Genomic DNA, 116,372 nt, shown 5'->3' with positions numbered 1-116,372 from the left:
CTGAATCCCTTGCTGATTGTGTGCTGACTGTATCTTGGCTGCTGCTCTTTTTTTGGACACTAGGTGGCAGCAGAAGTCCTTAGGGAGCAGAGAGAGGGTGTCAGTGGTGAAAGCTCCAAGTATTTGTTATGTATCAGGAACTAATATAAGCAGAAAAAAGTAGTCATGTACTGATGATGTATTAAAGTAAAGTTTGAAAAGTTTAAAAACCTTGTTTTTGCCAAAGGCATGTAATGGGTTTGATGCTCTTTGAAAAGTCTCAAACTTTTTATCCTTTATTCAGAGTGTCATAGAGGATCAAAGATCAATGAACATGACATTTATTTCCAGTGGTGGAAGACTTATTCAGAAAATTTTCTCAAATAAAAGTACTAATACCACACTGTGAAAATGCTCCACTACAAGACAAAGCCCTGCATTAAAAATAGGTGACAAATATTTTTCATACAAGGTTTACAACAGGTACGAGGGAACTCCAAGCTTAACAATCAGACAGTTAGCAGGGTTTAATCTATGTAAACTTTTAAAATGCTCCTTGTAAAGAAAATTCCTTGCCCCTGGAAGAATTTTATTGTTTCTTTGAAAAGTTCAATGAATATTCTTATTGTTACACTTTAAGTTCAGTTCCATCCAAGATCAATAAAGTCTGTGCTGTATGAATCTCACCGTAACTTAAGTGGCTTTTCACAAGTTGAATTAAGTGAAAAGATTGAAAATTCTTTGAAAGAAAAACTATGGAACTATGGAAAACTATGACCAGACATAAATTGTTGAGTAATGAAAAATAAATCTATACTTTAAATATATTCTGATAGTTAATAGCAGAGGAATAACAGCATGTACAGGCAGAGCATGTAACTTTGGAGTTGGATTTTTAGATACGGGATTTACGGAGCGGGGCTAAAACACACATCCTGTCTTTTATGAAATCACAGTGAAAATGCTGTGTGGCCCCCTTGCCTCCATTACTATCTGAAAGCAGATGTATTGAACCAAGAACAGTTTTTTCTCTTGTCAGATGTTTTGCTAGACGAGATTAGTCTCTGCAGAAGAAAATGTGTTTTAAAATGTCATTTAATTTGCTACTGACTCATCGAATCTCATTTATACTAAAAAATGCCTATGGGGTCATTTTGAGTCATTTAGGTTTTCTGAAGGACAAAATTACTGTTCTCTCTGCTGGTACATGATTGGTACCTGATCCTGGACCAGCAGCTCAGGGTCGGGTCAGTTCACTTGTTGTTCCTTGTGGTGCAGACCAAACCCAACCTTTACACTTAGTCACTCCAGGCATAAAGCTCACACTAAACGCTGATTGAGTCAAGAAAAACAATCAGTTTAAAGAACCACAGCCTATAATCAGAATCTAAATCAATGAAAATGCTCTCAAATGTAACGTATCAGTGAATCTACAAAGGACCGTGAAGTGAATACTCTGCGCTGGAGAGCTGAAGTCATCGAAGAGGACATCACTGTTTCAGGTTTGAAAATCTGTTCAGAAGGGAAGCCACTGCAGAGTCTCCCTAGACCTAGGAGGCCTCTTTGAAAGTATTTTGTGATCGATGGCAGTTGGAATTGTCTTCCAGTAAAGGAAAGTCATGTCTGACATGATGTTGTCAAGGTCTCTTTTACCACAAATAAACATGAAGAATATGAGGACATTTGGTTGATCAAATTAAAATGTGTCCCGCAACTACCAGCGCCATCTGGCCCACTGAGCTGTAAACTTGTTAATTTATGATGCCCCCCCCCCCCCTACACTCAAGTGAATAAATGCTAAATCCCTGCACATTAATTAAACACACATTGTCACTTTCCTGTGGCAGTTGGCTGAAGTGATTCTGAATGAAACTCAGGATCAGATCAGATGTTTGTGAAGCGATGAGTGATTACTTTTCTCTTTGTACATCAAACAAAGAGAAGTGTCACATATCTGTCATGATTCCCACTATTTGAGGTTTAATTGGAGCACTTTTAACTGTGCTGCGTTGTCTTCTCCTGCAATGGTACAGAGACTCCTGACTGAAGAATCATCTCCATCCACTTCTTAACTCAGTGAAGCAACTCTTGATATTCACACAGTGGATGGAAATGCACAGAAATGGGTTTGAGTCCCAGCAGAGCTGCAGATTAATCCATGCTTTTGATACTGCACTGATTATGTTCTGTCTCATTGTTCTGTTCTTAAGTTGTGCTTTTTAAAAACGGTGCATGCTGGATATTTATTTCAGTGTGAGTAAACTGGTGTTCCTTGTAGCTGAAAAACGGCGCAGCGTCTTTCAGCCTTGTTACACGTTCACCCAGAAGCATTAATGAACAGTAGAGATCTCATTCTGAATAATGACACAGAAATGTCAACTTAAAGCCACTGGCCTCCTTTTTGTTATTTTACGTGCTGAAATATTGATGAACCTGCATTTACACTGTCTCAGTCTCAGATATTTGCTTCTGACTGCTGAGTGTCATGGTATTTTTTCCAGCCAAACAACCAGGACTGTTTACTGTTAACAAAAGCTGCAGTGCGGGCCATGTTTTTGAAGACCACGTGGGGAGAGGATGGGTAACCATCCTGCGCTGTGGACAGTTTGTCACTATTTTCATCTCAGCTGTGATCTGTGCCCATTTTTTTGCTTTCCTCGAGAGCTGAATTATATGCCTTTTTTGTTTTTACCTTCTGGAGCCTGGAAGAGACACATTCTGTTGCTAATTTCATCCCCTCTACTTCCGTGCTTCCTTTGCTGAACACATCTCCATGGCTGTGATTTATCACCACTCTGCGGCTTTCAGGTAATTCCCTGGTGATGCTACCTGTCTTCGCGACCGCCCAAAATAGAAGACTTATCACCCAGAAGTAGGCTATAGAGGATGTGTGAGTCTTCCCTCCCCTGTTCTGTGTTTGTCTGCACTTAATTCTACTGCTGAGCTAATTCACACCTCATCAGAAGGTTTCTCTACTTGTCTAAAAACAAGTGAGGGTACACGAGTCGGTGCTGGATTTTTTCATGCAATTTCATTTCATTTACAATTTAATTCAGCCTAATGTGAAAGCAACTCTATATATACCACTCTGAATCAAAAACAGGTTTTGTCATAAGTTTGTTTTTTTTATTTTTTTTCCAGAAAGAGATGATTACCATCCTGCTACAGGCTTTGTAATCCTGTAAATACAATATCTTCATATTTCTTTATGGAGAGAAATTTTGTCCTCATCAACCCATAGCTGTTCACATAATCAGTTCATACAAAAATCTTAGAGTCCATGTATACTGAAAACACACTTAACTTTCTTTGTTCCAGAAAGCCATGGGTTTACGATACACTCAGACTTGACTGAAAAACAACAAGTGAACAACCACTTGTTCACTTTGTAGCTATTCAGATGAAAAGATCGATACTGATCTAATGTCTGAGAATTGAACTGGAGTCAGGATGATCGGCCCAGCTTAGCATAAAGACAAGAAGCAGGGAGAAATAGCTAGCAGTTCAAAATAATTCAAAATACACTTCAAACAAACTCCTCCAAAGTTCACTGTTCAACTTGTAGCATATCATGTGTTCACAGCCATGATAGCAGATCTGTCATTATAGCCTGCTTAGGCACAGCTTTGAGTTAAATGCTAACATCAGCAGAGTAACGATGCTGACCTCGGCAATTCTAAGACACTGATGTTAGCCATGTAAAATGTTTCAGATTCAGATTAAGATGTACATGAAAGGGAACCCCAAAGAAGCAAGAGTGTTTACCATATTTGATGTGTTAGCATGCTAAAATTAGCTAATTAATAGTAAGCAAAGTAGACCTACAGATGAGGCCAGTGGGAACATCAGTAATTTTGCAGGTATTCGGTCATAAACCAAAGGCTTAATTAACATTTTGACCTGATGATGCAAACAGACAAAAAGTCAGATAATCGTAAAAGGCATTAGAATTCATTTTGAGGGGAATATGAATATCTGAACCAAATTCTCACGCCAACCCATCCACTATTTGTTGGGATATTTCAGTCTGGGTCAAAGATGTAGACCAGTTAAAGGTTTAAAGGTTGATCTCGGCTCTCAGTACTTTCAACAGAGAGAGCTTCATTCTCCCTACGATCCCTCAGCCATCTCACATCTCAGCAAACGTGCAGCAGATGGATGAGTGGCAGCGACATGTATAAATCAGCACAGATGGACTGACGCCAGCAGCACAGGGACGGAGGCGAGGATGTTTAGTGTGCTGCTATTTTCTCTGATCCTACAGAGCTCTCTGGGCAGCTTTTAATTATAAATAAGTAAGGTATTGACTATGCTTTAAAGATGTATGAGAGCACAAAGTATCAATAAATAGATCAGGTAATTTTTCATATAGTTGATGAAACAAGAAGAAGCAACATCTGTGTGTGTGTGTGTGTGTGTGTTTTCCCACTGTCTTGTAATTCAGGGGTTGTTTCAGAAGATATGTTTGGAAAGTCAGGACATCTTTTGCAAAGTCAGGACACGTTAAGATATGGTGACAAAGCAAGGACATTTTTTGAAGGACATTTTAGAAAAATGCTGAGACATTTTTGAAAAGTGGATAACGAGGACATTTTTTTGAAAAAGGAAGAATGGGCGATTTTTGAATCAATGATTTGTTTGTTGTTGTTTGTGCATATTTGTGTCCCCGTGTCTCTGTGCACATGTACTGTAAGCATGTGTACCGGCCTGTGTACCGGGCATGTTTTTACCTGTGTTTGTGTTTGCGTAGATGTGTGTATGTGTGTGTGCAAGAGAGAGAGAGAGACTGGAGATTCTCCTGACCTTGGACGCCCGTTAAGCCGCTGGAAACACACAGCAGCTCATCAAATATTTACGGCTCCATCTAATTCAGGACTTGATGTGGTCTTTCTTCCTCCGGCCTCGGGCTGTTGGCCGCAGGCTGCCAGAGAAGAGAGGAAAACACATCAGCTCCCCAGTTCAAACTCACTATAAACACATGAAAAGCAATGGTCATACTTGATCTCATAAAGAGCTGTTTCACATGCTTTTCAGGGATGATACCTTGAACCAACACCAGTTTGTTTTACTGAATTAAGGTGAGAAAAAGGAAGTAAATATTCACGAAAACTATTTTAGACATGAAAATAACTATAATAATAAGGTCAGAATTTCATGTTGTCCAATACTTTGGTTTGTTATGAATTATCAAAAAACTAAATGTTTTCCCCATCAGCTGATTAACAAGTTTTACAAAGATACATGACCTTACTTTCTTTACATCAGTATTAGCATATTAATGGTAAGTGACTTGACTAGTCAGTGAATTGTTTCAGCACAAATCTGTTTTCTATTTGCAGTGATTGCTTTGCGGTTAATTTTATTTTATTTCTCCAAACTGATGACTTGGGTTCAGACTCAGATGTCAGTTTCTTCAAATTTTCAGTATTTCTCATTTCATGCATTAGTTTACCTTTAAAATATATTTTCTAATTAATTCATTAATTAAATGTTTAATTTATCACCACAAATGATCCAAATGGTGTTCCACAACCCTCTTTAGCATGCCAGCAATATAGTCTCAATGATAATGAGACTATATTCACTGTACTTCACTGTAATGTATTTTTTTTGTTCTAATAACAGTCAAATTCGAAAATGATGACACCTAAAGATCAGCTTCAAAAAGTCAGAAAGTATAATTTGTGCATAATTGTAGAATTCAAACATCTACTTGGATACTGTAATCCTGCAAACCGTTAAAAATAATGCTGAGAATATGACTCAATGGTGGCGACGTTGCTGCCAAAATTTTAACTTAAAGGTGTCCTATGGAGGTTTCTTGCAAACAAACATTCAGGGTTACTCATCAAAATGCCTCAGTTTAATGTACAGTTAAATGTATTTCTTTCCTTATAAAGCATCTGCAATGCTGATTTTTTTTCAAAATATTTAAAAAGCAGCATTGTTTACATCTGTGTGGTAGTATTCTTCTTATGTTATGTTCCTCGGAGCGTTATCAGTGGAACAGCGTGAACCTGCTGAATTAAAGTTAATTTAATCACTGAACTTTTAAATGTATTGAACTTACAAAATATTGATCGCCTCTTGTAGAAGAATTGTTTCTCTGTATGCTTTTGTGTACTGAAGTAGTGTTGGACCACACATTAGTCCTGCTTGCACAAGACTAAAATGTAGTTTAAGCCTTGTGTAATTAATGATTCATGCCCCACACAGTTTGTTTTTGTCAAAAGCAGAGTTTAGGGCATAATTTACTATTCAAGGTTATTTATCACCTGCTGATTAAGTGAGGACCAATTGCTACTTTGCATTGCCTTTGAACTGTTCTTCTGTATATTACATATGGAGATTTTTTCCCTCATTTGGGACACCCAAATGGAAGAAATCATGTACCTACAACAAACTGTAGTAAAAACTATGATATAATTATTAGTATTAGGTATTACTTATGTTTTATAGTGTGTATGTAATTTGTGCTGCAGTTCTTACTTCACAAATTACAAATGTGACAGAGCTGAAGAGGATTTCCCAAAGAAACCACTGAGGCAGAGAAAAGAAAACTTTCACTTCCCTTAATAAATCCTGAGGGTTGGGGTTGAAGCCTGCTGGGTATGTCCCTGTGTAACTGTGTGTATGGAGTAGTGCATTGCTGTAAAGCAGTGTTCATGCTCCACCTTTACCGGATAATTAAAGTGTGAAAATAACATGTGGGTCCGTGAAGTGTGTTGTTCTTTGATAGGCAGGACTCCCACACATCCAGTCTGCTCCAAGTCAGAGTGTAAACGTGTTCAGACGCTGTTTCCATCAAAATAGAAAGGTGTTATCATCATCTCCAGTTTTGGTGCGTTAACCTGAGTTTGAGATGGAGATAAAAGTGGCTTCACATGTTCGCAGCTCCATCAAACAGAAATACGGTGAGATGACATCAGTGATGTTTCAGACCAAAAATAAGGATCTTACACCGATGAGCTCATATTTGTCTACTCACAGTTCTTGGCATGTCTGTCTGTATATATATATATATAAAATCCAAATTTGAAAACTCATTTCCTACCATTCTAAAATGTAAAAAAAAAAAAAAAAAAAAAAAAAAAAAGTCATAATAGTGTTGAATGGTGTTGTTATTTGAAGACACGTCTAGATATTGTGGATATGAGTAACAGGATTCATACCTTTTCTCTCTTTACTCCACTGTGAACACAGTGAACAAAGAAATATCAGTAAACTAGCGACTGGAGAGAATACTGACAGACGTATGGAGGCCAACAGGCGTCTGTACATCAGGATTAGACAGCCGAGTTGTCATTATTCAGTCTCAACCACCTATATTTGTTCCTTTTCTCACTTATCCCAATGTCACCTGCTCTCCGCGCCGTCGCCATACTCGTGCTGTCTTTCTCTGCTTCTCACTCTCATTAGTGTGAACACAACACAGTGAATGTGAAGACAGAACTATTATCAGTTGTGGTGTTTTTTGACCTGACATTTCTAACCATTTCTGATCTGAATGCCAATGATTTTTATATCAAGAAACATTGAATTGTTGTATACTTCTTTCATTTGACTCCTTTTCTTACTGCTCTCTGCTTACTTTTTTCTTTTCTGAGGCTGCCTATTGGTCATGATGACAGGTACTGTGGATGAAAGCTGGCTACAGAAAAACTGCTTGCACTTTCATCAAAAAACACACTATTTATCAGTTATCAGTTAAGTTAAGTACAGTTATTCAGTTTGAGCTACCCATGGTGGCACTATTTCTCCCAGTTTGTATTCATACCCGTGAGTTGGTATTGATTAATGTACATGTAGGAGCCATTTCTAGAGTCTATGTGGGACACCACATTGGTCCAGTGGGTGTCACATTGGTGCTTGCTACAATATAGGTATGAATCTTCACTCAGGGGACAGGTGTTGCTGGACGGAGGAGCACAAATAGTTTTCTGAGTCAGATCAGCAGGAAAGCACAACATTAAAATGTAAACCTAAATGAAATATGACTTTGCTTCAAAGATCATAGAAACGAGTTTGCTCAAACCTTGGCGGGGACAAGGTCCCTGGTAGGTCAAGATATACTGGTTGGGTCATGCCCTTACCTTCCATATGCTATTCTATGCCCTTGGTGATGTCACCTCAACTTCATTCTATAAAATTAACAGTTTATACAGAGCATCATAGAATTGCTTATAATCATAGTCATGAAGCATTAGGAGCACAGTCAGAGGCCTGAAGACCAGCATGTGTCCACCTACTCTGATGCTGCAACATCTCCTCAGCACCTAAATCCACGTACAACCAGTGGCTTGTTGAATTATTTCAGCGCTGTGCATGGCAGGTTTTTTTCCCCCCACCCTGATCCCTTGATTGTAATTCAGTGGTGGAGGTGAAGGGCAGATGGAGGCGATGAGCAGATCTGTGGTGAGGAGAAACAGAGGAGTATCCCTCAGGTGAAAGGAGTGATTATCAACTGAGGCTGAAGGTGACTCCGACAAAGAAGGAACTGAGCGATTATGTGAACATTTGCACAGCACTGGAAATGAAAGTGTGAAAAACAAAGGCAGAGGAGGCTGCTGGTAACGTCATGATTTACTTATATATTTATTTTCTTATGTGAAACAAGGATACAAAAGGTACAACAGAGTTCACATGTCAGTGCTGGTCTATGCTGATGCAAAACAAGATTTTATTTTGTTCTATTGTGAGAATCTGTGATGAAAGGTTAGATGCTTATGTCAACCAAGTCAGGCAAAATAAATGATACAGATCAACAAATTGGTGATGCTACATCCCGATGGCATGTAAAAACTGAAACATTTTATCTCCATTAGATTCCCTGGTGTGATTTAGATAAACTTGGTGATAAGTTGTGAACTGTTATTTGCGTAAACATCTCTGAAATGATTTATCAATCATCGTTAGATCAAGCACTGATCAGCTTTTTGGCATGGAACTAAATTTTGTCTAATGAGCCATGACTGACAAATGCAACACTTAATGAAACTGATTAGTGACTGGGAACTGGCTGGCAGCAATTTAAAGTGATTGTCTTAAATGGGGGCTCTCCTGTAGATAAATCTAAAGCAACCAATGACAGTAAGGTTTTGTACTTTTTGCACCAGGCTTTGTAAGATTGCCCCCAGGTTTTTTTTAATGAATGACTTGCTTTGTCATATTTTGTGAAGGTAGTCTAGAGATGATGCATGTCATATTTTGAATAATGGATCAGCAAAATGCCATATAAAGGAAGACTACAGTGTGCTAATAGAATTTGACAATATATCCAACATGATGCTGAAATTGGATTAAGAAGGATTTTTCTTCTTCTGTACCTGTTAGTTCAGGATACAAAATGTGAAAAGACACAGATATAGCATCCCTCCAGTTCAATCATTATACTGTAAGTCTCAAGGGGACAGTCTGACATTTAAGAAAATATATGGATTTGCCGAGAGGAAGATGAAAAGATCAGTTTCAATCTCATGTGTGCACCATTTGTAGAGTTGGAGCCAGGAGGTGATTAGCTTAGCAATAAAGCCATGAAACGGGGATAACAGGTAGCCTGGAATACAACCACCAACATCTCATTCATCAACTCACTAATTAATACAGCACATCTTGTGTGTTTAATCTGTACACTATCAGAAATATACAAGCACACATGTATTTGGTTTTTGAGTTTTTGGTCTTGTTAAACAATCATTCCAACAGAGAAATGCATGCAAGCTCAGTGTGTGTGATTTAATAGGAAAAAGACTGAAGGAGGTGTGAATACGGCAGAGGAGTTCTTACTGCAGCTGAACATGAGATTCATGATGTTAATAGTGACTAATAAAAAGAGTCAGAGTAATACCTGTACTCCCATGTTAGTCATTAGGCATCTGCACTAATCATCTCTGGTAACTCTGAAGGTGGGAAGTAATGATTAACAAGCAATGAGAATGAGTAAACAATGAAGGAGCAAATAAAACTAAATCGATATTCTTGTGGGGTTTTAAAGGGGAGAAATAAGATTTTTAGACTTTGCAAATGAATGTAAAATCTGCGCTGATTCTTTGTGCTCATCAAATGAAGATAAAATGCTAATTGATTATTTGCATTTGAATGATCAGGATTAGAAATCCATCAACTTGGCCTTTTGTTTGTTTTCCATTTATTACCCCAGTTGCTCTTTTCCAGAGTGTGTGTGGCCAACTTTGTGAGACATGCTTTGATGCCGTATAATGACCCACTCATGTATTCAATAAAGACACTGGCTATTCAAGCTCTTCAATACAGCTGGCTTTACTTGATTGTCACAAATTGCTCAACATTTTATAAAACCATTTATTCCTGAGGGAGCATTAAGCCTGAATGTCTTCAGAAGATGAAAGGTTGGGCACCAAGTTCTTAAAGCTTCCGTATCACAGCTTATATGGCATGGTGATGATGACTGTCAGTGGCTGTGCTCCGTTTGAGTAGGGAAACCAGAGCAGAAGGATCTGAGTCTGTAGGTGTCACCACATGTTAAAATGAGCTGTACAATTATTAAACAGATGCAATAATATAATCAAAAACAAACCTCTGTTCATGCAACATCCAGGCCACTGAACCTTAATTTGTATTTGATCAACACTGTCTAATTTTACAGTTTGATCTGAGATACATGAGCAGTATGCGTTCAGATTTTATTTTGCAGCGTTATCTGAGATGCTGGCATACTGGTGCGATAACTCGTGCCAGTGAATATCATATATTTCACTTTAAAGTAAGGCTGGCACATAAAGCGATGGGACTATCTCACTTTCAATCAGCTTGTTAATAGTCCAGGCCCTTAAAAGCAAAACAACTCCCACAACACAATCTAAAGCAACATGTATGCATCAAAGTATGGTTGCTTCTCATTCTCCAAGATGGGATAATAGAGTTTATGTTTCAGTAAGTTAATTAGAGTTGATTGTGCACCTCTATAAATGAGTAAATGTTTTTAATTTCTTGCCTACACTTATTACTTATTGATTCTAGGTAATAAAATTCATTTTCATTTCATATTTCCATATTTTCAAATTCATAAACTGTAGGTATTTTTCAACTACTGGAAACCAGCAGGAGTCCAATGCTTCTATTTAGCTAAATGCTAAATACATGTGTTCATTATCACTGTGGTTTACCATCTCTTCATTCATCTCCTCATACACTCCTGTTCAAGTGAACATGCACATGAGATACCATTCAAAGATCTTTCGTGGCCTCTCATTATATCTGACATGCAGTATATAAATACTGTGTAATTATGAGCGACAGGCAGCAAATCCACTCTCCCTCCTGTGACTTACTGTATGTCCAGTTCGATCCTGTTGCCTCTCACCTTCCTACAGAGTGGAGCCCATGTTCTGTAACAGACGCAGACACTGACTGACGTGGTGTGTCTTATCATGAGTGTGTGAAACTACACGGACCCCCACTGTCTCATTTGAAGGTTTGATCTTGTTCTTTAAGTAGCACAAAGACACTGATATACAGGCTGATCTTAGTTAATTCATCAATCCATTCTCGTTGTATCACCATAAATGAGAGAAGACAGTATATGTGCAGGTTTTATATGTAACAACAGATACGGTTTCTGTGAGGGTATGAAGCACACAAATTGCATATCACCACCACAGATGATAATGTACATGCCTAATGCACATGCAACTTTTTAACATCAGTAGATCATAGCTGAATTAATTAGCTACAAAGAAGAGAAACCTTTGCTGACAGCACTGGCAGTCTGTTGGCACAGATTTGGATATAAATGTGATTTACAATACGGAAACACAAACAAAAAAAAACAACAGCATCATAAATTCACAGAAGTCGTGATACTAAATACTGCAGTAATATTCAGTAGACATGCATCATATTGACTGACTGAGGACGGAGAGAGAACAATCATCAGAGCCATCATAGCCGATTCTATCCACACCCGTTTCATACAGCCATGAAGTTCTCATCTACATGTTTATCTCCAGAGACTGAAACCTGCCACCAGGGGGTGATCAGGATGTTTGGGCTTCACTTTTGGAGAGCTCTTGTGTCATCCATCTTTATTTATAGTCACTTGTTTATTATTATACTGTAGATTACAGCACATTCTGACTCCCAGTTTGTCAAACACGGCAGATTGGCCAGTGGCCCTAAAAGCTTCAACCACAACGCTCTTCTTCTTCTTCTGCATCAGTTTTCAGTTGCAGGGGCATGGCTGTCAAGTTAACAATAGTAAACTTTCGATGTCTAGTTTAGGCGTTAGCTACAGAAGTTCACTCATGTTACTTACACAGCTTACCTTAGATAATGTGCATTATGTAAATTGTGTTAAGTACGCCACATTATGTACAGGAGTTGCGTTTCTTACACTCTAAGGGAAAGTCCTGTGTTTGACAAATCTGTCCATACTCAGAGGAATAGGGCCACTGATGGGAACCATCAACCACCAAGTCTGATATGGAAAACAACTAATTTGTAATGTAGCTAGTAACTAAATCTCTTGGATACATGTAGTGAAGTAAAAAGTTCAATATTTCCCTCTGAAATGTACCACAAGTAGAAAGTGACATGGAAAGAAAAAACATAATTACTGTAAGTACCTCACATTTCAACAAATAAAAGCACAGTACTTGAGTAAATGTAGTTACATGCATGCCTAATAAGAAAGATAAAGTCTGACTGAATAATGGAGTCAGTAGTTGTGTTGTTAAATAACTCCCATATGACCACAGGATTGCACTGAGTGTGAAAACCACCAAAACTTGAGTGTGTTTGTATGGAAACAGGCTGGAGGACTGCTGTAGAGAGGAGGCTCTCTCACTCTCCAGTCCACCTGCTGCTCAGTGACGTACATAGAATTGACACACACACACACACACTTACCCCTGTAACCCAGCACTTTGCTGATACAGCAGAACAACAGCCCAGCCAGTGTGTCTCTCCATCTAAACAGGGTTACTTGAGCATGCAGAGCCACAGAGTGGTGCAACATGACAGAGAGCGTCGTCCTCCTCGCTGCTTGTGGGCACGGTGATGCTCGCCGTTATAGATAGACGTGGGGAACCTGACGTCTGTGGCATTAGGCACATACCAGATGGAGAGCGTCAGTGGTGTGTGTGTGTGTGCATGTGTGAAAGAGTGAGATTGTGTGTGCAAAAGAAGACGAAGACTGCACTCAGTTTGAATGTGAGAAAAATAGAGAAACAGTAAACAAGGAGAACAGGAAGAAGAAAAAGTATGGGTGTGTGCGATCACGCTGTGAAAAAAACCCCTATGGTTGATAAAACATGGTGGTGTAAGGTGAAAGAAAATGTATGAAAGTGCCCCTTGTGGTGCCCTTCCAGTGAAGACAATCCGATGCAGTGTGTTGTAAGCTGCATCAAGACTTTTCTTGCCGTTCTGGTTTTCCATCCTTGGTCCTCAGACAGTTGTGGTCCACCACTGAGGGTGATGATAATGAAGACATACACACATCAGCTCAAGCACCACAGGAGCCTTAATGATTGGCTGTCACATGTCATCTTCTTCAGGCCTGACTCAAGTGGCAACTTTCAGCTAAAACTGTGTGCGATTATTCACCAGGGTGTTTAATTAACAAGAAAAGCCAACTAAGCATGTAAATTGCAGCAATTACTGTAATTTTTGACATGACATGACTTGAACTAACCGAACAAACCGCTGTTCTGCTCACTGGGCTAATATGTGATCTTGAATGTGATGCATTTCTTAGTGCATTAATCTGCACGTTGGTGACTCACCAGCAGGCTTAGTGTTACCTGAATTGCCTTTCTGCCTGCTGGGAGACAGCTTTCCTGTTTTTGCACCTGAGAGGAGTAAAAAAACTAAGAGGTGTCACTCTGCTAGTCTGTTTAAGACAGTTTAATGTGCAAACACATACCAAACACTATACATTTAAGTATATTTTGATTGCAAATCCTTGTGTATTTTTACCAGTCAGCTGAATGCAGGACTTTTACTTGTAACAGAACATTTTTAACAGTGAAGTGTTAATATTTTACCTAAGTTGGTCTTTCTTCTTCCACCACTTCATAAATCTTGTGTTTAAAGATACTGTGATTTTCTGAGCACTTTCAGAACTTTTCGTCCAAGTTTGCATTTAAAATCTTGAAAAATCATTGCATTTAAAATGATCTTGAAAAGCAACTATCAAGTTTGAAAAACAATTTTTATTTTTTAAAATAAAAAGAGATTTTTTTTTTCAACCACCCTCTCATGGTTTTCTTCTGCAAGTGAGGTTTGCCCGTTTTCACCATAGTTACAGACGGTTTAGTCATAATTGCTTGAGCCAAGGAAAGTCAGATAACTCCATTGTCTGAGAAAGACCATAGGATTTAGTTGAAAGCTCTAATTAAAGCTTTTAAGAGGAGCTCAAGTCAAAAGGGTCTCAGCGGACAGTGAAAATGTTCACTGAATTACTTTATAGTTTCATGAGTGTTTGGAACGTCTTTTCTCTTTTACAAGATGTTTTTCATTTGGCAGAATCTAATCAACAAAGGCATGGAATAGTTGCATTACTGTGAAAATGAAACTTCAACAATCTTCACACCTTGGCTGTGAATTTTCACACAAATCCTGCTGTTCTTTTCTTGTATTCAAATGAGCTTCACATTACAGCACACAACAGGAGCACCAAAGAACTGAAACTGAATCAGTTTTCACAGATTACTACAGTACTGTGAAAATCAGAGTAGAATATGTCTGATGAGCTCCACAGTGAGCCAGAGAGTGTGAGGTACACTAGATTGCATAAAGGCTCTGAACTACTTTCAATAATACACTTCAGTGCAGGGTAGGATAATTGATGATTCTTTCAAATAATGTTTTGTACTCAACAGTGTAGAAACACTCTGTTGTTGTTCTGTTCAAATATTACTCATGTGAAAGTATAAAAGTATTACAACCAAACTACCCAAAGTACCAGAAGTAGAAGTACTCATTAAGCAGAACTACTCATCTCATCTGGTTGTATGTTCACTTAAATGTTTTAGCTGGTACAGGTGGAGCTCAGTGAAATTACTTTATGGACTGCTGGGTAGTTTCATCCGCAAAACAAGATTAACTAGTAAATAAAGCTGTTAACTGAATGTTGTACAGTGAATAAAAAATTGAAATATAGCTGAGTAGAAGAATCAGAATCGGAATCAGAATTGTCTTTATTGCCATGTAAGTGAAGAGGTTTCACATTACTAGGAATTTGTCCTTGTGTTGGTGCATACATACATACAACATATAATAATAGAATTAAATAAAACAAGATAAAATAGAATAAAGTAAAACTAAATAAGATGAAATAAAATAAATCTGATTCTGGAGGAAGTACAAGAGTGAGGTAGTAAAGAGTGGAAGTAGTGCAAGTAAGTGAAGTAAACAGTGCAATGGTCAGCAGGTGGATCGTGACATGAGCATAGGGTATAAAGTACATTCAATTTATATGTATATATTTATATGTTCCTTTAAGTACCAGGATACTCACAGGACTGTACACTGACTGCTCAAAGCTCTAGGGGAAAGATTGGTTTGATTGCTTTCTGTTGACAGGACATACTTGATTTTTTAATTGTTTAACTTCAAAACTGAAACTTTCCCTGACCTTTACCAATGTGTTTTTGCAGCCTAAAGCTAATCACAACATGAGAGAAATCCAGTTTTTATCTGCCTAGTTTTATCACTGGTCTCATGCATATGTAGTTAAGGTAGTGAATGATGAGAACAACTTAACCAAGAATGAAAATAACGCTGCTGACTTGAACACTGTTAATGTGTGAACACACAATAATGCATACACAACATGATTCCAAACAGATGATGTGGTTTTCGTGGTAGGTTCTTGGTTTGTGGAGATACACACTGATGTTTTCATATTGTTTGTTTGTTGTGCAGTGACTTCCTTTTAGGCTACAATAAAATGTCTCTGTCTTTGTGTCTTTGTGTGTTAGAGATGCTAAACCAACCAGTTTAAAAAACCACAGAAGTTTGAATGGTTGTTTCACAGCAGTCTGGATTTGGCTGCACATAATTTAAAAGTAAACAGCACGCAGGGCAATGGCACAGCAATATTCAAATTAGAGGCCACAGACAGAGCATACATATCTGTCCTGCTGCCCTCAGTTGGCTGCAGGCATTTAATCAACTGAAAGAGAATGTTTGTATACTGAGTAAAAATAGAAATATATGAATAGCTTGAACTCAGAAGAGACTGCTTTACTGGAATATCTTGATGCAGCTGCATTAAAGTTAGAATTTTTGTTTATTGTCTGTTTTTAGCACAATGTAAAAGAGATACCCCCACTTGCACTGCTTCATCTACAGGAAATCCAAATCTCATCTTAAATGCCAAAATTCACTGACTTTAGCCTCTCAAATGTGAATATTTGTTTACCTTCTACTATAGTAAACTTTATCTAGCTTATCATTTCATTTAGGTTTTGGACTGTCAAATGAAACAGGTAAAATTTTTATTTATTAGTGTAGTCTGTAGAGCTTTGTTTTTTCTTTTTGTTTTATTTTTTAACATTTTATTGACTAAATCATTAAGTTATCAATCAAACTTGATTTTATGTCACACATACCAAATTTGAGTTCTAGGAGGGCATTTCCCTAAAACCTTTAGGCCTGATTGTCTTTGCTGTTGATCATCCTGTTATTCGACGATCTTCGTTTCGTATTTGCAATTGGTGTGCGCATGCGCGGCCTCAACCTCAGCTCCCCCTTGAGCTGAGCGCTAACTGCAGGCTGGCCGGAGACCGTTGCTGCTCCTGCCGTGGTAGTTGCTGCTTCCGTACCCGCCGGCTTTCTCTCCACGTTGTGAACTGCTGTCCGGATACAAACTGACATCAGAGCTGGACTTAATTTCTGTCACGGGAAACAAAAACAGCACCTACAAAGTGGTTTGGGAGGATTTGGGCACGTTGCCCGCCGAGCTTTCTCCTCTGTAGTCCTCCTCCCGATGGTGAACGTATTGCCGCGGAAGGTAAGTGTCCGCTTTTTGTGACAGTTTTCCGTGCAGAGGAAGAGAGGGATGAGGGCAGCTGCGGTCGTGCTGCTGTCCCGCACGGCTCGGTTAACTTTAGCCTACCTTCAGCTCAGCTTCAGGGCTGTTTTTGTGTTAAACGAGTGAATGTACTGAAGTCTTCACTTATTAACGAGATGACCAGAATAACAGCAAGTTTTCCCCCGGCCGCCCGTTGACCGTCCTGACGGTCCTAAACGTGGCTTTTTAACATTAAAAGGGACGTGCTTTGTTTTTTTCCCTCTAACAGGCAGCACGTCGTTTTCCTTGGCATCAGAGCCGCTGTTACAGGTAAATTGACCCAGGTGAATAAGCTACCTGTTTCCAAAATTAAGGTCCTGTTGTCTTGAATTTAAACTCTCACCAATTGCAAAACAGAAGCTGTTTGTTTTTAGTAATTCAGAGACACAGGCAGGCCCACATAGTGCTGATGCACCTGTACACTGAATGATTTATGGCTTGCAGGTTTTCACTAAACATAATCAGCACTTTTCCGTCTTATCCTCCCAAGCCTGTTCACGGTTGTATTTAAGTTTAGTTAGCTATGAGTGCACTGAGAGTACCCCAAAAATAACTTCATATAGTTTGATGGTATTCGATTGTGTTTTCATACGGCATTTACACGCCAGAAATGCGTGCGAGAAGGCATCATAAAGTACTACTGTCGATGTCTTTAACCGTTTGTTAGATACGTTTCACTTTCAGTGTGGCTTAAGTGAATCGCAGCAGTCAAGACGAGGGAGGATTCAAGTTGTTGCAAATCTGTCGTAATTCAGTAATCCATACGTACACAGAGATCACCGCTGTTACTGTAAACATTCATCTGAGGCTAAAATTTGGCTTCAGCAGCCCGAGTTGTTTGGATCAAATGGTACTTTCTAAAATTGGTCATTTTTTGAATGGAGTTTTGCACATAAGTGACCTCTCTTCCATTGCATTCATTCTAAGGAAGGATTTCTTCACAGCTACTATGGACAGTTACAGTCTGAACTAAATTAGGATGACGTGATAAACTAGAGTAGTGAGGTTCAGTTGCATCAGTAGTAGCTTGACCTAAGGGTTATAGAGTACTTGTAATATTTTTATTGGTGCTAGCCAGCGGCGGGCCAAAGGAAATAAATATGTAAATAAACATATAGGGTAGCAGCTGGATGTGGCAGGGCACCAACGTGCAGAAAGTTGCGATGTATTTACGTTCTCATAGATCCTGATATGGCACTACATCACATTTTCTCCGCTGGATGGGCAACCGAGAGGTCAAGCATCCAAAAGGGAACATTTGCAGTTTTTTTTTCATACATTAGGGCACCAAGGGGGCAAGTTCCCCCTGCTGTGCTGACTGAATGTGACTGTGACAAATATTGAAACTGTCAGGCACCAAGAGCTGGCTTCTAATGCCAGTTTTAATCTATATTTTACTGAGGCAAAGTTCTTGTGTGATTGCTTGTATTTCGATATTTGGAGTTTGATAGCTTAGTCCTTTTGTGTTTGATTTAAAAAAGGATATTGTAGAAAACATGCTGATATTACTCAAAGTTAAGAAACAGAAAAACAAAGTAATTGTAGTGAAACTCGGATATCATGCTGGTAATCTGATAATCAGTCTGAATTAAATTTCTGTTTCACTTCAGTCATCCAACCTGACATGTTCACTTTAGCTTGTTTTCTGTGGGAGGGTGAGGTGGGGTTGGTTTGGGATTGTTTTGCTCTAACCAGTCAGCAGTCCACTTCATTTTCGACACATACCCTGATAACTGTAACAGATAAGAGCTGCTGTTTCTGTGAGGCCAACAGCTTGTACAGCTGTGTCAGTCTCATCCACACTCATCCTTATTTTAGGGTCCATTTTTCTGTTCCAACACTTCATTTCAAAGACGTAGGAAGTAATTTAGAGATCTAGAGCCAGGGTATTTTATCAGCCCTAGAGCTGAAAATTATCATTTGAATCCATGACCTAATCACCATGTCGAAATTCTGTATCGCTGAGCTAAGTTAAATTGATGGTGTTTACGTTCCATTTTGAGTTAAATGAAAATTAAATGAAAGCAAATCCTGGATGAAGCAGTCACCGTGGTTCTGTTCTCCAGTTTTACAGCTTGACAGGGGTGGTTGCTTGGCAAACAGGTGAGATGGTTCTAGAGACTGTCTCGTAACATAACTATGTGCCCTTGCTGAGGGGTCATCATGTAAATTGGTCCGTAGAAGTCCACTAGCACTGGCCAGAGCAGGTGGCTCCTCTGAGCCGGAGGAATGTAAAGAGAAACGGTAACTTGAACCTAATGTTCATTCACAGATGCCTCTACAGCTGACAGTGTTGACAAGGACGCAGTGCGGCTCTTGTAAATGAAGCTGAAGTGTGTGTGTGACATTTTGTTTTCAAATAGTCGTCCTGTGCTGTGTTCAAGGAATACACAAATGTTTTCTTAACAGTAAATCCTCAGTGTGGACCTGAAGGTCTGACCAGTGTGTTCAGGCCACAAGTGGGCAGAGAGAGAAAGCTGTGCTGAAGGCAGAGAGTTTGCAGCAGCCTTTAGTGTGTACAGGAAGTCACAGAAACACTCACATCCTATTAAATCTGATTCTGATTTATTAATCTGTTGTATCAGACCCACATATCAGTTTGTATGCAGTCTCCAATTGCTTTAATTATGGCAGGATAGCCCCTTAAAATCAACAGAAGAAAATTTAAAGTGAGAGTCTTGTGAAGCCTTTGGAGTTTTGATTGGTTGATTGCACAAATAAGACATTTGAAGGTATCACATGGGCTTTCAGAAGCTCTGATGAGCATTTTTAAACCCTTTTGAGACAATTTGTAGACCATATTATTCAATGATTATTCTTGAAAATACCCGGGAGATTAATCAATTGCGAAAATAACTTTTGTATTGTATCTTTTCTTCTGACATTTTTTGTCTTCAGAGGGTGAATTGTAATCATCCTTCACACTTCCTCTTGCAAAATATCTTCAAAACTTAATACATTCTCATTAGCCTTTGCTGGCCAGTGGAGTGTTCTTGTTATAGCAAAACAAAATAGTGCTCTGCAAGGCTGAGAATGTTCTGTACAGTTAGTCGTGTTTCTCTGTGGGTTGTGTTTTGTACTGTTGAGAGCTTTGTTACTGCTGTCTGTCATGTATTAACGATGGTCATCTAGACAGGAGTCTTAAAAGAATAATTCTGTTTGTTTATGTGCTTCTGCTTTGTTTGTCGTTGGAGCAACTTGGTGAAGCTGTACAATTTCAGATGCTCAAGTCGATCTGCAGATGCTGTGGATCACTTCTGGCTCTGCAGTCCATGCAGTGATGGCTGTGATGCTGTCCCTTTGATTCGCCCTCTCAGCAGTAACACACAGTGCATTCGGAGCAGAGCTATCTCCACTAAGTGAATTCTCAGGGTGTTTAGTATTCCCTGTTGATACACTTCAATTTTCATGATGAAAAACATGTATTCTGAATTTCTATATTTAAGACTCTGAAAACATATTTACAGTTGGAAAGTCTTAGGAAAGTAAAACTCTCAATGGTAACCAGACTGATTTAATTCTTTGATGTTAGAGGCTCTTTAATGAGTGACCCACCACATATTTTCAGTGATATATTTTTGACACAAATGAATAATTTGCCTTTCGCCCGTAGTCAGCTGGGATAGGCTCCAGCTCCCCTGCGACGCTGAGGGATAAGCGGTATAGAAAATGGATGGATGGATGAATAATTTGCCAAGATGCAGCCAACACAGTTAAAGGAAACACATTATCATTGCAGCTTTACAGTTATCAGTATTACATTGTGTATCTGCGGTCATGGAGGAACCTCAAATTGTCACTGGACCACACGAAGGGATGATACACGATGTGGCCAAATATATATGGACACCCAAACATTGCAGTCATATGTAGTCAATCCAAGGGCATTAACCCACTATCGTAATAGCCTGCGTTCTTCTGCTTTTAGGTTTCCACCAAAAACAGATCTCCAATCAGATTTTTATCCCAATGCTGCGCAGATATTAACATTATATAAAAATTATTTTGTTCTATACCAGCACTGTGTGCAAGTTGTTGCTATTTTGTGCGCTTTACATTTTATAGACTTGGTACTGAAAGATGTATCAACTACTATTTATAGTACTGTATTGAACTTTAAAATGATATCGCGACAACCTTAAAGCTGAACATTAAGCGTGTACAACAGCACAAAACATAACTTAGCAAGCCAGCTCTCCAGTCCAACGACAAGAACTCCAGCATGGCATCTGTCTCGTCTTTTATTTAACAAAGCTGTGGCCAATGACTAAAATCCAGTCTCAGATTTAATCTTGTCTGGCCTCTTGCCTGGTTGCTCTCTTTTTCTCTTGTTAGCTTCCTCCGTTAAGGTGCTCTTCAGTCTCTTTGCCTCTGTCATGATGTTCGTAGGGTCTCCTGAGCCCAGTTCTGCTGCTCACTCACCTGGCTCTACTTCGGGTACACTTTCTTCACTGTGTCCACCTCCTCCCCAGGGGTCGAAAGCTCCTGTGATAGCAGTGTAGACACCCTTCCCGGTCCACTAAGTGTAGTCCTCTAGCTGCACAGCTAACAGAACTAATGAAAACATTTTCTCCATAAAATACAATCCAGTACAAAAAACAGTGATGGGTGGTGGTAGACATTGTAATGTTGAAACAGGACGGTGACAAACACAAACTTTTACTGCCAGACCTGAAATAATTTGTGGCTTAATCAAGTAATCAAACTACTGTTTTATCTCATTGTAATTAAATTATATTTGGGCTTTAGACTGTCATCCTTTTTTTAACAACTAAAAATGCACAAACAGTGAAATGGAAGGAGGTTTTACATAACTGAGCAGCAGGGCTCACAGATGGGAAATCTTGTGTTTAAACAGTAGAGGTTAATAGGTCATTCAGATTCTTTGACCGACTGCTACTTCATTATTCATTTCTTAGGACAGCTATGATTCACATTGATATTTTTATCTTTAAATTTTGTAAAATAATGTCTCTGATACAGGATGTTGGACACTGTACCCAACCCATCCAACATGCGGTACATATATTTTCAAGTGCACGGCCTCTCTTCCTGTTTCTGTGATTAATGTCATCAGCAGTTAACTGGCCACACAATGATCCCTAGTAACATTACACCCACATTAATTATGAATTAATATTAATATTTAATGATACCTACATCAGCATATTGTTTGCTCATCCTGCTTCCAAGACTGAGCATCAAAATCTGCTTCCTTCTCATGTGTTGGCTCGACTGCAGTAGCCCAAGGGATCTGTTGAGGCAAAGCAGTGAAACCTGAGAGAGGTTCCTGCAGCCATCAGCTCCATCTTCTCTTATTTCAACTCATCCGTCGCCCTAATTTCACCCAACCAAAGAGCCTGGAGAGCTCAACTCATCCTGCGCAATAAAACTCAGAAAGTAGCTTCGTTTTAGAGCCATGATGATGACAGTGGAGAAGGAATCCAATCTGAAGCAGGCATCTCTCTGACTTTGCCTGGCTGAAATAAATACCTCATCATCCGGGACACAGTCTTTTTTATGGGAGTCCCTGAGGATGTCTCTTCTCCTGAGCCGTTTGATGTGCTCTGAAAACAGAAACCCTGCAGCACTCTGGGTGTTTGAATTGCGGTAGCTGCCAGTTACCTGCATCTGCCAGAGCTGGGGCTTGTTTGCCAACCCCCTCATGGACTTCCATCATAGGCATCAGCTCACATGTTTACATTTACCTTTAAAGACATATTAAGGGATCCGTTATGTCCAAGCCCTCCTGTATGCTTACTGTTTTTTAGTTTGACTGAAAACAATCTTTTGTGATGTTTAGCAACTCAATGGGGTTGGACAAAAAGGTGTTTAGCGAATTAGTTAGTATACAGAATCACTTTTTTTGTGTTGGACCACCCCCTGTTTATTTATTTATTTATTATTTTTATGTATGTTTGCATGCCTGCTGCTACTGGTACAGTGGCCTAATTGAAACAAATAAGGCTGCAATTCTTCACACAGTCCACTCCTAATATGGCCTCACAAATATATGGTGACTCTTTCTTAAACATGCATTAAATTATTTTGTTGTCCTCAGGGTCAGTGCAAGAAAATGTACATCACAACAGACATCTCTTTCTAAAGTTCATATGGTGAATGTGTTAGAAAACGCAGTTAGTTATTTGCACAACCAGCACATACAGAGCAGCATTATGATTTGGTCTGCCTGATGAAAGTTAAATATTTGCTGTCTTTTTGGTCTACTCTGTTCTCCACCAAATATTTGGCTTTTAGCTGCTAAATGCTCCACTATGTCCACTATGTGTCGAGTTAGTCTCTAATTGTGTCTGTTTGCTCTTTGGCGCTGCAAAGCTAGAATACGGAGGGTTTATCAGAGCTGAAAACAACTTCCTGCAGCTGATGGAGGCGGCGAGACTGAACCAAAACGGTAAAAGCACACTGTAAAGGCCAAAACAGAGAGGAGCTGAAAGATGCTCAAACCCTGGTAGATCTGAGAAGAACTGCGGTTTTGGTGATAATTATTTTGACTTACATTTCACATTTATTGATTTGTAAGACAGTTTCTCCACTCCTAATATTCACTTTTAATAATAAATGAAGATATATGCATCCATTCAGTTGCAGCTCAGGTTTGTGCTGACCTTGCACACTAAGGTACACTATATAGACAAATTTTGGAGTTTAGAGTTTTGTGCGCTGCTTTCTGATCAGTAGGCACTGAACAGGCAAGTAGCAAGAAGCTATTTGCAAGTTACCTTAAAGTTCTTTACCGCTGAACTTGAATAGGAAGTAACAGTTAAAAACACCTGCTTCATAGCTGCAGGCCTGATGATGACATGCTGTAATTTTAAACATCCTTGCTTGTGATATGAGTAGAGGAATATTTTAATTTTAATTTTAACCTCAATGTGGTTTTGAATTTGAGCTTTAAAACTTATTTCTTTAACCGCTCAGCGTGTTTCTCCTGCAAGTTGTTTTCCTGAGCGTCTTTTTTCGCTTTGTACGGACGAACAAGCCCACCTGATCGTTGTCAGCCCAGTAGTGAATTCCCGCACCAGGCGGCGTCACTCGCCTTAAGATCTCATTCGGATATCTTAAATTGCTGTTCGGCTCATGGAGGACGAATGCTGCTTGGTTGAGGCACTCTGAAAAAGACCCACAGAGAAGCAGAGCTCTTTGGCAACAGTTTCACAGGGTCTGAAATATTCACAGAGACATTTCTGCTCTGACTGCGTGAAAGGATGGTCTTCACATCCTTTTCTGTGCTGGCACGTTAAGCCAACTCCCCCAGGTGAAGGACAGAAGTTGTACACAAGTCTCACAAGTCTGGATAAGCATATAAAGGGATTTCAGCATTAGACTCAACTCAAATTTGGACTTTTATTCAGTTTCATGTCTGCTGCCAACACTCCCTGATCGTAAGAATCCTGCAATGAATTTTCTTTTATACACATATTTAAATTATTGTCAATTATTTGCTTATTTAAAGAAGTAGATATATCAGATTTCTTGTTCCTGTTGAGCACATTGTGGGATCATATTGGGTTATAGCAGCAAACTTACAGAAAATGTCTCTCCTCTTAGTGTGATGTCAGTGGAGAGTTTTAGTTCTACTTCAGTTTTGCCCTTACAACGTGATATACTGTAGGCCATGAAAAAGGTCTGAAGTTCCTATGGGAGATAGGGATAAAATATTATATTGCAACACATTATATGCCATTTCATTTGATTCATACATTTGCAATTTGAACCTAATCAAAATATCAGTGGTGCACTGTATTTGCTTACAGCAGCATTATGCAGATGTTGTCTCTGGAATCCAAGAAATTACCATTCGGCCACTATAATGTGAAAGGCCTGCTCTAAAGCCAGTGTTTTGGGCCTTTCTTAGCTACTGTAGAAACACTGGAGTGCAACATGGTGGATGCCATGGAAAAGGACCCGCTTCCTCTGTAGATATAAAATTCTTGCTCATAAAGTGCAACGAAAACAGAAGGATTTTATGATTTTACATGCATGAAAAGATAATATAAAGATAAATATCATTCCATTTCTGCCAAATGATCCCCTTCAGTTCTACACACTGGACCTTATCTAAAGGGTTTCTTACATGTCAAATGAAATGTGCCAATATACTTAAAACGCAAATATGAGTTTTGGTATCTGTCTTGGAAATTTTTAGTTTAGTTTAGTGGTCAGTTCATAGTTATAACACTGATATATGAAGGTGTAGTGCAGCTTTTGTGTTCAATGTGTTCCATGTGAAATAACCATAGAGAAAAGCCTGTTTAAATGTATTCCAGGGAAGTGAATACCTGACAGACGAATCTCACTGACACAGCGATCCTTTATGTCCAATATTCTCATAAAGCAGATCTGTTCATTGGTTAGCACTTTTGTGCACTGTATTCTAATACAGCCAGACATATTAAAGGGAAGAGTGCCTCTAAATATACAGAATATGACAAGTCATCTCCTCATGGTATATGCTGACACAGAGAAGATTCGTCTCAGGCCTGTGTTATTCAGCCTTGTTGAGAATTAGAATTACTTGTTGCTCAACACCATGCTCAGTTCATGTTTAGCCTTGAGAGAGTGGAAACACTTGAAAATTAAAAAAAAAAAAAAGAAAAGTTGTATTGAAAGTCCACAACTTTGCAGTCAGCCGGGCAGGTTAAAGATGTGTAGTAATACGTCTGGTTTAAGTATCTCTGGTTTTACGCTTGGTAGTAGGAGTGCTGTGGAGCGATACGTGAGCTGTGAGTGTGATGAGGTGGAGCTCAGGAACAATACTGTGCATCCAGAGCTGCACTAATGAAAGACATTAGTGCACTGTGCTGTTTCAGACGAGACTCGCCTGAAGCTTCACCTGAGCTCAGTGGAGTCCGAGAATTACATCATGACCCCGGGCTCAGCTGAGGAGTTGAAAGCTCAAGCTTCTTCGTGTTTCTCGTGGTGTATTGACTTTCTGAAACTGAAGGGGCTTTAGCTGGGCTGTGGTTACGTCCATACAAAGCTGGCTAAATCTGAAATGCTCTTTACATGTGAAAACATTTTATTTTAACAAGCTAATTTTAAAATGATGAGGATTAGAAGCGAGGGAAAGTTGATTTCTGATGTCTGAGGTCCTGTCTTCCTTCTTTACACTTAAAATTGAGACTTGTGTTTTCAAATTTATCCACTCTAGAGACTGTTATTTAAAAGATCCAATTCTGGGCACGAATCTTCTGTCACCTTTTGTCAGCAGAAGGTCTGATTCTTACAGCTTAGTGTAGATGTGGCCTTAAGGTAACTTCACACTAGACTTTATAAAGGGGAAATGCTGCTGGTCAGGTGTGAATTTGTTCCTTATACAGCTCTGTCTTTCCTGCTTTCAAGAACCAGTGAAGACTTACTCTTTAAAGAGACAATGAAATGCCATCTTTACTTCCTTAATATGATCTGATTGCTGCTGAAACAGAGTGAGAGAATATTCTAAACTGCAAAGCATCTGCTGGCTATTTGTGAAGATGGTGGCATTCTGCAAGCAGTATGGATATGCACTGGTGGAACTGGAAAATGTATAATGCAGTTAATATCAGTTAAGAGGATAAAAAGCGTTTCAGTTTACAGGATAGTTCACAGTGGAGTCGATGAAGTCGATGTTGGTTAGATTGCGTGTTAATGCCTACTAGTGCAGGATGAGGTCAGCATCATAGATCCACTGTTTTCCAACAAATTAAACCCTCCATTTGTCTGTCCTTAACATTTCTACTAGTTCCAAAATGTGTTCATTTCACATCATCCTCCTCTGGTTTTCTGGCTTGTCTTTTTTTCTCTCTTTGCTGTGAGTAAAGTGAAACTGAGATAATTTTTAAAAGAAAATTAATAGGTTTTATTCATAGTGGCGGTTGAATTAAAGTGAGGGAGTTCACCTAGGAACTTTGAAGCTGGATTGTGTTTTATAATATCTCCATTGTATGGCAGCTGAGAGGATTTTGGGAGCCAACCCTTATGTGAAAAAGCTGCTGAGATCGTTGGATTGCAGCTTTGCTGGAAAAAATCATCAATCATGTTTGTTTGTTTTTGAATACTGCATTAGGCAGCTCATGCTAATAGGGAACACTGCTGGTTTGTCAAATAGAAGGACTTTGTCAAGTTATGTAGGTTGATGCCAGATCCTTTCAAATGTCAATAGTATAGTCAATCTCAAAATTCTTGTTTCATAAAGTTTAGCAACATGTGTTGTCAGAGTTAATTTTTAAAAAGACTGCAGTCATCCATATTTTAGAACATAAAGAGCGAGGCAGTGTGTAAAACCACAGTGTAGGTTGCTGGTTCATCACTCTGCCTTCCAGTAGGTTTAGAAGTACAGTGCAGTTCTCAGCTTGATTTGATACCTCAGGTGTTGTGGCAGCAGGTTGGCTGGGGTACGGTGAGGTGAAAAGTCTCACCGCTGTGATAACTCTCTTCCAGAGTGTGGATCATATGAGGTGAATGGGTATAGTGAATTGGCCTCAGCCCCCGAAGGCTGCCTGGACCGATGCCCAATACTACACTGCCGGATATTATAATTAGCTCCTCACACTGGGACTTTATTCAGAGTTCACTCAGGACTCCCAGGCAAGTCTGGGAAAAAAATTTCTTTCTGTCCATGTATGTCCAAATATGTATAACCACACTAAGAAAAGATGGGAATCCTATGTGAAAAAGGTTCAGCCAATGAGATGAAACTCTAGATTTATTTACCCTAAATAATTCATATCAGCAGTAGTCAACAATTGGCAGATGGTATTAAGTTTCTATCAAGCACCATCCTCTTCAGTCCTTCCAACACTGAATTTGTGCTACAGTGTTGAGCTCTGAAATGCAGCTCCCCTTTGGAACTTTGTCAAAATGCATTGGTATGACTTTAAATGGCTTGGATGTTAATCCTTCATCCAACTGTCTCACTAAAAAATTGTTTCGTCCCGTTTTCAGCCATGTGAAACCCCCTTATCACCTAAAAAGATAATAAAAACAATTTGTCAAGAATAGCAAATAATCAGTGAGAGCATCTGAAAGAAATGCAGAATGTGAGCAGTCATCATTTTCCCCAGTATAAAATACTCAGTGAGTTTCTGTTCAGGTTGAGCCCCTCAGTGCTAAGCTCTGAGTGGTCAGCTGTGCATGGCCACATGATGTCTCTGTTACCTGGCTGTGACACATATACACACCACACATTTCGTGTGTCACTCTGTTCTGGTTGGTTGTGGACAGTGCAAGGAGCTGAAATTGCAGCTTTGCCCATGTTTGAATTAAACTGCCTTGTTTGTTGCTGTTGGGTGGACCACAGTAGGGTCCCAGCCTTACACATGTAGCTGTCTGTGACCGTCTGACAGGTCAGACAGTTCAGCTATGTAATCAAGTTACCCCAGACCAGTGGAGTGTTGGGGTTTTCCCACTGGCTTTGCTGTTTTCTGTTGCTTCACTGGGAGCACTACAACAGTTTTCTGTAGACCAAATCACAGTGATGTCAGGCTATCAACAGCTCCTCTTCCAGGTAGCCGACTGGTGGATGGTTTCCACTGCAGAGACGCGAAATTGATAAACGTATTCATTTCTGTTGACATTTTCAGCTGTAAGAGTCACATAACGTTAAAATAAGATAAATTATTAAACATGCTATTCATGTCATTCAATACTGGAAATGTATCCAAAATGAAAAACTGTATGGCATATATCTGAAAATGGAAAACTAGTTGCATGCTGGTATGGTTCTTTACAAGAAGAATGATCTTTCAGTGGATTGACAGAGATCCACAGCAAAAACGATCATTACCCCCAGCGAGTCATACTGATGCACACTTGAAAAACAGAAACACACCCACATGCAATGTAAACTTAATGTGCTGTATATAAAACTTTCCAGGGTAGAGCCAAAAGTGCTTTACAAACAGTATAAGGATAATAAAGAGGATAGTACAGCAAGCAATAAAAATGCAAGGCAAGCTTCTTTCTGTGGACTAGAATAATAAAGCAAGTCTCAAGGAGGCAGCAGCAGCTCTCTCAGCTCTCTGTTCTCTCTCATAATTTCCTGCCAGAAATCCTCCTTTGAGTCTTTGTCGATACAAAGATGGTTTTATCTGGGAGATGCAGCAACCGGCGGTTACTTTTCGACATTACGACAATATCCTGACATTCATAGTTTGACTCACTTTTCTTCTATTTTCTCACAGAGAAACTTTTCAAATTGTTTGAAAAAGTTCTGGCATTTGTCCTTTATTTACTGGTCGGTTGACTAATTTCCCATTAAATGTCCTGCATGGTTATTTTCCAAAATAACTTATGTTTACATCTTCAAGTTCAAGTGGTGACAAAATATCAGTTAATGCAAATTTGAAGGACTCCACTAATGTTAATACAAACCATGTTAGTTTAGAGTTGGTTTTTTTTTTATTTTTGTTGACCCTGAGCTTTACAGTTGCTCAGGGTCTGACATTACACCCATGCATCTAGTGTCAAATGTTACACTAACAGAAACTCAGATGTTGTCATTTGATCTATTGTTAATATGTTGATTACTTAAGCTTTGAAACTGCTAAGAAGATATGCTAACATCCGGTGAACTTTTAATTTCTACCATAACCCTTTTTTAAACAGAGTAGTCCTTGATGTTTTCAGGTTGTGGGAGATGACCATACAGGGCTGGCTCAGTACTAGCAGGGGTTGTTATTTTGCCCAAAGCAATTGGCAGCGAGTAGCCGTCAACACAGAAGCTGCAGCAGTGGCCTGTAGGTGCAGATTACATTTTTCGTATCAACAGTCTAAATATGCAGATTAAAAAAATATTCTCCCCTTGCCTTTCAACTATGTGTACAGCTGTGTCACTCTCATCCATACCTTCTGACATTTTGTGGCCTTTCAGAGTTGCGGGAAGAATCAATTACATTTTTTCAGCAAAAGCATCGGTCTGATATTACTGTTTAATGATATAACTGCTCAGTGGCAGCTCAACACTTTACATTGACCTGGTTGTTGCCTTTACATTAAGCGCAGGGGTTGAGGGTTAACTGTCTGGTGACCACGATGCCTGGCGTCATTTTAATAATTAACAATAATGAATAATTATTGATTATTTCTCAAAATCTCCTAAGGCATTCAGTTATCACGTAGATATAAAAGGTAGAATTATTTTTAAAGGTTTTAATACATCTAATTGTTTGCTTCTGGCAGAGGGAGGTGTGCATGTCTGCTACTTCCCAGGGTACTGTGGCCACTTTTCTGGCTGTGGCACAGGAAGATGATGCCTCATTCCTAATCCTGCCTTCAAAGCTCTGATTGGCCTGACTGTTTTCCATATGTGTGAAAAAGCTCTTATTTGACAACAGCCAACCTACAGATTCGGGATTCTGAACTGAAGCCACCAGGTTGTACTTTTTTGTCTGCGACAGCCTCGGGTCATGTTCATAAGCTACTTATGACAACATTTCAAATATCTAAAAGGATAAAATGTTGTGACAAATATGACATTTTATATCCAAACGCTCAAAGGTCAACCTTTCTGTGACATCATAATGTTTTCTGGTCATTATTCAATAGCATAACTCAGGAACAGAAGAGCAGATTGTGACCATATTTCACATTAGCTCTGGTACTGAACTGGTGACACTAATCTTTTGTGTCCACCTTGAAACTGTGCAGATTGTATAGATCTTCTGTGCCGCCGAGTTGATTGTGTGTGTGAAGCTTCCATGTTTTAGAATTTGTAGCTTCTTTGCGGCAACATTCACATTGGTCGCTTTGGATGATTTTGCGGGGTGATGAAGCTCTATGTCAGGGACCTGCACTCCTGTAAAAATAGTGTTGAAATGGAAACAGCATGTTTCTCGCTGGAAATAATTCACTGAAATAATACATGTCAATACAGTGATAACTTCCATTTTGCCAAAATTGCACGTATTACTTTTTCTTAAATTTCTTCAAAGTCTTTGCTACATATAGTATATCAGTCTGGACAGATATGGATGTAAACCCCAACTAGTGGCTTAGACATACAACCACAAGGTGGTAGTTTATTTCCTAACTAAAGATGTATTTTTGGATCAACAGAAAACTGTGTCCCGTCCACAAGGCACATGCTTGTTACACAAAAACAGCTAAATAAAACAGACAATGTTGGTCCTCAGTTTGAGACAGATACACACATACACAATGCTGCTGCTTTTAATAGCAGACAGGGATGAGAGTGTTGTGCTTACTTGGATGTTTTCAGGCCCACAGTGCAGCACCGATCCATTAATGCATTAATGAAGGTCTAATCCTCTGCTGAAAAAACAAAAACACAAAGCTGCTGTTTCATAACAAAGCAGCTGTGTGTCCTGATTCCTCTGTGTGGGCGTTGCCCACAGGACTTTATAAACCTGCTTCAGGCCCTGCCCAACCTTCACCTCTGCAGCAGCTCCCTCCAGAGACCACTGACTGCTGGTGACAATGCACATAGCTATGTCAGTCTGCTGGTAGAGCTGCTCTAGTTGTCACAAGCTAACCAGCGTGCGGAGAGGTCTGGCACAGGCTGCATGCTGGGTGACAGCGAGCCATGAGTTACCAGCCTAATGCGTTATGTTCAGATTCGGCAGTGTGTCTGTTCCTGTTATTGCATGGAAGTTTCTGTATGTTCTGAAACAAGAAAGATGAAAATAGTTCAATTTCATCACCTGGTTTAAACCCTCTGTGACTGCTTGGTGCACTTTTTCTCAAAAATATCACCCGTATTTCCCTTTGTACCTCTGTTGAATCAGAACACAGAGACATTACACATGTAGTGCTGGAATCTATGCAACTCACTGTGTTCAGTGATATCAGAGTAATATCCTTAAATTCACTGAAAAATCATGTCTGAACAATCAACTTCAGATCTTGCCTGTGTAATCATAATAGACAAACTGTTTAAACATCTTTTTAAGTAGTAATCCAAAGTAGCCCAGGTGAGTGTGCATCCATGGTTACCGTGCAAACAGAAACTGCTCGTCCCTAATGCAGCATGACTTCATCAGTGAAACCGAGGGCTGCACGTCGACGAACATGTTTGTTCTGGGAATACATTCACACGAGTGCAGTACTTACACATGAGCAATTTTGAGGTGCTTTACTTGAATATTTTGATTTGATAGTATTTTACATTCCACAGTACTACACTTCAGGGAGAAATATAGTACTTTTTAATGCACTGCATTTATCTGAAAGCTACCATTTTAAGTCTGTTCAGGGGACCATGAAGTGTTAAACAGTGGCCTGCAGTTTAATGTGGGAAAAAAAAAGAAAACAACAAGTTTAAAGGTATTATTGAGTTAGAGACACATTACATCAGTGTACATTTAACCAAACTTCTGTCAAAGATGAATTAACCAGACACAAGAATCAAAGAAGAATCAGCTTTTTTTGACAATATATATATTTTTACATACACACACTGAATTTGTCTTCTGCATTTGACCCATCCTTAGTTGAACACACACGTGCAACATCCAGCAAATTACAAGCAGTGAAACACACACAGGAGCAGTGGGCAGCATCAAGTTAATAAACATGCCTCTCCTAAGTTATTCTAAAAATATCACTTTGTGTGACACTCAGCTGGAGAGACGATGTTATAAGCTTGTAATTAAAGGGAGTGAACAAACGCTGCCTATGTTTCAAAGGGATAAAGTTTTAACATCTGTTTGTTGTAACTTCATTTTTTTTTAGAGCAGGTGTCAGGACTTTCACTTTTGTGGCTCTGCTTTGCCTGCTTGAGCTTCGATGGCGCCTGAGCCGTCACTCCAATTATCACTTTCCAGCGACCCTGGTCTGATCTCACATCTCATCGGAAAACAAACACGTAGAAAATCTACATACCCCGAGTCTGAGATACGGCCTCTGAGAAACTTTGGATGCAAGCGGATGTTAATTAACACTCTTAACTTATTTTGATGATTTTTCACACATTATTTTCACCTCAGCCTTACAGCATTTTTGTAGGCTTTGTTTCCTCTACTAAATCACATCTGCGTAATCTGAATGTTAGCAGTTGCCTTTTTTTTTCTGGCTGGTATTTAATTCATCACTTCTTTTCTGACTTGGCTCTGACCCTTGACCTTTCTTTTGAATGTTCCTTGTCATGCTAATAATGTAAAAGTTTGATCCTCTTTACTTATTTTTATGTAGTCGCTGGAATTGTAGTCTCTTACAGGTAAATTTCAGCTCGGCTCCGATTTTAACGTGGTGTTTTCTGGGCTGCTGCTTAGGATCAGGCTGTAATGCTAGGAGATACTATGGTATTTTTAAAGGTAAAAATAACCATGTCTACAAGTCTATGAGTACCAGCCTTGGAGTCTATGTGTGTGTGTGTGTTTGTGTCCGTGTTGCTGAGTGTTGTTTCCTCTGCAGCCCACCCCCTGCCAGCTGTGGCTCACTTATATAACGGTTGTAGTCACTTTTATTGGCTCTGCAGCAGAGTCAGAGATCTCCGGCTCTGCAAGGAGATCACAGAGAATTTGTGCAGCCGATGAAATATGTTGCTGTGCTACGAGGAGTCGTAACGTTCAGGGTTACGGTACCTGCACTGAAATACATTACGATCTGCTTGCTGTTCTGCGGTGCTGGTGTGAGCACACTCGCAGAGTAGAAGAAAGCGGGAGAGAATGGGGCAGGTTAGCAGGTCAGGGCGCACATTGCTCTTGAAATTAAGAGCACAAGAAGTGGTTCTTCTGTTCTTGACCTACCTTCACATCGTCCACCTCTAAAAGATCATCATATTGTGGTAATGTGCTTTAAACATAACTAAAATAATATGTTGTGGGCGTTTAATTAGAGTTTCCTTTCTCAGAGACAGATGGGTGTTTTTGTGGTTTTTCTTTCTTGTGCAAACTTGTAGATATATAGGTAGATGTAATTAGGCTTGAGTGTCGTGAAGATAATATTGATAATGATTACTCGTTCAAGAAGTTTATCAGTAAAGTCAAAATACTCTTTTTTTTCTGTTTTTGTTTCCTAAATGTTTTTATCTTTCATGTTAAACAAATTGAATCATCTCATTGAAAGATGCCATGCAAAAAGTACTTGCCTCATATATTGTAAAATTAAACATTTTTGAACTGTTTTGCAGCATTTATAGATGTGCCCTGGGGGATTATGCTGGGCATTTTAGTAAGCTTTTGTATTATGACTAAACGTAGTTGATTAATCTTTAAATAATCAAGAGATTCTAGATTCACGATCAACACTCATTTCAATCAATGTTATTTTCTCTTTTAATTGCTTAAAAAGCAGGTTTTTGGGTAGTAGTAGTCAAATCTGACTTCGAATTGGATAATGCCGCATACTAATGGAACTTGAATTGGCTACAAAAATGTGTCAAGTGCTGATCTTTCAGCAAAGAATTAGAAAGGACTTTTGCTCTGTCTTTCTTGTATTTCGTGAGCAGCTATAGCTCAGGTGGTAGAGAAGGTCAACCAGCATCGGGTTGATTTTTAAATCCTTGCCTCCCCCTGCACACAAGTCCAGGTGTCCTTGAGAAAGGTCTGAACCCCAAATTACTCACCAAATGTAAGTTGGTATGGGTGAAATTGTCTGCTAAATCAAAGCAACAAAATTAATCAGAGGATTACAGAAATATTGCAGACAAAACTGAGGTATCGTTAAGACCAAAACAAAAACTTTCAATTATGATCATACCCTCATATGTACTGAGGAGCACACATAATATTCTGGTTCTGCAGAAACGTAACACATCCTGAATATAATTTACTGCAGTCTGTAACATGTGATGAGATAAGTTTGCTGCTGTTAACTTTCATTATGGCCACTGTTCATATTTTTCCACATCATCATCATCATCATCATCATCATCATCATGTAGATGATGTAGAAGGCGAGGCAGCATCATGCTACAAATAAATTAGGTGATTTGCAAAAATGTGTGTCCATTTTAGGAAAGGAAGATCTTATTACCTGAAGGTCATTCTGCCTTATCTGTCGGAGAGGATCTCCACTTACTTAATGTCTGATTTGAAGTTTAGATTTTTTATGATCAAACCAATTCATTATTCCACTGTTTTTAATTTTTTGTGGTTTTGTTGAAATGCTTTTTTGTGTTGGCAGTTGGAATACATTCACTTTGGACACATTATTTTGATGCAAAACTCCCAAGTGTTGAAAAATGTGTGATACGCAGCACTTGGACTATTATGAGAGACTCTGTATTGCCTTTTGTTGTCAGATCAAATGTTAGTCACAAAAGCTTTGGATGAGAGAACAAGGCTTTTTTTTTTTTAACTTTCCATCCCGCCTGGTGCTCACAGGATTGCACAGGGCATTATTTGAAGTCTTGTGTGAACATAAAAGCCTGCTCATAAAAGTTCCCCGCAGTGAAAACGACCTAAATAAACACAGCCCTAGAATAATACCCTCCCAGGGTTCATCTAACCTTCCTCAAAATGGAAGCCGGGGACAGGAGAGGCTGGAGGAGGCATTAGGGAGAGAATACCTGAGGATGGGATGGTTTGGAGTGGCAGAGCGCGGCCATTTGGTAGATGTTTTTGTCCAGAGTGCATTAAAGCAGAATGAGTGGTTTCATTTTTAGAAAGACTGCAGTCTGACCTCTGACTCTGGTGGTGTACACTGAGTCCTGCTGGGAATGGAGCTAATAACCCCTGGTGCCTTGTCTGCACCACAGGAAGGCTGTATGAGTGAATTTTTACGTTTGAATTTCAAACTCACATTAAAAAAAAAAAAAAAAAAAAAAAATATATATATATATATATATATATATATATATATATCTATGTATATATATAGTTTATGTTAAGCTGTTTGTTGGACAAGTCAAAAACTGTTTTTCTTTTTGTTTGTTGATCTGAAAACATCATTCATACTTACTCATACATAACAGACTCGCTGTTGTGCTTGCAAAGCTGTCAGTCTCTTATGTTGCCTTACAGCCAGTCGTGCTGCCAACCTCCAGCCTTCTGTCTGACAGTAGGTTTACTGATCCCCCTCACTTCTTCTATAGGTATTTGTTTCAGTTCAGTATACGGCAGTATTCAACAGAATACATGCTCAAACATCTGAGGAAGCTAAAGTTGAATATTAAAAAGACTGTTCAGGATATGTTTTATTATGCATTACATCATACTTTTGCACCAGTTAATTTGTTTTCTAGGAATTAATTGTATGCATGTGGACTTACTGGGTAAATGTAATATAAATAAATTTACATTATACCTGTTGGCAAATGATTACTATTAAAATACTTGGTTTACTGACATTAGCAGTAGTAATTAAAACATTTCAAATGATACAGTAGTTTGAGTCATTATGTAATTGGCGCATTTGAAAATCCTTCCTGCTTTGCATCTCCGGGAAGTGAACATTTATCATGCCCAGCTCCGGTCCTCCACGGTTATAAATAAACCAGTATCCATAACCAACCAAGCTCATTTGTATTCCATACACAACAAAGCACAACATTTGTAACACGTCACTAAACTGTAGAGAAGCTAATTTTGCCTGCTTGGCTTAATTGTTGCAAGCATTTGTCTTTGACTGGAGTTTAATGGTTTTAATTGGTGTTTGTTCAGATTAAATGAAAAGGTCTCACAGGATTTTTGTTTTCACTGAATATCTGAGGTGGAGTGTGTCATTTTCACTTATTGTCTCACAATGGGGGCGTTGTGAAGCCCTTTGAGACTACAACTGTGATTAAGGGCTATTCAAATAAACTTGACTTATAGGGAGTAGATGCTTTTAAAGCAGCCACTGTTTACATCATTCAAATCAGGACATCTTTAGAAGTCTATTTTTATTCAAAGGAAAAAAAAACATCCTCGCTTATGTGTTCTCACTCTCTGGCTTTTTTTTTTTTTTAATCAGCATTGTCTTTTTGTCACATGCTGAGCTCACCATCTGCTGCTCCTGCAGCCACGTCGATGTCCTTAAAAAGTCATTGCCATATTCTTAATTATCTTCGTTTAATCACCTCCTCTCTTCAGGGAGATGAAAGGTTATTAGAAAATGAGCTCACACGGGGAATTTATTGAAGGTGCAGTCGAGTACTGTATGCGAGTATCTGGCGTCATGGATGGTGCTGTAGGTCCTGCCGTTCTTGTGCCATGTGTTTGAGTATTTCCTTTTTTTAACAGCATTTTGCTCAAATTTTTGTGGTTCACTTACTTCATTTGCTCCTCTGGCTGTAACTATGCCAGTCTTCCTGTGTAACTTTCTTCTGCTCTGTCAGTCCATCATGTCTTGTGTGTTTGCTCATAGCAGATGACTTTTTGTACTGTTAGATTTTAGATCCCAGTGCAAATTTGACCACTTGCGTTTCTCAACATAACTAATGATTTGATAAAAAGAAGAGAAAACAAAACAAAAGAGAGAGATAGGTTTTTGAGGTCCAATAAATTCAAAGAATCTGCACAACCAACTGGATCAGAACGTTCTTTTAATTGAATTGTTTGTATTTTAAAGAGAAGGAAGCACAGACCAATGAAAAACACATTGATGAGCCCAAATGGTCAGCATTTGCTGTGCTTAAAATATAAATGGATTTGGTTGTAGCCTTGTGTATGCTGTCTGATTTACATGTCATGCCCTAGCAAAATACCTGCAAAATACCTTGTTTGTCCATGTTTCTAGAGGGAAACATAGAAACATTGTCTGATACGAGACTTCTGTCGGCTGGGCGGAATCATTTATCTGGTATGGGGTAAGGGAATGATGGTGTTCATGTTGAAAATAACACAATGTTGACTGTTGGTACGCTGTTGGTAGAAGAGTAGAAGCAAACCCGTCCATCCACCTGGACCTCCTCATTATGTGGAATTTGTTGATCTGTAACAGCATCACCTGACTTCCTCCTACTCCTGCTTTTCACGAATGCTGCCATTACTTCTGTGGAAGAAGGGAGACTGAACACGTTTGAGTTGATCATGTTTTTTTTGTTGTCATTTCATGACCAGAAGGATTGTTCAACACAAAGTGCTTTGTTACACCACTTCTACCTGCCACTGTGGCAGATAGGTTGAGCAAATTCACCCTCCACTGCACAAAATCATCTGCATTTGGCGGATGGTGGGCACTAATTTTCAGCCCTGTGTGCAAGGAAGTACCAGAAGTAGTTGTAACCATCACCTTCTTCTCTCCCTTGTCTTCTTCCTCCTTTGCAGCCTGTCATTCACAGTCAGTAAAGTCACAGAAATGTGGCATGAAATGGGGATGTATCATCAAACTGAAAGCTGTGGCAATAACACGGCTTTGCCTTTTCTCTCCTCTCATTTTCGGTGTGAGAATAAGGCTTGTTAGCATTCATGTGTTGCGTTCCTCGTCTCTCACACGTACCAACGTCCTCCATTATTGAGCAGTTGTAAATGCTTTGAAGTTCCGCTGTTTGGGGAGTTTTTGTTCCAAAACAGGGCAGGAGTGGTAATGTGGCGTTTTGAAAGGCAGAAATCTCTGCAGCTGGCCCAGTAATTGTTGTGCTGTATTGATCAACATCCTTTCTATTGATATTTCTCTTCCAATGTGCACTTTTTTTATTTTACTGGATGGTTAAAAGTATTCTGCCAACAGAACATGTAAGACTGGCAGCGAATAAAGGCAGAGCTGTAGCAGTGACCACTGTCAGCCTGCTCTGCTCTGTCATATTGAAAACAAGGTCAAGGTGATGGAGAATCTAATTGATGCTCAGCTCGACCCCACAGATTCCCCTGGGATGTTTCACACAGCAGCACTGCTCGCTTTCTCTCTTCCACCACCACATGGTTACAACACAGACTCAGGCTCACATCTCATTAACATTTGATCGCGTGGGCATAGCAGCTTCATCTAATGCATTTAATAGTGAGAATATATTCTGTGTAATTTAATTAATGTGTTTGTGGGTGTATTTCTGGGGCCAGATAATATTAAAACAAGTTCACAACAGCACCAGAGTCAAAGTGGTATCTTGTGTAGAGGCTGGTTTATTTTTATATTGATAATAAGCAAGTTTTTGAAAACTCCCATCATAAACATGAAGAATCTGTTCAGTAAAACTCATCACAGAAGAATATGATCAGTCATTTTTAGATAAACGTGGCTGAACTCCGTGATGTGACCCACAGATTCACTTAATTTCAGGAAAATTTAATACCCAGTTCCAAAAAAGTTGGAATGCTGTAAAACGTAAATAAAAACGTAATGCAACCATTTGCAAAAGTTCCTGTGCCTGTGTAGTAATATCCTTTATGCAATGATGTGTTTCACAAAGCGGTGAACCTCACCCCACTATGCTTGTGAACGACTGAGCCTTTCTATGCCCTTTTCATACCTGATCATGATACATTATCTTTTGCCAATGAACCTATTTACCTGCAAAATGTTTCAAACAGGTGTGTTTTGGGCAGAGCCCAAGTTAATGTTTTGAAATAGCTTTTTTCATCAAAATAACAGTACAAAATCAAATAAATCCTGCACAGGCTACACATAAAGATTAGGCACAAAGTACTATCACCTCAGAGCAAGAAAGTTCTTGGTTTGAACCTCGGTCAGGGTCCGTGTGGGTTCCCTCCATGTGCTCTGGCTTCCTCCCACACTCCAGAGACATGCAGGTTAGGTTAATTGGTGACTCTGAATTGCCCATAAGTATGAATGTGAGTGTGATTAGTCTCTATATGTCACCCCTGTGACTGTGTGGGTGTGCCCCACCTCTTGCCTGGTGTGAGCTGGGATAGGCTCTAACCCCCCCGCAACACTGCACAGGACAATAGGTGATGGATGGATTTCTCGGTCTCGTTTGGGCTGTGCTCCTTAACTTGTCTAAGGGTAAATCTTAAAGCTACATGCAATGATATTTTAGACAATATTGTACTTCCAAATTTATGTCAGCAGTTTGTCCTTTTTGTGTTTCACAACACAGGCTTCTTAAAGATAGGGCTTTCCAAGTTTGGTGTGGGAGAATTTAACTGGCCTGCACTGAACACTGACCTCAATCCTATCCAACACCTGGGATGAACTAGAATGCCGACTTTGAACCAGAAAGTCTTTAGCAGCTTCTCTCTGATGAAGCCTGTCTGAGCCAAATACAATATTCAAAGCTTTTTCAGTTTATAATTTCTTTTGTGTTTTGCACATTGTATTTTTTAGGATGTTGTCAGAGATGTTTGTGGTTAAATATGAAGTACAGCAGTTGTAAATGTGACGTTTGGGATTATCATTTTAGTCTTGATAATACATCCCTATGTTTTAAGCATTCAGCTGATGTTTATTCAGAGCAGCTTAGAATGAACCTTAAATCCGAGATCACACACATTGTAAGCAAGTTTAAAACTATATTGTCGAGGCAAAAAAAAGTGTATAAACATGTGTATGCTTATGCTTAATAGAGAAATACAAGGTTAAGACAAATTTACCGAAGGTGGGAGTTTATCTTTTGTCCTCAGTCGTTTCTTTTTTCTGCTACAGTGAGGCTTTGACTGAGAGGCCAATAGCTGAGAGACATTTGACTGCATGAAGAGGCCAAGTGGCGGGACCCTGGTCTTCACCTAGACCTCTCCTACGACCCCTCCACTGCCTGGACATGGTGAGCCTTCTGTGCATCTCTGCTGTTGTTTACTGTATGTTGTGTAGAGGTAATGCACACTAAAAATGTATTTTTTTGAGCCGTAAACTGAATTCTCTGACTGTACTTTGCACTGGTATAAAGAGAGGTCCCCTAAAGTGAAGCCAAAATATCTTGATCACCCCCTGCTCATAAATCCCTCCTCCATGTTAGCAGATGGGGCATGGGCTGAACTAAAAACTCAAAGCAGATGCACAATATAAATATACAAGTAGAATTTGAAATACAATATTTCCAATAAGAAAAACAAAGTTAAAGTATTACAAAAATATTTAAAAAGTATGTAGAGTGACATGACTGGGATTTTAAATAAGAGAGCTGCCCAGTTAATGCAAAAATATGATCCTGCAGTGACATGACTGGGATTTTAAATAAGAGAGCTGCCCAGTTAATTAAAAAGAGATGTAGAGTGGACATGACTGGGATTTAAATAAGAGAGCTGCCCAGTTAATGCAAAAATATGATCCTGCAGTGTTTGCAGCATGGAAAAGAAAAAACAGGGAAGTCCAGTAATGAGCACTAAAGTCATTTAGCAATAAGAAAAAAAACATTAGGCATCTTAATGTAGGCAGGTAGATAGGTGGTTTAGGATCTGATGAGTCTCTGTATTTGTACCATTTAATGCCAAAGATATTGGTGTTCCTGGACTTACAAATGTTTTTTTGGTATGTTTGCGTTTGCTCTCACTAAGTTGAAAATCGAGAAGCAGAGCAGAATTTGTGGCACAACTTCACACACTTCCAAGGTGTGTTAAAAAGGGAAAAGTCCTGAAGAGGTCCAAAACTCCATACCTTATGAGTGGCATGAAGAACAACTTTGTGAGACTAGTGCATCTCATCTTGTGGCCTTCATCAGGGACGAATACACTGATGTGGTACTGATGCTGATATGGTGCATGATGACCCTAATGAAGATTGAATGGTTTAGTTGTTCTTGGCCAAGCTGTTTTGATGAAGATTATGCTGTCAGTATCAAAATTTTGCTTGTGTAAGGTTCTTGCAAACCTTTCTATTCAACAAATAAGTGAAAAGGGTGCAGCAATAAAGTAGGTGTATCCCTTTATAAACTACTAATTCAACAGTGTGGTTATCTCATTGTTGAAAATCAGACCTGCCCCCGCAGGTCCAGATGACCACATACTGAGTTAATCACTGATACATTCCGATCTCACACCCCTAATAACCTACTTAGGAGGTGGCACCTGTGCAGTCTTTTGTCTGCTAACAGTCTGACAGCAAACTGGACAGAGGCAAAAAGGCACAGCCTACAGTAGGCTCGATGAAAACAATGAAACAGAGCTCTTATAGCCTACTGAGCCTACATCCAATTAATAGTTACGAAAGAAACAGGAAAACCAGCAATATTTTAAAGGTAGTGGATTGTGTCTTTTAAAACATAACTAAATTACTGATAATGTGACTGGCAGTAACAGTGCATTACATTACACATTATAACAATAAAGTAATCTGAGTGCTCTCACTAGTGTGTTATGCCCAACGCTTGTTCTCAGAGTGTCATCACTGCAGTTATGACAACACCAGTGTCACAATTGAATGTTTTGCCTTTTCTTGTAGACTATATGTGAATATTTGGGAATCTGATGAAATGGCATTCTTATTTTCTATCTGTATCATAATGTGAAATAATCTTTGTATTATCTCTGTATGTGCTGGTTATCTGTTGCCCTCACAGATGCTTGATATTCATCATTTATAATGTAAATCAAGCTAGTTTCACACCATGAAAACATTTTTGTGTCATACGTCATTCTTTTGTGTCAGACGTCATTCTCCCCAGTGATCTGACAGAGAGGAAAAAGTTCAAGGAATCCTACGTTTCAGATTATAGTAAATGGTTTCCACCGACAAACGCTGCGATCCAATTAATTAAAAGAGTGTATGTCATTATCTTCTAATTGCAGTACGAGCCTGAACTCCCACCTGTCTTGTAGGTAACAAATAAAAGGATGCCAGGGCAGAATCAGTGCTGAGGCCATGAAAGTCTTAATATTTCATTTAGATCTTGTTAATGTTTGTGTGTACGTGTCTGTGTTATGGTTGTTGACGCTGCCCACACTTGCTGCTACACAGCCACAAATGCCCCTGGCACTTCAGCGGAAGATTAGCTAGGTCATGATGAATGACCCTCGCAACTCCAGCACAAGCCCCAGAGACGTGTGGCCATGAATTATTAAAGCACCATCATAAATAACTCACCGTAATGAGGGTGTGCTTACGCGCTGCAGGCGGAGAGAGAGAGAAGAGAGGAAAAAAAGGGGGAATGGGAGGATTGGAGTTGAAGAGGAAGGGATGATTGAGAGAGATAACAGTTTGACCTTGGACTGAAAACCTGTCGTGATGCTCGGCCAACGGATGCACTCAGGCTTGTAAAAACGAGTGCGGAGCTAATTTTGCACATCGGCCATTTTTTTCTCCCCTCAGAGAGATGGGCTCTGCCCCTGAGTACATGTCATAAATGTTAATGTTAAGTAACGACACTCTGTATCTAGGCCACGTAGAGATTGGCAGCCGCACAGGTCGCTTCAGGTGTTGCTGTCGTCGCGCAGACTGTGACAAGCATTTCTGACATTGATAACAAGCCCCTTTGCTTGTACAAGAATGTCTGTGGAATAGGTTGAGGAAGACAGCATCAGACATTGAACTTAAAAACAACTTGTTCATGTTAAAAAAAAATCAGTTTTACTCTGGATTTTTCTTTCTCCAGGAAGTTCACAGTCAACAAACTCAGATTAGTTTCTCTGCGATTACCCACAGCGAGATCGTGTTAGATGATGAATGACAAAGATGATGATAATCCTTCTTTAAACCATAAGGCCAGTTTTATTATCACTATTGAAGGCCATTAAAAATATGCCCTTCAGGAACAGGAAAAGGACATACAAATTTGCAGACACAAAGACTGATGAACAATGTTGTGTAAAATATCACCGAGGCCCCAGTCAGCCACAGGCTGAAAGTGCACTTAGAGTACATGAAGCTGGTGGAATTCAAAATGCACCCTTTCCACAGTTTGTCTCACCTGATAACAATAATAGGTTTTTCCAAAACAGTCTCCAGAGCAGGTAAATCTGTCTGTTGGGTATTTTGTTGTGTTCATGTAAAATGAAACATTTGCAAAAATGTTAATATAAGCCTACCTAATGAAGGTTGAGGGCTGTTTGGTTGTAGTTTGGTAGGTGTGCAGTTTTATCATGAACCCACATATATGTTGATTTTGAGAACAGTTATATGATCAGCAGAGCTGTGTCTGTCCTGCTTCCTATCAGATGTTGGCTGTGGTGCCCAGTTTTAAATAATAAAAAAAATACAAGAGATTTAGCCCCGTCTGTTGTTCAGGTGCTTCACTGTGGACAGAAGTCTACAAAAATGACTTGGAAATGTTTGCGCAAAATGAACATTTTAAAAATGACATGGTATAATGTGGATATAGATGGACACAAGCATCCCATCCCATCTATAGCAACTACCACATCAGGTATTCAGATGATAAAATCAGTTTTCTCTCTTTATTTGCAGTTGAAAGTTATGTAGCCTTATGGGAACGTAATGAACTGTTGAATAATAAGTGCTGCACAACTACTTATCAATGGTGAAGTAGTGAGTTGTGAAAATCTTGGTTTACATTTCAATTTGTTAATGAGCTGTGTGTAACTCATCTACCACCAAAATCCCCTCACAATTGAACCAAGACATTTTAACGCTTCATTAAAAGGACTTAGGAGTATTCTGGACTACATTTGCCTTTTCACAAACTTAGGAGCTAACTTATAACAAGTGTGTTTTTTCTAACTTTGTTTGCTTCTTATTTAGCCCAAAAATGTTTGACTTTGTGGAGAAATGCTTGATTTGAAATGAGTAAATGAAAAATGAGAAGGAAATGAGAAATGAGTTTTAATATAAGAAAACATGAGACTCTTTTCACTTATTAAGGCTATACAAACTCACTGACTGTTTAACAGTCAGCAACATTCTCCTGGGTGGCATTTATGCTGATTAATGACAGACAAATAAAGCATCTCAAAGGTCACAAGTTGTAAAGGCCACGGGTTTCATTCCTACAGAAGCCCATTTAGGTCGATCAGTGGACATATTTTCCCTCTCTTGACCTCTCTGAGGTTTTCTCTGAACCTCCACCTGCTCACTCTGTGTGATTCGTTCTGGTTATGAGCATCAGCTGAAATGAAAAAGTGCCTCTCGTGATAATGTCTCTCTTTCCCTTTGTCTGAGCCTAGAGGTTGTTTAGGTCGTTTGCAAATGATGACCGCCATGTCATGGCCAAGCACGCCAGCATCTATCCGGCACCGGAGGAGCTGGAGGCCGTCCAGACGCTGGTGTCTACTGTGGAGGGAGCCCTCAAGAAAGTCTCTGATTGGATGGATGGTCTCAACAAATCCTCAGGGAAGACATCCACCAATAGCGAGGCTGGGGACAGTACACTGGAGAAAGATGCTGCTGAAACAAAGTATGTCCCGCTATGTGTGCTCTTATTTTAGTGTTGTTTAAATGTTTTTACTGTGATGATTATTAGCACTCGTCCAACTATTTGTCCTGCTGTTCTGTCCTGAGAATGCCGTGCCGTGGAATGTCCGTGGTTTCGTACAGTTCTGTGTTGTATTGAACTTCTAAGTATGTATTGATAAAGACAATTTACCGTGCATTCCACTTTATTTTTGTACCTTCAACCTTTTCCCCAGCACAGCAGCAGAATCGTTTGCCTTGTAAAAAATGTGTTCTGCTCTAAATCTTCATCGGGAGGATTGGTGTGATGATTGGATGATTAAACAATTTCAACAAGTAGTCATAAATTCTCAGCATTTGGCTCATGGCCTAAACATCCACACAGGTTCTGTATTAACAAAGCATCTATTTGAAGCTATAATGGGGCACTGATTTTGTACAAATCAAACACAACCAGGACAGAAAGAAGAAGAAGAAAAAAAGAGTAGAACGATTAAGCACAGTTGTTGTGATTAAATTTAAGTGATTAAATGAATTTATATCCAGAATGTCTTAAGAGTTAAGTCAAAAAACAGGTCAGTTAGCTTAGATTACAAAAAAATACACTTTTATTTATATGTGTGCGAGTGTCCACAAGATGCCAGGTCATGTACATGCTGTCATCTGCACATGAGGAGTCAGCAAAAACACCGATAAGCAGGCCAGAATTCTAGACACATTGTACCCATGGACCTCATGCACTGACTAAACACCAATAGACATGAAAAGAATTTTGTTTGTGATGCACAAAGAAGGGAAGATGACCTTTAAAAATTCATTTCAATTTAGCTTGGCTTGGTAATCCACAGAACACACTGTCAGCAGGTGTCATGGGGACTGTGTCTTTGGTGGAAAATAGTGACAGCTGTTGACAGCGAGGTCTGTGTTTTATCCAAAGCAGCAAGGCACTGGTAGTATTTGAATGTTTTAGTGTGTGAAAATACCTGTATTCAAAACAATCCATTGATGTCTTAACATGCAAGTAGTATTATACAGTTGGTTGGTCACAGTGGAGCCAATTTTAGCTAATTTATATGAAGATGAGCATGTTAAACAAAGGTATGACGGTGACCTTTACTTATTTAGATCCCAAAAAAGTGCAGATTGTACTGGCTGTGAATTGATCTCTACAGTGTTATAAGTAAGGGACAATATTATTCTGAGTCTTAATTATTATTATTTATTATAATTCAGAGTACATTTTACATACCTTTGTGCAGGCAGAGCTTCACATTTTGGTAGTCACATGTGGGTTTCTTGCTGTGACAAAACATGAGCAATCTTCCTTCACATAACTTGTTTTGTCCTCTGTTTTTTGCAGTGTATATGTGTTGAAAGGCTATCACTTCATGTTTGGAGAGAAGACATTTTTACAGTAGACAATAGCTTTCCTTTTATTGTATCAACTTATATAATTGAGAAATAATGAGATGGAATAGTTACATTTATAAATATGAGCAGCTGCTCACTGCAGTGAGAGCTGAGGACCTATTCTCAGGCTATATTTCTGTGTCTGTCTGGCACTGAGAGACCCTGACGCTGGCCGTTATCCTTTTGTCCTCAGGCTGGACGGCATGTCAGTGCTGTGCGGGGTGACACGTGTCGGCCTGGTGGCCAAAGGCCTGCTGATCAAAGGGGACATGGACCTGGAACTGGTGCTAATGTGCAGGGAGAAACCCACCAAACTGCTGCTGTACACCATCAGCGCCAACCTCCCCCTACAGATCCAGGTATACTCAGCCACACCTCCAGCACTGCAGTGTTCAGTACAGTGCATCCAAAATGAGCCATGAAAGCACAGCTGAGGAAACAACCTTGGGGGGCGACATCTTTGTGATCCAAGCGTCAGTGGAAACGCTCGTCCAGAGAGAACAGAGAAGTTGTTTATGTACGATAAGGGTTTGTCTGGTGACATTGGAGAAGAGACATGCTGACAGCCTGAAGTGAAATATGATGATAATAATGATGATAAAACAAATGGTCCAAATATTTGCAAAGATGTGTGATAGACAGTATATTATGCACAGAATACACATAATACATACAGACATTTATAATGTAGTATTTAACATACATTATGGTATTAATTTTGATCATCACTGTTCAGTGTTGTTTCTGTGTATGTTTGCATGCAGTTAGAAATACCAGAGGGTAAAGGGAACCTTTTAAAATATTAAAACAAAAACATTCTCTGTCAGCTGTGATATGTGGGTGTATTTTCATCAGTAATGGGTGATACGGGAAACAAATGATGAAGCTCCGAGTTTAGCTTACATTGTTAAACAACACGGCAACACTACATCTTTACACATTGTAGTGATATATGTCCTTATGCTTTTGCATTCTCTGTAAAATGAATCTAAAAGGATATTTTGGATATAAATTCAGTCAGATAATCACAGGACAAGCGGGCATTATAAAAACATGCTTAAGATCATTTAAAATTTCAAAATGTTTGGACAGAATTTGTAAAGAATGTTACATAACAAAAGAAATACTTGAAATGCAAACTAAAATAAACAGAAATCAGAACCAAGTAAGTGTTTTGCCACTGAGGTCTCTCTTAAAGTGGATGGCTACAAAGGCTGTGCAGCCAAATGTTTGCTAACACAAAGAAATGGTTGTATATAGGCAAGCGAGTTTGGCAAAAATTTTAAAAATACATAATATTCAGTTTAAATATATATTTTTTGAATATTTGAATGCAAAAGGACTCGCCCATTTGAACGAAAAGAACAGGGTGCAGAATGAAAGGGCAGATGTGACCACAATGGCAGAAATTATCTACGTAAAGTCATTTGCTCATGCTAGTTGATTACCAATGAAACAGAACAGGATGAAGTATTGAGTATTATCAGCTCCAGTGAAGTATCAATATCAATCACCCTCCTCTATGCCACAAAGTGTTTCAACCGCTGCCATTATTCCAGAACTCGAGCAGTCTTAGGGTAAAAAGATCACTCTTGATATGATGCAATTATCACAAGCAATTTAGTCCTCTTAAAGATCAGCAGTGGAGTAATTAGCCTTAGTAAAATGAAAACGTTTGCAAAAATACCAGTGATGCATACTATTGTATACCACAAAAAAAACCCCAAAAACAAATCTCAAATATATTGTTTTACTGATAATTAGAAGTGATAGTGTATATGATAATGTCAAGTAATAATTCATTAAAACTAAAGTCCTCTGCTGTCTAATCCAGAATCACTTGTGTGATTATAAATCTAAATCATTAACACAACAAACAGAAAATAATTTCTCAGGGAGAAAATTATTTTTATTCTTAAACCAGATGAAAGTATTGTTTTTAGTCAGTGGGAGAAGGGGATACAGAGATGGTTTGAAGTGGATATGATATATAAAGGAAATAGCTTGTGCTACTGAGACTATACTTTATTTATCTCTGCCATTCTGTCTTCCTGAGATGTTTAAAGCCCACACTGCAGAGTAATCTTCACACCCAAATCCTGGCCACTGGGACTTTCTTTCTGTCTTTACAGCTCCGACCTGCTGGAGCTTTGCATTGGATGCATCACATCCAATTGAAATAGCCTTTGTGTGTTTTTAACATCCCAAATTCTGAGCCTCAGAGTAGTACAAATAATTTTATCAAAAGATCTACTCTTCAAATGGGTTTCCACATAGCCCGCGCCCCCACCCCCAAAGCATCTGCTAGCTAGCAAAACAGTGCCGAAGTACACAGCGCCTAGATGTGCTTCCTGCGCTGCGTTCTCAGTTAATTACCTGCCATAGCTGCCGTGCATGCTTCATCATCAATGGAGGAAACCATTTGAAGCTCTCATTTCCTGGACCAAACTGAGAGAGACTGACAGGCACAGGGGGTGATGGATGGGGTCATTTCTCACAAAGACGAGATAGTGAGAATGCACTTGCCACTGAAAGTAACACGAATCTTGAGGAAAAACAAGATAGTTTGGCATGCTGGGAATTGGCTGGTGACAACAACAGGGGTAGAAACGCTGAATGCAGAGCAAAGCTGCATATAAACACAATTATTTGTGCATTTTGCTCCGTTTATAAGCTTTTTTGGTAGTGACAGACATGTAGTTTGAAGTCAAATTATGTTTTTGTGTTTACTTTAATTCTCTCAGCACCTAAGTGTCATTTACTTTATATGAGTACTCTCAATTCTCCATTAAGAGTCATTACCCAAATAATGGAATGGTTTAACAAATGGGGTTTCATCTCATGAAAATGACTATAACTTGAAGGTAAAATAAATGAACCCAACCCAATTTTCTGTGTCTTTTTCAAATTAACAATGAAAAGGAGGGATTATTCCCTTTGAACCCATGGAGGTCTTTTATTCTGAAATGTACAGGTTTTATTAATGGTCGTTTAACAGCTAACAAAAAACATCAGCAAGCTAGAAGCAACATTAAGCAACAACATAATAGAGAGTCACTGTGAGGCTATCGATGGAATTAGAGCTGTGGGAGTGCACATTATCCTGAATTTATCAAGAAAACAAGTGAACATGGACGAAGGGTTTGTAAAGAACATCAACTGCAAGTTAAACGGTAGAAGATCTGAAAACAGGCAACATTAAGAATAATGGGCTCTCTCTAACACCTTTTACAGACCTGTAGTATGAAACATTGCTAGACATTTAGAGAGATCTGTTAAACCTTAATTAATGACCATGACAGTGTGTCTCTGAAATCAAATCATGACACACTGTGACACGTGCTTTATGTAAAGCATTTTGCTAGGTATTTGCACAGGATGACATTTTAAGATATCAAAGTGACAACTGGTCTGTTTAAACATGTTATTGTATAAGAGGTGTTTTAATCTGTTTTTACCTGGACCGTCAGTGGATGAACAACTTTTATGGAACAACCTGACCTGTAAAATCAGGCTTTGTTCAGAGAACTTGTCCTAAACTTGTCATAAACAGTTCCTTGTTCTTTAGAAACAACAGGAGTCAATGTTGTGACTATTATTTTTGATTCTTGATTAATTACGCAGCTTTGTCTTGCAGAAAATGTCAGAGGACAAATACGAGGTGCAGTCATGTGTGCCTGAGGCCGCCATCCAGGTGTGCAGGACCAAAGACCCCCAGCTCAAGCTGAAGATCACCCTCTCATCCTTGGCCATGAGGGAGGAACACAGCAATCCAGAAGAAGGTATTAATGAACCCCCCCCCCCCCCACACACACACACACAGCCACACCCCATCCTCTGTGTCTTCTTTGGAAGGCTGCATTCCCCAATTTTATTTGACCTTGGTATGACAACACAGCATTGAGAAACAGGACAAGGTTGAGGAAGAGCTGTGGCTTTGTACTGGAATATACTATGACACTTGAGCCTGATATGGAAGATAATCTGGGGAAAATTGGGAACGATGATGCACTGAGAAGGCTGAAAGCTGAGAGGCAAGCAGGGGAAAAAGGAGACGGGATGATATGGATCTGGGTCAAGTGTGGTGGAAATAGCAGATGGCCAGGGCAGAGTGATTTCCGCAGGGGATGTGTTGAGTTGTATTGGGATTGGCAAAAGAGGAGATGTCTGTTTCAGCTGCCCTCTTGTATCATCCGGCATATGACCAGAAAGAAAACATTCAGCAAAAATCAGAGTAGGAAAGTAGTTCCTTTTTGGCAGCCATGTTGAAGACAGACATCATTTTAGGCCAGAAGTAGATACATTTTATGGAATTAATCCCTGAAGAAAAGGAGGTGGTTGTTTAAGTGAAGTAATCCATCACACCAACAAGACAGTTCATCTCAGTAGCTGTGAAAAAAAAAAAAATCACCTACATTTACCAAACATGGGTGGGAAACTTGACTCTTCATTCTGTTAGGTGTCTGTTCTAAGAGTTGACATTAAGCATCAGTGCTTCCACTGTGTTTGTTTTCTGCAGCTGATGGGATTGAAATTAAAAATAAATTAAAGGTGAGTGAAGTCAAGAGCTTCCATTATGGAACAGCCAATCTCAATGTGGTCCCACTCCCAGTGGGAAAGATTGAGTTGAGCCATCACAAAAGGTAGAAAAATGGATTCTGCCAAACAAGAGAAGCGGCTCCAGAGCACGGCTGTTGAATGCAGGTTCAACACCCTGTTTGCACAAACAAACACAGTATTTTTTTTTTTGTGTGTGTGTTTGTGAAATCCCACAGAGACGGTCCCTCTACCTCTCCGGCTGACACTGAAACAAGAGCAGAAGTGGTTGTCCTAACCTTGTTTCCTGCTCTTGAGAAAATTAAAGAATTTAAATAGGTTATTAAGATTGCAACCTGAGGGTTTCTCCTACATAGTTCCCTGAAGAATCCCCTTATTTGGGGTTTATGAACTCTCGTACAGTATCTGCCTTTGCGTTGCAGCAGCAATGAGACAACCTATCAAAACTGACTGAAACCAAGATGATATTGAATGGCATGGCACCAAACAGGTGCACTTACAAGTTTTTGCACAGCATCTGAGTAAGTAAGCCTACATTAAACATGAGAGGTCGCCCCACAGTCAGTGCATTTACAGGGGGGATGTAAGACCAGAGAACATTTCTCTCTCTCTCTGTTACTCTGCAGACTGTATGTGATTGTCAGTAGACAGGAGGCATAGAACTGGGGGAAGTTGTTCACAAGTTAGTTGATCATGCCTAGAGAAAAAAAGAAAAATACCTAAAACTGGTCACCAAATTAAATATGGCTGTCCTCCAAAGTAATGTCTATGTGTGGGAAACACTGTGTATGAAATCTGGAAGTTAGTAAAGTAAGAGGACTTTAGTACCACGATTGCCTTAATTCCCCTTGAGTGGACTGTGGATGATTTCAAGGTTGACCATGATGTAAAATCCTCAGATCGCCCACCCTTAAAATGTTACTTCCCCTGGATGAAATGTTAAGTCCAAAATGTAACTTGGCTCCATTTTCTCATTAATTTTTTCTGGCTGCAGTCTGTACTCAGCCAAAGATAATTTGTTTCAGAAGGAATAACCACTCTTTAACACCAAGACTGTGGCCACACTAAACGTTTTCATCGTTCATTAACAGAGTGCTAAGTCTTTTTTTTTAATGGTTAAACAGTTGATCCCATGACATCAGTTTGAGAAGAGGAATGTCTATCATTGCATGTTTATCATATCACTGTTTTTGCAAAGCTCTTGCTCATCAGAAACCCTTATTGACCGATCTGTCCGATCAAAAACTGTGTGAGTGGAAAAACGAAACAAATCTCACACATTTTAATCACTTGATGATTAACATTCAATCCTCATACCTTCACCAATCCATTGTGATATACACGTGTATATATCAAAGCCTGTCCTATCTGTGCTACTTAAACCTGGAACCTGTTCAGAAATATTTTTTTCTGGTGAGTAACCTGTAACTGGTTTCCTTTGACTCTTACATGACCCCTGGCTTTTGCAGTATACTTCCTGTAGCTGGCCTCTGCTCACTGACTGTTGGTTTTGTTGCCGTAGCTCCGCAGGTCAACGCGCTGTGTGGATTGACACGTCTCTGCGGCCCCGCTGCTGATGAGGCGCAACCCCACCCAGCAGCAGGAAAGCCCGGGTACAAGGGGCTTCCCCGACAACCAAATCAAACCAACCCGCACACTCTCTGCCTCAGACATGCTCCTCTACCCCTCCCCTTCCCCACTTCCTCTGTTGACTGGACTTCTCTCTGGGTCACCATGAAATTCTGGTCCATGTCTACTACTGAATATATAAACTAAAAGGATGAAATAGCTACATTACCAGCAGCCCACGTCCAGATCTGTGCTTCTTTTCTTTAATTATAGGGGCTGATGAATTTTTATTGGCTCATAATGGCATCCCATAATTTCATGTTGTAAAAATGGTGTTAATTGAATTAATGTGATGTCCTGCTCACTAATCAAAATTCCCCTAAGCTGATGTCAGGGAGAATTTAGTGGGGGTTGTCCTTATCTGTATGTGGTCTTGACCTGTGAGTGATGGTTCCTTCATGGGCTGCCTCTGGGAAACGGCTTCCACATTTTATCTGCATACCAGGGACAAAAGGAAGTGAGTCAGAGGACTCATACAAAGATACAAGTGTGTAAAGTAAAGGAACACGTGAATACTTCCAGATCTCTTTTTTTGGTGCATTAAAGTCTACATGTCTTTATTTCTGTATTTTTAGCCCCACAGACCATTATTTCTGTAGAGTCTTGAGTATGCCAATGGAATAATTCTTTAATGATTGACTCGCCTTACACTTTGGGCTTCTGACTCTTCAGAGGTTTTTCATGCACATAAAGATAAAATAAAGAGTAAAATAGATTTAAGGAAAATTAGAACCAAACAGTGATCATTATTATTTCTTATTGGCATTTATATACAATATACATGTTGCAAATGTGCCAGCGTTGGGTGAGCTTTCCTATCGAAGTCCAATATATGGTTGTCAGGCTGTGGTGTCATGAATCTACTGAGTCCTCTGACAGACGACACCATTCTGAGCCCTGACCTAGCTACCTTTAAGCTGCCTTTGAAATCTGAGACTCAGCTGCTGAAGTATGCTTGTGTCGCTGCTGAAGCAATTAGTTATTTGATTATTCAATAGAAAGAATAATTGTCAACAGTCGCATGTCAATCATTTCTGATGTAAATGACAAAAACTGATTTATTCCAGCTTATCTAATTGGATTTTTTACTCAGTTGGAAATTTCATAATGTTTGGAATTTGTCACTATTTTCTGGCATGTTAAAGATGAAGAAATTGATTAATGAAAAAATAACTGACGAAATAGACATTAATGACAAATGTGCTGCCCGAAGTATTAAGTGGTGGTGTTGTGTGAGGCATGATTGAATGAATAAGTCTAGAGTCTACAACAGCCTGTTGGCCTCCACCTACAGGCTACAGAAGACCCTGCCTTCTGCTAGTACTGTTGCTGGGTTTGGGACGCTTCTGGGCGTCAATCTTTTGGCAGTGGTTTGTAGCCTCCAGCCAATAATGGCACTCAGGGTGAAAGGTCGAGCCTCTATAAAAACATAGCGACCAAGTTACATGGCTGTCTTTGTCTCTTTCCTTCGCTCACGGTCTGCCATGAATGTATAAGAAGCTGCAGATTGGTGTGTCTGACCGAGGGCAAGGTGAGCTGCACACACAGCCAGGACCGAGAGGCAAACAATGGAGAGTTCATACAAAATCTGGAGGGCTGTGTGGAGGTGTTAGCTTACTTGTCTTCACTCCCTGGCTCACTCGACCAACGCTGTTCTCTCTCTGTCTCTGTCTCTGTCTCTGTCTCTGTCTCTGTCTCTGTCTCTGTCTGTCTGTCTGTCTCTCTGACTCTCTGAGCCAGGGGGAGGAGCCAACATTGAATGGTGTATTTACAAACAGCCACAACAAATCCTCCATAGTGTTCCTTTAAGAAAAGATAATTAATTGATTTATTAATTGATATATTATTTTTTTTATTTTTAATAAATTCATTAACTTAATAATTTATTTTAATTCAACACTGAAAAGTATATATTCATATGTTTTACAATACTCTTGAAACTCCATAGTGACCCTCAAAATCACTTATTTACTTTAGTTTTTAGTTCATTTACACCTTTCCGTTTCTTGCCACAAAGTGTTTTTTGAGAGACAAAAGTAAATGTAATGACTTTTGGTTAGGTTTCACTTCACTTCTCGATTTCATTTGTTTTGGGGTCTCCAGTTGCATCAAGCAAAAAACAGTGAGAGAGTTACCTATATGTGCTGGATTTAAAAAAAACCAAACAACCTAACAAACAAAAAGCTTAACTATCCTCTCACTTTAACAAGTCATGCTTTTAGCTGCAGATTTCCTGAGTGGTACATCATAATACCCAGAAGTGGCAGGGGCAGAACATGAAGGTCCTCAGTCCTTGGTCTCGGAGGAGGAGTGACATAGGACAAACCCTGTGTCTCTCATCAGCTCCTTCGTTTGTCTTCCACCTCTTCCATCCTCTTCAGCTTTCACTACGGTCTCTACAGCAACAGACTGCTAAACCACACACATCGCTCCTCGGCTCACATTACTGCTGATGAATCACATGTAGACGGATAAATTGGAATTTGAATACTGCGTTTATTTGGAATTATGGGCTACAGTGTAACCTCCTCCCTATGAGCAGGAGCTTCTTATAATGCTCTGTGTCAGCATTACTGTCAACTTGGTAGAAAATAGACGTGATTTAATCTGCTTGCTACTGCTCATTGGAGGAAATCTTTGAACTATAATGGGACTGATTCCAGTGTGATGGGACATTTATCAAGATTTAATATTTGCAACTTGGCAAGCTGTAGTGTAAAGATAATGTTTCCAGCAGAAGAGAAGTCACTGTATTAGATTTCCTGGATAAGATCATTGATAACCTGTGAGCATTCATTCTTGAGCTCTGCACTGTGGTCTGCAGTCTGTTCCCCTTTTGTTCGTCTGCTTGACTGTCCCACAGTGGGCACCCCTTAGCTACTCCCGAGAACAAACAGCCTTCACTTTCTTTCCAGGGTGGCGTTCTCACTCTCAGATGTTTATGTTGTCGTTGTCATCTGCTGTCACTCTTTTTCTGCTGTCGTTCTCCCATGGCTCGGCCTCCAGTCATGGCAGGAGTGCTCCCCACAGGAACCCGGTGTAGAGAGACTGTTTCAGTCAAACATAAACATCTGACCGTCCCCGCAAGAGTGAAAATACTAGCATGGCACCCCAGAAAACTGCAGAACAAGCTGCCTTTTTAAAGCAGGGTTACTTTTTAGAATAGAGTAGAATATCTAATGTGTCAGTACTGTTCCCTGCCTTTCCCCAATCTCAGGCATCCCTGAGCCTGTATTTCACAATCCACCAAATCTCTCCTTGTTCCAAAGTGTTATTTTTATCTTTAATCTGGCTTTTGGTCCCGAGTTGTTGCCATGCTCTCATTTTCGTCCTGCGCCATAATTGATAACACACTAATCTGGCGTGTTCCATCGCCTTCAGCCACTGATCTGCATCTAGAGTGAGACTCCGGCCGGGCAGCAAGACGCATGCGCTCACGTCTACTCTGGTTCCTCCTGTCAATGCTATGAAAGATCCTGCCTTGTGCATGATAAACCCCCCTCTCCCGGAAAATCATGGAATATCTCAAATTTCCCCCCTCCTAGTTCATTCGGTCAGATCAGTGGGTTTGCCTAATAATTAGCCGTCCAACCCTGCTGCCTGTGTGTCTGTGAGTGAGTGTGGGAGGTCAGCGTGGTCACACTTGGTCTGTCCTGTCTCATCCTGTCCCTCTCTCCAGAGGAGGGCAATCAGCACAACAAAAAAGAGAGGCAGAAGGATGAGGAGACGGAGGAGGAGCAGGATGTCCTGGACAGGCAGAAGTGCCAGGCTGCACTGGCTTCGCTCCGACATGCCAAATGGTTCCAGGTGAGAACAGCTGGGCTGATGACACAATCACTCTCAGTGTCTTTACACTCTGACAGTCTGTCTTTCCCTGTATATTCAGTCCTGTCTCTGAAAAGTGCATTTGTATTCTTCAATGTGCCTCAACAAATGTGTTTTGGAGAAAACAAAATGGTGATAGGTAACAACTGTTTCATCAGTGACAAGGTTCAGACACAGCTGTGTGGAGAATAACACCCAGTCATATTCATACAGGTGTATATTAGAACTGACACTTTTCACTACTTTACTGATACACTCATGCCAACACTGTTGGCTATTGTAGGTTCTTCCATCACCATAAACATCGTCATGTTCACCTTGCGGGCCACACTGAGGTTGCTTCTGTGCCGGATGTGGCCCTTACATACTTCTGTGTAGTGTAATGTAGTATATATGTTCATCTATGTCTTACCATATGTGCTTATAGATGTGGCATCATTAAACATATACCTTATTAGACAACATCCAGAAGATGTTAAAACTCCATAATGCTCTACGTTAAAAATGTTTATTTTCTGAGCTGAATATGGAAGCAGTTAACGAGTGAGCCGTCTCGCTCCCTTCTTGTCTTATCATCGAGCAGGTGGTGCAGATCAGCTGTCTTTCATGTGATGCGACTCTGACCACGCTTGGTGGCTTTTCAAAACATCTGGCTATTGACAGTCACATGGAGGCAACTGCTCTACTGAAAATATGTCTCCATCAACATGACATGGGATGTGTAAACAAAGGGGTGCAGAATCACATGTGTCCAAAACAAATGCATTTATCTTCTTTCTGTGTGTACGAGGAGGCATGTGTGATAAGCACATATGTGTTACAGTTTACTGTTTAATGTTGTTGTCACTTCTTATGCCTCTGTGCATTGATGGTTTCTGTACTTTGTGAGTTACCTGGTTCAGTTATAGGACTAAACATATTTATTTTATTTCAAAATTGAAACAATCGACCGAAGTGTACTTGTTAAAACCTTTAAATAGTACATAGATGTAGGAGTCACTGTCACTGTCACTGACTGGAATGACTCAAAATAGGTCTGTTTTCCTTCTCCTGTTTTTAAGCACGTTTTCAGTTTTGTACATAAAACAAACCTAAGTGTAAAAGCTGGAAATTTGAGAAAAGTTGAAAAATGTTTTTACGCTTGGCCGAGCCTCACAACACAGAATGAACATGAAGGATGCGACTGAAGAAAGATGAAAAATTGCAGCAGATGAAAGGTGATTGATGAGGACCCTCTAACATTTTTCTAATTAATACACAAAATAAACAGAATTGCCACTTTTTAATGTTCCATTTTTTCCAAGTTTGGCTTTAGCTGTTTCTATTATATGCAGCTCTATTTTTTTTGTAAAGAAGTATTAGTTTATTTATAATTTACAGAAAATCTGAAAAGGAAATGCAAATAATGATTTGCATTTCCTTTTCAGATTTTCTGTAAATTCAGTTAGAATTTGCACATTTGAATGGAAACTTGACCCATGAGGCCAACACTGGAGTGACATAAGTTGTCAACACACATGTGCAGCAATTAGGTGTGAAAATTCCATTAAATGGAATGCAAGTGTATGAGTGTTTGTAGAATTAGCATGGATTGTATAGAAATATTAGGGAAAGAACAGGCAGCATGAAAATTGTGGAAATGTTATTTTTCAGTGTAAGTAGAGGAAGAACTCCACAGAGTGAGATGTAACTTTGAAGGCCATGAAGACATTCTTCACCTAATCAGGTTTCAGATGACCTGCAACTGTGCTGTCCTGACTGAACTGAGAATTTTACTCTCCTGAGGAGGCAGGAGGGAGAGTAAAGTCAAGGTCAGGTGAAGCAGTGAGCAGCTTCCCTCAGGGAAGGAGAGCTGAATGCCAAGTGATATCAAAGTGAAGGCCCCAGTGTGGACTGAAGGTGAAACAGTTCGAGGATGTTGCTGTTTAATCATATGCACACAGGGCTAATATGACCCACTGATCTGTAATAACTGCAGATACAATTAGCACCATGCCTGAAAGGTCTCAATGAAAGCACCTGAATAAAATTACCTGCTTTATTGTTGTGAACAGTCATCCTGTGCAAATTTATGTGTCAGTAATCTTGAGCATAATTTGCTATACCCCTCACATTCTTCAAGCACATCCTTTTGTCTGTGGAACAATCTTAGGAGGAAGTTTGTAAACCAGAGATTTTGAGAGGTTTTATTATTTCATATATATTCATTTTACTAACTTCTTAGATGTCCAGTGAAATATATGGACAATAAAGGTCTAGGGTGCTTGAAGAGATTGGCACAATCTACTTACAGCATTTCACAGTTGAGTACGAGGGAGAGGACTTAACAAAGAGGGCAAGAGGGGTATTTGTATATTCATTTTATGCATTGCACACTACAAATGGAATTCTTATACAACATAGCAGCATACGTGAAGAAAAAACAATAAGTGACTTGGAAAAATTACCCAACTCCTTGTAAAATAAAAAACAAAATAAAGATAGATAATATATAGACAGAGCAAATAACCTCCCTCTGAAATATGATAGTAAATCTTAATATAAATATTCATTCAAGCTTTACAGTTAATCAGATTTTAAAAACCATTTCTGTTTGGTATTAACACAAGATTTCTCTGCTTTTTTTTTTATTTCTGCTACCCAGCAACCAACTGCAGTGCTGCTCTATTATAAAGATAACATATCAATTTCAATTATGTAGTTCTGACTAAAATTACCCACTGTAACGTTACTTACATAGAAATCCATGAAACAACACTGTGAAACACACAACCAGTGTGGTCTTCACTGTACTTCCAGCTCACACGCAGAGGTTAGATGGCAGTAAACAGGCAAGCAGCTCAGCTTGCAAGCAGTGGCTGAGTTATCTCATGTGAGCCATGACGTGACCCTCGACTTGCAGGTGCACAGTGTTTCCTTCTGTCTGCCACATTTAACTCCTCTAACAGTAAGAACAGAGTAAAATTCATGTGGCAAGAACCTGAATAAAATCTGAGCATTGATACTGGGCTTTGATGATGGTTTTATTATGCTGTTGTTGTTTTTTTTTTTTATGAGTAACTGACTAGCTTCACTTTAGTGAAATATTCCATATTCTGGTCTTTGTACCACACACACAAGAAGGATTTTGGATGGAGTATTACTTTAGCTATTCCAGACTGCATATTTATACCACTCAGAGGCTAAACTAAATAGCGTTTCTGCCAGCAGATAATTTTTTTGTAACAGAACTGAACAGTATCAAGTTAAATATCAAATTTAGTCTCTCACAATATTATTAGCAGCATACTGAAATTTGAGGGGTTGTGAAAGTGTGTTGCAGTTTGTGTCGCTCAGCCAGACTGCTGTCTTGTTGAAATGCTCGTCATGCTGTCACTAAGTTTTGTCTGTCTGTCCCCTCAGGCCAGAGTCACAGATCTCAAGTCCTGCGTCATCATCTTGAGGATTTTTAGAGACATGTGCAACAGACTGCCTGAGTGGCAGCCTCTCAAAGGATGGGTGGGTGATGGCCACAGAGTCAGAATTTCTTGTTTTACAGGGATGTCAAGATACTGATAAGAAGATAAATAGGAAATTTATAAGTCTATGTCTCAGGCTTCTGTTGCCTGGTGTGTGTGCAGGATGTGTATTGGCTCTGTGTCTCCAGCCCAAGAATCTCAGCTGTAAATGAGTCCGTTTATGCCTGGTCTCTCTGTCCGTCCTCTGCAGCCTCTGGAGCTGATCTGTGAAAAGGCCATAGCCACCTGCAACCGGCCACTGGGTCCAGGTGAGGCCCTTCGTCGCGTCATGGAATGCATTGCCTCAGGGATTCTTCTGCCAGGTCAGTGATCAATCATTCGCAGCAACCTCCAAGCTCCAACACTCTCTCTCTCTCCCTCTCTCTCTCTCTCTCTCTCTCTCTCTCTCTCTCTCTCTCTCTCTCTCTCTCTCTCTCTCTCTCTCTTCTAAGCTCCAGGCTACAGGTCGTCCAGGGCTGGTTTAACATTGTTTATGAACCCTGGGGTTGCTGCCCATAAAAAATGTGGTGAATTGCCAAGTAAGGTTTAGAAGCAGCACCTACATGTACATATAAACAGATGAACATGAACAACAGCAGAAATCAGACGGCAGAACTTTATCTGCTCATGTTGAAAATGTTTCACAAGGTTTTAAAGGTTTTAAAATCAGTTTGTCAAGGATTCATTTTGTTGTTGCAACTTTTGTAGACTGTGAAAAAATCCAGCAGTCAGATTTGTGCAGTTGACCTCAAATTATCAGATCAATCAAGAAGCAAAAATCAATCCAAAGTGAAATAAAAAGATTATTTTTATAGCAGCCAGGCACTGAATCGTGGGAACCATTGTGGCACATGAACAGGGTTCTTATGTAGACAGCACACGGTATCCCCTCTCTTTGATACATTCAACCATTTTAATCTTGTAAAATAATGAAACTCATTTTGCCAGAAATTAATATATGTGGGCTGTCAGTGGTTAAGAGTGGACCAGAGTGAATAAATCCAGTAATCAGACTCTTTGTTTAGAGAGGAGCAAAATGCAATTAGAGTTTGACAATGACATTGAAAGCAAGGACACTTGGAAAACAACATTAGAAAGAAAGGAAAAAGAAGTGTTATTGGATTTGAATGTGTGGGAATGTATTGACCAAGTATCTAAAATTACTGATCCGGTCTTTGTGATCAGTGTCTGCTTTATCAGTACATCTATTATAAAATGCACATTTTCTGTCATAGCACTTTAAAATGTGGATATTGTGGCTAAAGCAAAGCTGTAGCAGCTGTCAATGAAGTTAAAAAGAAAATTATGAAAATAAAAAACTCATTCAAGTGAAACACCAGGCAACTCTGCTGTGCTCCACTTTCTCTCTGCTCTGCTCATGTACCCTGATTACAAATGAAACACACACGTAAAGTTTAAAACAGGAATTAGCATAGGGATTGAAAACAGGGATTAACAGTAAGCAGCCAAACAAACTAAGAAGCCAACATGCATAAACTGTGTTTTTTATTCTCAAGAGAAACATTTTGGAAAATCTTTTAATGAATGCGTTTTAGGATCATCCTCATGTCGGGCTGCAACCTCTTCACACACAGGGTGTCATACAGATTCATGCACTGGATAGTAGTGTTGCATTTCATTCCAGGTGGTATTGGAGTATATCCTCTGAGCTTTTCTGTTTATTCTACAGCTGTCTGTGTGAAAAATGCTATCTGTCCAGCTCTAATCAATAGCAAGATGTGCACAGATTTGTTTTTTCCTCCACTGTTCTCTCTCCCTTTCTCTTTATCTGGGAAACGTTCAGCTCCCATGTTTGATCAGTGCAGAGCAGCAGCCAGTTAACCTTCGTGCTGGTGTTATTTGATTTTTTTAAATGTGGTTCAGGGTTCCCCACAGTATTGAAATGGCAGGCTGTTCCCTGAATGCCTCTGAATCATTGACGAGTCACTGCTGCATTCAGATTATACACAGTAGGAGTCTGTAAATTATGTATTTCTGTCTGGTGAAATTAAGCTCAAAGTGTATGTTGCTGATTGGAGACACCTTGTGTCTGACTCAGAACCCGATGTAAAAAACCTGATGTGTTCTTCCTTTATAGGAGGTCCAGGAGTTCATGACCCCTGTGAGAGGGAACCCACAGACGTCCTGTCTGACCTCAGTGCACAGCAGGCTGACGCTATCACAGACAGCGCACAGGTTATCCCACTAACTGAAAAAGCATTTCTTAATCTACATTTACATCTATATCACCAGCCCTTCTAAAATTATACAGTTTTTATTTTTTCTATAGTTTTTAATCTTTTATTTCATTTTCAATTTATATGATGATTCCATTTTCCATTTTCACCATTAATTGTCACAAACTGACTCGGAGATTGTGACAAGACAAAGGTTATATGTAAAACAAAAGTCATTTATGGTGCCTAAGGTTAACTCAAATGACTAGCAGAACGGGTCGATCAGCATTGAATGCAGTGTATGGATGTGTGGTTGATGTGCTATGAAGGTGATGAATCAGAATCAGAATTCCTTTATTTATCCCTGAGGGGAAATTCTGAAGGTGCAGACCAAAATAAAATAACGCAGGATGGATGCCACTTGTCAAAAGAGAGCGGCAGGAACAAACGTATGGGCCAGTTCGTAGAGTCCAAGAGCCCGGGTGAGCTTAATCAGGTGACCAGCGCCCACTGTCACTGTTTCCTGCCGAGGTTGACCTGGACAGCCTCCATGACAGTGGGACGTGAGTTACACAATCAATGAGTCATTAGAGCTTGAAATTGTCAGAAAAGAGACAGATACTAGAGATGATGATCTCTTATAGTTTGATGAGATACTTTTGTTTTTCATTCACTTCTCCCCCACTGGAGCAGTTATGGGTTTAATACTTTGCTCATGGGCACGGTGACTTTTAAGGAACATTGGAGCATTTCCCATCTACGTTAAAAGATTAGACTAGATTTCAACTGGTTTAACTCAGTCATGATAAGATGTCCTTAAATTTCGCCAAGTCTGGCATGTTGAAACTGCTGCGTAAAAAGATGCTCAACCTTTAATAAACAAAGGGGACACTTGCGAAAACACAAATTCACTCTGTGTGAAAACCTATGTCAAAAATCTGGAATGATTTGATATTTAAAGCTAAGTTGGGGATGTTAAGCATGTTCAGGAACCATTACAATCCAAACGAGTCAAGTGTACTTTAAAAACAGTTTCTCCCTGGAGGTGAATTGATGCTGTAAAACTTCATATGTTCTGATTTTAGATGTACTTTTTACTTAACTTAAATGATTTTAAGTTTTTAAGTCATTTGAGCTGCTGCTTTATGGATGTCATTTTAACGTTTCTCCCACTGAGCATTAAAAACTTTCCTTTCTGTTTTCCTGCTGTAAACCAGCAGCAGACAGTTACTGAACTGAGCATAATCATTAGCAGAGCTGTGAAAGAAGAACGGCATCAGCCATGCGATTCATGAGGCCATGAAACATCCCACCGGAGTGTACTTCACACACCGCCCACTGCACCAAAGTCAGCATTTCTTTGAGGAAACTGGATAAGCAACACTTCCCCTATGTTACACTTATTGAAGGAGGGTTATTTAAAGCGAGTCCTGGGCCACCCTGGTGAAGCCCCAAGCTCATGTCAGCACTATAAATAGCTGAGCGGCTGTAGAAGCTCGGGCTCTGACCTCAGATAAGCAGCCGCTCAGTGCTGTGGAGGCTTGATGAACTGGCAGCCTAATTAGCCACCTAATGAGCGTGAGAACACTCTTCCCCGTTTACACCCACACCAACACTACTGCTGCTGCTGCTGCTGCTGCTAACCGCTGCTGCCGTTTCTGCGGCACAGCACACAGAGAAACAAAGTCAGCCCGCAGGTGGAAAATGTGGGTTCAATGCTGAGAAATATATGACATCCTCAAATTCATCTTTCCTGCGCTCTCTCTCTCACTCTCTCTGTTTCTGCCTTCCTACCAGTCTGGAAGCATTCTTCTTTGTTTTTCCTGCTTTGTGCCCATTTTCTCTTTATTTCTCCCCTCCTTAATGCATGAAGTTTCTTCCAACAGAAGTAGTTGGTTTACATAAATTCTGTGTGTCTCACATTAAGTTTCCCCAATAATTAAGGCATATTGATCAGAAAATAAATGGTATTTTTACTGGCTCTTCTGGCTGTTCACCTCTGAGTGAGTGTTCTATTGCTTTACCAATACAGTGATGTGCCCTTATTCTGTCTATTCTGTGTGTGTGTGTGTGTGTGTGTGTGTGTGTTTTTCAGCATGCATTACGTCTCCTAGCCTTTGGACAGCTTTACAAGGTCTTGAATATGGATCCTCTACCTGCCAGCAAGCCCTCACCAAGACTGTTAGAAGGTGTGTGTTCAGCTCTGTGTGTGTTTTAATATGAATCTGTGAGTGGGAAAGTTTGTCTGGATGCTATTTAGTCTTTGTGTGTTTATGTTTATAATTTCTGTTTTCATCTGTGTGCATTGATATGTGTTTGGTTTCCTGTTTTTTTTTTTCCACCACATATTCTACTTTTCTTCTTTCCTTGCCACCCTTTAAAGCAGCTTATATAACTCCTCTGTTTAAATACATGCTGAATATGGATAACAATGATAGGAGATGTAGAGGTGACCCGTGTGTCCTCTCTGTCAGTCTGTGTGATGTTGCAGGTGATCAGTCTGTTTGTTTTTTTGCTCTGCAGGCGGCTGTCAGAAGAGGCTTCGGGAGGACGTCGGGTCAGATGACAGAGACTTCATCAAAAGGATGAAAGGTGACTTTCACCATCAACTCTCTTGTTTCAAAGAATCACAGTTGGCTCAGATGATCTAAATCCTCTTCCTCTCACCTCTGAAACGCAGAGTGGATTAATGAAGGGGTTAGAATACAAACAACTTAAGGCAGAGAGATAAATGGACTGTGGGGTTGGAGTTCAATTTCTCCAGATGATGCTGAATAACAACAGCATTATCTTGTTCACATTAAAATGTCTTCCAGGGTTAGGGTGTTACTTGATCATTCAGTAAGAGCTTGTGTTGGAGTATATTGATTGTGTTTTTAGATTATTGTTTTTTCCTGCTATGAAACGTTCAGCTTTTTTCCACTAACAATGCTGTACTGAAGCGTACTCGCACAGTGAAATAAATTAGAGGTCTGTGTGTTTGGACACAGTGCTAATGTCGGTCTGCAGGCCCAAACTGACCATTGGGACCATGAGGTGATTCGAGGGTTAGCTTGGTGTTAAGAATGCTAAATGAAATGTGTAAATCACAGCAAAACAAAACAACACAGACACTTATGACAGATATGTACACAAGCAAAGAGATGTGGTTATTGCTAGTAGGGACACCCTTAGACATCACAGCCAGGTTTCTTCATTCTGTTTTTAAAAAAAATAACAAATGGCACCTGATTCTTTTAGCCTTAATAATGGAACTGCAATTGACAAACTCTTGAAAATGTATTGGTCAAGCCTTCAACATGTGGAGACAGACTCCCCAGGAAAAAAACTAAGTGTTTGTCTATTGACAACATGTAAGGGGATATTGATTCAGGACACTGTTGCTCAGTTATAGCTAATGACAAAGACAAAAGACACTGGTGCTCACCGTGTGTGTGTTTGTGTGCCTGTGTGCTGGACAGCTGTAAACTACAGACCGGCTTTGTGTAAAAGGTGGAAAAGTGAGTCAGTGGAGCTGAAAGAAATGAGCAGTGAGGCTGAGTTTATCTTAGACATCAGGATGCTCTGAGGAGGATCAAACAGCCTGTCAGGTTAAAAAATGTCATTCTGCTGTCAGATAGTTTTCAGTTCAATCTCTGTATCAAAGGAGAGAAAATACCCTGAACCTGCCTGAATACGATCTGTTGTAGACAAGTGTTTGAATATCTGCAGTCATGTCTGATATCTTCACAGGATCATAGTAGGAATCAAGTTTAGTGCACTGAATTATCACCAACTCCGTCTCTATCACTGTATAACAAAGTGGCATTATTCACTGTATCACCCAGCCGTATTAAACGGATGAAAAGACAAGTTAAAATTAAGGAGGTTTTGCGGCAGTGGATTTTAAGTGAAACATTTCCTCGAAGCAGAAACATGTGTGAAGTTATCAGATTTCCAAATTCCTGCCAGTGGGAGAAAAAAGAAGCAAAGGAAGCTGCTGGAGCTAAAAGAAGCTTCCAGTAAGGACATAAAGAAACACTGTTCCAGAGTACAGAACAGTGTTTTGCAACCATCCACCCCTTCATCACAACATAACAGAGGTTTATTCAGCTCATTGTGTTGTCAAGTGACACTGAAATTCTTGTCAGTATCAAACAATATGTACTGGAGGACAAACACTGATGAAATAACATAAGACTTTATTGTGAGGAAGAAATCATAAAGAACTACTCAAATTAAATGAAATGCAAAGAAAAAATGAAGGAAATTAGAGAGGTGATATTTTAAAAAAAGCTATAAACAATTGAAAAAAATCTCTGTTCAAACAATACACAATATTTATTGGACAGATAAATTATCTGGCCAGTAATTGGTAATTTTAGTTCCAGTAATTGGAAGCAGGAGAAGAACAAGCACACCACTCGTGGTGTCAAACTGCTGCATAATGTAGACTATAGAGCCCATCATGTTGTTGCTGGTGTGGACATTTCACAGTTTCAGAGGAAGACAACAGGAATTTTAATTTGCAGTACATGTTCAGAGAGGAAGGAAATATTCTTATTAGATCTTATTAGCGTTCTGGAATATTAAATCGTCCATCTTTGCTCTCTACATCTTTCTTCCCCTTAAGTTTAAACTCAGATGAGGAACTTCTTTTTAAAATACAAAAATTGTGAAATTTTATCAGTATCGGCCATGAGAAGCAGGTAATTATTGGTTATTTGTATCAGTTTTAAAAATACATATCATGTGCCCCTATTATTTACAAAGTTTCCCTTTCCAGAGAAACGTTAGTGTGATGGTGGGGTGTGTATCCCTGTGTGTTGTCTGGGGCAACAGCCCCTGGAAGGGTCTGCCTAAGCAAACTGGTCTCAGGGGAAGGGCCAGAATTAGAGCGATGCACGCACCTTGATGAATCGGCCAAGAAGGAGGTGCAGCACTTCACCCAGAAAAGGGAAACTGGTGCCCCCTCCCAGAGCCAGATATTGGAGTGGAGCTTGTTGATGAGCATCTGGTGTACGAGTCTTGATTGATGGGAACATCCCATAATAATTGTATGGAGCCTCCGCCCTGTGGGCCCACCACTCACAGGGATAGGCATGGGGCCTTGTGCCTTGTAAGCCAAGTAACAAGAAAAGGCAGAGAACTAGGCATGCTTACTGGTTCTAGGGATGTGGAACATCACCTGTCTGACAGGAGGGGAACTGGAGCTGCTGCCAGAGCGACTTCTATGCACAGCACTGTTTCTGGAGCAAAACTGCTGGAGAGCTTCTTTTTTTTTTGAGGCTGCCAAAAGTAAAAGGTGTTGGGTAGGTGAGAGGATGCTCACAAGCCTCCAGCTGAGGGACACTGTCTGAGTTCTCCTTAGAGAATTTGAGGGTCACCTCTATGTGACCACGATTTACTGAGGGGGAGAGTCTGACTGTGGTGTGTGAATTAACTGGGGCATTTTATTTTCTGTATTATTTCCTTGAGCTGACTTGGGGACTTAATAAGTAGCCACCATAATGATTTACATTCTTAAATAGCCATCACGCATAGTCATAATAAGGCGGATTGAAGGGCCGGGCGACCGTTTGCATTTTGATATCGTTCAGTCGAAGATAAATGAGATTGCTGCTAGGCAATCAGTTCACCGTGGGGTACATAAATAAATTGCCAGCATGGTCTGAGAGATGTCAACCCTTCTTACTAATGGTTAAAACTATAAACAACACAAACTGACAAATTACCACACGTTTTCAGTGGTTGTTGGGCTTCACCTTGGAACTTAAGGCACGGCCAGGTGAGGAGAGAGCCTTTCTTTGGAGGTTCTCTAACAAGGTCTAGAACCTGGGCTATTCCCAGAATTCACTGGAGGTATTGTATATCTTAGCTGGCCTCAGAACGTGCTGGAAAACATGGCTAGGGAGAAGGATGTTTGGAATATCTTGCTCAGCCTTCTACTTCCCGTGGCTCAATTCCTAGCCTGAGCATTAACAATCTCCACAGGCACAGCCTCACCCTCCAGGGCCAGGGAGAGCAGCTTACAGTCAGTGGCTGTTTATTTTCTGTGCTCTGCATTTTGAAAGGAGGAATGAGCAGTCTTGTAGTACCTGCAGAGCACTTCCCACATCTTATACTGTAAAGAGACAGGACCAACCAACAGAGGAACTTAAAACCCAATGCAAGAGAGCAATGCAAGAGAGCAAAGAAGTAGTTCAAACAAGCTATCACTGTCATGACCCTCTGGGAGGTGCGCTTCTCTTTAATATCTGTGAACAAAGTTTAAATGTAGTTTCAGTCAGCGACAACTCTATGTGAAGTGTGACGTATGTCATTAGTTCCGACTTTGTGCTGCAGTGTGTTGACCCTGATTAACTCTGCAGTCGTTTTTCTTGGCTGACACATCATCATGTGGTGGTGTCAAAATTTGATTCGGATGGATCCCCAACTGCTGTTATGGCAATATATTTTACTTGTCTTTTACTGGTAGTCATGTTTTATGTACAGACAATAACTTTCACTTCATTTTTTTTCACTAAACATTTGAGCAGTTTCATTAGTTAGTTTTGTTTGTGTTTGCTAACCTATCATTGGTTTACTCTGATCTGACGCAGTTGACGAGTTGATGATTTGGAAACCAAAGGGCTTTCATTTGGTTCGCTTTATTTTCACACAGAAAAAATTTAAAGTGATGCATACTGCATCCAAGGTCGTTAAGAAGCTCTTATCCCCCCAAAGCTCAAGGGGGAACGTACTTCTTTGCTAGTCTAGGTCCGACCTACATTCACTCCCTGGCTAGCTGCTGGCACTGCTGACTTCAAGCACACCTGGAAGCCATTTAAGCACAAGTACAAATGAGTTTGAGTTACCCAGACTAAACGTAATGCCCTAAATGACAACTAAGCTGTCCCTTCTCCAATGGCCACAGCTTCCACTCCTCTATCTTTCCCTCCCTCCCTCTCTTTCTCCCTCCCTCTCTCTCTCTCTCTCCCTCTCTCTCTCTTTCTCTTTCTCTTTCTCTTTCTCTGTGTCTCTCCATCCTGTCTGTTGCTGTCACAGTAATTAAACCAGCTCTCGCTGGGACAATCGTCCCCAGCAACTCTCATCTGCTCTCAGTTCAAAGGAGGTGATAGGAGGCAGAGATAGACAGGGATTAATACTGCAGGCTGCTGCCACACTATTATCTCACTGCCTCCCACCCTGTGTGCACTCGCGCAGACACACACATTGGTGTCCGAGCATGCACATACACCTCCTTACACACGCAGTGCATTAACAACCCCCTTCTCTTCCTCTCAGCACCTGTCCATCAGCACCTTCACATCTCCTCCTTGCACAGCGTCTCCATCCATATTCATACTCCATATGAACCACCTTTCAGTCTTAAGTGCCTGTCAGAGGCTCACAGTCATTACACAGTGACCGCGGGACAAAACACAAGTATGTGTAGGAGCCGCTGTACGCTTCACCGGCATGAGGTATTCAGTGACACCTTTTGCACAGAAGGGAGAATTTGTGACTCTATAGCTGCCTAATCTGACACTGTGCCTATCTTAGCAAACAAAAGTGTTGTGTGGTCTGAATCTGGCTTTAAATATCTACAGTGATGTGCAGAATGATCATGTTGTCCAAGTTAAAGCTTAGCCATTTGTGTTTCAGAAGCTGCTTTGTTTGAAAGATGTAAATTGTTGGCAGCTTTCAGTTTGTGTGAAATTTTACAAAATAAGCAATGCCATGTATTTCGTGATCTTCATTCGTGAAGGCCTCAGAAAGTTGGCTATGTTACTGTATAACTTTAGTTTAAGAGTAGAAGCTTAAGAGTAAATCGCTGTTGCACCACCCACTAGTATGTTTATTTCTTCCTGAAACACCATCAGATGTGGTTGGGTTGGTGAATACTATGGTGCTGTGTGCAGCTTGCTGATGTTCCTACAGGATTTTGAGAGAGTAATATTTTAATGTCAACCCTTTGTGTGTGAGCGTGGGCCTCAGAGCTCTCATTCAGACTGATCAGTTTAAGAGCTGTAGGAAGATGAATTGAAAACTAGGGTACCTTGAAACCTTCAGATGGATCAATGGTAAAGTCTGATTCACATTAACCTCAAACCTTGCAGGAGCAGAAGCCTTATGAAATGTCTGATCCCTCTGACTTGAAAGAGTTCCCTTTGAAAAAAGCATCTCAGAAAGCAGAAATCAAGTGCGGTATGTAAGTTGCATTTCTTATACAGTAGTATTGAAGGTTATGACTGCAATCGACAATCGACTCATTTTAATTCAGTAAGTGTTTACAGACCGAACCAAGTCAAACTAATCTTTTGTGTCTTGAAAGCACAGTTGACAAAGTTGGCCAAAAAGCATTTAATAAGGAGACAGTCAGCAGTTTATAATAGATGTCACCAAGTGTCACGATTTCATTTTCAATTCATCTGTGAAATATTACTGCTCAGGTGCTCTGGGGAAGTGCAAAGCGCTCCTCATTTCTTGTCAGTGTGGGGCTGTGAAGTGGCTCTAACTCTGAGTGTCATCAGTGTAACACCAGGGGCAGTGTCAGTCATCTCAGTCTCATCAGCTGGTTATTAACAGCGACGAGAGAGCATCCAGTGAAATGGCTTCTGAAACTTCCTAGATCTGTATTCAAGTGAGCGCCGTAGATGATTCCTTATTCCTCTTTTTTTTATTGATGGAACTCGACCTGTGTTCGCGCACAAGAGCTCATCAAGGTGCGTGTTTTTCGGTTTTATGTGTCAGTCTTTTCTTCACTCTGAAATTCATTTTGTCAGCACATGTTTTGAAATGTTGAGGAAAAAAGGAAGAATGCATGCAGAAATCTACCACAGCTAAAACCTAAATGCATATACATGGTCAGTGAAAGCTGCTGCCTGTATTGTTGGTTTAAAACTTACATATTGTCTAACAGCAGCAGTACCATTCCCGAATATTGCAGTCCTTCAGTCTACCGCATATTGCTGAGTTGGTCAAATTGCACTTTATGTGTCATCTCATCATCTTGGAATGACATTTACTTGGATGTGGATGTTATGAAAATTTTTTGTACATTTCTGTGTGGGTGAGGTGGAAAATGTTTTCCTTACTTCAGTCAATTTATAAAGTAAATTAATTACTTTATTAATTATGAATTATCTTTATTGTGTTTGAAATCAAAAACCCTTAGCTAACAAATGATATGTATCTCTTCTCCTTTAGTTCTGGACTGGAGGATGACAGATCCAAACCACCCCATGAATGCTCTGATGCGTCTAAATCAGATCCACCCTGGCCTTCAGTACCGCCTGTTGTCCCAGTCCGGCCCAGTGCACGCCCCAGTCTTTACCATGTCTGTGGACATACAGGGAACCACCTACCAGGCCACCGGGAACTCTAAGAGAACCGCCAAGCTCCAAGTGGCCCTCAAGGTATTCAACTGAGTTCAAACTGTTACTTCAGAAAAAATCATTGAAATCTTGGACTGGCAGTTTAGTGACGTCTGGACATTGAAATACAAATATCATTAATAAAACTGTAGATATTTCTTAAATCCGAGATCCATCTGCATCACAGTCAGTGCAGCTCAACTCTGTAGCAGCCCAGTACCATTCCACAGTCCACATGTGGAAGAGATTGGATTGTCATGAAACTTAGTACAGCTATTCAAAACTGAATGATATCTCTGCCTGAATTTGTGATCGTTTTTTCCCCCAGCATGGTGAGCATTTAGGGTTTTGAGTAAAATGTACTGAAAACTATTGACTATGAACTTTGGAACAAATGTGATGATCTCTTTAACTTTTCATCAAGCAGCATCATAACCAAATGCCTGTGAACTATAATTACATTCCCATCAGCCTCAGCCTTTGTGTTTTGTGCTAGTTAGAAAATGTTAGCATACCAACGCACTAAGACGGTGAACGTGATTTTTTATTATTAAACTTTTCATTACTATTTTTATTACATACATTGCAGATCTACAAACCATATACCAAATTTAAAAAAACAATCCAAATAGTGACACACTGATACGGACATGGCCAAAATGTGTCATTTTGCCCCCCACAACACTCGTTGGGACATTATGGTATTTCAGAATATCATAAGTTACAACCCCGCTTCCAAAGTAGTTGGATCCTGTGTAAAACGTAAATGTAAGCAGAATTTAATTATTCGTTAACAAATTGTGTTTCCCACAACGGTTTTATGTTTTCATGAGCACATGTAGTAATACCTGTCTGGAACTTTCCATGGGCAAACAAGTTCATAGTTCATAGTATCATGAGTGGGTATGAAAGCGGCATCCTCAAAAGGCTCAGTTGCTCACAGGCAGGGAACGGTGAGGTTCACTGCTTTGTGAAACACAGGATTTGTGTTTTTTTGAGCAGTTCACAACTTTCCCAGCCTTTTCTTGACCCTGTCCCAACTTTTCTGAAACATGAAATTCAGAATAAGCATAATTTATGAAAACCAATGACACCGATGAGGTGAAATGTGTTGTCAGTCCTCTCTTGGCCCTTTACTGTCGTTTGTCACTCGTTCTTCATTTCAAAATGTCTGATGATTTAACACTTGTACATTAACTTAGGCAAAGAAACAGCTGAACTGAAAAGAGAGAATGTTCTTTTTGTGATGAGACTTTTATTGAACTTGTTAAGTTTGAGAGCTCACACTTTGTCATACACATTTATTCAATGAGTTACACATTCACACGTCAGAGCTGCCCAGTACAGCCGGCCTCAGTGTTGTTGTTGTTGTTGTTGATGATGGCCACTTTAAAGCCCAACTACAGCAGCTGTTAGGTGGTTGAGTGCGTTGCTTAAGGACAGCTCAGCCACAGATGATGGAAGTGTGATTCATTTCCTGTCTGTGGTGAGTTTAGGGACTGTCAGAGCATTATAGAAAGTTTACCAGTTGCTTTTCTAATTAGGTAGTGGTCAGCTTGAAAGTAGTTGCAACCACCCTGTTAAGATGTTTACTGAAAGCTAATGAGATGGTCCTGAACACTGTGTGTCTTGGATGTGTTATTCCCTCCTCAGGCGCTGCAGGCTCTGGGCTTTGTGCTTGGCGGCGACGGAGACGTGGATTCGCTAAGCGCCGACGAGAAGTCAGATGGTGAAGGCAAAAACGACAGGATGTCCACCAGCTCCAGCTCCACCTCCATCACCTCCTCCACAGACACACAGGAGGTGGGCAGCCCACAGAGAAAAACACTGGCATTATTAACACGTACATATGAGGATTAGACTGGGGCACAGACGGCCAGTGGCCTTTTGTGAAATATCAGTGTCACCAATGTGTGATGTGATGATCAATATTCTTAAGTGAAAGTGTCATCCTGCCAAAAACCAAGCTGCAAACCCTCAGTTTCAGTCATCTGCCTCTCATACAGTTGAGTTGTTTTGGAGTATTGCCCCTGAAATATGTGGATGACATCTAGCTTTTATTTCTGCAGAGGTTGAATTCACTTTGTACAAAAGCATCTGCCTATAAAATGTAATATTGTTGTCTTGCTGAGGCTTTTCCAGCTTCAGCACATCAGTGCAGTTCAGTAGGAATCACAGAATACTCGCAGCAACTGACAAGCAAATCCTTCTCATGTTGGTATGTTTCAGTAAAATAGTACAATATACATATAAACAATACACATACACTATATACAATAGTACCTATAAGTAATAATAAGAGTAATAATACTTTTCCAAACAGTAGGGATGACATCAAGGGTGATACTGATTACTGACATACATTTGCAATAAAAATGAAAACCTAGGTATCAAAATTTAAAATAACTACTCACTGTACTAGTGACTTAACTTGTGTACATTTATTTGATAACATTATCTACTAGTTAACTTTGCCAGTTTGGATTATTAATACAAAATAAACATGTACTATCATGCACAGTTACTTGTAAATTATCTTTAAAATCTGGCAATGGGACAAAGATGAATATCAGATGTGATAATTGGTCTGTCCTTTAAAAGCAGCTTCATGAAGTGTTTGAAAGAGCAAACTGAATACAGATGGAAGCACAGTGAAGACAACAACATAAAGTAGAGCTAAATGAAAGCTAGTCATCACAGGCTAGTTAGGAATCATTATGACAGATGCAGGATGTGACTTAAGCACTTTGATACATTTTGTAATATATAACAAATGTAAGGCTTGTGTCATTGACTCTCTCTCTCTCTCTGTCGGTCTGTAGTCCAGAGCTCCTGGTCCGATTCTGACGGCAGGAGGGAAAAACCCGGTGATGGAACTCAATGAGAAACGCCGTGGTCTCAAATACGAGCTGATATCAGAGACCGGCAGCAGCTACGACAAACGCTTTATCATTGAGGTACAAATAAACACACACACGCACACACACACACACACACACACACACACACACACACACACCTCCATTTCATAGATTTTCTGTCTTCCTTTCAGAGGGTCTTATTAGGAATTGATGAGAGAGGGAACGTGTTTGATGTTGGGCATCTCAGTGCTTCCTGCATATCAAAAATGTCTTCCCACATTTCAGAAAAGCTACAAAGACAGCTGAACACGAAACTAATTTAATCCTGTGAAATCAATTGAAATCACTTTTTTTAACATGTAGTTTGGCTACAAATATGTTTTTGGTTACCACGCCTTTGGGGATTATTTCTGTAACACTCATAGGTGATAGGTGATTAAAGTAACATACACGCTTGTGAAAATATATTTTTTTTTATTTCTGTTTTTGAATTAACAAAAGAAGAACTGTATTTTGCATGAGCAGTGATACCCACAGTGATTAAGAGCAGAGAAACAACAAAGAATCGGGCCATAAGGAGCTTTGCATATTCTTACCCCAACACCCGTACTCTTTTCATGTGAGCTGTTATTGTAAGAGTCCCTGGTCAGATTTACTAAACTCTCTTAACTGCACAAACTTGTTGGATGTCACATATTTCTGCCAGTTGAGGTGTGCGTCTGTGAGATGCTATTATTAATATGGTATAAGGCTTCCTGTTCTGCACTATTTGTGGACAAGTTTCATTAAGTAAAATTTTACCAAAAGAATAAAAAGATGAAGTTCAAACCTCAAAGCTTCACGTCTTGCTGTCAAAAAGTCCACACTTATACGTATAAGAGGCCTTGAAAGATTTTGAAAATATGAATAACACAGCTATCAACGCTTTGTCATCAGGCCATAGCTGTTTTGTCACAGAAATAAGAGAAAATTGTTTAAAATTAAGTTTGATGCTAAAAAACATCTTTTGAAAGCAAAGTTTTCCATGACTAATATGAGTCACAGAGCTATTGGATGGGGAAATGGGGAACTGAACTGCATATTCATTTCTCATTAACACAGTTAAATGTTTTAATTTCTCATATTTAAACTCCATAAATTCTCATCAAATTCCTGTACTGGTATTTGAGTGTTTTGAGTAAAGCTCACAAAGTTTGAGAGCCGATGTCAAACGTACAGTGCAGGAACACTGGCTCACAGGAAATAAGCGATGTGATTGTCAAGTTAACTTCAGGGGAATTAGTTGTTAACATCCCTAATTCTGGGCTGTAACTAACAATTATTATATTATCAATTACTCTGCCGATTATTTTCTTGTCCAGTCATTTAAATCAAAGCCTTAAAAGTGCCCAGTTTTCTAAAGCTTAAGAAGATGTCTTTAAAGTTGATTGTTTAGTCAGTCTGACAGTCCAGATGCCTAAAGACACTTGATTGCCATCAGATGCGATGAAGAAAAACAACAAATGCTCATAATTTAGAAGATGGAAACAGAAAATCACTTGGTTAATCTGTTGTCAGAATTTAAAAAAATCTAAATTCTTGTAATTTCTTGACATTTTGCTGACAATCAGATAATTTTTTATTAGTTTTTAGCTCTAATTCTGTGAATCTGCTAATCAGTTAATCATTTATCTCTGCAACAAACATCAGGACAAAAAGTAAACATTAGTTTGTATACAAAAAGCATCAGATTACAACGTCACCTCTGTGTACTGTGGGCCATGACAGGTGGAGGTGGACAAGCAGGTTTTTCGAGGGACAGGACCCAATAAAAAAGTAGCCAAAGCCAGTGCAGCGTTAGCCGCCCTGAACAGCCTGTTCTCTGGCTCCAAATCTACGACCAACAAGAAGAAACGGCCCAACCCTCCTGTGAGTAAATGAAGCCCTACTGTAGCCATCCTGAAATGATACACCATCATGTCACAGTGCTGATGTGTCCTGGGTGTGTGTGTGTGTGTGTGTGTGTGTGTGTGTGTAGCCAAAGAGACCCGTAGCCTCGGTGCTGACCATACCGGCCCTCACTGCCAGACCTCCACGAGTGCCGGTCATCCCCAGAGCACCATACATCAGCACCCCACCCACACATGGGTACATCCCCCCAGGTGAGTCCAGATGCTTGACAAGCTCCCTGAACATATCCCACATTGGAACAGTTTGACATCAGAAAATTACAAGTCAAGGTTATAAGATTAAGACCGAGAACCAATTATGTTGTAGCTAAACCTATAGTTTGAACTTCTTTTTTTTCACATCACATGAGGCAGGAGAAATTATGTTTCTGGGTTGTTGATCTGTCCCATTCTTGTGAATGCGACATGTCTGGAAGGCCTTGAGGGAATTTTTTTCATATTTGGCACTGACGTCCAGTTGGACTCAGAGATGAACTGATTAGAATTTGGTAATCAAAGTTTAACGCACATTTTTTAGCATATTTTAACTCAAGAGTTCATGTGCTAACAATGACAACAGCTTCACTGTTATATCATGTTCTCTGCTACTGGGTTGAATTTTTAGGTAGAATTTTTACCTCCTTCATGTTCGTCAGAATCAGCTTTATTGGCCAACACATACAAGGAGGTCTTTTGTTTCTCTCAGTGAACTCATACATTAATGGACATACAGCAGTATTCCACCAGATGCTCACTGGTTTTGCTGATTTTGAACTTCAGGTGATGAAGCTCTCTATCAGTTCTCCTCTGTAAAAATTGTCCAGCTCGCTCTCACTTATGAAAACGTCGTGTCTCATCACTGTGCACAATAAGTTAAAATGACAACTTGGCATTTTTCAGGGGGTTGGAGCTGAATTATTTCTGAAGTGTTGGCACATGGATTTTGTTGTTGGACAGAGACAGAGAGACAGTTTCTTTGTTTCCAGTCTTGATGCTAAGCTAACAGGAGCTGACAATATTTTGGTACGGATGTGGCATTTTACAAAGTAGATGATTATTCAAAGAATAATCAATAAACTAATGGATAAGGTAAATAAAAGTGAACAGCAACCCCACGCTCAACTTAATACATTATAAATGATAACCCTAAATGCACAGAGAATACACAGCTTCTCTGAAGTTGTACAATCCTCTAAATGCATTACTTAACTGTCAAACAAATATTAAGAAATCTTTCATGTCTGTCTGGATCTGTATCAAAATGCACACAGTGGTAGACAACCATAAGACAAAACAGTATTTGAGTAAGTGCAGGTTCTCACAGAAAATAATCACTTGTTTATTGGCCTATGGTAGAGCTTTCCACAATGGTTTGTTGATATCTGTCTACATGGTTTTGAAGTATCCTGTGAAACCAACAGGATAGTAAACACCACTTTCTTGGCTTTCAGAAGTTGTTGATGATGGATCATCTGACTAAACTGGATACATTAATACAGTTTATGTTTTCTGTGTAGTAATTACACTATATCATACTTCCTGCTTTCCTTACAGGTTTTGGTGCTCCGTACGGTTACAGCCCTGCAGGCGCCCTCCCTCCCTACGGTAAACTCACTATCCCTCTAGCTATTTGATCAATAATCCATCAATTTGATTTGTTCATCGCTACATCCCAGTATTTGAGTTCTTTTTTTTTGTTGCTTTTTTGCTTTTCCTCAGGTTTTCCCTCCAGAATGCCCTCAGTAGTTGTCCCAGTCATCAGAGTACCCACAGCATACCCTGTCACCCACCTCTACCACTACTAGGACACTTACCGCACCTCACATCATCTCACCTCACTTCACCCACTTGTTAAAGTTACATTCTGACTTTTTACTGTCCCTTCATGACAAAAGTTTAAAAAAGCAGCACTGGAATCCACAATTGTTTGACTATAATCCTGAATCAGCTTCAGACCCTCCAGTGTCATTGTTGTGCAGCATGTTCCCCCTGTGCTGCCCTAGAAACCAGCTAGATTAAATTAGCCATCTGAAATTTGGACAACAGTTTGATTGCTATGTGTGTGAATGCAAGTTTGACAAACCAGCTCTTTGATCATCAAACCATTGTGCAATGAAAAACTGAGTTCAGCATTCAGTGAGCTGCAGAGTGTGAAAGACTGGTCAGATACATATCACACAGTAGGAGGCTAAACATCTACTACTGGGTACTGAATCAAGCTAAACTAACTCAAACTAGATATGCAGACACTATTTGGAAGCCTCCAAGAAGGCCACGTGAGCACATCAGCTGCTAAATATCCAATGTAGGAACCTAAATAAATAACCCTATAAAATAAATAAACATCATGTTGGGAACTAAAGAAGCAGTTCTTCCACTGTGGCTGCTTTTTTTAGTTCCCATATCGATGTTACATTTCCTAAACAAAATATCCACCATGATGAACTGACTAAATAAACAGCCAAAGTACAGAACTAACTGAATATTCACCATCACGAGAGAGAGAAAAAAATAGCCTTTGTGGGGAACAAACAAAAACACCAACTATTAGCTATTCAGTAATGGTAGGAAGTAGTAGTATGAATCTATATTAATATCCACCGTAAAAAGAAAGAAAAGCCGAACATCTTTGCTTGGAATTAAAATTCCAGAGGTGAATGTCTGTTATAATGGATACTTAGTACTGTAGTTTTTGCTTTTATGTTTGATATAGGAAATATAGAGAGCTAAAATCCTTTATGGGAATTAAAACCAGTGACTTATAAATTGTCATTATAGGGGGCTTAAAAATATGTGCTGACTACTAAATATCCAGTGCAGGGAACTTAATAACTGTAGCCGTGAGGAACTAAAGAGCAAACGCTTGATTAGAAAAGTGATGTAGATAATGTGTAATTCTTTGTTAATAGTTTAATTATTCCTTCAAGAATCTCTCGTGCATATGAATGCTGTTTTGTATTTTCATTTCTGTCTGTTTTCTGTTGATTTTCTACATTTCTGTGGAGAGAGAGGGAAAAAAATGGTTTACATTATTCTGTGCACTGAGAAAACCTTTTTCCTTTTGTTTGCATATTTAATGTCGAGTTTACAGTTACTTGTTGAGTATTGGAGCTGTTGAGCCATTTTGTGTTGAGTTAAAATACTTTCTTTTCAGAGAGAAATTTTATTTTGACCTGTTTGTAGGTCATGCTCTGTTTGAATAAATGAATATTTTTGTCAATAGCTGAGTAACTTGTGTTTCATAAATGTTTAATCATTGCTCATACACATTTTATCCACTCACCCTGGTAAGATTCACTCTTATTTTTATTACCCAATAATAAATGATACTGCCTGCCACAGTAGATACTATCATAAAATACAGTTTACATTATGTTCAGATACTGAATAAGTTTACTTACACAGCATAACCATTTACAGCCTGCACTTAGTCATTAAGCTTTATTCACTGATGGAAAGTGATTTCTGCTTTCCACTTCATCAGCTGTATCATTAGACATATCATTTCTGATCCTTAACTCAGGGATCAGAAACACATAAAAATACTTCATGTGTCTACTGAAAAGCTTTTAATAGACAACTAAGATTTATTATTAATACAAACATTGTACTCACCTCGTTAATTGCTGATGTCACTAAAAAGAAGTCGAGTAACACAAACACCCACATACACAAACAGGTTAGCCAAATGCACTAGGAAAGCAAAAGCAAACAGTAAAATTTTGCCCACACTGTTTTAAACATCCATCAAACTTAACAGATAGTTCTGCTGTTGGGGGACAAAAAAGAAAAAAATTTTTCATCATAACAAGCAATGAAAACCAATTTTATTATGAACCAAAAGGCTCACCTTTACTTATCAAACCAACAATTGTATTAGTTTGTGATTTAATGAATTGTAGCCTGCTTCATAGGGGTACAGCGGATCACAAAATTTGAGCAAACATTAGCGTAATAAGATCTATCTAAAATGACAGAAACAATATTTGGGAAAAATGTATTTTTTTAGTTTGGCCCATGTCCCATCTGCTAACATCAAAGGGGAGGAGTCTATGACCAGTACTGCAACCAGCCACCAGGGGGTGATCAAAATGTTTTGGTTTCACTTTAGAGGACCTCTCATGTTATTCATTTTTATACACTGTCAATGGGTGACACCAATTTCATCGACAGTTATCCAGTTAAACGATGACATGATAAGTGGAGGCTCACCTGTGGATATATCACAATGAGCTAGTATGTCTATAATTCTAATACTGGATCTAATGGTGTTGGGTTTTTTTCTTTAAAAAATATACAAATTCCCAACGTTTAAGAACTGAAGCCTCATCATTTGAACTTACTAACACACTGAGAGTGAAGTAAAATAAACTTATCGTAACTGGTAAGAACAATCAACACAAAATCAGAAAACTCACATAAAATATTCATGTTATGCTTAGAAGTTAATTCTTCTGAGCTATGAAGCTAAAGCTAAGTATTAAAAGATTCCTTCAAAGGAACGGTTGGAGAAAATTAAGGTATTGGAGAAAATGCTGGCAGCTACTCCTCCTCATCTTTTATCTTGTCTACATAATCACGGGAAAATATAATTTGGATAAGAATATTCTCATAATAAGGTATAGGCTGCTGAAGACAGCTAACAATGAGTAAAAGCTAGAAAATTAAGATCATATAATCATGAATCACCATGAAAATTCTTGCTAAAAAGGGATTTGATAGTTAAAAGTACAAACTTTACCAGTTGTGGTTCAGGGTGAGCAGCAATTGATGGAGTCAAGGCAGTTTTCTGAATCTATACTTTCCTGTAATAATGATAGACAGATGTGACGCTGTGCAACATCATGTGATCTGAAATGTGCCTGGGGTACCATGCAGTATCTCAATTCAGTTCATTTTGTGATGCATGCAAGAACATTATGCTTGTTCTTGTGTTGTGAAATAACAACGTGAATTGGGATGTGTAGACAAAAGGCTTGAGAAAGTCTAAAGTTCGTTTTCAAAAATTTCCAAGGATGTCTGCTAGCAGTGGATTTTCAGGACTCCAATAATGAAGTAATAAGCAACTTATTTCAGACAGCTGAGAAAGCTGCTCCCAGCCAGGCTGAAGAGGCAAACGACAGCCAAGAGGCTAACAGATCCACCACCACCCATGAGAAAGAGGATGATGTTGAGTATTTGAAGGAGAGGGAGAACTGATTTGAAGATTTAGGCTTTCCAAACCCAAAAATGCACACATAAAGTAAGGAATGGATTAAACAGTGTGTTTATCAGCTCCACTCTGTGACACAATCATTAGTATGCTCAGCTAACTGTCTCACAGAATAACCAGGTGTTACAGTACTGTATGTAGCCATCAAGTATATCTTTACGTGATTGTACCCCATTTAAAAGATTTTTGTTTTAAAAGGGGACAACCTCTCATTTCAGCCGGCAAAAATCAGTAGCCAGCTAGAAATGAGGAGTCTGCTCCTGCCATGGACCATATTTTCAGAAATGACAATGAATTTGTCATTATTGTCATGGTAAAACTACACACAGCATGTGATGTTACAACTAATTCAAATAATGGCCAAAACACTGAAAACTGTACCAGAGTTGTAATAAAGCTGAATTACCCTTTAAGTCAAAGCGGCTCCAGGCTATTTCACACATCAACAGCCCCTGTTAGCAGTTTGTTACAACTGTTAAGCAAATCTGAACATTCTGCTGTGCCAGAGGCTTTTGCAGAGGGAATCAGCCCTGAAGACCTTGATTTAAGAGTCAATATGTGTGACAGGCTGCACTCAATCTTTTAATCTCCTGAGCTTTAAGATGTCTGATAGCAACTAGAAATTTTAGACCTCCTGAGAACATCCATAACAATAACACCAGCTATGATAGCATATGTAACCTACTTTCAGGGATCATGTGGTTGAAGCACTTTGAACATGCACTGTTTAACTCTTCAGAGTTAAGGAAACCTTATATTATGTGATAACGATTATTTCTATTCCTGTTAACCCTGCTTGCTTGTGTCTCCTGTCTTTAGGTGGCCTATACATTGACAGTGCCTATTACCAGCCACAGACCATAGCCACACCTATCATCATCCACTTGGGCCCTCAGGATCTTTTCTGACCCCGCTGGTGTACAGAGATCAGCCTCAGCAACAGCCTCGACCTCCTGTTTAATCCCTCACCCTTATTAAACTCTGTCAGCGCCTCTCAATTATTGTGCCGCTGCTCCACAGGGTTGCTCCATCCACATGAGACACAGCAGCAATATTGAAAGCAATATGGAGAGAGAAAACACCTCGGGCAACACACTGTCAAGTCCAGGTTGGGCTTTAGCAAAGAAGAGGCTCAAGCTGAAACTTTGACTCAAAAAATGTCAATGAAACACAAAGCAATACTTTCTCTGCCTTCGGGAGTCTCAACATGTCCCGAAGCAACTTGACTGGAGTCTGAAAAGGTTTTTCAGTAAAGTTGCTGAATTCGAGCAGACCAGTACCGCCCCAATGTCACAACAATGTGACCTGCTGTCAGTAAATATGATATTTACTATCTGTACATATGGATGTATGCAAGTTTTAAATACATACATACACACATACACACATATATATATACTGTATATAAACATGTTAATATGTCAAGGGATTAAGAAGCATATTTATGATATATCTCTACATGTAAATACTGTTGTAGCTTTGTATTTAAAGCGCTCTTCAATAGGCTATGTATAAATATTAATAGTTAAATACATTTTAAAGACTGTCTATAACACTGTATTGGTATGTTGATGCTATATAATCTCTATCTAAACATAATTACACATAGTAGACTAAGTAGTAATTTTCCTTTCCAAAGCACCAAGATAAATATCACTTACAATATGACAATACCCTGTTTTAATGATTTATTATTCAAACAACAAGCTCTTAAACTGAAGAATATCTTTTGTAAACTCTGCTGCTGTTACACATCTGTTGGGTTGTTATTTTAGTTCTCAAACTGGGTGCTGAGGTTCCCACAAGGGGCCGCATAACAAATCATAGGGGGTCACAGGATGATTAACAGAATTATTATCAGACATAAGTATGTTTGTTTTTTAAGAATTGGTCACAAATAGACTACAACCTTTTTTTAAAGGCTCTCAAGCAAAAAAAGGTGGCTTAAATCATTATTACAGATGATCCCCAAAGAAAAGATGCAGATCGTAGTGACATCCTCTATGCTCATTAACAAATATAATAACTTTTCTCATATGTCCGCTTTTCTTGTAATTTTATAATGCAATATCTATACATATTGAACTATTGTATGTACTATAGAAAATACATCGAGAAACAGAAAATTAATTACCTGACAAATTGAGGAAATTCATAATATAACATGGATACAAAAGTCATCAAAGTCTCATACTGTCATAGTTGTGCACATTGTGTTTAAAATACTAGCCATGATGGTGTGTTTTACCCAGAGAGATTACTGGCATGATATTTCTGTATGAACTGGATGGTAAAATCAATTTATATAAAATTCTATATTATGTACCACTTAATCCCTAATTCATACACATATTATGCTTTCTACCCACAGTCAGTAGTGTTTAACTCCCCCATCAAACTTGGCTGAGACGTTTCTCTGCAACCCTAATGCGGACATTGTTTTTAGACATATTTTAGAGGAATAGCAGGTTTTGTTTTGTTTTTTCAACACATATGTCCCTGTGCTTTGAGAGCACATTTATGCTATAGTTACAACAATGTGAGCTGTATTGAATATCAACAAAATAATTTTGTCTTGGTTGATAAGGTGCTCTTTAAGGTTCTGTACAGCAGTGTGGGAGCAGATGCTAGTGGGACAGTGTGTAGGACTTCAAATGTTTGTACATTGTTTTCATAGTTTATAGATTCTATGAAAACATCTTGAAAATAGTAATTTACAAAAGTGGGCTCCAAAGTCCTCACCCGTGATAAAACAGTTTTTACTGGCACACGTAGAAAAAGATGTTTTGATTTAAAGCAATGATTAAGTTTTAGGAAGCTCTACCACTTTAAGATGTTTTTTCTTGCATTATTTCTTGCTGCAGCCTGATCTGGAAAGCACAAGTGTCTGAAGCAATATTCAACTCAGGAACACTCAAACCATTAAACCATTTTAAATATGAGAGTACAGTTGGTTCTGGCAACAAAACTGGGATTCTTGTCTTCTCTGTGTGAAATCAGGAATACAGAACTTGAAAGGTAAAAAGAAAGTGTGTAACAGGAATAGAAGCAGCATGAAAGAAGCCTGAGAAATATGTGTGGTGTCTCTGAAGCTCCTCTTCATCAGGGCAAACAACGCTCCAGTCACGCTCGGCTGCTGCAGAGCTAATTATTCTGAGTGAACAAAAAGGGAGTAAAAGAAATGTCTGATTACATACCACGAGAGTCAAAGAACAGCCCAAAACAAGACACTTAAACCAGCTGTGACACTTAATGAGGAAAAAAACTGCAGGAAGTTTATTAGGAGCCCCGTGGTCCGCCAATGTTCCCCAAACCTCTCCTCTGTGCCGCATGACACACACACACACACACACACACACACAGCTGTATGAACACTGAAATACAGAAGACCAAAAACAGTCTTAACACATTTTAATCCCACTGGATCGAAACTAACACCACTCATCGTCCAGGTAACATCCAGTTTTAATGCTCTTGCATCATACAGCACACACACTCCATCAGTCAAAGTGTTGAGGTTTTTTGCTGTTGGTTTATGACTGAAATATTTATTTACGTCTGTTAAATAAACTTTAGCAATGAATTCTTTGGTCTGAGTATTCCTTTTTTTTCCTTTCTTTTTTTCAGTGCTTGAATCAAATATATGTTAGCAAAAACTGATTTCTCATGTTAAGCATAAATCCATCAAAGTTAAGAGACACTGCACAACATGCTTGATGAAATGTTTTTGGCTGTCTTTCTGCTATGTATGGAGAGTAAAACATCCTGCACTGGGGAAGAGATGTGTGAGATGTGTGAGATGTTTCCACTTTGAAGCCCAAAAAAGTCAAATAAAGTGGAAACGGTAAAAGAAACAATTCATAATCCAGTGGATTTTTGCCAGCAGCAAAGTTCACTGTGGACATGGGAATAACAGCTTGACAGCTCTGAGTCAAAAGAAACAGGCAGTGGGATAACGGATGGGAATTCTGGTCCATGTCATCTCAGTAAACACTTGGCTGTTTACCTTCTTTTTTGGTCATCCAGTTAACAGCTCAGCAAAAACAGGGAAACAGTCAAGCAGAAGTACAAAGTGAGCAAGGTTCACCTACCAGCACCTCCAAAGCTCACTAAAGGAATTGTTAGATCTTTCTTTCTTTAGATTGTCGTTTTGACACCTGTACTTTCTCCAAGTTTATATTTCACTTATTTTTGTTGAATAAAATACTTGGCTTAATCTTTGTTAATGGTGCTTCTTTCATAACCAGGATGGTTATGACACTAACTTAGCCGCTCGTGATTTTTACTGACTTTATAGTTAGCATACACTCATGAGAATATTATCGGTCTCTAATCTCATCTCTAATCCCACACCAATGAACTTTAATTTGAACATGTATTAAGAATAAAAGTGTTTATTAACCAAAACTAAATTTCAGCAGACTACTTTTAAAAGCAGAGAGCTGCTGTCCTTGTTACATTAACCACATGGTTTCACAAATCAGCTCATTCCCAGGTTTGTGACAGCGCTGAGAGTCACTGGAGCATTTGCACTGTGTACACACACACATACACACACACACACACACACACTGTTTAGGCTGCTGAAAAAGTGTCCTGCTGCTGGCCCACAGGCGACTTGTCAGGATCAGACCTCAGCAGGCCTGTGGACTGTGAACCGACATGTTCTTTCACAATCAACTGGAAAGAAGTTGATCGTGAGAAGTTGAAAAGAAGGAAAGCTGGGAGCGGAGAGATTGCTGTTAGCTGCTATTTCAAGCAGTTTCTTCTGTCCTAGTGTCACAGACAAATGAAGTCCTCTCACTGTGTATGGAATAAGTTGTTCTCTCGTGTTTTGGAAATACTTGAGACACCGTGACGCCTCTGTGTTCGATGAAATCAGTGGTGAGGATGTTTTGTGTTTGTTTTTTGGTGAGGCAGAAGCATGCGAGTGCTGACAGCAAGGATGATATCAGATGGAGGTCCAGATCCTGCTGGTATTTTTAGCGGTGAGAGAGAAGCCAGAAGGTGTTGGATTACGCAACATGGGCACATGCCCCCCTCGCTGATGGCAGTTTGTCATCTTATATCAGCACTCAGGACCATGATGCATTGCAGCGTAGACGTTCTTTAGCTGCAGTTTATTCACCTTCTCGCACCGACACAAAACACCTCCAACATCAGCTCAGAGGATGAAGGACAATCACACAGATAGAGACTAACAACGTTTAAAAAGTTTTTTTTTTTTTAAAACAAACTCTTGTAAAAGCTTTCATATTTTTGATCTTCTGTAGCAGTTACAGAAGTTTTTTTCTCTAATTCTAGATTCTAACAGGCTACATGTTAACATTAATTTATGAGTCAAAGGTCATATGAGTTTATATGTCAGTGCTTTTAAATACATTTATGTTTTACTGTACAGTTTTGCTAATTTGGCTTAATGGCTTAATGTTTGCCTTTTCTTTCTTTTTGCCCATTAAATAGTTTTGGTAATTGGTGACTTTATATAGCAACTTCACTTTCAGTTTGTTGATTCTGCTCTAGAGAACAAAAAGCCAAATTCTGCGAAATAAATCAGTAATAACCCTCTTTTTTCTTTTTTCTTTTTTTTTTTTACTCTCCTTTTAACAAAAATGTAAATTTGGGTTCAGATTTTAAAATAGGGCTTATAATAATTTTCATTATTATAAACACATAAAACCAGGATGTCTTTTCATGTTGAATTTTACTTATATTGTGATACTTTACAATAAGGTACACAAAAGTGTCACCTTTATGTTATAGTGGAAGTTAAAGCCAGAAAAATACACAACAAAGTTAAACAACATTAAAAAGTAGAGACTGGAGCCTTGATTAATGCTGTGCAGTAACATGATGAAATTAAATCATTAAATAAATGATTAAGTATGTTATGCTGCAGGCTGTAACCCATGGCCCGGAGTAAGCAACAAAAATTTAAACTAAAATCAGATGTTGTTCAGGGGTTTTGGAGCTTGTTGTTCTCTCACTGCAGAACTGCAGGCAACTGATCCTCTCATCTTTCTTTCTATTTGAGCTTCAGCAAATCCATAAACATGAGGTCTGAAAATACAGGCTTATGTTTAAGGTTTTTATGTGTACCTACAGTGTCCTCTGCTGGTGGAATTTCCTCTGCAGTGAGGCACCATCAAGGCTAGTGGTTTTTCTTGAACACTGATATCAGCCGTGGAGTTTTCAGACTGAGGCTGCTGATACTACTACAACAGGCCTCTGCATTACCATAGATTACAGTATAACTTGCAAGGTTTCCATTGCTTCCACCTTCTTTAAGTTGTACCTGCTTATTTTCTTTCTTAGTTCAAAGTCTTCATATATATATATACCTTCTCTCAACCTAGCATGCTTTGTCAGAATAGTTTTTACGGTAGGTACATAAATAAAGTATAATTATGAAGCCAAACAGGACAAACAAAACAGAGAAAATAGAGGACCTGAATGAGTGAATTTACACAGAAGAGGAAGAAGCCCAAAAAAGACCCCTCATTAGATAGCAGGAGGCCTGTCTGCACTGAGAAACACTGGCCCCTTGTCTCTTATTAAAGTGAACAAAAATACCTTATTGTCTCTGCCAAATATTTAAGTTCAAGCAGGCCGTTGTCACACGGTGTTTTTATTTTATTTTGGTCACAGCCTCAGTGAATCACTCTCCAGGCTGCTCTGCACAGATTTCCAAAAAGGTACTCAGTGTTTTAACTGTCTGCAGTAAATAAAAGTACTTTGTGCTCATCACGAGGAAGCTCTGAGGTTTGTTCAGACTCCCATCCAAAAACTTTAGTTTTCTCCCATTATGCAACATCTCAGATCACATTTATTATACCTCTGTCATGAGAACATGAGAATCACGAAAACGATAAACTGAGCTTTAAGGACTATTTTCTCCACAGGACAGTGGCCCACATACAACATCAGCAGCCATGAAAACCTTCTGTCCTCCGGTGGTTTCACTTCTCAGACGGCTGTGGTGATGTAAAGCCTGAAGAACACAGGCTGTGCTGGCGCAGTGTGACATCACTCTTAAGTGCAGCTACAGGTGCAACAATGTAACACTTCTGACCACAACCAACGTCACGCAACATGAGGCGAAACAGAGGTTAAAGCAGAGAGCACAGTCAAATTACTGCTTTTCAGCCTGAATTTGACAAACATGCATCACAGCACACGGACGCATTTCCTTAAATTGAGAGAGAGGGTCAGCATCAGACTGACTCACTGTCAAGACAAGATGTTGTATCAGACATATGTGAGTTACACACGTGTAACAGTTATGTACCGGAGATCAATGATGATAAATGATTAGCAGATTAATACATTTGTTAAAAGAAAGAATATTAGTTTAACATTTATGAAGATTGACTCAAGTTCTTTTCCAGACAAAAGTGCATAAAATTATGTTATATGGTAGTAACTCTTACATGGTGGTTTTCAGCCAGAAATGCAATTTGAACACATCACATGGGGCTCTGGACGCGTCTCTACCATTTTAAAACAAATGAGCCATTACTGTAAGAAATAACCGAAGATTAATTAAGTAAGCAGATTAATTAATACACTAATAAAGAGTTGCAGCCAGAACTGCAGTCACCATGAAAGATCAGCTTTAAGTCACATGTGAGGGTGAAGACCAGCATGAGACCTGCAGCCTCACTGTGGTTCTGGTTTGTGTTTGCTGCACCTGCAGATCATGAGACAGACTGATAACAGAGCTGCTCTCTCTCCTCAACACTGAACTGCATTGTAGTGAAGCAGCCACAGGCTAACTGATGCTGATCTTAAAAAATTCTGGAAAAATAACTTGCAAAATGCAAAAACCTTCCCAAAGGAGTCAGTGATTATACGAGTGCTTAACTTTTGCTCAACCTGTAAACAATGTTTTATTGCTTCTAACTGAATCATTCTAAAGTTTAGTTTCACTCTCTGCTGTTTACTGATCATTTTCCAGCTATAACAGAAACATTTAAGTTGTGTTAATTAACTGCTAAAGCTAAATGAAAATCTCTTGCAGCTGCTGCTGCAGCTCAGTACAGATGGATCAACAGAAAACAATAAAATCAACTATTTTAATCATTGTCCCTGAACAAAAATGACAAATATTTGCTGGTCCCAATTTCTTGGATATGAAGATTTGTTGTTTCAATTCAACTTTCTTTGTCAAGCCTGATCGTAAATCGAATATCTCTGAGTTTTGAACAGAGCCTGTCCAGTGCAGACGAGGTCCATCAGCATCAAATTAAGAAAATCAAACAATACTTATCTGTTTTTTTTTTCTGCAAATCTAGCATGAACATACTTTTGCAACCTCTTAATCACACTGAATTGCCAACACTGGCAATATGGAATAAAAAAGTAATTCAGCACAGTTAGAAATGGCATTGTGATTGACATTAGGCAGCACTTAACTGCAGTGATAAAATAAGCCAGTAGCTAACAGGCATTAATGTGCAAGAGATTTTGATTGAATCAAGCTATAGATTTATAGATATGAAGATTTCAATTTGTTCAACCCTGAGTAGCGCTGCAGCTAATTCTTATCAATTAATCTGCTGATGATAAAGTGGCTGGTCAATAAGAAGTCAGAGCATAGATAACATCACAGTCAATATGATGTCTTGTTGGTTGTTTTGCCAACAACACACATACCCAAAAGATATTTTGTTTTCTATTACATCACTCATCACTCTTTTTATTTTTGGGGCGTCTTGCTAAATTATTGTGAAGACCAGACTTGTGAAGACCAGACTGCCTCATCACCCCCATGCTGAGCAGAAAATCAATTTCTGTGTAGCATGGCCACCCGTCGTACAGATTTACTGTCTCCTGGCAAGACTCCCTTCCATTAGCAGACAGAGGAGGGAAGATGCAAGTGTGATGGTTATAGCAACAGGAAGCAAAGCTGACTACCTTCCTCCCACTCAAACCCGACCACCTTCACTCTTCATACACACAGAGTCTTAACCCACAAAACAAAGAGTTAACCTTGTGGGCACCAGCTTATTGTTCTCTATACCTCACAATGTGACTGTACTGAGTTTTTTTCCCAACCAACATAATTAATACAAGGGTACACACACACACATACACCTACACACTGCATGTTCTCCATAGTGGTCCATAGATTGCCCTCCTGCTGTTTTCAATGATTAATTAGCTGCTGGTTTCATTATTGATGCCATGTTTGTGTGCAGCAGAGAAGCCTTGCTGAATAATGGATTGAACCCATGACTCTGCTGCTGCTGCTGCTGCTGCTTTTGGGGTGGGGGGTGGAGAGTAAAGGGACCAAGGATGGCAGGGAACAAATTAGGACGAGGGGAACAGAGGACGGGATGGTCATGGGAAGAGGTCATGGTCCTCTGTGGTTACTCTATGGATGGTCTACTTTAAAACACTGTGCCTGAACATAAGCAGTCCAGTATAATCCAGTATTTCAGTGGATTATGGGTTTATTTTTACACAATCTGGGTAGCGGCAACAGACAGGCAGCTGAGTGTCTGATGATACCCAGCCACCAGGGGACAAAAGCAATGAAGTGTGACTGAATTACTATTTGTTGAACATACTTGTTAAGAGTGTTAGCAAAGGTTTTGAGGTCCAAAAGTCGACTTTATATTCTCATCTAAACTCAGCTCAAGTCAGGAAAGGAAAACAAATAGCAAAATGGTGAATGTAGTTCCACTGCAGAGCGGCAATCCGTGGACTTGGATGGTGTCGAGTGTTATTAGAGAATTTATTCAAATCAGTTCAAAGAGAAAACAGCTTTGTTAATGTGACAGCTGTGGCCTTCTTCTGCCAAAGCCGCACAACAATCTAATTTGTCGAGCTTGGCAGAAGGAATGTGAGTTCAACAGTGATGAAAAGTCTCTCATTATAAAATGTGGAGAAACCCTTAAAGGGCAGTTGTCCTGGTTATTTTTGGCTCTGTGCTAACCCTGGTTGCTCATTTGCGATGCATCTTCGCAGTGTGTTATCCAATCAGCTCATTAAGTGTTTATCAGACTTTCACATGTAGTTGTGCTAAGGTAAGATTGCGTTTGTGTCAGTTTATGTCCAGTCTGCAGTGTGATACTTTCTTAATTACAGCTGAAGTATAAGTTCCGATGTATCTAATGTCCTTTTTAATACAATATATGTTAAATGTATGAAAAGGTTATTGGATGCTGCAATTGCGACTTCTGTTCAAGCTGACAGTCAGCAGCAGAAAGTAACATTTACTTAGGTACTAACCATGCATGCAATTGTACCTTTAGTATTTGTATTTTATTTGATTATTTTGGTTTTCTGCTACTTTATACTTTTTCTCAATGACATTTCTAAAGGGAAGAATTGCAAGTTTTACTCAAGCGTTGTATCCTTTCACAAAACATGTCACTACTATTATATAATTCACAAATGACCAGCTTGTTGCACCTGGAGAGGAATGTATCTCCACACTGCATCTCTGACATCTCACAGCCTTGGCTAAAAACCTCATATTTGCACTTTGCTTGCTTTCATCACACACTCTGCCTTGAGAGTAAGGCTGAGCTGATAAGATTCCATAACTCTTGAACTTTCATAATATGGCTAATAAGATGACAAATGCATTGCAATCAAACTTTGATAGGAAGGTGTCTGACTGAAAAGCTGACAGGGAGAAGTGAAGGGAAAAACACTGTCTGTCTGCATCTTGTCCCTTTAAAGCTGCCATCATGTGCACTCAAGCGGAGACACTTTGATGTGGTTAACAGCCTCCAAACAAACTGCAAATCAAAAACCACTCAGATGTTTCGAATATTTTTTCTAATATATATCAACATTAAAAGTTTCAACATTCATCCTTTATTTTTCCTAAAATGGCTTGTTGCAGTTGTTGACATGCCTCATTTAAACCGACAGCCAGAGCCAGCTGGGAAGCCTGAATGTTAAGAATGCTAACAGGGCACTTCAGAGAAACTGCTTTAAAATAACACTTAAAACCTCACTTGATCTTCTGTCTTCCTCCTGCTTTTGCTCTGACAGGATTCAGTCCAGATTTCACACACACGAAGCTTGTTAAATAAACCAGATTATCAAAAGAGATGACAGCAACAGGCTTTTTATTAAAATCCAAAAAAACATAACAGCACTGCTGTATACAGTGCACTCAGTTCTTGGGCCAGACTGTCTGACTATAGTGATATGCTTTTGTGTAATCACACATTTCTGTCTTTGTGACAGAAGACAGTGGGGACACTCAGTTCTTTGTTTCTTCAAAGTGCCCTTTGTAGATTAAAGGTACAAGGCATTTGATTTAGATTTCCATTACTTCCATATCTACCCACAGGAAATGACTTTTGAAGTCCTCTGTGCAAAGCAGCTTAATTCACACAAGAGGTAACTTATTTGTCCTGTCACAGCATCACAGCATCAATCCATTTTCTATACCGCTTATCCATCAGGGTCGTGGGGGGGCTGGAGCCTATCCCAGCTGACTACGGGCGAGAGGCAGGGTTCACCCTGGACTGGTCACCAGTAAGTCACAGGGCTGACACACAAGGACAGACAACCACACACACACACACTCACACCTAGGGCCAATGTTGAGCAGCCAGTTAACCTAATGTGCATGTTTTTGGTATTGTGGGAGGAAGCCGGAGTACCCGGGGAAACAGGGGAGAACATGCAAATTTCACACAGAAGGGAAACCTGGAAACCTCTTGCTGTGAGGCGACAGTGCTAACCATCACACCCATCTGAGCCAATTTAAAAATGTTAATGACAATTTTAAAAACAAAATACGAGCAATCAACATCAACTGAAGACATTTTTGAGCCAATGGCACCACCACTGATCCAGATAACCCCTATTAAGCAGTGTAGTTTTTTTGTAGACTGTTCCTGTTGGTTCTGGTGCTGTGTGTTCTCATGAGCATGAAGGTAAAGAATAAACGTGTGTTTGCGTATGTGTGTTTACATGCATTCCTTTCACTCAGTGTAAATTGTCAGTAACGTAATCAGAACACAGTAAAGTCGGTCACTCTCAGATGTGGTCACAGAGTTGCTGCTGATGTAACAGCACATCTCATCAGACATGTATCAGCACGCTCCTGCATCTGCTGAATGATGCTGAACTTCTCTGGGTTTTGGACTGTTGGTTTAGACAATAATTTAGAAATGTCAAATTGTGACCAGCATTTTCCACTACTGTGGACTGTCGACCTAACAATCGATCAAGAAAGTAACCTGAAGATTTCATCAGTAATAAAAATACTTTTCGGTGTTCTGTTGTATATTTAATAATCAGTCTAAGATGACATTTTAACAGAAGAAAACATCATAAGCTCTCTCTGTTATACATTTTGCTACCCAGCCTGAAAACTTCAAACGCTTTTTCAGAACTTTGTTGCCTCTGTAGTTACTGCTCTGAAAACTCAGCTTTCTGTAATGAAGCTTTAGTTTTAAAAAAAAGTGCTTGAATACTGAGGAAAGACACACAGAGAGAGAGCATTTAGTGAGTGGAAAAGAATGACAGGAAGTGAGGATAATTAACAGAGAGGGAAGCTGAGGAATTTCAGCTTTCTGTATGAGAGGTTCCCACCACAGACCTGCAGAGCTCCACACCGCACACTGCTAAAAATGTCAATATGCCCAAGTTATTTATTCTGCCAGCATAATAAAGCAAATTACACACCCACAAAACGTGTCAAATCACACTGAATGCAAAGTGATAATCTCAGATAAAGTGATCTATCTGCAACTAATGTATTTACAACATACTTTTACTCTGTTGTTCAGAATTATTCATGTGGTAATGATTATTGGTTTATGGATTTTAAGGAGATATATTAACAGTAATGTCAGATATTTTTTGCAGCACAGTGTTCCTTGGCCATGATAATCATCAATGTTTATATTGTCTCTATTTCTGGCTATCAAGGTCACTCACACAAACATGCACACACACACATATATAAACACAAGGACGAGGATTACATCACTCTGCTATTAAAGATTGCTATTTTTGCCAAGTCTGACACACAAAAACTGCAAGAGGTACACAAAAGAGGTATTTGTGCACTCGTGTTTTTTGTTTTTGTGGGGACAAAGAAACAAAGAGTTATCTTTGTCCTCACACTTTCAAAGAGCTTTTCAAGCAATTAGACTTTAGCCAGGAAAGTTTAGATTTTGGAGCCCCACTCTGACACACACACACACGTCTTTTGCTTCCAAACTCCAGCGGAATTTATTTTTACTATTGTGATTCAATCATCAATCAATCAGTCAATCAATCATTCAAAGGGATTGTCTTTACCTTGTTGGCTGTTGCTTCATCAGTCATAGTTGAAATCATATTGATAACAGTATTGATACAGTGTGCAGCTTATTGCACTGAGAAACCCTGTAGGCCAGTTGAGCAATTGAAGGTACAGATGCAGCAGCAACAGTTTAATAGTTTTGTTTTATTTTGTCTTTGTTTTGTTTGTTTTTTTAAAGAAATCAAATGGCTTGTCTTTGTGCTCTGGATGTGTTGTCTCCAAGTGGTGTTTCAAACTGTCAGAAGCTTGTATTTTCAGATGCACAACACACAGTGGTCTCTTCTTCTTACCCACTGCTGTACTGGTGAAGCCGAGGGCAATACATGCCACCTCGTATTTTGACCTGGAAGTTGAGCTTTGACTTGGTGACGACACCCAGATGGGTGTGCCCCCAGTTTGAGAACCACTGTTTTATGCGGTCTGCCTGGTTAGGGTGCAGAGATCAAGAAGAGATCTGAACTTGTTCCACCTGGAGAAAGAGCACCAGCTCACTCTCATTGCAACTCATGTCAAAAATTGGTTTGATAAGAACTAAGCACAAAAAGGTTGGGGGTGCTTTGCGTCATGGGTAAAGCATTAAGGTGGCTGCTGACAGCATGGACTAGGCACAAGACCACCACCGAATCTGCTAGCAGCCAGAAATCAAAGGAGCTGTGGAACAGCAGAAACACATTCTTATTATATCTGTACATTGCACACCTTTCTTAAACTTGAAACCGAGGACATCTTCATGTTTCACTTTGTGTGATGTCTTGTCTCTCTCTCTCTCTCTCTCTCTCTCGTCAGTGTGAATGCTGTGCTGCCTCTGCTGTGTTTGTGTAATCTGGCCTCTTTTCAGGTCTCTGTGATGGAGAGGGTCGTTTTGTCATCATAATGTGAATATACTGTAATTTTTTTTGTTCAACTGCTCTATACACATGAAAAGCATTATATGTCTGTCTGTCTGTATTGTTTTATTCCTGTTAAAGAGTTTTGGAAGGTTTTTCCTCATCTGAATCAAGGTGCTATGTATGGATGTATCATATGCAGTATAGCCTGTCGAGCTCCTCGGGGAAAACTGTGTTATGTGATATTGGGCTATATAAATAAAACTGACACTTGAAATTCCTTGGTCAGTGCTTTGCACATTCCATACTCTTTGTTTAAATCTCTGTACAGCTCTATTTAACATTATTGCATTTTTAAAATTTAGTATTTATGATTCTTAGTTTCTGTAGTTGTGCTATGTTTCTTGTAATGAACCTGAAACACTAGAATTCCTTATATGTGAAAATCTGCTTACAGGCTAAACTAATTCTGATAACAACTTTGGTAGAGATCTGTGTAGATCATGCTGTGTTCCCACACGTCTCTCTCTGTGGGTGTGTGTGTGTGCGTGTGTGTGTGATTGCAGTCAGGTGAGTCGTTGCGGCTCCAGGCTCATTTCCTCAGCTCTAAGAATAACCAGCATCATGAACAGGCTGTTTTAACGCCCCTCCTCCTCTCTGATTACAGATAGGACCTCCACCTCCTTATCGCTCAGGTTCCCAAACACCAACAATGCAGCCACTCACAGGACCACACTACAAAAAACTGCATTAGTAAGTAATTTTAATCTTGTTTCCAAGCTTACCCTAGATACAAGATAAATGCTGCTGCTGCTGCAACATTTCTTTATGATTGGTTATATTGCCAAAAAAACCCACAATTCTAGAAAATAAGAAAAGACAAATTAACATTGAGCAGATGAAAGCACAGTGGACTAATAAAAGTGTCTCAATTTCATTTCAAAGAAATTACCGTAAAGATGAAGATGTGCGACACATCCCTTCACTGGAGGTCTGTCTGGAGTTTCTGATCTGATCTTGATCAGATGTAATCAGTTGGAACCAATCATTTCGTTACTTTTCCATGTGAACTTTTTTAAACATAAACATAACTTTTTCTCCTTTTTCTCCTCTTATTGAGCCTGACTGATATCATGTCAACTGAAAGTCTCTGTTCTGACCCGACATCCTGGAAGTTGGAGGACAGATCAGAGGAGTCACAGGATAATTTAGTAAAAAGATTAAGGCATGGATAACTTTTTATTTAAGCAATTTAAAAGTCCTGATGATAAATCTAATTCTGAGACGGAAGAATCTCGATTACGCAACTGTTAATTTAAGTATTATGAAGTATAAAGTATTTTTGAATATTGTTTTAATGTTTTTTGCATGGGGTCTGATGTTAGTGGACTATAAATAAAGACCATCTGGAAATTCAGCAAATGTAGTGGTCTGGTAGTTGGGATGGATGGGGAGACACAGCTATGTGTGTCATCTGCATAACATAGAAATAAAATATGGAGATCTAAACTTATTTGGTGTATTTTTTATGTTTTAGCAAAAGTGAGATGTGCCTGGTAAGAGAAGAGCCACTGATAAAATCTTTTTCAGCAACTTAGTTGGAACAATCTCAAGGCAGATGGTAGTCGGCCTCATGTCAGGAAGAGCAACCAGGCTACAGGAGGGTCTCCTCATTTCACATTACAAAACATGGAACATTTAAAAACAGGTTTCAGATCAATAAAAAGAATATCCAGCAGTGAGTGTTGCTTTCATGCCAGCGGATGTCACATCTATCACATGACACAATGGAAATGATTGCGTGTGGGTGGAGCAGAGCCGAGTCGGACCATCCAAACTAAATACATAAAATCTCACCCACCTCTAAACCTCAACCCCCCTCTACTGCTCACAGTCCTGGTCCAAATTTGGCACTGTTGGCCTCTGTGAAAAGGCATTTCCCTCCGGGGGATCAAACCTCTGTGTAACTCTTGCAGTCAGAGTCTGACAACATCTTGATTTTCCCACAGGAAAATAAAAACCTAAACTTTGACATGACATGTTTTTGAGTCGGAGGATCAAAGATGTGAGAGGAGAAGCTTTGTGGGATCCATCTGTGCCACACAACAAACCCAATGCAATGCAGGAAGCAGCTGCTATTAAGTTTTCAGAAAGAAATCAGAAAAACAATCACACAGTCAGGTCATAAAGAAAAATAAATTAGAGAAAGTGCAATATTGAGTGATAAGAGACCCCACTGTAAAATGTAGGTTTTTAAAAATATAGATTTTTATACATTTGAAATAACTTGCAGTGAATAAACAGGGTTGGACAAATATATATTGGACTGATGTCATTTAAGTAAAAATGACAAAACGTTTTTGGTGTCAAGTTTCTCAGAAGTGAAGGTTTGTTGTTTTTTCTGTATTAAATCGTGGCAAACTGGAGATCTTTTGAGCTGCTAAGCAGACTAAACAAGACATTGAAGACACCTGCACTGAATGGATTAGCGAAAAGCACACCTTCTTCTCTGGTTAATTTATCCATAAACAGTTCCTAAATTGATTTTTTGGGAATTTCACAATATCATAACATTGGAGTGTCATGATATATCAGCGCTGATGGTAGCCATGATATTTAAGAATAAAATATTGTTATATTTGAAAGAAAAGACATGATAATACCAGGTGAATAATCCAGCACAGATGTTAGGCCTTGTGGACCTTTTGCCCATCTGGTTACCTTTTCACTATTCATTAAGTGTAACTGTTTATATTTATTTGTATAGTTATGGTTACAGACCCTCTCTCTCTCTCTCTCTCTCCACCCCCCTACACTTGTATTTTATGCAAATTATTTGCAAAAGAGCAACACAAAATAAACAAAGTTCAAGATGACTATGGCTGACAGCGTTATTATGTGCTATGGATATCACAATAACATCTTTATTGTGAATTCTCTTGGCTACAACAATCATATGGTAAAAATCTGATAACGTGACAGCCCTATCACAATATACATATATCAATATCTCTACATAATTGTATCCAAAGAATAAGTGGAAAAGGGGCAGTATTAGGGACCCAGCAGCTCACTTTTCACAAGGGAGTGTATCCTTAAAAGTATAACTACAGCTTCATAACAAGCTGCTGACTCAAAAAGGACCTTTATTCATCTGAATTTGTTCATGAGTTTTAATGTTCAATGATGGACAAAAGTGTTTCAGAGACTTTTCAGACATAAAAACTGAAATTATCAACGACCCCCCCCACCCCCACCCCCAGAAAACAAAAAGCAAAAACAAAACAGGATTCATTGAGACAATTCCATATTGTACAGTCCCAATCACTAACTTCCATGTGAGCCTAATCAATTGCGTCAAACCCAAATAGTCATGTAATGTGAACTCAACAGGAACAGTTGGTTGATACGGAAAAAGAACAGTCATGTGAGCCAAATAAAGCAAGGCTCTGCAGAGGGACAAACAGGAGACAGAGCTGGAGGAATGCGTCACATCTGGAGGGATTACAGTTGGCATATTATAAAACAAGATGTGGACTGGTTCTGTTGTCTGTCTAGTGACATTATCATCATGATACTTGTTGGACTAAAAACATTTTTATTTTCAAATGTTTGATTTTACGTTTTAGGGTAGTCAAATTTAAACTTACTGTAGAGTTAGACATCAAAGCCAAAGTAAACAGAATGTAGTAATGTACTGATCTATAACTCTAGACTTATTGTATGAGTAACAAATGCTGTCTGAAATTAGTTAATCCAGGAAATTTCTCATGTATTGAATTTTACCTCCACAACAAAGACCGGCTTTCTCTGCTGAAGTCACAAGTCTCTGTTTTAGACAGCTGCTTTTTGAGTTTGCTGACACAAATTCAGGATTAACACCAGCTTTGCACAAAATCATCAGTTCAATAGAATCACACACAAGTAAATCCACTCAAATGTTTCACAATGAGTTCATCTTTAGTGACCACACAAAATTCTCTCTGTTGACCAACAGCAAACCATCTTGACAGTGATAACCTTGGATGGAACAGAGAATCCAAGATTAAGATAATTACAAGTCTTTCCCATGTTGCACCATAAATCCATATTTCATATAATCCACAAGAGTTGACCAAAGAGTGCTAGGGTGCTACAAGTTAGTTCATCCTTTCTTTAGCTACTTAGAACTGCTTATTTTGTAAGAACTTGTGGATGAACTTCAGTTCAATCAGTGGTAAAAGACATGATTTTATCTGGCATTGTTTTGTATGTATTTCTGTACCTGGATCACCAAATGTGAAGAAATCTGTCATTTACAGTATTGGAAGATACCTTGCATGACATAACCCATACATAAGTGTGCAAGAGTCCCCAAAAACTTGCAAATTTATCTTCAATTTATTGAAAATTGACATGAAATTAATATTTCATGATGCACTTCACTTGTTATTGTCTTTCTTTTATACATACATACATCTAAACTTGTATTTTTTATTTTTAGTCTATGTTGCTGAATGAGGAATACTACTGGTTTTTTTTTTATTATTATTCATTTATTTTATTCTAATATGCCAACAAAATATAGCCATAAATTTTGTGAGGGGTTAGAGTTCAACCAGATGTAATCCTGAGTATGGTAACAAATCCCAATCCCATCCTGTATTTAGTGTTGTTAAGGAATTAAACAAGTAATAAAATATCTCAATTAGACTTCCAAAGTGGGCTTCCCAGCTGTGCTGTGCAAATTAGTCTGATGGTGCATTTTTGAAAATGTTAAATCAAATCAAAAGACACTAATAAGAGTATCTCAGTTTAATCACATGATAACACCTCCTTATTTACAATAATCTGCAGCAGATTTTCAAAGCATTGTGTTCAGATTACATGCTGAATAGCAAAAGGCTCAACCAGAGTTAACATAATTAAAGCCCTTTCTCTGTGATTTTCTTCTCCTATTATTGATTTGTTAAGATTTGAGGGAACACCAGCAAGCTGTATTGCGCTGACTCCCACTGTCGAGCAGCAATGTGCTGCTGGCAAGGAAAATAATGCAAAACTACAAATATTCTGCGTGATTATTTGGCCAATAATTTAACTTTGATGCTTTGAGGCTCAAAAGTTGTCCCACTCTGTTTTTTAAAGCTCCCCTTCCATTTTTTGTAGATTTGCATAATTTTGTCTCAACAGCAGCATTAGGAGAGGATAACAGGCATGCCAGAAGGTTTTCTGCAGGTCATTGTTGTTTTCTGACATGAATCGTAGCAAACAGGAACTCTTGGACCCTATAACATGATAAGCCATCTGTGTTACACAACAGCAGTTAAGATAGTAAGACAAAGAGTACAGTCAGTAAACCGCTTTCAGTAGCATCATGAGACAGGAACACTGATCCAGAATCATGCAGTTAAAGTCTGTTGGAGGAGCATGTTTTTACATCGACCCCAGCAGGGATCAAACATATCAACACTTTGCAGGAAATTACATTTTCATAGCAGGTACTCTGTACGTAACACATACTGTTACATTAAAAAATATTATATAAATAGAACAGATTGGGGGCAGCATAGTCGGTGGGTGTCCCCCCCCCCCGACAGCAGCTGGTGTGCTCATAGCACAGGAAATGTCCCACATTTACACTCTGAACCCCAACCTTATTTTGACCACTGAACTGGTGAAAAAAAATCCTCTCAACATTCAGCAATAGTTGTTTTTAAAGTCACAATGAAATAAAACACAACTTTTTAAAAATTTGTTGTAGATGTTCAAATTAACATCTACAAGGAAATGACAACTGGGCAAACTCCAGCTAAATCTCCAGATGAGCTACTGAACTGAACTTGTGCCAACTATTGTTTCCAAAGAACACAGGCTTTGAACGTTTTTAAAGTCATTTTTCTTGTGATCTCACACGCATTAAACAATAAATGTGAATTTTATTTATTTTGATACCCAAATCCTATCAGAAACATTTTAAATCCTATTCGATTTATATATGATTGTGGGCACACTATAGAAAGACATATAAAGGATTAAATACACTCAGGTCAACCCTGAAACTGTGTAACAGACTGATGAGATGTGGGCTGGCACAGACACAACATCCAGTCTGCTGCTGGACAATCTTCAGAGAATGTGAGAGAAGAGGGTATTTCCATCCAGTTTATGTTAATTACCTTGAAATAAGCATAATAAGTCAATATATATTCAATACATTAAAATACATGATTTAAAAATAGTTTGATCACAGTAAATGATGTGAAAAACACTATACAGTTGGAAGCAGAGATGGCAGCTACTGTTATTCTGCCAACTAGGTTAGCAGGTGTTACCTGTTCTCATTCATGGTTAAATTTAGGGGTAACAAAGTCATTTTTGATGAACCAAGAGGTTGGTTCACCTGCCATAACATATAAGAGTTCAGAAATGAAGTGTTAAAATGTAGCTTTGGCTACAGCCAAGCAAAGGCTAGCTTATCTGAAATCTGATATTTGCAGCTCTCTAGCTTAGCTGGCTGTTCAGAGTGCAGTATATGAGACATTAATTTATTTAACCTTTTAGCTAAGTTTGGCTAGTTCACAGCAATGTTAATTAATGCAAGGTTTCCCTGTTAAGTAGACCAGTAAATTACAAATCATAACAGCAACTGTAGTTTATCTTTTAGTTTGATTTATTTCAGTTTATTGTTCGCTTAAAATTTTGCATGCTGTTCCTTAAAATAGATCATTTAAAAAAAAAAAAATCACATTTTGACTAAATGTTGCCTTTTGCATTTGCCTTTGGAAATACCATTGCATGCTGCTGCACTGATATGTGCCCAGAAAAAAATTGCAAAAGTGTGTGTATATTCAACAACAAATATATCAAGTACAGGAGCAAGACGCTCTCAAGAATGCCATTTCATTGTGACTTTTAAACCAAATTTTACATCTGGAATCTTAATATCTTTCCTTAAATCTTTCTGCAGTATATAAAGAAACACTTCTTTCTTCTCAACAGATTCAGTCTTGAGTGTAGCATATCAGACCCCGTGGCTGTTATCTTACTAAACACAACAACACTTCAGCTGCAAAATCATTTGTAATCCTGGAGAGCTACTGTAGATTGGAGGTCAAAAGTTAAAAGTTCCCTAACGGACCTAGGTTTTCTGCTGTTTCAATATTTAAACTCTGAAGAACAGTTATATGAAACAATATAGCCACAAGCAGTCACTGACTCTGAACAAAGTGCTGCAACTCTCTTGAGGTCGGATTCGTGATGCCCCACTTCTGTTCCACTTTACACAGATCTGACCAGCTATCTGCTGCTGGACGGCTAAAGTTACAGGTTACAGTGAAGTTAGTCTGTGCATCGAGCCTCCGTCAATCATGGAAGACAACAGATTCATTATCAACACTGACACCAACTGTACAATAAGTCAGAAGATGATCTTATGGTGCTATATGGCTTGTGAGTTAAGAGTCATGTTTTGTTTCAGCTGAGATCAAAGACAAACAGCCTAGAGGCTTAACATCTGCAGATAAACCTGAGGAGAACATGAAAACAGATAATTAAACTCTCCAAATAAATACAGTTTATTGTCTATTTGATTAGGATATATCACCGTCTGCTGGCAGGAAAACTTCCGACATGAGCAGCCATCTTGGAAAGTAAAGCTAATTCTAAAATCCACATTTTCATTTTAAACCCGTGCCTGTGTAAACATACTGGGAGCTTCCCACAAACACCTAATATCAGTAGAGAGGAAAATACACACGAGCTCTTAAATAAACTTCAGTCCTCTTTGGATTGACATTAAAGCCATCCGATATGCATTTCAAAATCCCACTCACTCACACACTCAGAAAGGCTGATGATTTTCTTGGTAAATTATTTTTCCCACACTCATTAACATCTGGGGTTCACCAAGGGAAGTGCTTTCAACATTTTTTTGCATTGCATAATTCTTCCCTGAAAGAACCAAGTCAGTTTGCAGGTTTTTCACTCAGGTTTGAAAAGATTTTAAATATTATTATTAAAATATTTGCATTACAGTGAATCACACAACACAAGGCGCGTTGTGCTTTATTTTTTTTTGCATCTGGGAGTTTTTAAGTCAGAGCAGGCAAGACTGCTTATTAATTTCTCTGAACTGATAGACATGAATTTTATTCCAACAGTCCACTTTCTTCAGGAGAATAAAACTTCTTTCCATGTTGCCAACTTGTGATCCTTGAAAGAGCAGCATCACAGTGAAAGACCCAGGAGGAATTTCACAACCTCCTTTTCCACAAAATCAGCCTCTGAGATGGCCGATGGTCGTCTGCACAGGCACCTCTCTGCGCTCTATGCAGGGGGTCCTCAACACATTTCACTGCAGGACCAAAAAGAACGGTGTCATGCTACACAGCTGATAGCAAAGCACACACAGAGGGCCAATACTGCCAAAGAGACTCAGCTGAATCCATCATCACCAGGGCTCATACTTGGCATTGAGGGTCTGGTCGCGGGCTTGCTGGAGCTGGCGCTTTTTTGGCATCCGTACAGCCAAGGCAGGAAGGAAACAATGGGCTAAAAAGGCGGCCTAGACCTTTTCGGAAGACACTGTTTGAGAGGCTGTAGATGAGACAGTTACAGAAGCTGTTGCTAATTGCCAACCATGTTGTGAGGAAAGACGCCACCTTGTGGTGATACAGCCCAGCGCTCTCAAGGAGGAAGTAGAGGATGTATGGCATCCACAGCACGTAGAACACGCTGGTGATGCGGAACAGCACCATGGCATAGCGTTTGTCTGGACAACCCTCACACCGCTCCCCTCTCTCGCTTTTATCACCCTCTGTCTGTGAGCTGAAGCGAGCGTGGCGCTGGGTGATCTCCCTTGTATGCTGCCGGCAGATTTTGAATATACTCCCGTAGGTGAAGCAGACAGTGAGCGCTGCTGGTGCGTAGAGTAGCCCCACGATGAAAGTGCTGAACCCTGGGTTGGTCTTCCAGGAGTCTGCACACCACTGAAATATGTCCCCGTGATAACCCGGCTTCCCCCAGCCGAAGAAGGACGGCAGGAAGATCAAAGCGGAGTAAACCCAAATGAGGACGATGCACACCCTCAGCCGGCATGGCGTCACAAGCGTGGCGTACGACAAAGGACGGGTGATGGCGATGTAGCGGTCCACGCTGATGCATGCGAGTGAGGCCATGGAGACACTTTTTAGCACAGACACCATATAGCCAAAGGTCTTGCAAGTGAGTTCCTCATTCAGGCCTCGGAGATAGTGGAGGAGGGACAGCGAGGGTACCAGGCAGCTAACGCCCACCAGCAGGTCGGCGTAGGCCATTGTCTGGATGAAGTGGCTGGTGGTGTGGTGGTGCAGCAATGGGGCACAGTGAAAGACGAAGATCACCATCAGGTTACCGACGATGATGAGCATGGTGAGGAAGAGGATGACGACCACCTCCAACACGCAGGTATCCAGGCTGTAGGAGTAACCCACAGTGCCCAGCAGGCAGAACAGGGGAGAACCGCTTTGGTTCACATTGGAGGAAGAGTTCATGTTTGGAATAGAAGGGGGAGGGAGGAGTAGGTGGCAGTTTCAGTTCAACGCAGCCCTCATCCTGTCATCCAAGTCTCTTTTTTGATTCTAAAGTTGCTTGTCCCGTCTTCTGCTACAAAAACAAAACCGGCCTCCTATTCTTAAATCAGCATCTTTTCTCCCTCAGTCTGTCCTTAGAGTAGCAGTAATCCATCGGTGTGCGTAAAACGCAGCCAGGCTCTGCTGCCGCTCACATGTGTGTAACCTCGAGAGGCAAAAAAAACCCCCAACATAGAACAAGAGATGCCAGTCTGATGCTGCAGTGCAAACCATCCTCCCCTCACAGTTGTTTGTCATACCCCCCCTCCTTGACTGTAAATCCTGAGGTAAGCACTCTGCTTCGGCATGCGGCCACCAAAAAATTGCAGGCATCCACTTTTGCTCCTTAAGTGCCAGCAAAGGAAAAGGGAGGGAAAAACAATGCCGAAATTCCTGGCAGCTCTGATCTTAACACTCCTCCATGCTGGCAGTGACAGCTGTCTCAGCAAACAACAGCAAGAGAGTTCAAGCAAGCAGTCTTGAAGAGGCCACCTTCATAGTCCGTCGACATAAGATTAAGCCACACACATGATGACAGACACACACACGCACACACACACACACACACACACACATAGAGTGTCTCGAGCAGGAAGAGTCCTGAAGACAGACGAGTGCAGGCAGGCGAACATCCAGAGGTGATGGATAATGGCACCAGGATCTCCTCACTGTGAAGCTCCTACGGCTCAGAAGCAGCCAACTGACTTCCAGAGTGTGTATGTGTGTGAGCATGTAAAGTGAGAGAGTGAGAGAGTGTGTATGCGTGACTCTGTGTGTGTGTGTTTAAGAGAGGCAGAGAGAGAGAGGGAGGGGAGGGGAGAGAGGGAGAGATCAGCCAGGCAGCCAGTAAACTGCCTCTCCTCTCTGCTGTAGTGGCAGTAGTGATGATGCAGCGCTGCCACTGCTGCTTCCCTCTCCTCCCCCTGGCAGCTCACTCACTCACTCACTCTCTCTCTCCCTCTCTCTTGCTGTCTCTCTCTCTCTCTCTCTCTCTCTCTCTCTCTCTCACACACACACACACAAACTGGTGTTCCCTCCCCTCCTCTCTCTTTCTTACACACACATTTTTCCTTCCTACCCTTTCAGCTCTTTCTTGTGCAGCCTTTCCCTGTTTTGTTTTCACATTCTCTTAGTCCTGCCTCTGTCTGTCTCTCACTCTCTATCTCGTTCCACTTTCCTGTATTTCTACTCTCCAACACCAGTACTGTAAGAAAACAATTTTGCGTGAAGACAATATTCTGGTAAGGATGTATTTGTTTGATCTGAAGTTCAAGTACAGGTTACATATGACTGTTAAAACAGCATTTCAGTTGTATATTTCAGCGTGAATCAGGTCTCTTGTGAAATGAGCACTTGCACACCACTGGCAGGGATCTTCTCTCTCTCTCTCGCCTCTCCTGTGGAAAATGTAGGATTTTTTTCAAGGTATTTCCTGCAATTCTACACAAAATGACTACATAGTACTTATTTTAATACAATAAAATGGGTGAAAATATCAGTACAATCACAGCATTTTACATTTTTCAAGAAAGAAGACCATATGTCTATTCTTCTTGACATCCATGACGCTAATTAGGACTGCTGAATTAAGAGGACATACTGCAGGAGGTTCAATCTCTCATTAACAGTGGTGTGACGTGGATGCTTCCAGTTGCAAACATTTCAGTTTTGATTCTCATGTTGAAAGATTAATATCTAATCTAATTTATTTAGGCAAATTGTGTATTTTATCATCAACAGGGACAAAGTAACAATGCTGAAATTCTACTACTCAGCAGAGGGGAGAAGAACCGTTCTGTTAGGCCGAGACAGACCACAGTCACTCAGTTCTTTGGCATTCATTATCTAGGCAAAGAGACAAAGTGAAGCTACTGGTGACGTTTATCACCTTCACTGAACGTGAGAATGTGATTCCTATCTGTTTAGGATTCAGTATGTGTGTTGATGTATTGGCAATACCAGCCCAGGACGCTGATATGCACTGGAGTTTTTCCTGCTTATGATACTGAAAATGCAGCAGCAACAACAACAACACTATGATTTTCACACTGCCTTCCCACCCAACGATCTTTGCAGCAGTGGTTGGAAATTTAACCCACTTTATTGACGTGATGAGGAGAAGGTCTTTTTTATATTGGTATTCATCCAGGAGACCAGGATTTGTCTCCCTTGTGAAACCAAAAGTCAAGAATCTTTTCCTAAATCTAACCAAAGTAACATTTGTACCTAATCTTAACCCCAAAGTTGTTCTGAATGATGACCTACATTTTCTATCAGGGACGGATTAAGGGTTGTGTGGGCCCCTGGGCAAAGCAGAGTTGTGTGTCGCCCCCCCCCCCAAAAAAAAAATCGTGAAAAACACCAAAAGGGCCCCAGGGCACGGTCCTGCTGACTCGGTCCATAATCCATCCCTGCTTTCTGTAGATGTGGAAATCAGTTTCAGCCAAAACATTTTCTTTCCAAATTTAGGAACTTACAATGATTTTTGTTTTTTTTTCAGATTTCAGAATCATCATACCTCATCAATTTTCTGGATGTATATACTAGTAACATCTCTGATGTATTGCTGTAATAGTTCCTCTTTCCTCTGTGTCGTCCTAGGATTCTTCCTCCCCATTTCTTCAACTGTATGCCCCCCCACGTTTCTGTATCCCTCTGTCCACGTCTCCACTACTCAAAGGAAGACCCTCCCCCATCCACATCTGTTAGCCAATAAACAGCAAGCAGGTTTCCATGTTCCACGTGCGCACACACACACACACACACACACACACACATACACATACAACCTTCCCAGCAGGTTTCCCTCACATATGAAGTGTACCCGTGCAAATACGATGCACACACGTGTTCAGAGACACAGTGGGGTATGTTTGTACACGTCTATAATCTTTTGATTAGAAGAGGAGAATCGGTGCGCTGTCCAATGAAATGAGACAATGGTAAAAAGAGTGAAGGAAGATGAAGGATGGAAGAGGGTGGAACAATCATTGAGCTGGTGTGATGAAGAGGATAAGCCTGAAAAAAGACGCTGATATGCGTTCTTTTTCTGTCATTTCACACATACACACACAAAACACACACATCTCATCTGGTGCTTATTAAAAGGAAGCAGGATCAGTCAGAAACTGTAACCTGCAGTAACTTCCAGGGTGTAACAAACCAACACAGCAAGGCCAGGATGGTATGAATGGATAAAACCTGAACCTACTGATACGCTGTGTCTCCTAGTCCAGATACTCCTCAGAGCTCCGTGTGAATGGAACTACTTTTGACTTTGCTCAGAAAACAAAAATTCACATGTGAATCACTGTAACTTTGCTATTTTACATTTATTTAGTTATTTATTAAGATTTTTTATTTGAAATTCAAATCTTTATTCAAGATTTGAGTGACAACCTTTTCAAATTCAAAATTCCTGCATCTATAAATACAGCACATCATTTGAGGTGGTCTGCCTCATGGACGATGCTCTTAAAATTCACTAACAGCCTCCACTACCTGTCAGTAACCAAAGCTATTATATGAAATGGATTACACTCATGAGAAAAGCCATGCAGATCCGATAATCACAACATCAAAGCATCAGAAAAGCAGAGTGTGGAAGTATTTGTAGTTCTACACTGTACTGTAGATGGCAAAATTGCCAACAAAGATCAAATTTCCAACCACAACCAATCTGAGGACTCAACTGCTAGCTGAAATCCAAGTGAGGCAGCAAAACACTAAAAACATGTGGAAATGTTGCATTATATGGGTTGTCTTTTAATTAACTTGAACTAATTGAGTGTAGGGCGGCATGGTGGTGCAGTGGTTAGCACTGTCGCCTCATAGCAAGAGGGTTCCAGGTTCGAATCCCGGTCTGGGCCCTTCTATGTGGAGTTTGCATGTTCTCCCTGTGCCTGCGTGGGTGTTCTCCGGGTTCTCCGGCTTCCTCCCACAATACCAAAAACATACACATTAGGTTAACTGGCTACTCTAAATTGCCCCTAGGTGTGAGTGTGAGAGTGTGTGGTTGTTTGTCTTTGTGTGTTGGCCCTGCGATTGACTGGCGACCAGTCCAGGGTGTACCCCGCCTCTCGCCCGTAGTCAGCTGGGATAGGCTCCAGCTCCCCCGCGACCCTGACGGATAAGCGGTATAGAAAATGGATGGATGGATAATTGAGTGTAATTTGAAGTTGTGAATCAAAACTTGACTTTGAGGAAAACAAGTGAAAACAGGGCAAATCAGAAAATGTCTGTCATTCAGACTTGCTTGCTTCTTTAAATTTATCTTTTATGGTATATAATGACCCCAGACATACCGTAGCAGCTAATAAACTAAAAAAACAAAAGCATAATAATGATCACAAGTTACAGATCACCAAAACAGACTTTGTTACAGGTGCTTAAATATTTCTTTGTACCAGTTTGATTTATGGACAATTTGTTATTTGTCATAAACCATGTACCTCATGCTGTCCCATGATGTGGTTTGTTGTCCTCCATGCAAACACACTGTCTTAAAAAAAAAAAAAAAAGTACAAATAAACAAAAAAGAGAGCTAAACAAAGTTAGATACAAGCTGCATTATCTGCTATGTCACGGCTATCAGCAAAATAAAAGTGGAGCTTTTTGCCACTCACATTGTTAGAAATGACCAGTCCTGATTCACAGACAGACAAATGTTTGGACACCAGAGGGCTACAACATGGATGTGACTGCACATGTTAACATAAATCCGTTGTAATCTTTTAGCATTTTTTCTCATCTGAAGGACTGTTTTTTAATGAGACCATAAAAATTAAATACCAAAATGACAAATAAAACACAAGGTTCTATAACAGCCTGCGTCATTATATGACTATATTGTCTGCTGATTTGCCACATCAAACCAAAGCATCCCCCGTGATAATTGGCTCAGAGGGAACCAGAGAGGTCACTGCGAGTACGTTTTTCCCTTCAATGGGGAACACAGAAGCCATTCAGAAGGTTTTTGTTTGTTTTTTTGTTTGTGTTTTTGTTACCATATGGTGAGCATTAAGGTGGGCAGGAAGGCCAATTGCTGCCATGTATGCATTTCTGATTTTGGTTTTATTTTCCAGGTCAAGGGGTCAGGGGTATCACATCTGAATGTGTTAGGAGACTTTGAGGCAATTCAATAAGCAATCATTTGTCTGACATCTTGTAAGATGTGTTAACATGAACACAGCCAACAGCACCTCCACCATGTTACCAAGTCAACGCACTGTTCTGAATAAACAGCAGTCAGGCTGGCGGGGAAAGCCACCCTGTGACCAATTGTTTGTAAAGCTTGTGATGCTGTGGTGTAAGTCCCAGCAGGCAAGATCTGGAAAATCACAGCAGTTGTGGTGAAGCCTTAAAGCAAAGACCTGAGAGTCTGCAGCAGAAGAGCTACAAAGACTCCTACTGAGGAAATCTTTCATATGATTGCTATTGTTGAAGGATGACCATGTCAGGATTAAACTTAAGTAGAAGAAGATCAAAAATAAATAATCTACAACTGTAAATGATTCAGTAGTGCTGGTGAGAATCAGCTGTTTTATGCAACACAGTAAATGTTCCTTCTGTCATTTTTACTTTTAGCCTTCAAGGCCTTTTGACCGACAACAGAAAATGATTATGTATTTCTAGGAAGGTCAGGAGGCTCTCTTATCATTAGTGTTATACAGAGAAAAAAATACAGCTCTTTTTATGTAACAGCAGAGCCACTCTGATCACATTTTCATTAATGTACTGTATTAGGAGAGCAGGGTACAGTACCATGTTTAACAGTGACGTCCATTCATTCCAAAGTTACCTCAACATTCAACCTTGCTTTTTGCTTTAAAACTAAAAATCCACTTACCCAAAGTCAGTTTATCCTTGTCCCTGCACAAACTGTTTTAATTATTAGCAGGTCGCAAGTGAAAACAAACATTAACCTTAATCCTTTGTGGCAAATTGTGCAACCCATAGTTGGATTTCCAGTATAACTTACGTGTTTACTTGCACTTCACCTCATAGATGTTGTTACATGTCACAAAGACTTTATTGATACCCGGTGGGGAAATTTTAGTTGTTACAAAGCAAAACAAAACAGGAAAATAAAACATAACCTAACAAGACAACTTGAGTGAAACAAATTAAGTCGTCCACCTCTCTGACAAAAACTTCACACAAAGCCTTCAAACCAGATTTTAGCTGAAGACCATTAAAATGCTCTTGTTTCTGGTTTGAGCAAGGATACAGGAGAGGATAGGCCTGTACTGCGGATCGCAGGTCAACAGCACTCACAAAATAAAACCCCAGTTTTGCCTTAGAAGTCTTAAATAGTCTCTTAAATAGTCAGTGAGAAGTGAGTATTTTGTGTGACTGCCATAAAAACAAACCTTTAATAGCCCCAGAAAACCATTAACAGCTGGATTGTTTTCTTAAACCACCTGCCAGTGTCTTCAGCAGAGCTACAGTACCTCTTGTTTACATTTACATCATGGCTTGTTCCTTTAAAGTAAAATTTCAGTTGCCGCTCACTGTCTGTGAGAGAGCTGCACGGACGTTCAGAGCAATAATGGCAAAACATACTGACGACTGGTCGATTTTATTATACACCGTTCACAACCCAACCGGTTCATATATAATTCATGCACTCATACATAATTCATGTTGCCATAAATTCACTCATGGGTATCTTTGCCCCATTTTTTTTTAACCAGCTCTTGTGTTTTTTCAGAAAAATGCTGTGACCCACTGGAGCTCCTGTCCAAATTGAATTAACCTCAGGCACATGGTTCATTAAAGGAAAGCCGGCCTGGTGCCACAGGCAATTAGCTTTTACAGGGCAAGTCTGCACAGCCAATATTGTGTCCTCACTGTCACAGACACACAAACACAGGCCACTGATGCACAACACACCATAACAGGATGATGTAGCCTGTTAGTGCGAGAAAACACAGCATGTTGACAGATGATGATGTCTCCCAAATCTGTTACTGCATCTTTCTTTTTTCCTTTAAATCCTCAAGAACCAGATGTTCAGTTTCAGAAGATCCACACACACGATCACAGCTGCCATGGCTGAGATTCATTTGCCTTCAATAACATGCTGTACTCAAAGACAAACATTCAGGTGATCTACAATAAGACCAGTAGAGAGAGGAAGGCAGAGCGAGCTGGCATATGGCTTGTTTCTCTGTGCTTTTTGTGAAGTAGACCAACTTTGACCGGCGTCCACAAGAGAGACCTTTAATCAGAGATGAGCTAGTGCAGGATATGATGTTTAACATTGTGTTACACGGCAAAATACTTGAGAATGATCCCTGCTTTTGATCCACTTCTTGATCCTTTTGTTCCTATTAGAGTCATAGCTGACCCATATAGGTCGCCGCATCTTCATTCAGCACCCAAGCTGCAGATTAATTGCAAAATTTGACCATCATAGTGTTCATCATACTGAGTAATAGTTACCTAATTGCAGAGCTACCGTTAAAGCAGCTCCAGAATCTGCATATCTTTGTCTTAACTGAGCTCCTAAGCTGAAACAAAAATTAGAAAACAAACAAACAAACAAACAAAACCACAGATATTTCTTAAGAAAATATGTGTTTTTCACTCAATTTGAAAAATGAAAATTGTCTGAAATTAAATATAATTTATATAAACGGGCTTGAAATTGTGTTTTTTCATTTGCAACTTTCATTTTTCTTGATAGTGGACCCTTATTAGAATTAATAGAGGTTTAGGCATGTAAATTCAGCATGATTATGGTTTGGAGAACTGCAAGAGATTTATAGACATCAATTCAGGCTCTTCGAAGTTTTGATAAAGAAAGCAATCAACATGTTAATCAGCAAGGAAAATAATTATTAGTAGCCTAGTACACCTAGTTAACTGCAAAGTCAGTTAAAACATATGGGTTCATTCTGCTCAGAGAGAGACTGTGACCTTCCACTTACTACCATAAGCAGCACTACATTCACCGAGGCAGGAAGCCAAAGTCACTTCTTTGCTACTGAAGTGACTGCCAGCACATTAGCAGCGTTTTCAGTCCGAGCAGATATACTGAAATACACAGACACACACACAGGAGCCAGTTATCAGTTGCTTCACTTTCCCTAGAGTTACTTAAAGCTGTGTCTCTCAATCTTTATACTTTAGTCACAGCTCACAGAAGCTTTTCATTGCAAGCAGGAGTTCTGTTTCTTCCTGAAGGACATTCCACCCACAATATAATTTTACTAAATGTCCATTTTTTTAATGAATGTTAAGCAGGACTGGGGCCGGGAAACTATTACCATTTGCAATACGTGACCATTTTCGTTCCTCCGTTGCTGTCACTCATTGTGACATGAGCAAGCTGCTGCAAAGTAGTCTTGTTATGTCTATACTCTGAACGTGCACTCTTAGATACAAAAATCTGGCACAAATTAACTTAAAAATGGTATAGGTAGTATCAATATAATGCAGAGTTTGGTACCCAGCCCTAAATAAAACATATTAACTTCTACTTCTAATTTGCATTTGAAATAACCCTGAACTCTTTTTGTGAAGATCTGTGTATCTTTACACAATATTTGTTTGAAGAAGCTTTTAGATGTATTGGTACTCAAAGGATTAGTTGATTGACTGCTGTAGTTTATGAGTTAACTGCTAGCACTCTAGCCAACCAGGTTGGTCTTGTCAGTCACATTAGTTTTCCAGGCTTCTTTGGCTTTTTTTTCCTGCACAGTATACCATTTCATTCAAAAGAGTAACTGAAGAGCAGAAAGTTCCCCCAAGGACCAGCAGCCTTGCTTGGTTGCTAAAGGACTAAGTCCACGACACTTTTTTCAGTTTGGGTTTCCAGGTTTTTTGTGCCCAGCTCTGCCAAGACGGTCAAATATTGGTCAACAGTGCAAGGTTCTGGGTCAATATGCACTAAAGTTGACCTTGACATGAAAAATTTGTAAACTTTTATTCAACAATGTACAGCAAAACAAAATAAGCAGTGATCAGCATTGGATTCAATTGATTTTGGTGCAAAGTTTAAATGCTGGTGAGACTGAGTCTCAAGTGCCTGAGCTCCGCTTCCTGTCCTTATGATTCGGACGGACATCTTTCCCACATAACTCATTCTGGCAGCTTTCAGACACAAATCAGAGCTCATCAGAGAAATTTAAGAGCTGAGGGTCATTTCTCTCCTCACCATGACAGTTTGGTTTACCATGAGTAACACTGCTGTTGCTTCACTGATGCATCTTTAAGATCATTTACGGCCTCGTATCTCATCTCACCAACAAAGTGCACAATGGAGCTCAGGTCCAAGGAAGTCAACAGACTGACATAATGAGCAAAAAGCAGAAATACAATCCTGTGGAGGTCACCAAACCAAACACTCTCCAGTTCTAGGCTGCACATACAGATGAATCATTAACACAATAACAAGACACAACATTGTCAGCCTTCTTCAACTTGACAATTTTGTCCACTACTGGTGCCTAAAAGTACTTTACAGGTCTGTCTGTCTCTAATCCAAGTCACCACCAGACAGTGTTCTGTTCAATGTCTCTCATCACCTTGGACATATGGCTCATAACAGCCAATCACAGACAGCATGTCACCAACACACTCAGTTCTGTTAACACATGTGTGTTTTTGGCAAAACACACATATTTCAAAGCTGCTCTGAGCCATAGTGACCTCCACCTGAGATCAATGCTGCTTATGTTTGCATAGACTAAGTTTAAGGTTACAGGTTTGATCAGTCATCGGTCAGTCAACAGTCAAATATTATGTTGGATTGAGATGTCCTTGAACAATTAAACAAAGAAAGATGATACAAAAAAATCAATGTGTAAGATGTAGAACTCATCTTATCTTGATTGTGAGCTTTGAAGAGTCAGCAGTTAGCAAGGATGAAGAGAGACTAATTACAGTAGGCGATTACACCGCGGTTTGCAGGAGGAACAAGAGTGAAGATAAAAGCTCTCTCCTCCAGAGCTCCCGAGGTCTCAGCAGCTGTGCAGTGGCTCTGTCCCTCCACTCAGTCCTCCCCACACAACACTGCAAAACTCGCAAAGCTCGCAACACTTGCAGCTTATTCATTCCAGTGTAATATTTTAAACTCATACAAATATGCTTCATGTTCAGCGTAAACAAAGGGGAATCATTTTCACCATACATTTTGCTCGGAGAGATTCAAAAAGAAAACGAAAACAGAAAAGGAAAAAAAAAAAGGCAATTCCAAAATAACTCTGATTTAATTTCTAATGCAGGGAGGAGTTAATTAATATAATAATAAATTAATTTCCCAAAATGATGTAGGGTAAGCTTACCTTTTAAACCTTTTAAAGAAAAAAATTAATGGTGTAATGAATAAATAGTAATTAATGAAATGAATTATAGCCCTTGTTCTATATACTGGCTATATATAAATAAAGCAAGGCTCTGATAATTCCAAGGTTGGGGGTTTAATTCCCTGAGCGTTATTTTATATGAAAGTATTTGATTTAATCATAAATCCATTGGGTTCCATTCCAGCACAAGAGGCCCAGTGTGGCTGCGCAGCCAACCATCAAAATAACTTAATTATCATAATTACATTCCATTGTTTCAATGGAGGACTGTAGATTAGCTGGTTCCCTGTAGGTTAAACACACTTTTCGAAACAGGCGTTTCAGCTAATGGCTCCCTGGATAGAAAATCAGATGAACGAGGGCCTTCCCTCAGAATACACAAAAACACACACACACACACACACACACAGCTGGCAGACAGCTGCTAATTTTAGCTTTTAATTAAATTCAACTCCTGAATTCATCTCAGGGTTGTGATTAAGGACAATGCTGCACCATGCTAATGGAGGCAGGGAAAAAGTGGCACGGGTTTTACTGTTCAACAGCGCTTCACTGCTTAGCGCGCTGATGGATAGCAGATCAGAAACACCTCAGCCATCTCTCCACACATGAGTTATTTTCTCAATTAGCACTGCTGAAGAGGGGGAGTTGTGTGTGTGCGTGTGTGTGTGCATGTGTGTGTGTGTGTGTGTGTGTGTGTGAATTTGCAGGTCTGAGTGAATATTCAGAGCTTGTTTTGTGGCTTTTTTAGAGCGTGCAGTAATCACGTGTATTGCCATGTGTTCAGACAGACTGTTTGCATGCAAGACTGTACACGTGTCTAAATCTGTGCACA

General features: G+C 39.6%; 2 protein-coding genes across 2 annotated transcripts; one reads left to right on the top strand and one right to left on the bottom strand.

Moving 5' to 3' along the window:
* Positions 1 to 16,697: 16,697 nt before the first annotated feature.
* On the top strand, positions 16,698 to 78,526 carry LOC124057514 (spermatid perinuclear RNA-binding protein-like). Its single transcript, XM_046385862.1, has 18 exons — positions 16,698 to 16,972; positions 40,457 to 40,574; positions 44,866 to 45,095; positions 46,695 to 46,860; positions 50,139 to 50,283; positions 56,367 to 56,494; positions 59,915 to 60,010; positions 60,221 to 60,332; positions 62,108 to 62,205; positions 64,282 to 64,375; positions 64,710 to 64,778; positions 71,358 to 71,566; positions 73,178 to 73,327; positions 74,347 to 74,481; positions 76,153 to 76,293; positions 76,403 to 76,526; positions 77,868 to 77,918; positions 78,033 to 78,526. The coding sequence occupies exons 2-18, from the start codon at positions 40,572 to 40,574 to the stop codon at positions 78,116 to 78,118; spliced, it is 2,037 nt and encodes a 678-aa protein (XP_046241818.1). The 5' UTR covers positions 16,698 to 16,972; positions 40,457 to 40,571; the 3' UTR covers positions 78,119 to 78,526.
* A 25,117-nt stretch (positions 78,527 to 103,643) lies between these two features.
* On the bottom strand, positions 103,644 to 106,122 carry LOC124057513 (probable G-protein coupled receptor 21). The gene has a single exon (XM_046385861.1). It carries the CDS (start codon positions 105,144 to 105,146, stop codon positions 104,076 to 104,078), a length of 1,071 nt encoding a protein of 356 aa, XP_046241817.1. The 5' UTR covers positions 105,147 to 106,122; the 3' UTR covers positions 103,644 to 104,075.
* Between the last annotated feature and the right edge of the window lie 10,250 nt (positions 106,123 to 116,372).

This window comes from Scatophagus argus, chromosome 4, assembly GCF_020382885.2.
Source record: "Scatophagus argus isolate fScaArg1 chromosome 4, fScaArg1.pri, whole genome shotgun sequence".
In the NCBI taxonomy this organism is placed as follows: domain Eukaryota; kingdom Metazoa; phylum Chordata; class Actinopteri; family Scatophagidae; genus Scatophagus; species Scatophagus argus.
The sequence above is the reverse complement of the archived record's forward strand: the minus strand, read 5'-3'. Positions and strand labels throughout refer to the sequence as shown.

Excerpts from the sequence above, each read along its gene's own strand:
- LOC124057514 (XM_046385862.1), top strand. Across the intron at positions 60,333-62,107 it reads CTCAGGGATTCTTCTGCCAG|GAGGTCCAGGAGTTCATGAC; the intron begins GTCAGTGATCAA and ends CTTCCTTTATAG. Across the intron at positions 76,527-77,867 it reads ACATGGGTACATCCCCCCAG|GTTTTGGTGCTCCGTACGGT; the intron begins GTGAGTCCAGAT and ends CTTTCCTTACAG.
- LOC124057513 (XM_046385861.1), bottom strand. The coding sequence starts at position 105,146 with ATGAACTCTTCCTCCAATGTGAACCAAAGCGGTTCTCCCCTGTTCTGC.